We start from the raw sequence: 144,179 nt of genomic DNA, 5'->3' as shown, positions 1-144,179 counted from the left end.
GGCCAGGAGAAATATCGACAACCTCAGATGTGCAGATGATACCATTCTAATGGCAGAAAGTGAAGAGGAACTAAACAGCCTCTGGATGAAGATGAAAGTGGAGTGCGACAAAGCTGGCTTAAAACTCAGCATTAAAAAAAACCAGGATCGTGGCATCCAGTCCCATCACTTCATGGCAAATAGAAGGGGAAAAAGTGGAAGCAGTGACAGGTTTTCTTTTCTTGGGCTTCAAAATCACTGCAGACATTGACTACAGCCATAAAACTAAAAGACACATGCTCCTTGGAAGAAAAGCTATAACAAACCTAGACAGCATATTAAAGAGCAGAGACATCACTTTGTCGACAAAGGTCCGTATCAATTCAGTTCAGTTCAGTCGCTCAGTCATGTCCTACTCTTACTAACCCATGGACTGTAGCATGCCAGGCCTCCCTGTCCATCACCAACTCCCAGAGCTTATTCAAACTCATGCCCATCGAGTCAGTGATGCCATCCAACCATCTCTTCCTCTGTCATTCCCTTCTCCTCCTGCCTTCAATCTTTTCCAGCATCAGGGTCTTTTCCAATGAGCTAGTTCTTCGCATCAGGTGGCCAAAGTATTGGAGTTTCAGCTTCAGCATCAGTCCATTCAATGAATATTCAGAACTTATTTCCTTTAGGATGGACTGGTTGGATCGCCTTGCAGTCCAAGGGACTCTCAAGAGTCTTCTCCAACACTACAGTTTAAAAGCATCAATTCTTCGGTGCTCAGCTTTCTTTATGGTCCAACTCTCACACCCATACATGACTACTGGGAAAAATCATAGCTTTGACTAGACAGATCTTTGTTGGCAAAGTAATGTCTCTGCTTTTCAATATGCTGTCTAAGTTGGTCATAGCTTTTCTTCCAAGAAGCAGGCTTCTTTTAATTTCATGGCTGCCATTACCATTTTCAGTGATTTTGGAGCCCCCCAAAATAAAGTCTGTCACTGTTTCCATTGTTTCCCCATCTATTTGCTATGAAGTGATGGGACTGGATGCCATGATCTTGGTTTTCTGAATGTTGAGTTTTAAGTCAACTTTTTCACTCTCCTCTTTCATTTTTATCAAGAGACTCTTTAGTTCCTCTTCACTTTCTGCCATAAGTGTCATCTGCATATCTGAGATTATTGATATTTCTCCCAGCAATCTTGATTCCAGCTTGTGTTTTGGCCAGCCAGGCATTTCGCATGATGTACTCTGCCTATAAGTTAAATAAGCAGGGTGACAATATACAGCCTTGACGTACTCCTTTTCCAGTTTGGAACTAGTCTGTTGTTCCATGTCTAGTTCTAACAGTTGCTTCTTGACCTGCATACAGATTTCTCAGGAGGTAGGTCAGGTGGTCTGGTATTCCCATCTATTTAAGAATGTTCCACTGTTTGTTGTGATCCACACAGTCAAAGACTTTGGTGTAGTCAATAAAGCAGAAGTAGATGTTTTTTCTGGACCTCTCTTGCTTTTTCGATGATACAAGGGATGTTGGCAATTTAATCTCTGGTTCCTCTGCCTTTCCTAAATCCAGTATGAACATCTGGAAGTTCACGGTTCATGTACTGTTGAAGCCTGGCTTGGAGAAATTTTAAGCTTTACTTTGCTAGCGTGTGAGATGAGGTCCATATAGTCAAAGCTATGGTTTTTCGGGTAGTCATATACGGATGAGAGAGTTGGACCATAAAGAAGGCTGAGCACCGAAGAACTGATGGTTTTGAATTGTGGTGCTGGAGAAGACTCTTGAGAGTCCCTTGGACAGCAAGGAGATGAAACCAGTCAATCCTAAAGGAAATCAACCCTGAATATTCATTGAAGGACTGTTGCTGAAGCTCCAATACTTAGGTCACCTGATGCAAAGAGCCAACTTATTGGTAAAGACGCTGATGCTGGAAAGGTTGAAGTCAAAAGGAGAAAGGGATGGCAGAGGATGAGATGATGAGATAGTATCACCAACTCAATGGACTTGAATTTAAGCAAACTCTGGCAGATAAAGGAAGGCAGGGAAACCTGGTGTGCTGCAGTCCACAGAGCTGCAAAGAGCCAGACACAACTTAGCAATCAAACAACAACCACCCCTAAAAATAGCAAGACACCCTGGACATTGTTTATAAAGCAAAGCTAAGAAGGCTGAAAGCAAAGAAGGCAGTTCAGGCAGGCTCCCCAGAACCCGAGGTTGTCATGGCAGTGAGTTCCCTGGGTTTTCTGCCACATGTATTACAGATCAAGTTCAAGAGAAGCCAGTCACCTGGAAATGTCAATGGGTATAAACACAAAAAGAACCTTGAGAAAAGCCTACTCTTTACAATTAAAGGACCAGGAAAAGGACAGCCTAGCAACACAGAAAACTCTGAGACTACTCACTCTACTCCAGCCCAGTATGACACAATAACTGTGGCCCTACATCCATCCCTCCAACAAAGAGCAAGTGGAGAGCTAAAACTTCTGTGCTTGCCAGACTGTATGAGGCCTCCCTCCCCTCCTCACTGGTGTAGTGGGGGTTAGAACCTTCACCGCTGCTTAGCAGTGTGGCCATCTTCCTGTGGTCAGTGTCAGTGGACACCATGCCAGGAACCTAAACTCTCAGCCCCTTGTTATTCATTAGTAACAAGGAGTTGAGACTCTTCCTACGCGAGCAAGGAGGCAGAGTTGAGAACCTGAAACCTCAAGCTGGAGCAGTATCAGAGGATGCCTCTGAAAATGCAAGATAAATACAATTATAAATGCAATTTAAATACAATTATAAATTTGGTGGTCCTGGGATTCAGGGAGAGTCAGGGAGAGGAATTGGCTGTGAGTATAAATGGTAGCTCAGAGGAGATCTTTGTGGTGACGGAATAGTTTTGTATTTTGATTCTCTGTGGTGGTTACAGGAATCTACACATGGGATAAAATGTCATATAATTATATACATACATTGTCCCAACATTGATTTCCTGTTTTGTTACTGAATTGAATTGTTGTTGAGTGTAACATGTGACACTGGGGGAAATTGGGTGAAAGGTAGGTGACTTCTTTATACTATCTTTGCAATCCCTGTGAATCTATAATTATTTCAAAATCATATATTAAAGAACACTTTAAAGTGTACCTTTTGACATTTTCTAGATGCTTTTAACTGAAGTTATTTCCTTATAGGACTGCTCAAGATTTATGCTCTTTCAAAATACAAATTGCCCACCTTCATTAAAAACTGTACAGTGACAAGTGGAGAACTTAAAAAAAAATAGTTGTTTTTAGAGTTACTTTCACTAATTTCTAGGTAGCATATTGAAAAGCAGAGACATTACTTTGCCAACAAAGTTCTGTCTAGTCAAGGCTATGGTTTTTCCTGTGGTCATGTATGGATGTGAGAGTTGGACTGTGAAGAAAGCTGAGAGTCGAAGAATTGATGCTTTTGAACTGTGGTGTTGGAGAAGACTCCTGAGAGTCCCTTGGACTGCAGGGAGATCCAACCAGTCCATCCTAAAGGAGATCAGCCCTGGGATTTCTTTGGAGGGGATGATGCTAAAGCTGAAACTCCAGTACTTTGGCCACCTCACGCAAATAGTTGACTCATTGGAAAAGACTCTGATGCTGGGAGGGATTGGGGGCAGGAGGAGAAGGGGACGACAGAGGATGAGATGGCTGGATGGCATTATTGATTCGATGGACGTGAGTCTGAGCGAACTCCGGGAGATGGTGATGGACAGGGAGGCCTGGCGTGCTGCGATTCATGGGGTCGCAAAGAGTCGGACACAACTGAGTGACTGAACTGAACTGACTAATTTCTTGGGTCCTGCACAACAGTCAATGGTAGAAAACATGACTGACTTAAGAGGGCTGTCCATCTAAAGAAAAAATATCATCCTGGACAAAGATACATGCTTAAACCATAGAAAATGTCAAAAACTTACTGGTTTAAGCAAATGAGTGTCTCAAGTGAGCGAAATTGGAAGATATCCATGCAAACTCGTGTGCATGCACATATCTGTGTGCATAAAATATTTCTGAACTGATGCCCCCACATTTGTCAGTGTTGCCTCCAGAGAGGTCAGTCTAGTTTTCTGGTCTTCCTGACGGCCATTACATTAGAACCCACTTGACTCCGGTCAGTTTGCCCTCCATGCAGTTTGTAAAGTGCTTATAGAAAAAAGATTCTTACCAGCAGAAATTCGTCTTCTCTAGGTTGTTCTTTATTCTTTGGATACAAAATAAAAAGGCATTTTAGTGTTAAATTTGAAAAATTGCCGTTGCAATTGAATAACAAAAATATATATATATAATTCAGATCCTTTCATTCATTCACTTGTTAGCCAGATAATTACTAAGTATCTACTATATGCCAGGCACAATGCTCCTATTCTGGAATACATGGCATCTCATTCTGACATGATATTACAGTTCTGAAATCCAGGCCTGCAATGAGCTTATGGTCTATTATTTCCTTTTTGAGCAAGCACATTATCTTCAAAAGGATGATATTAATACTATTACAAGGTACCACAAGTCCTTTCTGTTAAGGCACAATACCTCTAAAGGGCAAATAACACATAGAACATGAAACAAAAACAGTAGGGTTAATTTTAGAAGGTATTAGCTCTCACAGATTAGCTGATAGTCAAATAGCACCAGGAGCATTGCATTACTCCTTTTAAAAAGATCATGAAAAGAAGCCCGTGGAGGAGGGAAGGATTTGAATTTTTCTGTGAGAGAGAATTTTAGCAGATTAACTAATTTATTTCTCAGTATAGCTGTGTTTCTGTAAGGAGGTTACTTTGAGTCTTTTTCTATTAGAAGGATTATTGATATAACTTAAAATGTATCTAAAATAGCCCCCCAACACTCTCAATCCTCTTATCTTGCATAATTTCTTTCTCATAGTGTTATGACATAAAATACAATGCTCCTGACATTATGTTAAATATTTATTTGCTTATTGTCCATCTCCTCCACCTAGAATGTAAAGCTTCATAAGAGCGCTTACTTTGTGTTGTTCCTAAGTACTAAGTTCCTAGAACTTAGAATAGGGCCTGGCACCAAGGAGGCACTCAATAAATATTTGTTGAAGGTTGAAAAATGAAATAATTGATATATTTATGATTTTATTTGTTCCCCAAAGGGAAAGTAACTCCTGATTAATTTAGGGAATATTTATTAATAGTTTTTGAACAACACTCAGCATTTCAGATCAACTCTGCCAGTCATTAAATATAATAATTCATCAGTCTATTATATTTACGGAGAACGATGCGTAATCAACATCAAGGATAAAGCAAATGCAATCAATAAGAGCAGCTTCCATTTGGCATCCATTGTCTCCTAGAAAAAAAGGGGAGAAAAAGGTTTTGGGGAAGTAGAAAACAACTTTCTTGCCATCTTCTAATAGCATATTAATTTGCGGAAACTTGGCCATCAGTCTAAGTGTCTGATTCCAGAATGCTTAGCATTAGGAAGAAAGCAGGCTTGAGTCAGGAAAACCACCTACTGTATTTGAAGTACTGGAGAAGTCACCCGTAAGATGAGCCCTTTAGGAGGGATTCATTTTAGATTAGGTGCAAAGGTCCTGTGATATTCTTTTCATAAGGGAAAGTCTCTCAGTCGTGTCCGACTCTTTGTGACCCCATGGACTATAGTCCATGAAATTCTCCAGGACAGAATACTGGAATGGGTAGCCTTTCCCTTCTCCAGGAGATCTTCCCAATGCAGGGGTCAAACCCAGGTCTCCTGCATTGCAGGCAGATTCTTTACCAGCTGAGCCACAAGGGAGGCCAGCCACAAGGGAGGCCAGCCACAAGGGAAGACCATTCTTTTCAAAGTCCTATATCAAAGTCCATCCTATTTGCATAAATGAAATTCAGTGAAACTCATTCTATTTCACTAAGGCTTCTGTGACAATAAAATGGGGGCACTAAGGATGATATCATTGTACATTAGCTATATTCTACTCCAAAGCTGATACGTATATATACATGTATTTTCCTCACAAAGATTTTGCCTGGTAATTTATTCAAAGTCTAGAGTACCAGAAACCTAAAACCATACACACTCTTTCAAAGGTGAAAGTGAGAAAGTAAAAGTGTTAGTCGCTCAGTCATGTCTGACTCTTTGTGACCCCATAGATTCTAGCCCACCAGGATCCTCTGTCCATGGGTCTTTAGACAAGAATACTGGAGTAGGTAATCATTCTTTTCTCCAGGGAATCTTCCTAACCCAGGATCTAACCCAGTTCTCCTGCATTGTGGGCAGATTATTCACTGTCTGAGCTACCAGTGTTGTAAACAGTGATTAAAAATTTAAATTAAAGGCAGTAAGCTCTTAAATGGAATATTTGGCTTCAACCAAAGACTAAGCTTGTGTTGAAGGTATTTGGTCAGGTAAAGGGTTATGGTTTACAAGCATTAACTGATTTCATCATCCAAAAATAGGTCCTGCCTGTAGGTTATGTGTTGGAGTAAAGTGGAGGTCTCTGTTATTTACTTTTTGAACGTGAGTTCAGTGAGCAGGATGCTTTAGATCTGTGCCTTCCTACATGCTGGCCACTAGCAACAAGTGACTAGTAAATACTTGAAATGTTGCTGATGCAACAGCGGACTTGGAAGACTTGGTATGAAAACACAATGTGGAATCTCTCATTCAGTCCAGTTCAGTCGCTCAGTCATGTCCAACTCTCTGCAACCCCATGAACTGCAGCACACCAGGCCTCCCTGTCCATCATCAACTCCCGGAGTTCACTCAGACTCATGTCCATCGAGTCCATGACGCGATCCAGCCATCTCATCCTCGGTCGTCCCCTTCTCCTCCTGCCCCCAATCCCTCCCAGCATCAGAGTCTTTTCCAATGAGTCAACTATTTGCATGAGGTGGCCAAAGTACTGGAGCTTCAGCTTTAGCATCATTCCTTCCAAAGAAATCCCAGGGCTGATCTCCTTCAGAATGGACTGGTTGGATCTCCCTGCAGTCCAAGGGACTCTCAGGAGTCTTCTCCAACACCACAGTTCAAAAGCATCAATTCTTCAGCACTTAGCCTTCTTCACAGTCCAACTCTCACATGACCACAGGAAAAACCATGGCCTTGACTAGACGGACTTAGTCGGCAAAGTAATGTCTCTGCTTTTGAATATGCTATCTAGGTTGACCATAACTTTTCTTCCAAGGAGAAAGCGGCTTTTAATTTCATGGCTGAAGTCACCATCTGCAGTGATTTTGGAGCCCCAAAAAATAAAGTCTGACACTGTTTCCACTGTTTCCCCATCTATTTCCCATGAAGTGATGGGGCCAGATGCCATGATCTTCGTTTTCTGAATGTTGAGCTTTAAGCCAACTTTTTCACTCTCCTCTTTCACTTTCATCAAGAGGCTTTTTAGTTCCTCTTCACTTTCTGCCATAAGGGTGGTGTCATCTGCATATCTGAGGTTATTGATATTTCTCCCAGCAATCTTGATTCCAGCTTGTGTTTCTTCCAGTCCAGCATTTCTCATGATGTATTCTGCATATAAGTTAAATAAGCAGGGTGACAATATACTCTTTTTCCTATTTGAAACCAGTCTGCTGTTCCATGTCTAGTTCTAACTGTTGCTTCCTGATCTGAATACAGATTTCTCAAGAGGCAGGTCAGGTGGTCAGGTATTCCCATCTCTTTCAGAATTTTCCACAGTTTATTGTGAGCCACACAGTCAAAGGCTTTGGCATAGTCAATAAAGCAGAAATAGATGTTTTTTCTGGAACTCCCTTGCTTTTTCCATGATCCAGCGGATGTTAGCAATTTGATCTCTGGTTCCTCTGCCTTTTCTAAAACCAGCTTGAACATCTGGAAGTTCATGGTTCACGTATTGCTGAAGCCTGGCTTGGAGAATTTTGAGCATTACTTTACTAGCATGTGAGATGAGTGCAATTGTGTGGTAGTTTAAGCATTCTTTGGCATTGCCTTTCTTTGGGATTGGAATCAAAATTGACCTTTTCCAGACCTGTGGTCACTGCTGAGTTTTCCAAATTTTCTGGTATATTGACCACAACACTTTCACAGCATCATATTTCAGGATTTGAAATAGCTCAACTGGAATTCCATCACCTCCACTAGCTTTGTTCGTAGTGATGCTTTCTAAGGCCTACTTGATTTCACATTCCAGGATGTCTGGCTCTAGATGAGTGATCACATCATTGTAATTAGCCAGGTCTTGAAGATCTTTTTTGTACAGTTCTTCTGTGTATTCTTGCCACCTCTTCTTAATATCTTCTGCTTCTATTAGGTCCATGCCATTTCTGTCCTTTATCAAGCCCATCTTTGCATGAAATGTTCCCTTGGTATCTCTCATTTTCTTGAAGAGATCTCTAGTCTTTCCCATTCTGTTGTTTTCCTCAATTTCTTTGCATTGATCATTGAAGAAGGCTTTCTTATCTCTTCTTGCTGTTCTTTGGAACTCTGCATTCAGATGCTTATATCTTCATGTTGAAAAGAAATTTTAAATATTGTGGATTAAGCGAAATATATCATTAAAGTGAATTTTATGATTCTCTTACATTTTTGCAGTGTAGCTTCACATTTGTAACCTTTCAAGTTACAAATGTGGTTTGCATTACATTTCTATCTTATAATTTTTTTATAAATAATACCACATTGGGAATGCTTTAGCTGGGCACAATTTTGGTGTCCCTGCAGTGTGATAAGGCCACCGTTTAAATCCAAGATGGTTTGAGATTCCCTGGCAGTCCAGTGGTTAAGACTCTGTGCTCTCAGTGCAAGGGACAGAGGTTTGATCCCTGGTCAGGGAACTAAGATCCTGAAGGCTGCACAGCACAGTCAAAAAAAAAAAAAAATTCAAGACCGTTAGAAATGCTTGTGATAAGATTCCATTTAGCCAGATTATTTTCTGACAATCTGCCCTCAATGACACTTTTTTTACTCACTAGCGTCACCTGGGAAGCCCCACTGACATTATTTTTAAAGGCCAGTAGTATGTTGATGTGTGTCCTATCTTATACAATGTATTTTCAAGGCCAAAGTTTGGGGATGATCCCTATCTGGGAATTTGCCAGATGACCCAAACCTTCATATCTTTCCCTCCTAAGAGCCTTACCTTTAGTTTTGGTGATATAAAGAGAAAAAGTCCTAGGATGTTTTCCGAGCATTATATTTCAGAAATTCTAAAAGAAAAACCAGATATTGTACAATACTTCTCAGGTGTTTGAGTCTTTTATGCTAATGGTGATGTCACCACCCTTTTATGATGAGAACTTTAAAAAGTCATAATGATGCTGTCATAATGATACATTTGGTAGGAAGTTTTACTCAAGGCTACCAGATGGTAGACCTTTTTCTTATTTGAAAAACTAAAGGACTTACAAATGCTTTGCTTTTAGTTTCCTTTGTCGTACTTCCTTCCGTATTGATGACTTTTGCCTACAGAAATGTATTGTGAATAGTGCGCTATGGGTGTTTATGGATGACAGAAGAAAATGTAACATCTTTTTCTTCATCTTGTTTTAGGCATTGTCCATTATTCCAGGTAAAGCTAATCTCCTCTTATGCTTTCTTAGAATATTTTAAAAGTCGTTATCTTTCTGATTATGGAAGAAACACATTTCCATGTTTTAAAATTTGTCAAGTGCAAAAGAGCACAATGGAAAAAATGATAATCCTACGGACTTACACTTCCTGAGATATTCACTCTGTGTTGAGATAGCATGCATCCTTATTTTCTTTAAAAATCGTTTTTCTTATTGAAACACTATTTTAAGAAGTTTTTCTTATCGAAAAATTTTTTAAAGAACAGTTTTTCTTATTGAAAAACTTCTTTAAAATAGGTTTCCTTTGGGGGGGGGGGTGGGGAAACACATTCTAACAGAAAAAGCGTTATATAATGTACACTAAATTTTCTTCTACCTCAGCACCGATTTTTCCCATCATCCCTAGTGACAGCCACTGTTCACAGTTTCTTGGGTTTTATTCCATAACTATTCTGTGTCCTGAAAGCATATATACATTTTTAAGTATATAGTTCCCCTTTTCACACAGCAGCATATTGAAAACACTGTTCAGTACTTTGAATGTCTCCTTTATTAGTACATTTTGAAGATCTTTCCAGTACATCTTATATATTTGACTCATCCTTTTTCTACTGATCTGTATATTGTTATATGACTATATCATGATTTATTCCACCGGTTTTCTATTGCTAGAGATTTTGATTGTTTATTGTCTTAGCTATTCTGAGAAATGTCACAGTGGAGAAACTTGAACATGCTCTATGAACAGATGCTGAACTGTATGTGTTAGTTGCTCAGTCGTGTCCAACCCTTTGCAACCCCATGGACTGTAGCTTGCCAGGCTCTCTGTCCATGGAATTCTCCAGGCAAGAATACTCGAGGAGGTAGCCATTCGCTTCTCCAGGGGATCATCCCAACCCAGAGATCAAACCCCAATCCCTTGCATTGCAGGCAGATTCTTTACCGTCTGAGACACCAGGGAAGTCCTAACATTGAATTACACTGCAGGATAAATTCCAAGCAATGGAATTTTGGGGTCAAAGGTTAAATCTATTTAAAATGTAAGTGAATGTTACTGAATTGTTTTCCATAGAAATTGTTCCAGCTTAACATGTACCATCAGTGTATGAAAGCACCCATTTCCTTATACCCTCATCAATATAGTGCACTGTTAAAATGTTTAGTACTTGACAGTCTGAAAGGTGGGCATTGTATCTCATTGGAGTTTTAATTTGTATTTATTTTATCATGGCTGACGTTGAGCATTTTTTTGGATATTTAAGAGCCGTCATAATTCCTTCTCTGTAAACTGTTTATAGCTTTGCTCATTTCCTATTACGCCTTTGCACTTTTATATTTTTAAATAACCTTTTTATTTTGGTATAATTTTATATTTAAAGGTACAGTAATTAAGACTGTCTGATTTTAAGATAGACAAAAGGATTATTGGGACAGGACCCAGAGTCCAGAAATTGATCTACACCTTTATGGACAATTGATCTTGGCAAATAGGAAAAAGTAATTTTGGGGAAAAAAAAGATGGTCTTTTTTTAAGCAAATGACTCAAACAATTGGATGTACATATGGCAAAAAAAAAAAAAGAGAGAGAGAGAGAGAACTTTGATCAGTACTTTGCACCATACCCCCCCAAAAAAGAAAAAAGTTAACTCAAAATGGATTACTGACCTACATGTAAAATTTAAACAATAAAATGTAAAGGAGAAAAAACAATTAAGACAGTGAAAAGGAAACTAGAGATTGGGACAAATATAGTTTAAAGTGGGCAAAATATTTGAATAGATATTTCACCAAAAAGTTAAAACATACAGAGAAGTTAATTAAGTATATGAGAAAATCCTATTAGTCCTTATTATCATTAATCTTTCCTTGAAGGAAGGCATGGCAATCCACTCCAGTATTCTTGCCTGGAGAACCATAGACAGAGGAGGAGCTTGGCAGGCTACGTCCATGAGGTCAAAAGAGTCAGGCATGACTGAAGTGACTAGCACACACGCATCATTAGTCTTTAGCAAATGCAAATTAAAATCACCATATTTACCACCATGTACCTATTAGAATGGCTAAAATTAAGAAAACTGACCACACTAGCATTGGTGAGTATGCAAAGAACCGGAGCTCTCACATGCTGTTGGTGGAAATGTAAAATGGTACTACTTTGGAAGAGTTTGGCAATTTCTTAATCATTCAAGCAAGCACTTAACATTTAATTTAGCAAGTCCTCTCCTGGATATTTACCCAAGAGAAATGGAAGCTTATGTCCATAGACAGACCGGTTCATGACTGTTCATAGTAGCTTTCTTGGTAGGAGCCAAAAGGTGGAAACAACCCAGACGTTCAGCAAGTGAATAGGTAAACAAATTGTGCCATGGCGTGTCCATACAACGGAATAGTGCTCAGAAATGGAAAAGACCAGAGTACTGATACACGCAACAACATAAACGGACCTCAAATGTGGAAGAAGCCGGAAAAAAAAGGATTTATGTCATGTGATTCTGTTTATATGAAATTCTTAAATATGCAAATCAGACTATACAATGCACATTTTAATGTCTCGGCTGCCCCAAATCCAGACATCCTTCTTTTAGAGGGAATCCTAAATTCAAGAAGCAAAAGCATCCTTCTGTCCAGAATGGAATCTGAAATAGGCAGAACTTTCCTCCCCTTGCCAGCTGCAGCTTAAATGTGGACATGCGATCTAAACCACCTGCTGTGCTCATCAAATTCTCCTAGCTGGGACTTTGAGGCTTAAGGGAGTTCAGTTTGAGATTATCTGTAATACAGCCAAGGGCTAACATTATGGCACGAGTTTCCAAGGGTATGGAGGTCAGCAAGCAGATAATAAGTGATGCGCTCAGGGTTGGTACTCAGATTTATACCTACAGCAGAATTTCGTGTGTGCATTTCCTCCCATAGTCCCTTTATATATCTTCAACTGCTATTTGCTAAGTACTCTGAACTGCCTCCTACCGTTCTGTAGTAAACACTGCTCTTACTCAGTACTATCTAGTTCCCTCTTCCTTCCCAGGCAGATGGCAAATAGCATTTCCTAGCCCTTTTGTGTTTGGCAGGGTCTTGTGGTAAGTCCAGGCTGGGGCACTGAAACATCTCTCTTTCCCTGATACTGTGACTAACAATGTCATCAGTAGTGGATCCACCATTATTCTGGGTCCCCAGGTGACAATATGAAGCAGATTATCTGGCTCCATCCCCCACTATTAATGTATGATGAGTAAGAAAGTGTGTGTGTGTGTGTAAAGGTCACTAAGATTTAAGGGTTCAATTTTCCTACCCAACACACCATTTCATAATTTTTTTATGTTTTGATGAATCATTTTCAATGCACTAATAAATTCAGGTATTGATACCAGAAAGAAGGGTTGTAGGCCACAAAAACTTCGGAAAATTGGGGGAATCTAGAATTGGTTATTAGGCCATGTATGGATGTGAGAGTTGGACCATGAAGAAAGCTGAGTGCCGAAGAATTGATGCTTTTGGACTTTGGTATTGGAGAAGACTCTTGAGAGTCCCTTGGACTGCAAGGAGATCCAACCAGTCCATACTGAAGGAGATCAGCCCTGGAATTTCTTCGGAAGGAATGATGCTAAAGCTGAAACTCCAGTACTTTGGCCACCTCATGTGAAGGGATGACTCATTGGAAAAGACTCTGATGCTGAGAAGGATTGGGGGCAGGAGGAGAAGGGGATGACAGAGGATGAGATGGCTGGATGGCATCACTTACTCGATGGATGCGAGTCTGAGTGAACTCCGGGAGTTGGTCATGGACAGGGAGGCCTGGTGTGCTGCGATTCATGGGGTCACAAAGAGTCGGACACGACTGAGCGACTGAACTGAACGGGGATTTAAAGGCAATTGAGAAGTCACATTTGTATTCAGAGAGAGGTATGTGGCAGGCTATGGAATACAGCAGTAGAGAGCTAATTAAGTTATCACTGGGCTCCCATGAATGAGGTGCTCATTGAAGACAAAGGCTTTGGGGAACAATAGTTCCTGCCATAAAAATATATGATGATGATAACCGGTATTGTTGCTGTTGTTCAGTCACTAAGTCCTGTCTGACTCTTTGCAACCCCATGGACTGGAGCACACCAGGCCTCCCTGTCCATCACCAACTCCCGGAGTTTACTCAAACTCCTACCCATTGACTTGATGATGCCATCCAGCCATCTCATCCTCTGTCGTCCCCTCCTCACCCCCATCCTGCCCTCAATCTTTCCCAGCATCAAAGTCTTTTCCAATGAGTCAGCTCTTCGCATCGGTGGCCAAAGTATTGGAGTTTCAGCTTCAGCATCAGTCCTTCCAATGAACTGATCTCCTTTAGAATGGACTGGTTGGATCTCCTTGAAGTCCAAGGGACCGTCAAGAGTCTCCTCCAACACCACAGTTCAAAAGCATCAATTCTTCAGGGCTCAGCTTTCTTTATAGTCCAACTCTCACATCTATACATGGCCACTGGAAAAACCATAGCCTTGACTAGACGGACCTTTGTTGACAAAGTAATGTCTCTGCTTTTTAATATGCTATCTACATTAGTATCCAAAATGTTCCTATCTAGAGACCTTGGGGGTCAGTGGAGGAGCACTGGCTAGGAGTCAAGAGGGTGGGGTTTGAGTCAGGAGTTTGGATTGGATCACAGTTCTCTCTGTGAGCTGTGGGTGCATTAATAAGTGTCTAGGTTGGTCATAACTTTCCTTCCAAGCAGCAAGCGACATTTAATTTCATGGCTGCAATCACCATCTGCAGTGATTTTGGAGCCACTGTTTCCACTGTTTCCCCATCTATTTGCCATGAAGTGATGGGACTGGATGCCATGATCTTAGTTTTCTGAATGTTGAGTTCTAAGCCAACTTTTTCACTCTCCTCTTTCACTTTCATCAAGAGGCTCTTCAGTTCTTCTTCACTTTCTGCCATAAGAGTGGTGTCATCTGCATATCTGAGGCTATTGATATTTCTCCCAGCAATCTTGATTGCAGCTTGTGCTTCTTCCAGCCCAGCGTTTCTCATGATGTACTCTGCATATAAGTTAAATAAACAGAGTGACAATATAAAGCCCTGATGTACTCTTTTTCCTATTTGGAACCAGTCTGTTGTTCCATGTCCAGTTCTAGCTGTTGCTTCTTGACCTGTATACAGATTTCACAAGAGGCAAGTCAGGTGGTCTGGTATTCCCATCTCTCTCAGAATTTTCCACAGTTTATTGTGATACACACAGTCAATAAAGCAGACAGATGTTTTTCTGGAACTCTCTTCCTTTTTCGATGGTCCAGCGGATGTTGGCAATTTGATCTCTGGTTCCTCTGCCTTTTCTAAAACCAGCTTGAACATCTGGAAGTTCATGGTTCACGTATTGCTGAAGCCTGGCTTGGACTTTTGAACATTACTCTGCTAGTGTGTATGATGAGTGCAATTGTGCGGTAGTTTAAGCATTCTTTGGCATTGCCTTTCTTAGGGATTGGAATGAAAACTGACCTTTTCCAGTCCTGTGGCCACTGCCGAGTTTTCCAAATTTGCTGGTATATTGACCGCAACACTTTCACAGCATCATCTTTCAGGATTAGAAATAACTCAACTGGAATTCCATCACCTCCACTAGCTTTGTTCGTAGTGATGCTTTCTAAGCCCCACTTGACTTCACATTCCAGGATGTCTGGCTTTAGGTGAGTGATCACACCATCATGATTATCTGGGTCATAAAGATCTTTTTTGTACAGTTCTTCTGTGTATTCTTGCCACCTCTTCTTAATATCTTCTGCTTCTGTTAGGTCCACATCATTCTGTCCTTAATTGAGCCCATCTTTGCATGAAATATTCCCTTGGTTTCTCTAATTTTCTTGAAGAGATCTCCAGTCTTTCCCATTCTGTTGTTTTCCTCTATTTCTTTGCACTGATAACTGAGGAAGGCTTTCTTACCTCTCCTTGTTATTCTTGGAAACTATGAATTCAGATGCTTGTATCTTTCCTTTTCTCCTTTGCTTTTCACTTCTCTTCTTTTACAGCTATTTGTAAGGCCTCCTCAGATAGCCATTGTGCTTTTTTGCATTTCTTTTCCATGGGGATGGTCTTGATCCATGTTTCCTGTACAGTGTCACGAACCTTCATCCATAGTTCATCAGGCACTCTGTCTATAAGATCTAGTCCCTTAAATCTATTTCTCACTTCCACTGTATAATCATAAGGGATTTGATTTAGGTCATACTTGAATGGTCTAGTGGTTTTCCCTACTTTCTTCAGTTTAAGTCTGAATTGCCAATAAGGAGTTCACTATCTGAGCCACAGTCAGCTCCTGGTCTTGTTTTTGCTGAGTGTATAGAGCTTCTCCATCTTTGGCTGCAAAGAATATAATCAATCTGATTTTGGTGTTGGCCATTTGGTGATGTCCATGTGTAGAGTCTTCTCTTGTGTTGTTGGAAGAGGGTGTTTTCTATGACCAGTGCATTCCCTTGGCAAAACTCTATTAGCCTTTTCCCTGCTTCATTCTGTACTCCAAGGCAAAATATGCCAGTTACTCCAGGTGTTTCTTGACTTCCTACTTTTGCTTTCCAGTCCCCTATATGAAAAAGACACTTTTTTCTTTTTTGGTGTTAGTTCTAAAAAGTTTTGTAGGTCTTCATAGAATCATTCAACTTCAGCTTCTTCAGCTATACTGGTCTTGGCATAGACTTGGATTACCGTGATATTGAATGGTTTGCCTTGGAAACGAATAGAGATCTTTCTGTCATTTTTGAGATTGCATCCAAGTACTGCAGTTTGGACTCTTTTATTGACTATGACGGCCACTCCATTTCTTCTAAGGATTCTTGCCCACAGTAGTAGATATAATGGTCATATGAGGTAAATTCACCCATTCCAGTCCATTTTAGTTCGCTGATTCCTAGAATGTCTACATTCACTCTTACCATCTCGTTTTACCACTTCCAATTTGCCTTGATTCATGGACCTAACATTCCAGGTTCCTATGCCATATTGCTCTTTACAACATCAGACCTTGCTTCCATCACCAGTCACATCCACAGCTGGGTGTTGTTTTGCTTTGGCTCTGTCTCTTCATTATTTCTGGAGTTATTTCTCCACTCATCTCTAGTAGCACATTGGGCACCTGCCAATCTGGAGAGTTCATCGTTCACTGTCCTATCTTTTTGCCTTTTCATACTGTTCATGGGGACTCAAGGCAAGAATACTGAAGTGGTTTGCCATTCCCTTCTCCAGTGAGCCACATTTTGTCAGAACTCTCCACCATGACCAGTCTGTCTTGGGTGGCCCTACATGGCTTGGCTCATAGTTACATTGAGTTAGACAAAGTTGTGGTCCATGTGATTTGATCTGTTAGTTTTCTGTGATTGTGGTTTTCAGTCTCTCTGCCCTCGATAAGAGGCTTATAGAAGCTTCCTGATGGGAAGTACTGACTGAGGTGGAAACTGGGTCTTGTTCTGATGGACGGGGCCATGCTCAGTAAATCTTTATTCCAATTTTCTGTTGATGGGTGGAGGTGTGTTCCATCCCTGCTACTTAGTTAAGTTAGTTAAGTCGCTCAGTCGTGTCCAACTCTTTGCAATCCCATGGACTGTAGCCCGCCAGGCTCCTCCGTCCATGGGATTCTCCAGGCAAGAATACTGGAGTGGGTTGCCATTTCCTTCTCCATACCTGGGGCCAAACTATGGTGGAGGCAATGAAGATAATGGTGACCTCCTTCAAAAGATCCCATGTATATACTGCTACACTCAGTACCCCCAGCCCTGAGGCAGGCCACCACTGACCCACGCCTCTGCTGGAGACTCTTGGACACTCACAGGCAAGCCTAGGTCAGTCTTTTGTGGGGTCACTGCTCCTTTCTTCTGGGTCCTGGTGCACAAGGTTCTGTTTGTGCCCTCTAAGAGTCTAATTCCCAGTCCTGTGCAAGTTCTGGCAGCTCTGTGGTGGGGTTAATGGCAATTTCCTCCAAGAGGGCTTATGCCATATGCAAGCGTGCTGCAGCCAGATCCCCTGTCCCTGTGGGACCTCCACAGGAGACACTCAAACACAGTTCTGTCTCAGTCTCTGTGGTCTCAACTATCTCTCTTAGTCTCAACTATCTCCCAGAGTTTGCTCAAATTCATGTCCATTGAGTAGGTGATACTATCTAACCATAGGTTAGATGCTATCTAACAAAGACCTTCAATCTTTCCTACTATCAGGGTCTTTTCCAATGAGTTGGCTCTTCACATTAAATGACCCAAGTATTGGAACTTCAGCTTCAGATCAGTCCTTCTGATGAATATTCAGGGTTGATTTGGTTTGTGATTGATTAGTTTGATTTCCTTGCAGTCCGAGAGACTCTCAAGAATCTTCTCCAGCACCACAATTTGAAAGCATCTATTTTTTGGTGCTCAGGCTTTTTCACGGTCCAACTTTCACATCCATACATGACTACTGGAAAAACCATAACTTTGACTATATGGTATAACACTGACCTATGGGCCAGGCCATATACTACATACATATATTAACCTATATAAGGAAATGAAGGACACACAGAAATCAAGGACCAACTGGTGGGTTGGTGGCTATGGTATATCTAAAAACACGAGACAGTATAAAGAAAAAGCACAAGGGTGAAGTTAAAGTTTTTGTGATTCCAGCTTCCATCAGATAGCTGTGCCCTTCGTGACTGTAGGGGGTTCCAGCCCTCCCTGATGACCCTGGTGTTTTTTTTTAAAGTAACATCACCTCTTTCTGCTCTTTCTGGCTCTTGGGTTTGTCACAGCTTCTCAGTCACCACATTGTCCCCCTGAGGGTGCCTTAGCAATTTCATCATCTGCATAATCAATTCTTGAATTAGAATCCCTCATTTTAAATATCCAGATTTTCCCGACTAGACCCTGATTGATATGGTTGCTACTATGTACTTGGAGTACTCTGGTATCGATCAGTTAGCTTTTGCTGTATAATAACTCACTCCAAACCTTAATGGCTCAAAGCAGCAATGCTTGACTCTTTTTTGCTCATGAGTCTGTGCACCGTTTGCTGCTCAGCTGGGCCAGCTCATCTCAGCGGGGGAAGCATTTGTGTGTCTGCAGTACTCTGGTCAGTTGGCTGGGGATTACTAGTCTATATTCACACATCTGGCTGTTCGAGAACATTATTTAGGGCACTGCGAAAACCTCATGGATACAGAGAGGGGATAATAATGTCCATTTTGCAAACTATCTACCAAAGAAATTGCCTCTCAAAGTGGAATTCTAGTATCAGGTTGCTCACCTATTTAAGTTTGACTACCATGAAACCTTACAAGTAGAACCCTATTCTACTTGTCAGTTACTAAAAGTCTGCGGCATATAGTGGCATCGCAATTATTTAAATTATGTTATAACCTATTATTGCTTGGTAGGAAATGTCAGCCAAATGGAAGACATTAGGTAGCTGCTATGCTTGCCCTTATGACTGTAAATAGTGCAAAGTCTGTGAGGTGGGATTGCTGCTCCTGACTGCTCTGGAGAGTTTAGAGAAATAAAATTAAAAGTCTAGAAATTCAACCTCTCAGAACAAGACGGCTCTTATGGTGCCATTTTCTATGTGCACATGTGTGCACATGAGTGGTCATTGTGGCTGAAGATAAGGCTAAAAGTCTATTTGTGTGACATACATAATTTGAATAGCTGAGTATACAGCTTCTAAAAGTACCTTGACTCTCTGAGACCCCGTGGACTGTAGCCCACCTGCCTCCTCAGTCCATGGGATTCTCCAGGCAAGAATACTGGAGTGGGTTGCCATTTCCTTCTCCAGGGGATCTTCCCCACCCAGGGACTGAACCCAGGTCTCTCGCATTGCAGGCAGATGCTTTAACCTCTGTACTGCCAGGGAAGCCCATGTCTTAAATTACAGAATGGGAAAGACTGGGACCCTTAGGAATAAGAACATTTGGGTGGATTTGAAACCACTTTGTGGCATTTCAGGGGAACTCCATGGATCTCCAGTCCTTTATACCTCAACACAGTAAGAATTCGTGAGAGGCAAAGTGATAGACAAGAAGTAATTCACTAGCATCGAATGCTTATGAGGCTTACAAGTGGGTGGGCAAGAAGGTGCTGCACCCAAGAATTTAGTGGGCTGCAGTTTCATAATCAAAAGAAAAGGGGTGGGGAGAGGGACTTCTTTGTCATTCTTGAGTAGACACCAGGCTTCCATCATCAATTCTTCCTCCAGGTTGGACAGGGGAATTTTCTGGTTCCTAGGTCCACAAATTACTGTTTTTTCTGTGTGGAGAGAGCATGTCCTGATTCCCCGAACCACTGAGAGGGAGGAGGGTCTCATGCCGCCACTTGTTGATTGTTTTGAGGCACGTCTTCAGCTTCTCTTATGTGGTTTTGTTGCTAAGCAAGCCTGCTTGGTTTTGTGGTTAAACAAATCTGGGTTTTTTTTGAGTAATCATTAACCATATTTTTCTACTTACAACTCCCTAATGGGATTAACTATTTAATCGCCTACTTTGTCCCTTTACTGTATCCCTATCAGATTCAAATGAATCTGAAAACTTGTAACTGTAATCCTTCTTTGCTTCCTTTGTCAATAGAATCAATTCCTCCTCCTCCTCAACTTTGGGGAGACAAGCATTTCCTGCTTAAGATGTTGTAATGATCCCCCCAAGACAGTTGATTTACAAGGTGATGCATGTTCTCATTGCCTGAAGACTTAACACCTAGAGTCAGATATTGCATGCCCCTGGAGAGGGCTTCCCTGGTGGCTCAGAGGTTAAAGCTTCTGCCTGCAATGTGGGAGACCTGGGTTCGATCCCTGGGTTGGGCAGATCTCCTGGAAAAGGAAATGGCAACCCACTCCAGTATTCTTGCCTGGAGAATCCCATGGACGGAGAAGCTTGGTGGGCTACAGTCCATGGGATCGCAAAGAGTCGGACACAACTAAGCGACTTCACTCACTCAGGAGAGAATTTAAACTATGCTTCAGTAGGAGACAGTTGCATTAAAAGAATTTCAAGCTCTTGCTAATTTATAGTAGCAGGGAAACACATGTGAGAATGGATTCAAAGTGATGTTAGATCAAGATGAATGGAATATAATACTGGATTGAACTATGGTTACTGAAACAGGTACACTTACCCAAGATTCTGGATTTAATATGTTTTCTTAGTCAACTATAAGTGGTTCTAAGAGTTTTCTTAGTTGCTAAACTAAAATTTAAATTCAGTGTTATTCTATAATCAGTGAGGTTAAGATGTCATAGCTTCCATACTATGATGTAGAAGAAATCCAAAGGTTTAGGAAGATAATAACTTCAGAGTGAATTTATCATGTTCAAAGCATTCCCCTTCCAGGGAGGAGGGGAAGGCCTTAGAAGACACGTTCCTTTACTAAGTCATTGAGAAATGAATCAGTGTAGGGAGATACTCTTGCTGAAATGGACTCTGATTCAATGAAAGTTATAGGATTTCCATCACTGGAAAATCTCTAGGCCTGCTGGGCAGAGGTATGGTGCCTTACCATGTTCCCACATCTAAGCCAGGTAACAACTCTGGAGTCCCTTGACTGAAGGGTGTGTGTATGTCACCTTGAGGGGGGACCTGTGGTCTTTGGGAGAAAACGCAGAATGAATACCAGCTCTGAGTTGACAGTAATTTCTAGGGGCCAGAAATGGCACTGTGGCCTGCTGAACCAGTGAGGGCTTATGGAGAAGAGGGGATAAATTAAATTAAATTCTGTCCTGAGTTTATCTCACAGTAGTTCAGTCGCTAAGTTGTATCCAACTCTTTGCGACCCCATGGACTGCAGCACATCAGGCTTCCCTGTCCTTCACTATCTCCCAAGAGTTTACTCAAATTCATGTCTCACAGTGGTCCCATCACAGAAAAGAGTCCCTCTGCAGTTTTTGAATTCCTGGATTCATGGTTGAAATATTGATATTTAGCAACTGGTTGAATACTTACATCAGCCTTTTACCCATGATGTAAGGGTTAACGTGGTAAGCAGGGTCAAATGGAAGTCAAGTAAAAGGCTCTCCTACTAAATGATAAAGCAAGAGTAATAATATCTTCATGTGGAGACTGTAAAGATTAGTGCTACCATGAAGGACCTGAATATTACAGGCTGTTGATCCCTATCACATCCTTGTTTAACTTGCATGTTTGGCTAGTATAAAAGCCGGATAAATCTGGAGAATGCCTGTGGATCATTATAAAGTTAATTAAGCAGTGACGCCAATTACAGCTACTTTTTCTAGGTGTTGTTACATCTTGTTCCCAGAGCGAATGAACACGGTCCCGGGTATTTGGTCTGCACTGACCAATGTTTTTCCTTATATCAGTTAACACAGATGATCAGAAGCAGCTTGCTTTTACCTGAGAGAGACATCGGTAAACCTTAGAGGTACGTGAACTAGAGAACAGGAGCCACAGGGTCTGCGGTCACCTGGGCGTCTCACAGGATATCATTGTTAGCATCATGCTGGGTATTTTGAGCAGGAAAAAAGCAAGAATCCCAGACGTTGTGCTAGTACAAATGTATACCAGAAGGTGGAAGAAGAACCCCATCAAGTTTGGTGGCTTGCCACACCACTAACATTTCTGATGAGCTTGCTGTGGGTATCTACTCATGACAGTTTCCTGCTCATTGCACCACTTACCTCCAAACTAGAGGCATCAAACTCAGTGGGACTGTTTGGATATTGGAGGCAACATATATTGTATTTGAGTGTGCCCCCTATGACCTATTTACTGAGAAACTGGTGATCCCCAAGTCAGGGCAGGCTCTAAATAAGGCGGAATCTGCAGAGGAAGCTTCTGTGCCCCTTAGCAGATTCAAGTGGGAAATGTACTGTACGGAGCATTTTGCACAGCTCAAGGAGGAAATGCATGCTGGACCCATGAGGATTCTAAATTTGTTGTAACCTGTCCTACCCACCACGAACTTAATGCTCTCTGATCCAACAAACTAAATCTTAGCTATATGCAGCTACAATCCGCTATCAAATGGAAACCATTCCTATGAGAATGGACACTGGCAGTTTGGAACGTTAGTGACAAGAAGGTCTGAGGTCGTGTAGGGGCTGAAATTGGCACAGAGTGTAAGGACAATGTGTATCCCATGAAAATGCTCCCCAGAGAGTAATCTCAGTAGAGGAGATTTTCAGTAATCAAGTGGAGAAGATCATTTGTTCTGTGATGTTGGACAGCCTCTTCCTGTAGCCACCATAGTGCTTGCTTAATAGGCACGGGTATGAAGTGGCTTTAGTGGCAAGAATGGAAGGTCTCCAATGGGCTTCGTAAAACAGATTTCCTTTCATCAATAGTGATCTGGTTTGCTCCACTGCTAAAAGCCCAACTATCCAATAGTAGAGGCCACGTAGAGTCTTGGTATGGCACTTTTCTTGGGAGGGACAGACCATCTGGCCACCAGTGGCTTATTGGTTACCTGAATTTTTTGATTTCATCAGAGAAGGCAAAGAAATTTGTCCTCAAACAAATATAAATACAGATTACCCTTCTTCCCTGTAGTGCTTTTGCCAGAACCATGACTTGTGGACTTCTGGAATGCTTTATCCATTGCCTCCGACATGGAAATATACTTTTGTTATCAAGTAGGTGATACAATAGGCTCGTGTCTGTGGGGTTTACCAGTTTTACCATGTACCTCATGACCCAGAAGCAGCTAGCTTTATGAAATGGCTTGCTGAACATTCATTTGTAGTATCAGCTGTAACACTTTGTGAGGTTAGGGTGCTCTCCTAAAGGTGTAGGGTATTCCTCATAATAGTGGCCACTATGTTATACTGTTTTCCTCAAAGCCAGAGGGCATTGGTCCTGGAACTAAGAGATGGAGATGTGAGGCCCTCTTTCATAACTGTACCAAGTAATTCACTGGAGAAACATTTCCTTTCATCTCTAAAATCTTGGGCTCAGTGAATTTGGAAGGTCTTAGGGCACAAAGACCTTTCAATCACAATCACAAAAAACTAATCAGACTGATTACATGGACCACAGCCTTGTCTAACTCAATCAAACTATGGCCTTGGGTAGGGCCACCCAAGACAGATGGGTCATAGTGGAGAGTTCTGACAAAACGAGGTCCACTGGAGAAGGGAATGGCAAACCACTTCAGTATTCTTGCCTTGAGTCCCCATGAACAGTATGAAAAGACAAAAAGGACAGTGAAGGATGAATTCCCCAGGTCGGCAGGTGCCCAATATGCTACTGGAGATCGGTGGAAAAATAACTCCAGAAAGAATAAAGAGACAGAGCCAAAGCAAAAACAACTCCCAGTTGTGGATGTGATGGATGATGGAAGTAAAGTCCAATGCTGTAAAGAACAATATTGCTTCAGTCAATTCAGCCTCTCAGTCATGTCCAACTCTTTGCTACTCCATGAACTGCAGCACGCCAGGCTTCCCTGTTCAACACCAACTCCCAGAGCATAGGCAAGGCAAATTGGAAGTGGTCAAACAGGAGATGACAAGAGTGAACATCAACATTTTAGGGATCAGTTAACTAAAATGGACTGGAATGGGTGAATTTAACTGAGATGACCATTATATCTACTACTGTGGGCAAGAATCCCTTAGAAGAAATGGAGAGGCCATCATAGTCAATAAAAGAGTCCAAAATGCAGTACCTGGATGCAAACTCAAAAATGACAGAACAATTTCTGTTTATTTCCAAGGTAAACCATTCAATATCACAATAATTCAAGTCTACGCCCTGACCAGTAACACTGAAGAAGCTGAAGTTGAATGGTTCTATGAAGACCTACAAGACCTTCTAGAATTAATACCAAAAAACGATGTCCTTTTCATTATAGGGGAATGGAATGCCAAAGTAGGAAGTCAAGAGATAACCTGGAGTAACAGGCAAATTTGGCCTTGGAATACAGAATGAAGCAGGCAAAAGGCTAATAGAGTTTTGCCAAAAGAACGCACTGGTCATAGCAAACACCCTCTTCCAACAACACAAGAGAAGACTCTATACATGGACATCACCAGATGGTCAACACCAGAATCAGATTGATTATATTCTTTGCAGCCAAAGATGGAGAAGCTCTATACACTCAGCAAAAACAAGATTGGGAGCTGACTGTGGCTCAGATCATGAAATCCATGTTGCCAAATTCAGACTTAAATTGAAGAAAGTAGGGAAAACCACTGGACCATTCAGGTATGACATAAATCAAATCCCTTATGATTATACAGTGGAAGTGACAAATAGATTGAAGGGATTAGATCTGATAAACCATGCCTGAAGAACTATGGATGGAGGTTTGTGGCATTGTACAAGAGGCAGTGATCAAGGCCATTTCTGACAGGGAAACAGGCAGGAAGGCTAGGGGGGCCCCAAGTGGAGGAAATGGGCTGCGATTGTCAGACTTTTTAAATTTCTCTCATAAGCAACAGAAGGAAACAAACTGCAAGTGTCAGACTTTTTTCCCTTCTCTATACAAAATTAAAAGGTTTGTTTTAAAATTCTGTTTTGCTATAACAACACCTGGTTCCACCTGAAATTAACTGTTCTCAAACCTTGAGCTAACCAATGAGTTTTTCTCCAGTTTAGTTCAGTTCAGTTGCTCAGTTGTGTCCAACTCTTTGTGACCCCATGGACTGCAGCACACCAGGACTCCCTGTCCATCACCAACTCCCAGAGTTTACCCACTCATGTCCATCATGTTGGTGATGCCATCCAACCATCTCATCCTCTGTTGTCCCCTTCTTCTCTTGCCCTCAATCTTTCCCAGCATCAGGGTCTTTTCCAATGAGTCAGTTCTTCGCATCACGTGGCCAAAGTATTGGAGTTTCAGCTTCAACATCAGTCGTTTCAATGAACACTCAGGACTGATCTCCCTTAGGATGAACTGGTTGGATCTCCTTGCAGTCCAAGGGACTCTCAAGAGTCTCCTCCAACACCACAGTTCAAAACCATCAATTCTTCATTGCTCAGCTTTCTTAATAGTCCAACTCTCACATCCATACATGACCACTGGAAAAACCATACCCTTGACTAGATGGACCTTTCTTGGCAAAGTAATGTCTCTGCTCTTTAATATGCTGTCCAGGTTGGTCATAACTTTCCTTCCTAGGAATAAGCATCTTTTAATTTCATGGCTGCAGTGACCATCTTCAGTGATTTTGGAGCCCCCCAAAATAAAGTCTGCCACTGTTTCCACTGTTTCCCAATCTATTTCCCATGAAGTGATGGAACTGGATGTCATGATCTTAGTTATCTGAATTGTTGAGCTTTAAGCCAACTTTTTCACTCTCCACCTTCACTTTTATCAAGAGGCTCTTTAGTTCCTCTTCACTTTCTGCCATAAGGATGGTGTCATCTACATATCTGAGTTTATTGATATTTCTCCCAGCAATCTTAATTCTAGTTTGTTCTTCATCCAGCTCAGCAGTTCTCATGATGTACTCTGTGTATAAGTTAAATAAACAGGGTCACAATATACAGCCTTGACATACTCCTTTTCCTATGTGGAACCAGTCTGTTATTCCATGTCCAGTTCTAACTGTTGCTTCTTGAGCTGCATACAGATTTCTCAGGAGGCAGGTGAGGTGGTCTGGTATTCCCATCTCTTTCAGAATTTTCCACAGTTTATTGTGATCCACACAGTCAAAGGCTTTGGCATAATCAATAATGCAGAAATAGATGTTTTCTGGAATTCTCTAGCTTTTTCGATGATCCAGCGGATGTTGGCAATTTGATCTCTGGTTCCTCTGCTTTTCTAAAACCAGCTTGAACATCTGGAAGTTCACCGTTCACGTATTGCTGAAGCCTGGCTTGGAGACTTTTGAACATTACTCTGCTAGTGTGTAAGATGAGTGCAATTGTGAGGTAGTTTGAGCATTCTTTGACATTGCCTTTCTTAGGGATTGGAATGAAAACTGACCATTTCCAGTCCTGTGGCCACTGCTGAGTTTTCCAAAGTTGCTGGCATATTGAGTGCCACTTTCATCTTTCACAGCATCATCTTTCAGAATTTGAAATAACTCAACTGGAATTCCATCACCTCCACTAGCTTAGGTCATAGTGATGCTTCCTAAGGCCCGCTTGACTTCACATTCCAGGATGTCTGGCTCTAGGTGAGTGTGAATGATCCAATGATCGTGATTATCTGGGTCATGAAGACATTTTTTTGTACAGTTCTTCTGTGTATTCTTGCCACCTCTTCTTAATATCTTCTGCTTCTGTAAGGTCCATACCATTCTGTCCTTTACTGAGCCCATCTTTGCATGAAATGTTCCCTTGGTTTCTCTCATTTTCTTGAAGAGATCTCTAGTCTTTCCCATTCTATTGTTTTCCTCTATTTCTTTGCACTGATAACTGAGGAAGGCTTTCTTATCTCTCCTTGCTATTCTTTGGAGCTCTGCATTCAGATGCTTATATCTTTCCTTTTCTCCTTTGCTTTTCACTTCTCTTCTTTTCACAGCTCTTTGTAAGGCCTCCTCAGACAGCCATTGTGCTTTTTTGCATTTCCTTTTCTGTCTCTGGTACAGTGTCACAAACCTACATCCATAATTCATCAGGCACTCTGTCTATAAGATCTAGCCCCTTAAATCTATTTCTCACTTCCACTGTATAATCAAAAGGGATTTGATTTAGGTCATACTTGAATGGTCTAGTGGTTTTTCCTACTTTCTTCAATTTAAGTCTGAATTGCCAATAAGGAGTTCACTATCTGAGCCACAGTCAGCTCCTGGTCTTGTTTTTGCTGGCTGTATAGAGCTTCTCCATCTTTGGCTGCAAAGAATATAATCAATCTGATTTTGGTGTTGGCCATTTGGTGATGTCCATGTGCAGAGTCTTCTCTTGTGTTGTTGGAAGAGGGTGTTTGCTGTGACCAGTGCGTTCTCTTGGAAAACTCTATTAGCCTTTTGCCTGCTTCATTCTGTACTCCAAGGCCAAATTTGCCAGCTACTCCGGGTGTTTCTTGACTTCCTACTTTTGTGTTCCATTCCCCTATGATGAAAAGACATCTGTTTTTGGTGTTAGTTCTAAAAGGTCTTGTAGGTCTTCATAGACCCGTTCAACTTCAGCTTCTTCAGCTATACTGATCAGGGCATAGATTTGGATTATCATGATATTGAATGGTTTGCCTTGGAAATGAACAGAGATCATTCTGTCATTTTTGAGATTCCATCCAAGTGCTGCATTTTGAACTCTTTTGTTGACTATGACGTTGGATCATCAAAAGAGCAAGAGAGTTTGAGATAAACATCTACTTCACTTTTATTGACTGTGCCAAAGCCTTTGACTGTGTGGATTACAACAAGCTGTGGAACATTCTGAAAGAGATGGGAATATTAGACCACCCTACCTGCCTCCTGAGAAATCTGTATGCAGCTCAAGAAGCAACAGTTAGAACTAGACATGGAACAACAGGCTGGTTCCATATTGGGAAAGGAGTACATCAAGGCTGAGTATTGTCACCCTGCTTTTTTAACTTATATGCAGAGTACACAGTGAGAAATGCTGGACTGGATGAAGCAAAAGCTGGAATTGAGATTTCTGGGAGAAATATCAACAAACTCAGATATGCAGATAACAGCACCCTTATGGCAGAAAGTGAAGAAGAACTAAAGAGCCTCTTGATGAAAGTGAAAGAAGAGAGTGAAAAAGTTGGCTTAAAACTCAACATTCAAAAAACTAAGATCATGGCATCTGGTCCCATCACGTCATGGCAAATCGATGGAGAAACAATGGAAACAGTGACAGACTTAATTTTGGGGGGCTCCAAAATCACTTCAGATGATGACTGCAGCAATGAAATTAAAAGAAGCTTGCTTCTTGGAAAAAAGCTATGACCAACCTAAATACCATATTAAAAAACAGATACATTACTTTGCCAACATAGGTCCATCTAGTCAAATCTATGGTTTTTTCAGTAGTCATGTATGGATGTGAGTTGGATTGTAAAGAAAGCTGAGCACCAAAGAATTGATGCTTTTGAGCTGTGGTGTTGGAGAAAACTCTTGAGAGTCCCTTGGACTGTGAGGAGATCCAACCAGTCCATCCTACAGGAAATCAGTCCTGAATATTCATTGGAAGGATTCATGCTGAATTGGAAATTCCAGTATTTTGGCCACCTGATTCAAAGAACTGACTCACTGGAAAAGACCCTGATTCTGGGAAAGATTGAGGGCTGGAGGAGAAGGGGATGACAGAGGATGAGATGATTGGATAGCATCACCGACTCAATCAATGGACATGAGTTTGAGCAAGCTCTGGGAGTTGGTGATGGACAGGAATGCCTGGCATGGTGCACTCCATGGGGTAACAAAGAGTCGGACATGACTGAGCAACTGAAATGAACTGAACTGAGCTGAGGGCACAAAGAGGGGCTTCCCTGGTGGCTCAGTGGTAAAGAATCTGTGGCCAATGCATGAGACCCATGTTTGATCTCTGGGTTGTGAAGATCCCCCTGAAAACGAAATGGCAACCCACTCCAGTATTCTTGCCTAGGAAATCCCATTGACAGAGGGACCTGGCAGGCTACAGTCCATGGAGTTGCAGAGTTGAACATAACTTAGTGACTGAAGAAAGTTAAGGAAGGAATGAGGGCATAAAGAAGACGTGTTTCCACCAGGAAACATAGTGATGGTCCTGTTGAATTGGAATCGGACGCTTTTTTCTGAACTTTTTATCTTTCCATCATGCTGAGTCAACAGCCAGAGAAGGGGTCTGGGTGGGGCTATTGATAACAATTATCAAAATAAAAAAGATTGTAACTACATGATAGTAGAAGGAGGACTGTGTTCAGAATTTAAGGTGTTCCCTTGGAGCTTCTTATTAGACAGTCTTTATGAGAAAACAAAGGTCCGTCTAGCCAAGGCTATGGCTTTTCCAGTGGTCATGTATGCATGTGAGAGTTGGACTGTGAAGAAGGCTGAGCCCCGAAGAATCGATGCTTTTGAACTGTGGTGTTGGAGAAGACTCCTGAGAGTCCCTTGGACTGCAAGGAGATCCAACCAGTCCATTCTAAAGGAGATCAGTCCTGGGATTTCTTTGGAAGGAATGATGCTAAAGCTGAAACTCCAGTACTTTGGCCACCTCATGCAAAGAGTTGACTCATTGGAAAAGACTCTGATGCTGGGGGGGTTTGGGGGCAGGAGGAGAAGGGGACGACCGAGGATGAGATGGCTGGATGGCATCACTGACTCGATGGACGTGATTCTGAGTGAACTCCGGGAGTTGGTGATGGACAGGGAGGCCTGGCGTGCTGCGATTCATGGGGTCACAAAAAGTCGGACACGACTGAGCGACTGAACTGATGAGAAAACCAGCAATCCAGTAAAGACCCACTAAAGAGTCAGATACCAGACAACAAAGGTATAAAGCCACCGCACTAGATAAAGAACTGCATATAGATGAGCTTCTAACAGAGGGCAAGGTACATGAAATCAGTGATAGAAGGAAGAAATGATAAATGCGAATTTGACTCTGTAACCAGCTACAAAAATGAAGACGGCCGCAGGCCTGCACATTTTTCTTATATTTATATTACAAATAGAAACAATATATATAGTTATATACAGGTGCATGTCTTTATATGTTAACCAAAGGAAATGTCAATCCACTCCAATAGTCTTGCCTGGGAAATTTCATGGACAGAGAAGACTGGTGGGCTATAGTCCACGGGGTTGCAAAGAGTCAGACATGACTGAGTGACTAGCACACGCACAATTATTTTCCCTATTTCTTTCCTCTACAATTTCTTTCTTAATGAGGAGTGGTTATTTCTTTTCTTTCCAATTTATATCAGAGTTCACCAAACTATGAGGATTCATGTACCATTCTGAGGGAGGAGACCTCATATTATCTTGGGTTCTTGAACATGGGGAGGGAAATAATGTCAGATGGTAATTTGTGTTTCACCTTTTTGAGAAGAAAGTGATTCTTTACTTGTGCAAAAGTTAGTTGAATTCTGCAAAGTGGAAACATAAAGTTGTTTTATGAGAGTTAGGTATCGGGGGAAGGATGAGAATGGCCATTTCAAGGCAGAATGGGTGGGTGGTGGTAGCCATTTGTCTGCCAGCTGTTGGGTCTCTCATTTTTCTCATCTGCCCAGTGCAGCATATTTCCAGACTCTCTTACGTCTGATTATTGTATAGCACCAGAAAATGGAAAACAGTGGCAGAAGAGAGCAAGGTAGAAGGGAAAAGCCCATCTGCGTGTGTGTGTGTGTGTGTGTGTGTGTGTGTGTGTGTGTGTGTGGTCTCTGTCTTTCTCTGTCTCCTTTGGGTGGCATCTCTAGCAGTGACTAAAAATCCTCTTTGTTGTTTCATGTCATGCCAGGCAGCTCATGTTAGGTTCTAACGGTTTCTGGACATCCTACAATTTTTTTTCTTCAGTCCCAAGAGGGCTGCTGTCTTCATTAAATGCATATATACATATAATTAAAAAGTCTACAAATAATAAATGCTGGAGAGGGGTAGAGGAAAAGGAACCCTCCTATACTTTTGGTGGAGATGTAAGTTGTTGCAGCAGCTGTGGAGAACAGTATGGAAGGTCTTTAAGAAACTGAAAATAGAGTTATATGATCCAGTAATCCCACTCATGGGCATATATCTGGAGAAAACTCTAATTCATAAAGATACATGCACCCAGTATTCATAGTAGCACTATTTCCAATAGCTGAAACATGGAAAAAACCTAAGTAAGTGTCGGTCGACAGAATGGATAAAGAAGATGTATATATACATATATATCTCATTTTCTCCTCAACTCTTTTATCACTTATATATGTCCAATCTCCTGCATTAAATTCCCACTGTTTGAAATACCTGGAACAGTAGTTCTATTTTCCTAAATTCATTTAAGGCACTTCAGTCATGTCTGACTCTGTACGACCCCACAGACGGAAGCCCACCAGGCTCCCCTGTCCTGGGGATTCTCCAGGCAAGAACACTGGAGTGGGTTGCCATTTCCTTCTCCAATGCATGAAAGTGAAAGGTGAAAGTGAAGTCGCTCAGTCGTGTCCGACTCTTAGCAACCCCATGGACTGCAGCCTACCAGGCTCCTCCATCCACGGGATTTTCCAGGCAAGAGTACTGGAGTGGGGTGCCATTGCCTCCTCCGATTTTCCTAACTAGACCCTGACAATTGAGAAAACGTGTATGCATGCAGGCATATGTGCATTTTGTGATATGTTAATTTATATAAAATAGTGTATAAGCATATATGCACAGGCACACATACGTGTGTGTATATATTCATGTGGTGGGTATATAAATGCAAATAAAGGGAATATTGAGTGATAGCTTTTTTAATATAAATTTATTTATTTTAATTGGAGGCTAATTACTATGCAATATTGTATTGGTTTCACCATACATTGACATGAATCTGCCACGGATGTACACGTGTTCCCCATCCTGAACCCCACTCCCACCTCCCTCCCCATACCATCCCTCTGGGTTATCCCAGTGCACCAGCCCCGAGCATCCTGTATCATGCATTGAACCTGGTCTGGCGATTCATTTCACATATGATGATATACATGTTTCAGTGCCATTCTCCCAAATCATCCCACCTTCGCCCTCTCCCACAGAGTCCAGAAGACTGTTCTATACATCTGTGTCTCTTGCTGTCTCACATACAGCGTTATCGTTACCACCTTTCTAAATTCCATATATATGTGTTAGTATAGTGTACTGGTGTTTTTCTTTCTGGCTTACTTTGCTCTGTATAATAGGCTCCAGTTTCATCCACCTCATTAGAACTGATTCAAAGGTATTCTTTTTAATCGCTGAGTAATACTCCATTGTGTATACATACCACAGCTTTCTTATCCATTTGTCTGCTGATGGACATCTATGTTGCTTCCATGTCCTGGCTATTATAAACAGTGCTGCAATGAACATTGGGGTACACGTGTCTCTTTCTATTCTGGTTTCTTTGGTGTGTATGCCCAGAAGTGGGATTGCTGGGTCATATGGCAGTTCTATTTCCAGTTTTTTAAGGAATCTCCACACTGTTCTCCATAGTGGCTGTACTAGTTTGCATTCCCACCAACAGTGTAAGAGGCTTCCCTTTTCTCCACACCCTCTCCAGCATTTATTGCTTGTAGACTTGGATCGCAGCCTTTCTGACTGGCATGAAATGGCACCTCATTGTGGTTTTGATTTGCATTTCTCTGATAATGAGTGATGTTGAGCATCTTTTCATGTGTTTGTTAGCCATCTGTATGTCTTCTTTGGAGAAATGTCTATTTAGTTCTTTGGCCCATTTTTTGACTGGGTCGTTTATTTTCCTAGAGTTGAGGTGCAGGAGTTGCTTGTATATTTTTGAGATTAATTCTTTGTCAGTTGCTTCATTTGCTATTATTTTCTCCCATTCTAAAGGCTGTCTTTTCACCTTGCTTATAGTTTCCTTTGTTGTACAGAAGCCTTTTAATTTTATTTAGGTCCCATTTGTCTGTTTTTGCTTTTATTTCCAATATTCTGGGAGGTGGGTCATAGAAGATCCTGCTGTGATTTATGTCAGAGAGTGTTTTGCCTATGTTCTCCTCTGGGAGTTTTATAGTTTCTGGTCTTACGTTTAGATCTTTAATCCATTTGAGTTTATTTTTGTGTATGATGTTAGAAAGTGTTCTAGTTTCATTCTTTTGCAAGTGGTTGACCAGTTTTCCCAGCACCACTGTTAAAGAGATTGTCTTTTCTCCATTATCTCTCTCTGGCAGGGGATGGGCCAGTCAGCAGCCGGCTAGCTCTGGTCAGTCCTTTGTTAGCTGTGAGCGGGGCTGGCGGTGTTTCAGTTTAGGGCTTTTCGCGGGGTAACTAACCCACAGTCTGGTTTGTTAGTTAGTTCCCTCAGATTGCCCTCAGGGCATTCAGGCCCAGTCCTCACTCTAAGCTATGCAGCCCGCGCCTCCCTGCCCGGCCCCTGCTTGCTAGTGGCAGATGCAGGCGTCTGCGCTGTTTCTCTGCTGGGAGTTACCACTGGGCATGTAATCTGTGGCTTTTAATTATTTATTTATTTTTCCCTCCCAGTTGTGTTGCCCTTTGAGGTTTCAAGGCTCGCCACAGACTCGCCAGTGAGAGTGTTTCCTGGTGTTTGGAAACTTCTCTCCTTTTTAAGTCTCCCTTCCCTGAATGGATCTCCATCCCTACCTCTTTTGTCTCCCTTTTTATCTTTTGTATTTTTCCCTACTTCCTTTTGAAGACAATGGGCTGCTTTTCTGGGTGCCTGATGTCCTCTGCCAGCATTCAGAGATTGTTTTGTGGAATTTACTCAGCGTTCAAATGTTCTTTTGATGAATTTGTGGGGGAGAAAGTGGTCTCCCGTCCTATTCCTCCGCCATCTTAGGACCACCCCCCCAAGTGATAGGTTTTCAAAGGGAGAGTATAGGAAGACTTTTAGTTTTCTCTCTATATTTAAATTTTCCTTATTAGTTTTTACAACAGATAACTGTGTAGTTTTAAAACACATTTTTAACTTATGGCCGTAGGTGGGAAGGAAGGGCAGAAGGGATAGTTAGGGAATTTGGGATGGACATGTACACTCTGTTATATTAAACATAGATAAGCAACAATGACCTACTGTATGGCACATGGAACTCTGCTCAATGTTATGTGGGAGCCTGGATGGGAGGGGAGTTTGGGAGAGAATGGATACATCTGTTTGTATGACTGAGTCCCTTCACTGTTCACCTGAAACTGTCACAACATTGTTAATAGGCTACACCCCCAATACAAATTAAAAAGAAAAAAAAAACAGTTCTTTTTGAATAACCCAGTTTTCTAGCAACTGTCTGCCCATCTGGTGGCAGCTTTAATGTCCTCAAAATTTTACATAGAGAGTAGGTCAGTATAGTTGCACCGATTTCCCTTATCCATACCCCTAGATTATCCCTTTCCTTAAGCAATATAAGAAATATGTATCTAGCTGGATCAGTGAAAATATTTCAGACTTCATTTTCTCCTGACAGATTCTATTTTGTCCAATGTGATCCAAAAGAATACTTCCTCAAAATTCACACAAGATATGAGAACACAATATTTCATCTGACGTCAATTTATCCATTCTGTTTCTGCTGTACCCTATGCTATATGATTCAGAAAGAAAGGTGATGGAAAGTATGAATATAATTGTGTTGGTGAGTTTGTCATTCTATTAGTGATTATTTTTATGGTGCTACAATTTGTCAAGCACTAGTTTTTTAAAGACAAGACCAAATGATGCTTTTAAATTCAGCAACACAAAGAAAGGACTATAAAATTACACCAACTGCCTAAGAAACTCATAATCTTTAAAAGCCCAATAGAGTTTGAAAGTGCCATTCTCAATACTATTAGGTCCCAACTGATTCCAGCAGTATTCTGGTGACAAGATTTTAGTGGGTTTATGGAGGAAAAAATACTTGTTCAAGTGACTTTCATCATGCCACACTGCCTCAATGTTATTTTTCTTGTCATTCATGATTCCTCTGAAGCACTCCCTAGTAATATTGAGAACCTGAACTGGAGTACCGCCAAATACAGCAGCATGGTAATAAAAGTCCCCCTTACCAATAGGTATATATGCTTCTGATAATTGACTCCTCTCATAAGGTAACTCTGTAGGACTCATCTTATACCAATGAGCATGTAACTGACCTACTGATTCCCCCAGAGTCTCCACTCCATATTTTTTTACAAAGATTTGATCCACATCCATGCAGAAGAGGAAGTCAACTTCATATTGGATGTGATCTGCAATGTGTTCACTGATGGTCTTCATGCGCATCATACTGATGTCTTGCCATCTCTTCTCTTGCTTTATTTCAAAAATTTTCAGCATTCGGAGGGGAGCCAGATCTACCCAGGGCACCTTAGAGAAGTCATCTGTCATGATGTAAATGATGACTTTGTGGCCAACCATAAAATATTTATCAGCTGAGTTTATAAATGCGTGCAAATAACGGTCAGCATATCTGTGAAGTAAATAAGAAGCAATTAATTTCATTTTCTTGTATGTTAGTGAAACACATACTATTTAAATTACACTTACTGTAGTTTTATCAAAAAATGCTACTAAGGAAGCAAACGTTAGATATGCTTCTTGAGTTGTATTTAAGTAGTGTAAAAGTGAAATTGTCTGCCTTTCCTCTCCCTGGTGAGGTTTTATGGATCAGAGGAGAAAAAAGGAATTTCTCACGAGAGGGAATGAAACTTGGTGAGATCAGAAAACTGAACCGTGCCCAGCACAAAACAAAAGCCTGAATTTTCAGGGTTATCAGAGCAGTTGGGACTTGCTTTAGAGGTTGTAGGCAGGAAAGGTCATAGGTCATTGCAAGAGCAGCTACTGATGCCTGTGGCTTACTTAGAGTAGTTAGTTATGCATAAAAAGTCAGAGGCGACACGCTTTGTGTCCGCTGTCAGCACTGGTTTCTTATTTTGCCCTATGCCCTTTAATATGGTACTAAGATTGCTGGGCTGAAGGTAAACTTTCTCATTTCCAATCTCTCCAGCCAGTTAAGGATTCTTGTAGTAATAAATGGCCTCAGGTAAATTCAGGAAAGAAAAGGTAATATATGTGACTAGTTCAAATGATGCTTATATATATGATCACTAGAAATAAGTTCTGGATATTGATCAGAGTCTTAAGAAATACAACAGATGGAGTCAGGAGAAAACTCTAGTTTGGAGTATCTAAAATTATTAGGTACATTATGAAAAAAATATCACTTAAAATATTATATTGAGCTGGAAGCTAGCAACTAAAATCCAAAGTCCATATTTATCCATATTTATTTTACGGTTAGTGCTTTTGTGTCATACTTCAGGAATCTTTGCCCCCTCAAAGTAGTGAAAATACTCTCCTATATGTTTTTCTAGTCGCTTTCTTGTTTTATCTTTCATATTTAAGTCTGTTACCCATTTGAGTTAATTTTTGTCTATGATGTGATGTGGGGCTGTTTTGTGTTAGTCTCTGCCTATTGATAGTGATGTTATCGGCTAGGAGTGCCTGGGGGCACTCACTGGAGTCCCTACTACTTGTGGTAAGAGATCCCTACTTCCCACCAGACATCACCAGAGCCTACATTAAGGCTGGACCAGTCTTTGTCATTCTTATTATAATCTCAAGGAGCACCTCAACAACAACCGTAGGGAACTTTGAGAAAATAAGCTTTATTAATCACAAATCCTAGAGGATACGTGGCATGCCTGGGGCCACACGGTGAGGTCAAAAGTTGGAGGTGGTGGGAGAGAGAGAAAGAGAGAAACACAAAGGCCCTAGGGTTCTGCCTTTACTGGGTTGAGGGTGGGGTGACTAGGGTTTTGCAAGTTCACTCTGTTGACAAATTTTAAACGTAAAAGCGGAAGTTAAAGCGAGGGGGGAAATGGGGTCACGCAAGTGGTCATTTATGTAGATCAGATCACTCAGGGCTTTCTAAAAGGAAGATTTCATGGGTATGGGGACTTGGCTCTTTATCTAGTTGTTTAGCTAGTAAGCAATATTTCTATTTGAGATGGATGTCTTTAAAGTGGATATCTCAGGGGATTCCCTGGTGGTCCAGTGGTTACGACTCTGCCCTTTTATGGCACAGAGCCCAAGTTTTCTCCCTGGTCAGAGAACTAAGATCCCACAAGCTGTACATTGTGGCCAATGAAAAAATAAATAAAATGGATGTCTCAGCAATCAATCGAAAGCTTAATATGAGGCATTTACAATTAAAAAAAAACTTACTGTCGCTACAATGGCAAACATTTTTTCCTCCAATTTTTAAAATATTTTTTTATGTTGGAATGCTATTAGACTTACTACAATGGATCTTAGCAAGGCCTGCTTCCCAGTTGGTGCTAGTGGTAAAGAACCTGCCTGCCAATACAGGAGACTTAAGAGATGTTGGTTCAGTCCCTGGATTGGGAAGATCCCCTGGAGAAAGAAATGGCAACCCACTCCAGTATTCTTGCCTGGAAAATCCCATGGACAGAGGACCCTGGCAGGCTACAGTCCATAGGTTCGCAAAGAGTCAGACACGACTGAAGCTTAGCATAGCATTAGATTTACAGAAAAGTTGCAGATATATTACAGAGTTCCCACATATGCTCTACCCACCTTCCCCTAATAGTAATATATTATATAACCATAGTACATTTGTCAAAACTAGGAAATTATCAGTGGTAAACGACTATTAGCTAAACCACAGATTTTATGTGATTTTCACCAGCTTCTTCCCTAATGACCTTTTCGATTTCCAGGATCCAATCCAGAACACACTGCATTCAGTCACTAGTCTCTTCTAGTCTCCCTAGTCTCTTCCACGCTGTCAATTTCTCTTCTTGTTGGTCATGACCCTGACCGTGTATTTTGTAAAATGGCCTTCAGTTTGTGTTTCTCTGATTTTTCTTCAGTTCAGTTCAGTTGCTCAGTCGTGTCCGACTCTTTGCGACCCCATGAATCGCAGCATGCCAGGCCTCCCTGTCCATCACCAACTCCCAGAGCTCACTCATAAGCAGTCAGACTTATCAATCTTTTCCTTTATGATTAGTAGTTTCTATGTCTTGATTAATAAATCCTTTTCTATCCTGAGTTCGTGAAGATACAGTTTTTCTTTTAACTATTGGTCTTCAAACTACCTAGTAATTGATGTTTGTATGTTTGTACATGATATGCTATAAAGGTACAATTTAAGTTTTCCTGTGTTGACATTTTCTCCAACATCATTTATGGAAGTCTTTCCCTACAGGTCTCTACAGTGCTATTGCCAATAAACAGAAAGTCTTTAATATTTGCATGGCATTTTTCTGCTTTATTTTATTGGCTTAATTGTTCATTCCTGTAGCAGATATTCATGTTGAAAATTTCCATATAAATACTTTAAATGTATCCTCCTAGTTTCAGTCCCACCTATACTCCTAATTTCAGAGGAAATTGATGCCATTTATTCCTGAGCTGTCAGAGGTTCTTTAAAACAGAGTTGGGGTTTCATGGTGAGGTTACTGAAGCTGTGGTTTCGGTGCCCCTTCCCTTATACAGTACCCTTTTAAGACTCTGCGTTCTATTCAGGAGGGTGTAGGAAGGAACCAGAAACTCCATCTGTGTCCTGAAGGTAGAAGTACTGCCCCGGAATAGGGTCACTACCCAGGATCTTGTTACAGATCCTGGGGCAGCAACTTGAAGAGACCACAGTGAGTCTCGGGAGGAGGTCATGGGAAACTTCTTCAGTAAGGAGTCTTCCCTTCCTCCTCCCTTTCTTCCTCTTTCTGTTTTCTTTTAATTAAACAATAAATTACTACCAATATTTAACAGCAAGTTGGTATAAAGCTGATAACTTTACCATTTTAATGAGTGATAAGTATTGTTCAGCTTTATACTTTTTCGTACTCTTTTTGGTATGATTTTGATATCAAGGCAGAATTTGCTTCATAAAATGATTTGGGGTGTGTTCCTTTCTAGTCTCTTTTCTGAAAAAGATTGTGTAGAATTGATGTTAATTTCTCTGATGAAACTATCTGTGCCTGAGGACTTTGAAAGTGAAAGTCCTTTTCTCCAGGCCAGAATACTGGAGTGGGTAGTTGTTCCCTTCTCGAAGGGACTATCCCAACCCAGGGATCGAACCCAGGTATCCTGCATTGCAAGCAGATTCTTTACTAGCTGAGCCACCAGGGAAGCCCCTTTGGGAGTTTTTAAAATTATAAATTCTATTTCCTCAATAGATATAGGGTTATTCAAATGATCTGTTTCATGTTGGGTGAATTGTGGTTGTTTGTGCTTTATACAGTCCATGTCCTCTAAGTTGTCAGATATGTAGAGAATGTTATACTGTTTCCTGACTATCCTTTTAAAGTCTACAAGGTCTGAGGTGATACACCCTGTTTCTTTCCCAGTATTTGTAATTTGCATTATTTTTTTTTCTTGGCTAGTCTTCCTGGGTGATTACGGATTTTATTGAGGTTTTTTTTTTCCCCAAAGAACCACATTTTTGTTTCATTGATTTTTCTCTAAGACTTTTCTGTTTTCAATTTCATGGATTCCTGCTCTCACTCATTCTTATTACTTCCTTATTTCTGCTTTCTTTGGCTTTATTTTGTTCTACTTTTCCTAAATTCTTGAGGTAGATTATTGATAATCTCCCATTTTCTAAAATAAAACACCTGAATATAAAGGTCATTCAGCAATACCTACCTTCCCACAGCAAACACAGTCAACCCCACAGTAATTCTATGACTTGCATAATAATTTTCCAGCACCACTTCATCATAAGTGCCATGCCACACAACTGGAGCTGCCCAGCTGGTAGTTACGTTTGAGCGATTCACGGCACTGTAAGGAAGATATAAGAATTATAAGCAAAATACTTTTAATAAAATTGTAATAGATATTGCTAATGTATAAAGCCTATGTCTGATTGCAGTATTTCCTTATTTCTAACCCAGAGCCTTGATGGCATGATAAACAGAAGAAACAGTTTATCAGAAATGACTCAGTTCAGTTCAATTCAGTCGCTCAGTCGTGTCCGACTCTTTGCGACCCCATGAACTGCAGCACGCCAGGCCTCCCTGTCCATCACCAACTCCCAGAGTCCACCCAAACTCATGTCCATCGAGTCGGTGATGCCATCCAGTCATACTACCCTCTGTCGTTCCCTTCTCCTTCTGCCCTCAGTCTTTTCCAGCATCAGGGTCTTTGCAAATGAGTCAGCTCTTCGTATCAGGCGGCCAAAGTATTGGAGTTTCAACTTCAACATCAGTTCTTCCAATGAACACCCAGGACTGATCTCCTTTAGAATGGACTGGTTGGATCTCCTTGCAGTCCAAGGGACTCTCAGGAGTCTTCTCCAACACCACAGTTCAAAAGCATCAATTCTTCGGTGCTCAGCTTTCTTCACAGTCCAACTCTCACGTCCATACATGACCACTGGAAAAACCACAGCCTTGACTAGATGGACCTATGTTAACAAAGTAATGTCTCTGCTTTTTAATATGCTGTCTAAGTTGATCATAACTTTCCTTCCAAGGGGTAATATTCTTTTAATTTCATGGGTGCATCATTAGGGTGAGATCATTACAAAAGTACATGTACTGATTATATTATTGTTCCAAGATCTTTGAGGATGCATAGTTGAAATGTCACCCAAAGTCTAAGGTAACAATTTTTCGTACAGTTGGACAAGCTCTACCGTCTTAAGCTATGGACACTGATTCTTCTCAGAAGCAATATTTCAAAAAACAAACTTCCCAGTTTTCATTATCTGAAACGCTGCCAGTGTTAACATTGTTGCATACTATCAGAATCAACTCTGTCAGAACTCTGGAAGATAGCCAAGTATTTAGAGCAACCAAGCAAAAGTTATCTCAAAAAGAAAAAAAAAAAAAGACTCACTATGGTAGGACTAGAAAACCTTTGAGGTATTCTAACCTAGCCTTGCACCAATGCTCTTCCTAGTATAACAGTGGCATTGAAAAGACAAAACCATATTATGTTCTCAGTGTGGGTATCTGACTCAGTGGGGAGAAGAGTGGATCTAATTCCCAGTGATTGTGTTTATCTTTTTAAGCTACCTGAGAGTTCCTTGAAGGATTGACTCATAGTGCTTTTTTTCTTGTACTTAACATTCTCTAAGAATTGAAGGGGAGGGTATTCCTTGAAAAAAAAGTTGTAAAAGAACAAGCCCCTTTCACCTGAAACAAAAGATTTCAGTTAAACTCTATATATGCTGAAAGCCTGGGGAGGAAACATTTGAAAGACAGTTCCTTGGGAAGTAAGGGCTTTGACAAGATCCCATGCATCAATCAGACACACACAGAACAAGGAACTGAGGAATCCATGCACATGTTCAGGGCAGAACGAACATTCAGAAAAGACCTGTGAAGATCCTAGGCTTTCACCTCCGACAGATATTTAGGCTCAGGGCACACAAGAAGTGAAAGCTAAGGGAGAGTTATAAGCAACTGGGCTGTGTTGGAGGCGGGCCCAAACGCAGAGCCAGTCTTTAAAGAATGTAAGTGCTTTCTTCTCTTTGTTTTGTTTTCCTCTCTTTTCTGTTTTTTTCTTCTTCTCCTTCTCCTCCTCCTCCTTCATTTTCTCTTCCTCCTCCTTCTGCCCTCTAACACCTCCCTCTCTCAGGTTTTAGGCACTTTAAGGAAATCTCTGTCAAACAACTTGCTGGCTACAACCTAAGGGTAGCGCAGAGACTTCTGGGACCAAACAAGAAAAAGAATACAGTCCTTTGAAAAATAGTTTAGAAAAGCCACTAAACAAACAACCATAAGAAAAGAAAGATCTCATATTAATAGCCTCACCTTCCACCTGAAAGGGAAAAGGTGGGGAAACTAGAAAAAAAGGAAAAAACAAAACCAAACAGCCAACCAAGAGCAAATAAGAACAACAAACTCTGAGGAGGCAAAAGTATCTGATTTTCAGAGAAACTATATTATAATACTCAAAATGTCTAGTTTTTAACCAAAATTTAAGAGTTATCCAAATGAAGAATGTATAGCCCATCCACAGGGAAACAAATAAATGAGAACTGTCCAGACATTGACTGAGTTTTTCTAAAAAGACTTTAAATCAACCTTTTAATATATGCTTAACATGCTAAATGGCAACCCACTCCAGTATTCTCGCCTGGAGAATCCCACGGACGGAGGAACTTGGTGGGCTATAGTCCACAGGGTTGCAGAGAGTCGGACGAGACTGAGCGACTTCACTTTCAATGTGCTAAAGGAAGCCATGGACAGAGAACTAAAGAAAACCAGAAGAACATGGTCTTAACAAATAGAGAATATTAAAGATACAAAGTATAAAAACAAATGAAATAGAAATACTGAAGTTGAGACGTGTATAGCTGAAAGGAAAAAAATTCACTTTAGGATGTCAACAGAAGATTTGAGCAGGCAAAAGAACAAATCAGACACACACAGAACACTTTATCCAACAACAGAGTACATGTCCTTCTCAGACACACATGGAATACTCCCCAGGATAAATCTCATCTTAGACCATAAGACAAGGCTCAATCACCTTAAAGTGACTGGAAACATACAAACTGTCTTTTCCAATGATACTGGAATGAAATGAGAAATCAGTAACAGAAATAAGTCTAGAACATTCATAAACACCTGGAAATTAAACAACCCACCTAGACAACCAATGTGCCAAAGGAAAAAAATCATAAGGGAAGAAAAAAACAAAAACAAAAAACTCCAAAATCATGAGGAAATTAGAAGAGAAATTGAGATAAATCAAAATGAAGGGACAACATGCTAAACCTTATGGGAGACAGTGAAAATCAGCACTCAGAGGGAAATGTATAGCTGTAAACATCCATGTTTTAAAAAAGAAAGATCTCATATTAGTCACCACACATTCCACCTTAAGGGGAAAAAGGGGGAAACTGGGGGGGGGGGGGAGGGAAAAACAAAACTAAAGGCAACAGAAAGAAGAAATAATAAAGACTGGCACAGAGAGAACTGAATAGAGAAAAAAAATGACAGAATCAATGAAACCAAAAGTCAATTCTTTGCAAAGATTAATGAAACTGGCATACCTTTAATTAAACTGACCAGGAAAAAATCAGAGATGACTCAAATTATTAAAATCAAGAACGGAAATGGGGACATTTTTATAGACCTTATAGATGAAATGGATAAATTTCTAGAAAGACACAAACTACTAAAACTGGTTCAAGAAGAACTAGAAAATCTTAGAGACCTATAACAAGTAAAGGTAATTGAAGATATGTTAACAAAGAAAGCCCAGGATCAGATGGTTTCACTGCTGAATTCTACCAAACACTTAAAGAATTAACCCCAATTACATTCTCAAGTCTTCCAAAGAAATAGAACTTTCTAACTCATTCTGTGAGGCCAATATTACTTTGATGCCAAAGCCAGACAAAGATATCTCAAGATCAACATCATTAGTCATTAGAGAAATGTAAATCAGAATTATAATAAGGTATTTCACATACACTAGAACGGCCGTAACATAAGCAAAAACAAACACACACCCCCAGCAAAACAAAAAATAGCAAGTGTTGGAAAGGATGTAGAGAAACTGAAACACTCAGACATTGTTGATGGGAACATAAAATGATGTAACTGTATGGAAAAGAGTTTGGTGGTTTCTCAAAAAGTTTAATTTAGGATTACCATGTACCCAGTAAACCCACTTCTAGATATATACCCAAGGAGACTGAAAGTATGATTTAAAATTAAAACTTGTACATGAATGTTTATAGCACCATTACTTATAATAGCCCCAAAGTGGAAACAACCTAATATCCATTTACTGGTGAATGGATGTGTGGTATATCCATACCATGGAATATTATTCAGCTATGAAAAGGAATGAAATACTGATATATGCTACAATATAGATGAATCTTTAAAACATGCAAAACAAAAGAGACACAGATGTATCTCTGTGGGAGAGGGAGAGGGTGGGATGATTTGGGAGAATGGCATTGAAACATGTATAATACCATATAAGAAACGAATCACCAGTCTAGGTTTGATGCAGGATACAGGATGCTTGGGGCTGGTGCAGTGGGTTGACCCAGAGAGACAGCACAGGGAGGGAGGTGGGAGGTGGGGTTCAGGATTGGGAATACGTGTACACCCGTGGCGGATTCATGTTGATGTATAGCAAAACCAATACAATATTGTAAAGCAAAAAAATAAAATTAAATAAAATCTGGAAAATAAATAAATAAAACATGCAAAGTGAAAGAAGTCAGACATTAAAAAAATAACAAAACGTACTATGCTCCCTTCATAGGAAATGTCCAGAAGAGTCAAGTCCAGAGAGATGGAAAGCAGATTAGTGTTTGTCAAGGAGCAGGGAATGAGAAGTTACTTCTTAATGGGCAGAGCTTCTTTTTTGCTATGATGAAGATATTCTGGAATTAGATAGCTAGAGCTGTACATTTCTAAAGGACTTATTTACTTAAGTTTTTGGTTGCGCTAGGTCCTGGTTGCTGCACAGGCTTTTCTCTAGTTGAGCAGGGGCTGTTCTTCATTGTGGTGCATGGGTTTCTCATTGAGTGGCTTCCCTTGCTGTGGAGCACAGGCTCCAGGCTCTGCGGGCTTCAGTAGTTGCAGCATGAGGGCTCAGTAGTTATGGCCCATGGGCTTAGCTGCTCTGCAGCATGTGGAGTCTTGTGCATCAGGGATTAAACAAGTTCCCTTGCATTGCAAGACATATTCTTAACTACTGGACCACCGGGAAAGCCCCAAATTGTACATTTTTAAACAATTAAAATAGTGAATTTTATATTATGTGTATTCAAATCTATAAGAAAAAGACATTCCATTGTGTGGGATAAAGAGAAGAGATATAAACAGGCAGTTTACAAAAGTGAATGTCTAAGTGGCCAATATTCATATGAAAATGTGTTCAGCTTTAATGATCATCAATGAAAAAAATGAAAAATGCAATAGGAGTTGACATGCAGCAAAAGAAAGATTCCATTAGCTGTTTCAGAGCTTTTTATGGACTGAATGTCTCCTCCAGATTCACTTGTTGAAGGTGTAACCCCAGTCTGAATATTTGGAGATAGGGCCTTCAGAGAAGTAATTAAGGTTAAACGGGACTTCCCCGGTGGCTCAGATGGTAAAGAGCCTGCCTACAATGCAGAAGGCCTGGGTTTGATGCCTGGGTCGGAAAGACCCCCTGGAGAAGAGAAAGGAAACCCACTCCAGTATTCTTGCCTGGAGAATTCCGTGGGCAGAGGAGCCTGGTGGGCTACAGTCCATGGAATCGCAAAGAGTCAGACACGACTGAGCAACTAACAGGTTAAGGTTAAATGAGGTCATAAGAACAGGACCAAAGCCAACAGGGCTGGTGTCCTTATAAGAGTAAGAGATACCCAGGAGGTGTACACAGAGAAAAAGCCTTGTGAGGACACAGCAAGGAGACAGGCAGCTGCAAGTCAAGAAGAGAGACCTCAGAAGCAACCAAACTTGCCAACACCTTGATCTTCTATTTCCAGCCTTCAGAAACGGGAGAAAATAAATCTCTGCTGTTTGAACACACACACACCCCGCCAAAGAAAAAGGAATGGAGATTGAAACTTAAAAGTAGCCCACCGAGGCCAGTTCATTCTAAAGGAGATCAGTCCTGGGTGTTCTTTGGAAGGACTGATGCTAAAGCTGAAACTCCAGTACTTTGGCCACCTCATGTGAAGAGCTGACTCATTGGAAAAGACTCTGATGCTGGGAGGGACTGGGGGCAGGAGGAGAAGAGGACGACCGAGGATGAGATGGCTGGATGGCATCACTGACTCAATGGACATGAGTCTGAGTGAACTCCGGGAGTTGGTGATGGACAGGGAGGCCTGGCGTGCTGCAATTCATGGGGTCGAAAAGAGTCGGACACGACTGAGCGACTGGACTGAACTGAACTGATTTGGAATCTACTTAAATGATTATATGGTTTTGTCCTTTTTTCACCTGTTGTGATTGATCAGTACCTTGAATTATGAGGCTATAACTTACCTGTCTTATTAGGGGGATGCTGTATCAGTTATTAAGCTATTGTCTTTCAAAGTTAAACCCACCACAGTATACCCTGCTTAATTATGTTGAGCTGGGACACTGCAAATCACATTTCTCCTTTGCCAATGGGCACCCTGTTAGGCTCTACTAATAGCGGGCATTGGAAGAAAATTACAAGGCTGGAGGAAGAAGAAACTTGCTCTTTTCTGTTTCCTGTGGGCTTCTTGTCTGCATCCTGTTCCTGCAAGTCCCATTCCAGGAATGCATCTTTACCACAGCAATAGCAGTTCTTTTCCTGAGCAATTGAATCCAACTTTCAGTTTTTGCAACACGTGCAGAACCAGTCTCGCCGTGCTCCTCCTTAGAAGAGCTGGTTCTCTGCCCCTAGAGGCTTCCCTGGAGCTCAGAGGCACCCACACCAGGTGAGCAACAGCGGAGTTTAAGCCCTGTGAGATTTGTCTCTAAGTTTTTAAGGTGTAATAATTCCAGTCCCTTCCTTTTCTTTCTTCAGAACCAGGGAAAATAATTACTTCCTATAGCTGTTCCCTCTGTGACACCTTAGAGCTGTATTTTCCATTTTTCAGGTTACCTAGTTAACGACTTTATGGCTGTCCATGGGTGCTAAGTTGTTTTAGAAGTGTCTGACTCTTTGTGACTCCATAGCCTGCCAGGCTCCTCTGTTCATGGGATTCTCCAGGCAAGAAACTGGGGTGTCATGCCCTCCTTCAGGGGATCTTCCCAACCCAGGGATCGAACTGACATCTCTGAGGTCTCCTGTATTGGCAGGTTCTTCCGCTAGCATCACCTGGGAATCTCCTTAACGACAATATGGTAATCAGCAATTCTTTATACTAAAACCTCTGTTTAAATAGCTGGTATGCTTTGTATGGTCTGATTAGATCTGACCAACGTAGTGATATTGTGGGGGGATGAGTCATGGATCATTATCCAGTAACTGGATGTCTCCTTTCAAAGTTTTAATTGAGAGAGGTCCTCAGATCTACAGCATCAAGGTAAAAGCCTGGTGCATAGAGCAAGAAGATGGAGGCAGAGAGGCCAGAAGAAAGCTGTTGCATTAAAGCACGAAGTGCACAGACAGCCCACCCACCGGATCTGGGCTTTGGTTCTCTCATTGGTGAAATGAGGAGAAACAATCAAATGATCTCAAATGTACCCTTACATCTGGTGACTCTCCGTCATTCTAGGGTGCTTTGTGTTTCTATCATCTAAATTCTCATTCACGGAGGACATAGGTCCTAATGTCCATTTCCAGTTGATCTCGGCTACTGCTTATTTTTTCAAATAACCATCAAAGATCTATCTGCTCTCCAACATTTGGAATGCCAGTCACAGTATTTTTGCCATCTGTTAATTCCTATTGAGCAGTCTACGGATTAATCTCACACGTATTAGATCTGGAATTCTTACTTGGGAAAAAACCAGTCTGATAGCTTTAATTCTTCTGTTTGAGTATTCACAGGCCTATTAGGAAAAATAATGCAAAGAGTCACATAATATAGAGAGAGTTTGAGATGTATTATCAAATGTAAAATGCAAAATAAGCATGAAGCAGAAAATTAATAATGAACTTTGATGGTTGTGGCATGGAAAAATCATGATTTCCACCCTGAGCGTAATTCTCTATGCTTCCCAGGAGTCTTCTGTTCCCACACTTCTCATTCTCATCTTTTAATTCACAGAGAAAATGGCAATTATCAGACGGAAGCTCCCTCAACTTTCTGCAACCTCATCCCCAAATTTACCTGTAGTGACTTCTACCACAATGAGAATATATTCCTATTTTCTACCTAAGGTTACCCTTAAATATCCTATCTGCTCAGCGGCCTTGATGCAATCATTATTCTCAGAAGGATTTTCCTTCAGTTCTCTGTTTGCTCAACTGACAATCTTCTGGGCATTTTGCTGTGGCTTCAAGTTCTTACATATAATGATACTTCTCCCATAAATTTAGTATACCCAACTGTGTTCTGAAGTCTTCTACTTGAATTTTGCACAGATGCTACCAAAGGAAGACATTTAAAGTCATCATCTTTGCCCCAAAGTAGGTCCTCTTCCTATGTTGCCTTAACTCACTGAATCTGCTTGGATTTGCACGGCAGAACCATGAGAGTCATTCTCCACTCAGAGCCCCTCTGAATCCCAACATCAAACCCACCATTAAACCCGGATGGTTTTACCTCCAAAACATCTCAAATCCATCCCCTATCTCCATTCCCAGCTAGCATATGACTTCAGGTCCCTATCTCCATTCCCTGCTAGCATATGACTTCAGGTCAGCATCGTTCCTTGTCTGGGCTACTACCAAAGCCTCCTTAGTGGCCTCACTGTTCAATTTTTAAAAGTTTGTGTACCTTTGAAAAGGTACACAAATGTAAAGAGCACGATATAATGAACCTTCCTTCATATTTCTATCCATGTAATTAGTGATGTGCTGCCCTCTGCTTATCCCTGCATTTTCCCTTTTCAACTGATTCACACTCTATTTCTTGGAGAATGAAATGGTAAACCACTCCAGTACTCTTGCCTGGAGAATCCCACGGACCGAGAAGCCTGGTAGGCTGCAGTCCACGGGGTCACAGAGAGTCGGACACGACTGACCAACTTCACCTTCACCCATGCTCTATTTCCACTCTGCTTCCAATAACATGTTTCTGAAGCTCCAGTGTTATCAATCATTATTCTATTTAACAATGTCCAGTGGCCTCCCACTGTCCTAAGGATCATGCCCATATTCCTTATAGAGCCATGATATTCTGCATGATCTGACGCTTCACACTGTTCCACCCACCTCTCCTACCTAAACCCACATTGACAGTTTTTCAGACTCACTGGCCTTTTGTTAGTCCCTTAAACACGCCACAGGTTCCACCAGCTAATTCCCACATAGCATTTAGGTCTCATTTAAATATCCCTTCTTAAGGGGAGTATTCCCTAATTTGCCAGATACATTTAGATTTCTTTCATCAATACTTATTGAATACTTTCCTAAGTATTATCTAATTCAATCCACTCCTATGAAATAAACTGAAGCACAACTTTTATTATCTTGTCCATAGTCACATAGTAGGTGAAAAGACCAGCAATTGTGCCTGAGCCCTTGCTTTTCCTCTTTCATAAAAGCTCAATGGCACTCTTGCTAAGACACCCTGAGAGAGCTGATTCTGGACTGAGATAAGGGGATTAGACAGCTGTGGAGCTGAGTCATATGTCATGAGATTGTCTTTGTGCCTATGTACACAGACAGGCGTAACTGCAATGTTGGAATGTGGCTGAGATGTGACATTCTACCAGGCACCGCTTCCATCAATAACAATGCCTTGGATGATAAGTATTACTATGCTACAGCTACAGGCTCCTGATGCTAAGGAGAGCTGATATGAATAAGAGGATGATTGTTAGGTTGCATTGCACTGAATACATTTTGGCAGAAAGCATTTTAATCCATTCTTTCTCCCAGCATCTGCTGTAGCAGGCTTTCCTTGAATGTTCCCACCTTTGCCTGGGATTTTCCTGCTTTTTTCAGGTGATGGAGAGTTCCGAGGCCCTGCTAGCCGTGAGAAAATGTACTCTGCCTGGTACATGAAAACCTTCTTTATTATTTTCACACGTAACACAGCCCACCCAAGTATATGGAGTCTTGGTCTTAGTGGGGATGTTGCAATCATGGAACCATGAGAGAGACAAGGACCCTGAAGACAACAAGCAACACAAAGGAAAGTTGCTTTCACTTCACTACGTGTGTTTCCGTGAGCACAGGGAGGGAAGTAGAGGAACACCTGAGGATACTGAATCTTGGGCAAACTTTGAGGCAGCTTCCTCTCTGCACACACTCTGATGGCATGATTTTTCGGGTGGGGTGTGATTCATACCTGGGGGTCTTTTAGCCAATACTCAACTCCCATGCGTTTCCCCAGAGCTTTAAAAGATCCAGGGTTCCTGTAGGCTGGCTTCTGGCTTCTGTAACACGCTTCCTCTAACCAGGTCTCACTCCTCTTTCAGAGATAGCACCCTGCCAGTCTGCTCTTTCTTTGACTCCTGATACTCCGACCTTAAACAAATATCCCCACTTGTAAATACCTTAATTTTTAAAATTGCTTTGGTTTTCCCTGCCTTTTGGTTTACCCTGCGAAGAACTTGCAGATAGTCCATTGCCCTCCAACTGATTTAGTCTTCAAAGAAGAAGTCATCGCCTGTTTGTGGATAAAGACTTACCAGCACTGATAGATCCTCTGTACTTTCTTTGTGCTTAGAATAAATGAAAAGCATTGTGTTAATTTCAAACTTATATAAAGGGTTTCCACATTTAATGTAACTAGAGTTATTTCTCTGGGACTTCCCTGGTGGCTCAGCGGTAAAGAATCTGCCTGCAAGGCAGGAGACATAGGTTCAGTCCCTGGGTTGGGAAGATCCCCTGGAGGAGGGAATGGCTACCCACTCCAGTATTCTTGTCTGGAGAATTCCATGAACAGAGAAGCCTGGCAGGCCATAGTCCATGGGGTCGCAAAGTGTAGAACATGACTGAAGCAACTTAGCAAGCAGACAGAGTTCAGTTCAGTCCAGTCGCTCAATCATGTCCAACTCTTTGCGACTCCATGAACCACAGCACGCCAGGCCTCCCTGTCCATCACCAATTCCAGGAGTTCACCCAAACTCATGTCCATTGAGTTGGTGATGCCATCCAACCATCTCGTCCTCTGTTGTCCCCTTCTCCTTCTGCCCTTAATCTTTCCCAGCATCAGGGTCTTTTCAAATGAGTCAGCTCTTCGCATCAGGTGGCCAAAGTATTGGAGTTTCAGCTTCAACATCAGTCCTACCAATGAACACCCAGGACTTATATCCCTATAAACCTATTCATTTTATTACCTGATTTTGTTATCTAATATTACCAAATATTTATGAACATGTAATGTTATATATGAAATATTTGCATACCCCTCAAATTCGTATGATGAAGCCCTAACTCCTAAGGTGATGGCATTAGGAGGTAGGGCCTTTGGGGGTGATTAGATCATGAAGATGGAGCCCTCATGAATGTGATTGGTGCCCTTGGAAAAGAGACCCCATGGCAGAGACTTTTCTGCTCCTGAAGGACACATTGGGAAGATAGCTGTGTATGAACTAGAAAGTGTGTCCTCAACAGACACCAAATCTGTTGGTGCCTTGATCCTGGACTTCTCAACCTCCAGAACTGTGAGAAATTTCTGTAGTTCATAAGCCAACCAGTCTATGGAATTTTGTTAAAGTAGCTTAAAATAGACTAAGACACACACTAGGTGCCAAATACATTGTTGGTTATAGAGATACAGTAATAAACATGATAAAAATCATGACAATCATGACTGCATGCTACATCAGAAAAAAACAAGTAATTATTTGAGATACAAATGACAGAGAAGTTTGCTTAATAACATTTAAACAATGGCATTTGTGGGAATTCCCTGATGGTCCAACGGTTAGGACTCTTCTTTCACTGCCAAAAGCCATGCAGCACAGCCAAAGAAACCAAGCAAAAGAAAAAACAAGGAAATTTCCTAATTTCCAGGGAAATCTCTCCACTTGCTCAAATACGTAGAGGACAAATACCACACCTAATGTGAGAAGTCACCAATATTAGGGACTTTTTTTTTTAATGCCACCCATGTAAAAATGGCAGTTTACAACATGTACTAACGTTACACTGTCATTAATTACATGGTAACTGTCTGGGTAGCTTCACATTGCTTCTCCGGGCACATATGGACTTACAGAAATTACACTACCTTTGATCACATTAGAAACAAAGAACTTTTATGCTGAAGCCTATGTTTATGCTAATATATTTGGATATAATGGGGCATATTTGGATCAATATATTTGGATGATGATTCAATCAGGGGGAAATTTATCACCTTTCTGAATACCCTAGATCCTTTACCAACATGAGAATAAAATATCATTAATTTTTTAAAGTTACCTGAAATGGTACATTCTCTGAAAGGTCCACAGAAACAGTAAAAATAATAACAATTGAATTGTTTTCCTTTGGTATCCCATTATTTCCTGGGAATAAAGAGAAACAGATAAAACTAGATTAAATGAAGCAGAATGTACACAGAGTCTGCTGTGCTGACTCCTGCTTCTCCAGGACTGAAACTGTAATAAACGAAGTAATAAACATTGGTTGGGGTGGTGTAAGGCACCTCTGATCCTTGGATATCTCCCCGTATGAAAATGTAAAGTCAGTAGAAACACAATTTGAGCTAGCTTCCCCAAGACTTAGGACATCGGCTGGCCTAAGCTGGCCTTAATACAAGAGATCTTAAAACTTAACATCTTTTCTGACGTACAAAGGGCTCTTTTCCTACAGAAACGAAAAATATAAAAGCCACTTCCAAGCCTAACTCACAGGGTGGGTGTCAGAGAAAGGGACTGTTATGAAAATACTTAATTGGACTCTAAAAAGTTGTATAGTTATGAAGGAATTATTTTAATTAAACAGTATTATGAAGATCATTCTAAGAAAGGTGATAGGATCAGTAACAGCATAAAATATATGCTCTTCCTCGAAAGTATTTGAATATAAAATTGATTCAGATCACTGGCTGGTGGTTAAACTATCATTTTTAGATTACTTGTACACTGACCTTGGAATTTGAACCAAGTTTACAAAACTCCTTTGTGATACTTAATCTAAGGAATATGAAATCCTCTGGGTACAGAAAAGGAACTTGATATGACTCAATGGTTGACATTAAGGACAAACTCTTACCTTTTGTTTCACAGATTACATAGGAATTTTATACAGCTCTTCTCAGAGACAATGTTTATGGTATAGTGGTTTGGGGCTTCAGGTAGCGAAACCTAAGAGAGTAGACAGTTCTCAGGCAGAACATTTTGAGATCTTTGAAAAGCCGTGAATCGGATCACCTAGTATTGGTTCTGTGATGCCCGCCAGTTTGTGTGTGTATTTTTTCAGTCTCCTGTGATTGATGATGTCATCAAATTCTCTCTTGATGATGAAAGAATTAGACATTATTACTCTAACAATTCATATGCCAGTAGCTTCTCTTTGTCATTACCAGGGGACTAGCTTTTGTCCAACTGAAAAAACATGACTTAAGTTTCTTTCTTTCCTTGGGGATTTTTTAAAGGTTCATAATACAGTTTTAACTGGTGTATAATTTAAACAAAGTAAAACGCATGCAATGTAAGTGTACAGTTCATTGGATTTGTAACAAATGTACATGTGTATGTAAAAACTTCTTTAAGAACATCTCCATAACCCCAAAACGTTTCCTGTGCCCCATGGAGTTGCCACCTTCCCACACCCAGGAAACCAGTTTTCTGATTCTATTACCATAGCTGAGCTAGACCTGCTGTAAAACTTCACGTAAATAGAATGGTGCTGATTCACTTGTTGTATTTGGCTTTTCTCACTCCAAATTTTGCAACTCATCACTGTTATTGTGTGTATTTCACACCATACAAAAAGTTAATTCAACGTGAATTACAGATCTAAGCATAAAAGCTAAAGTAACAAGTTTTCTAAAAAGATATTTTGTTTATTTTTATTGGAGGCTAAGTACTTTACAATACTAGTGGTTTCTGCTATATATTGACATGAATCAGCCATGATGTACATGTGTTCCCCCATCGTGAACCCCTGTCTGCCCTCCCTCCCCATCCCATCCCTCAGGGTTGTCCCAGGGCACTGGCTTTGAGTGCCCTGTTTCATGCATTGAACTTGGACTGGTCATCTGTTTCACGTATGGTAATAGACATGTTTCAATGCTATTCTCTCAAAGCATCCCATCTTCACCTTCTCCCACAGAGTCCAAAAGTCTGTTCTCTACATCTGTGTCTCTTTTGCTGTCTCGCATATAGGGTTATTGTTACCATCTTTCTAAATTCCATATATGCATTAATATACTGTATTGGTGTTTTTCTTTCTGACTTACTTCACTCTGTATAATAGGCTCCCATTTCATCTACCTCATTAGAACTGGTTCAAATGCATTCTTTTTAATGGCTGAGCAATATTCCATTGTGTACATGTACCACGGACTTCTTATCCATTCATCTGCCGATAGACACCTAGGTTGCTTCCACGTCCTGGCTGTTATAAACAGTGCCGCAATGAACATTGGGGTACACGTGTCTCTTTCTAGTCTGGTTTCCTCGGTGTGTATGCCCAGCAGTGGGATTGCTGGGTCATAAGGCAGTTCTATTTCCAGTTTTTTAAGGAATCTCCACACTGTTCTCCATAGTGGCTGTACTAGTTTGCATTCCCACCAACAATGTAAGAGGATTCCCTTTTCCCCACACCCTCTCCAGCATTTATTGTTTGTAGACTTTTTGATAGCAGCCATTCTGACTGGCATGAGAGGTACTTCATTGTGGTTCTGATTTGCATTTCTCTGATATGAGTGATGTTGAACATCTTTTCCTGTGTTTGTTAGCCATCTGTATGTCTTCTTTGGAGAAATGTCTGTTTAGTTCTTTGGTCCATTTTTTGATTGGGTCATTTAATTTTCTGATATTGAGCTGCATGAGCTGCTTGTACATTTTTGAGATTAATTCTTTGTCAGTTGCTTCATTTGCTATTTTCTCCCATTCTGAAGGCTGTCTTTTCACTTTGCTTATAGTTTCCTTCATTGTGCAAAAGCTTTTAAGTTTAATTGGATTCCATTTGTTTATTTTTGCTTTTATTTCCATTACTTTCAGAGGTGGGTCATAGAGGATCCTGCTGTGATTTATGTCAGAGAGTATTTTGCTTTTAGAGAAAAGCATAGGAGAATATCTTTGTAATTTGGGGGTAGATAAATGTCCCTTAGGTGACAGAAAACAACGGCTGAAAAAATGATAAAGTATACTTCATCAAAATTAGAAAATCTTTGGCTCATCATAATATACCATTCAAAAAAAGAATAAGGAAGCCATTATTGTTCACCAATGGTTTACAATTACCTGAAATAATACAAACAGGATTCAGGGCTTCCCTGGTGGCTCAAATTTCCCTGGGAAAGAATTTGCCTGCAATGTGGGAAACCCAGATTCACTCCCTGCATTGGGAAGATCCCCTGGCGAAGGGAATGGCTGCCCACTCCCCTATTCTTGCCTGGGAAATCCCATGGACAGAGAATCCTGGAGGGCTACAGTCCATGGGATCTCAAAGAGTTGGACACAACTGAGTGACTAACACTTGGTAAATTGATGCTTTTGAATTGTGGTGCTGGAGAAGACTCCTGAGAGTCCCTTGGACAGCAAGGAGATCAAACCAGTCAATCCTAAAGGAAGTCAATCCTGAGTTTTCATTGGAGGGACTGATGCTGAAGCTAAAGTTTCAATATTTTGGCCACCTGATACAAAGAGTCAACTCATTGGAAAAGACCCTGATGCTGGGAAAGATTGAAGGCAAAAGGAGAAGAGGGGGGCAGAGGATGAGATGCTTTGATGGCATCACCTACTCAATGAACATAAATTTGAGCAAATTCCAGGAGATAGTGAAGGACAGGGAAGCCTGGCATGATGCAGTTCATGGGGTCACAAAGAGTTGGACATGACTGAGCAACTAACACTTTCACTTAATACATGATTCATATACAAAATAAAAGCTGTATCAATGTTAGAGATTTTCTGTTGATTTCAGTTCTTCCTCGAAGAAAAAAAGAAGGTGGTAAAGGAGGATAACTAAGTTAAATTAGTGCAGAATTAGAATCTCTTTTGGATCACAACTGAATACGTTATACCAGGCTAATGCTCCCATATATTATATAATAGTCATATGCTCTGGGTTAAATTTAAAGAAAAAGTTAAATAAAATTATCAGTGTCTGAAGGTAGATGAGAGAGACTGAAAATATGCCAGTCCTTGAAGGGAGGGAAGTGTATTGGGTAAAATTCACATTTATACAGCTTTTCATCTGAGGTTATCCCTCAATTCACATAGAGCTAAGTGGCTAGAACTCAATAGAAAAACTTGAAGAGTCAGAGGATAGAGTTGTTAAGGAGGCTGAAAAGCATAGGAAAATCCCAGAAAAAGGGATACACAGAATGAGGTACCCCAAAGTTGGCATAGAAACTCTTACCAAAACCTTGGATGACAATTTAACTGTCCGTGCATAAGAAAGATTTTAGTTTCCCCAGGAGACAGCAACATTTACAAGGCTATAAATATTGAGTAATTTCAACTGATGCCTCCTGCAATAGGAATAGGTTTTGGACTTTAGGTCCAGATCCGTTAACTAACCGTCCAAACAAAAATCAGCACTCTACAGAGGGAAATAACAGATCCAGAATTTCTACATGCCATCCATAATGCCAGATAGGAATATGGGACACATACTGCCAAGAAATGAACCCCAATATAACTCAAACATTGGAAATCGTAAATAAGGACTTTAAAGCAGCTTTTATTTAAAAAAAAAAAAAGTTTGAGCATTTAATGGACAACTTGTTCAAAATGAGTGAACAGATAGGAATCAGCAAATGAATGAAAGCAATTAAAAACTAGAACTTTAAAAGTACTATATTTGAAATAAAAATGTTAGCGGGTGGACACTGTAGAAGGAAAGGTCAATGCAATGAAAGGTAGATCAATGTTAATCACCCATTGTGACAAAGAGAGGAAATTAAAATTTACTTACAGTTAAACTGTATTCAGAAGTTATCTTCACTACTCACATAGGGAAGTTTCTCTTTTTGTGAGAGCCTCTCCAAGATGGGGGCCATCGGGAGGCAGGTTAAAAGGTGGTGGTGGTGGAACCAGGGGATGCGATGCTCTTTAGTTGGACAAATAGGGTGGTGAGGCATGAATCGGTATAAAAATGTTATGAAACCTATTTTAAAGCCCATCTCCATTCAGGAATTGTTTTAGATGGCTTACAATTAAGAAGGCGTGGTTGCAATAAACAGGGAAACCTTATACGAAGAACGCACAAGAACAGAAAGAGACATTTATTTAGTCACTCAGGCAGGGATTTTCCCGTGACATTGTTCATCCCAGTCACTAGATGGGAATAAATGTTTTACCTTTATTTTTATTTACATTTAAAGTACTGATAGGGAGGGACCTAACTTCTGTCGTTTTGCTGTCTGCTTGCTGTATGCCTTACAGCTTTCTTTGTGTCCCTTACTTCCTGCATTACTGTCCTCCTTCGTGTTTAGCTGATTTTTCCATAGTGAAGTATTTGAGATTATTTCTCATTTCCTCTTGTTTGCATTCTATAGCTATAGTCTTTGTGGTAATCTTGGGGTTTGCATGTAACATCCTGAAGTAATAGCACTCAAATTAGAATTTATACCAGCTTGACTTCATAAACACACCAAAGTCGAGTCTGACTCTTTGCAACTGGACTGAAGGGGTTGCTCTATCCATGGGATTCTCCAGGCAAGAATACTGGAGTGGGTAGCCATTCCCTTCTCCAGGGGATCCTCCTGACCCAGGGACTGAACCCTAGTCTCCTGCATTGCAGGCAGATTGTTTCCCATCTGAGCCACCAGGGAAGCCCAGACACACCAAAACTCTGTTCCTTTTCAGCTCTGTCCCCACCCCTTGTGGCAGCTGATGTCATGAAATTACACACCTTTCTACACTGCGTGCCCCAAAACATAAACTAATAATTCTTTTAAATTTATTAGTCTCTTAAAGTATGTAGAAAACAAAATTTGGAGTTACAAACCAAAGTTATAATAATAATACTAGTTTTTAGACAGGTAATTTAAAAATATATGTATATATAATTACCTGTCTCTTTAATAATGTAGAAAACAAACAAAAGTTATAATAATACTAGTTTTAGACAGGTAATTTTAAAATATATATATGCGTGTGTGTGTCTCTTTAACAATGTAGAAAACAGAAAGTGGAGTTACAAGCAGCTGTTATAATACTAGCTTTTATAATTGCCCATATGTATACTTTTATGCAATCTTTTATTTCTCCATGTAGGTTTGGGTAACTGGCTAACGTCCTTTCATTTCAACCTGCAAGACTCCCTTTTGGCTTCCGAAGCTTCTAATGAAAAGTCTGCCAATAATCTTATTGAGGTTCTGTCATCTGTGATGAATCACTTCTCTCTTGCTTCTTTCAAGATTTTCCCCTTGTCGTCCAAAAGTTTGATAATCATGTGTCTTGGTGTGGGTCACTTTGAGCCCCTCTTACTTGGAGTGTATTGAGCTTCTTGGATGTTTATAGTTATGTCTTTCATCAAACTTGGGAGAGTTTCAGGTGTTATTTTTTCGAATACGTTCTCCTCTCCTGCTGGGGCTCTTCCAATGCATATATTGCTCAGCTTGCTAGTATCCCACACGTCTCCTAAGCTCTGTACACTTTTATGCAATCTTTTTCTTTCAGTTTCTCAAACACAATAATTCCCACAGTCCTATTTTCAAGTTCATGGATTCTTTTTTCTACGTCCTCAAACCTGTCTTTGAATCCCTCTAGCAGATTTCTTATTTCTGTTGTTGTAATTTTCAGCTCCTGGATTACTTTTTGGTTTATTTTTAGATCTTCTCTCTATTGACATTTCCATTCTGTTCATACTTCATTTTTAAATTTTTCCACCTCTTCCTTTAGTTCTTTGGGCATCTTTGACAGTTATTTTAGAGTCTTTATCTAGGATATTTTCCATCAAGTCTTTTTTTATATTTTTAGGAACAGTTGGTATTTGTTTTTTCCTTTGAATGGTCCACACTTTCCTGTTTGCTTGCATGACTTACGATTTTTTTTCTGTTGTTACTGAAAACTGGACATTTGAATCAAATACTGTGGTAATTCTGGAAAGCAGATTATCCTCTTTCGGCTGCAGTTTGCTGTTTTTTGTTATAGCTTTCAATTATTATTTTTGCTCTTTTTGATTGTTGTAGGCTGTCTCTGTGTTAAGAATCAGTCTAACTTATAAACGTAAGGTCTTTGAAGTCTTTTCTGAGCCTTTCCCTGGGTATTCATGGTCACTTACTAATTTCCCTTTATATGTATTGTTTTTGAATGTCCTTGTCTTTAATATCTAGAACCAATGGGAGAAAAAGAAAACACAATGAAGGGAGAGGTGATGGTTGTGGACCCTTTAAGGTCCCCTGGAAGTCACTTCAGCTGGAAGGGGAGGGACTTGCAGCGATGATGGGAAGCGCATCATTGTTTGCCTCTCTGCACCTCTGTGATCAGAAGCAATCAGAGCACAGACACCCAATATTTGGAAGACAGGGTCCTTTTTGCCCACCCTGGCTTCCGCAAGCTGTGAGTAAGTCACTCCAGGAACACATGCACAACGGTCTGTCCAATGGCTGGGAGAAGGGCATGAGTGGCTGCTATGTGCCAAGAGCTGAAATCGATTGCAATTAACCTTAATCTTGGCTTCCCTGGTGGCTCAGTGGTAAAGAATCTGCTTGTCAATCCTGGAGACTCGGGTTCAATCCCTGGGTTGAGAAGATCCCCTAGAGAAGGAAATGGCAACCCACTCCAGTATTCTTGCCTGGGAAATCCCATGGACAGAGGAGCTTGGCGGGCTACAGTCCATGGGTCACAAAAGAGTTAGACACAACTTAGTGACTAAGCCACTATCACCAACAACCTTAATTTACCATTTAAGCCCTCCCCTGGAAGACGCAAGCATTCAATACAATCCAGGGTTCCAAAACAGTTACCCTAGAAAATTCTGCCAGTCTAGGTGGAGGGACAGCTTCCCAGTGCCTCACGAAGCTCTTGAAAGTCCCAGTGCCCACCCATACCAACTGAATCAGGATTCCTGGGGTTGGAACCAAGCATCAGTATTAGCTCTCCAGGTAATTCCAGAAAGCAACCAAGTTTGAGAACCAGAATGCAGCTGTAAGTCTCCTACTACCAAAGAGAGACATAACTCCTATGTCATACTTCGAATTTTGGAGGCAGTGTTCCCACGCATAAGGGTATCCAGCAATCTCCCGCTTGTCTGATAAGTGTAAAAGCAGTGAGCTTCCACTAGGACCTTGGACAGGAGAAAGCACGCCAGCTGGTCCATGATTCAGACAGTTGCCCTGCCCCTGGACTCTTATGACCTTTAAATTTTACACATTTAAAAGGGTCTGAAGCAAACTGGGATGATGGATGAAGACTGTTGTTAGCCTTGATAGAAGACTTACCAGCAGAGGCCATCTGAATTCTGGAGTAAAGAAATGTCCTCTTGAGCAGATAACCATCATCCCCTCCTTTTATTTTTATTTTTTCCTTCCTTTGGAAAGATAGGAGTTACTGTAATGTTTCCCCCTCTTCCTTCCTTGTCTTTTACTACTAATTCTCATACTAATTCTCATGTGACCTAAATTTACTATTTATTTTAAAGATTGCAGAACAGTCAGATGGGCTTTCTAAGGAACCAAAGGTAAAATGGTTATTACCTGGAGACAGTAGACTCTGAGAAGCTTGGCCCTCTGATGTTAGCTGTGGGTTCTGCGGTCTACTCGTCTCATCCCTGGTGGCTCAGATGGTAAAGAATCTGCCTGGAATGCAAGACACCCAGGTTCAATCCCTGGGTCTGGAAGATTGCCTGGAGAAGGGAATGGCTACCCATGCCAGTATTCTTGCCTGGAGAATTCCATGGACAGAGGAGCCTAGCAGACTACAGTCCACGGGGGTTGCAAAGAGTCGGACACGACTGAGTGACTGACATTTCCACTTTCTGAGGTCGATTAGATGAGGGAGGCTGTGCTAGAATTGTGCATAATGGTTTTGAATCCTGGTAGCAGGGAATAGTTTAGATATCTGGAAAGAACTGATTGACAGCCAGACGGCTATAAATAAATGTCGTAGATACTTTTAGTGACATCATCGCAGCTCACAACAGCATGTCCTTCTCTGAGAACCACCCCAGAGAGCAATCTGTCCTCCAGTAAACCTGCTCCAAGGTGCAGCTGCTGAAACCATGAATGGATGCTATGCCATTTGGCCTTTCTTTTCCAGGAATTTAGAGTTTTGAAGGAAGAAACCTTGAGTCTGGAGATAGTTGGAGCTTGGTTGTATCTGCAGACCTTTAGGGGAAGCTCACTAGCACTAGTGACGTGCTAGTAAATTTTTACACAATCCTTAAAACACACACACACACATGGAAATGGAAAGGAAGAGGATGAAACCCTGATTTCTAGTGTTTGCTGATTTCCATGGTGCAAATATTCCCACTGTGGCCGATATCAAGCAACCACATGAAGTTTCTGAACAGGGAGTAGGGAAGTATTGCATTCAACAGGTTCTGACAAGCAGGTATGAACTGGCCTCAGTATACCACTATCTGGCTGTCAACTATCCCTTGTATTCAGTAGAACTCTCCAGTAGCCTCCCAGGAACCTTCCTTTGGGATTTACACAACTCAAGGGGAATGTCAGTCCTTTGCAATGAAAATATCTTTAAAACACCTAGCTAGCATAACCACCTTTTATTCTGAACAGTTTTGTTGTTATTGTTGTTCTTCAGTTGCTAAGTCGTGTCCCGCTCTCTGTGACCCTGTGGACTGCAGCATGCCAGGCTTCCCTGTCCTTCACTATCTCCTGGAATTTGCTCAAATTCATGTCCATTGAGTTGGTGATACCATCCAACCATCTCATCCTCTGCTGCCCTCTTCTCCTCCTGCCTTCAATCTTTCCCAGCATCAAGGTCTTTTCCAGTGAGTTGGCTCTTCACATCAAGTGGCCAAAGTATTGGAACTTCAGCTTCAGCATCAGTCCATCCAGTGAATACTCAGGGTTGACTTCCGTTAGGACTGACTGGTTTGATCTCCTTTCTGTCCAAGGGACTCTCGAGTCTTCTCCAACACCACAATTCGAAAGCATCAATTTACTAAAAGTGTGTTCTAACGTTGGCTGATTTTTCACAGCCACATACTTTAAATATTTATAGCGATCTTCATTTCTATGCAAAATTCATATATATTTCTACAAATATGCAGTTCTCTCCAGGTTCAGAAAATAATGTTTTTAATCATCTTTAGTGTTTTCATCAGCAGCAGTTGCCTAGGATTGTGTTGTCTTTGGAAATTCCTGCCCTCTGGTGTCCAGTATGGGGAACTACTTTCGTCTTAGCTGTGAATGTTCAGTTCAGTTCAGTTCAGTCGCTCAGTCATGTCCGACTCTTTGCGACCCCATGAATCGCAGCACGCCAGGCCTCCCTGTCCATCACCATCTCCCAGAGTTCACTCAAACTCGTGTCCATCGAGTCAGTGATGCCATCCAGCCATCTCATCCTCTGTCGTCCCCTTCTCCTCCTGCCCCCAATCCCTCCCAGCATCAGACTCTTTTCCAATGAGTCAACTCTTCGCATGAGGTGGCCAAAGTACTGGAGCTTCAGCTTTAGCATCATTCCTTCCAAAGAAATCCCAGGGCTTATCTCCTTCAGAATGGACTGGTTGGATCTCCCTGCAGTCCAAGGACTCTCAAGAGTCTTCTCCAACACCACAGTTCAAAAGCATCAGTTCTTCAGAGCTCAGCCTTCTTCACAGTCCAACTCTCACATCCATATATGACTACTGGACAAACCACAGCCTTGACTAGATGAACCTTAGTCAGCAAAGTAATGTCTCTGCTTTTGAATATGCTATCTAGGTTGGTCATAACTTTTCTTCCAAGGAGTAAACGTCTTTTAATTTCATGGCTGCAGTCACCATCTGCAGTGATTTTGGAGCCCAAAAAAATAAAGTCTGACCCTGTTTCCCCATCTATCTCCCATGGAGTGATGGGACCAGATGCCATGATCTTCGTTTTCTGAATGTTGAGCTTTAAGCCAACTTTTTCACTCTCCACTTTCACTTTCATCAAGAGGCTCTTTAGTTCTTCTTCACCTTCTGCCATAAGGGTGGTGTCATCTGCATATCTGAGGTTAATGATATTTCTCCCGGCAATCTTGATTCCAGCTTGTGTTTCTTCCAGTCCAGCGTTTCTCATGATGTACTGTGCATATAAGTTAAATGATGTCGACGTTCACTCTTGCCATCTCTTGTTTGACCACTTCCAATTTGCCTTGATTCATGGACCTGACATTCCAGGTTCCTATGCAATACTGCTCTTTACAGCATCGGACCTTGCTTCTATCACCAGTCACATCCACAGCTGGGTATTGTTTTTGCTTTGGCTCCATCCCTTCATTCTTTCTGGAGTTATTTCTCCACTCATCTCCAGTAGCGTGTTGGGCACCTACTGACCTGGGGAGTTCCTCTTTCAGTATCCTATCATTTTGCCTTTTCATACTGTTCATGGGGTTCTCAAGGCAAGAATACTGAAGTGGTTTGCCATTCCCTTTGGTGGACCACATTCTGTCAGACCTCTCCACCATGACCCGCCAGTCTTGGGTTGCCCTGTGGGCATGGCTTAGTTTCATTGAGTTAGACAAGGTTGTGGTCCCAGTATGATTAGATTGACTAGTTTTCTGTGAGTATGGTTTCAGTGTGTCTGCCCTCTGATGCCCTCTTGCAGCACCTACCATCTTACTTGGATTTCTCTTACCTTGGGCGTGGGGTATCCCTTCATGGCTGTTCCAGCAAAGTGCAGGTGCTGCTCCTTACCTCGGACGAGGGGTACCTCCTCACCGCCGCCCTTCCTGACCTTCAACGTGGGATAGCTCCTCTAGGCCCTCCTGCGCCCATGCAGCCACCGCTCCTTGGACGTGGGATTGCTCTTCCCTGCCACCGCCCCTGGCCTCAGGCGTGGGGTTGCTCCTCCGGCCGCCGCCCCTGGCCTCGGACGCAGGGTAGCTCCTCTGGGCCATTCCTGAGCCGTCGCAGCCTGGCACTCTTGGCCACTGCCCCTGACCTCGGACGTGGGGTAACTCCTCTTGGCCGCCGCCCTTCGGGCATGGGGTCCTCCCAGCTTCTGCCCCTGACCTTGGACCTGGGGTAGCTCCTCTCGGCCGTGCTTAGTGCGCCGGTCGCAGCCAGCTGTGAATGTTACTGAGAACTAAGAACAGATGAATTGGAAGCTTTTGGTACCGATCAGGGAATATTCCCTGGGTATAGACAGGTGGGTATTGTGCATATTGGCTCCCCATGTTTCTTTCTTAATGAAGTTCAAGGGAATTTAACACCAGATTTTTCCAGCTCATCAGGATTGACATTTTGAGTCAGATAATGCTTTGTCGTGAGGGCTGCTCTGTGCACTGTAAGGATGTTGAGGAGCATCCCTGGCCTCTGACCACTATATGTGCATAGCAACCCTCCTCCTACAGATTGTACAACCAATAAGATCTTAAGACATTGCCAAATATCCCAGGAGTTGGTGCAGGAATGGGTGTGTGTGTGCAGCAGTGGTGGTGATTGTGCAAAATCATCCTGCTTGAGAACCGCTGTTCTACTCTGATGAAGGAAGTTTGTCCCCTGCATCACTGACCTTGAGCAACACTGAACCCAGAGCTGCAGGTTACAGCCTGAAACTCTAGAAGAAATAATTCCAGGTACCAGATAGAAAGGGCTTCTCCAGTGGCTCAGATGGTAAATAATCTGCCTGCAATGCAGACCAGGGTTTGATCCCTGAGTCAGGAAGATCCCCTGGAGAAAGGAATGGCTACCCACTCTAGTATTCTTGCCTGGAGAATCCCATAGACAGAGGAGCCTGCTGGGCTATAGTCCACGGGGTCACAAAGAGTTGGAGAATTGGACACGACAGAGAGACTATCACCTCTCACTCTGACCAGGTAGAAAGGCATCTACTTTGTAGTAGGACACAGAGTCCACAATCAAAAACATTTTTCTTGATTGCAAAAGAGCACTTCTCATGAGGCATGACGCGAGTGGAGGTGATGATTCATTTATTCATCCATGTAATAGACACTCTTTTAGCAGTGTCTATAAGCCAGGTGATGTAATGGGTGCTGGAGCTCACGGAAAGGCAGACTTTAAGGAACTAATAATTCTAGAAGGGTTCGTTCAATGGGGATATTTTTAGTTCTAAGAGAAACCCGATTCCAAGTGTCTTAATGATGGGACTTTGCTGGCTCACACATTCAAGAGCCCACAGGCCATGCAGGCTTTAGATAAGGCTGGAGCCCCTGGCCCAGGGCTGTCATGGAGGACTGCGGTTCCTTCAGTGTCTCTGCTCCTAGGATCCTATTGTCAATTTCATCCTAAGGCTGACCTACCTTGTGGTCCCCAAAAGTGTTCCATGCATGCTAAGTCGCTTCAGTCGTGTACAACTCTATATGACTTTGTGGACTGTAGCCCACTGGGTTCCTCTGTCCTTGGGATTCTCCAGGAAAGAATACTGGAGTGGGTTGCCACTTCCTCCTCCAGGGGATCTTCCCAACCCAGGGGAAGTTATGTTTACCTGCATTGGCAGGCGGGTTCTTTACCACTAGCGCCACCTGGGAAGCCAGATGTGTTAGCAGCTTCTAACGTCATCAGTATCATCCTAATGCATCCACATTTCCAGTTAAAGGCCTGAGATTCAACTTGATTGGACTAGTTTAGATCATCTGCCCCCCTGGGGGCGGGGGGAGGGAAAATGTTGATTACCTTAGTCTGGGTCACTTGGCCCAACCATGGCATTAGTTGCCATGGAAACCACATAGACTCTATGAAGGAGATAAAGCGAGAAAGAAAGACACAGATGCTGGGCGAATGTGCAGCTCCCAACCAGCCAAAGCCCTTTCAAGCTCTTTGCTGCTTTTCACACAGGCTCTCCTATGAGATTTCATCCAGGGTCTCCCTAAAAGCCTCAGAATAGTCCTCCATGCTTCGTACCTGCTGTTCCTCCCTCCGAAACCTCATTCCATTTCCACTTCTTAGTGATCCCTTTCTCTTCTCTCAGTGCTTAATTCAGAAGCAGCCCCTCTGAGACTGTTTCCACCTCCCAGACCTTCTCTCCTCTGTACCCTCTCAGCCCTTGAACTTCCCTGAGCCTCGTATCGCTCAGGTTCTGTTTGACTGCTTTCCAGCCAGGCTCCAGGATGAGTTTAGACCTACCATCCATCTGTGAAGTTTGAGTCTACTAAGTTCTCTTTCTTTAATGCTAGTACAAGAATTGAGAGTTCTTGGTGCCCTCGGTTTCAAAAACAAAATGGTTAAAGTGTGTGTGTGTGTGTGTGTGTGTTTGAAAGAGAAAGACTTGAGCTGTGGAAAGAACAAAGGATTTAGAGTCAGACAGTGCTTGGTTTGAATCCCTGAGACTTGAACAGTAGATCCCCACTTACCCTAGCTTTCTCTCTTTAAAAGGTATGCATCATTTATTATGTATTCATGCCTTCTATGGTGTTTCACACTTGTGAGTATGCTACATGCCTGTGTTATTCATGTACATAAGGTACATTTAATAAATGGTGATTTAATAGATTCCTAAAACTGTCAATATTGCCACTGCTATCAGTAAATTACATGGTGACTTTGGCTGAGAGGAAAAAATGAGTCGTTACAAGACAGACAAGCGATGACAGCCCCTTCCAGCCTTAGAGACGCTTTTCTCTCCAGCTTCCTGGGACCCCCAGAGTGAAAGGAGAAGGCACGGCTGTCCCTTTCACCTGCCCCTTCACCCAGCTTTGCCCTCCAAGGCAAAATGCCTTGGCATAACAGCTTCTGTGTGCCCATGGGGCTTATAGTGGTTCTGCAGGCACAAGCTAAAGTTAAGAATGATCACAGAGTCTTTTATTTATTTTTACATGATACATTTAAACTAATTTAATGCCCTTGGGGCAGGTTTCGGTGTCCCAGGTGGCACTGGTGGTAAGGAACCTGCCTGTCAGTGAAGGAGATGGAAGAGACGTGGGTTCATTCTCTGGGTTGGGAAAATCCCCTGGAGGAGGGCATGGCAACTCACTCCAGTATTCTTGCCAGGAGCATCTCATGGACAGAGGAGTCTGGCAGGCTAGTCCCCAGGGTCACAAAGAGCTGGACACAACTGAAGCAACCTAACACACATGCACGCGTGGGGCAGGTTTAGTGCAGAAAAAGAGGGAAGTGGTGTGAGCCCAGGAGCACACCTGGTTTCTAAAATATTAATTCTTACGGCAAAAATTCCCCTTTATTAGATTCTTCCATAAAGCATGTTCCCTGATAGGAAATGTGGCCCTCTGCGTGTGGGGGGCCACTTGAGGAGCCTGAAGTGGCTCAACACATTTATCCTTGTCAGCTTCTCTGATGTGAGCTACAGCTCAGATGCCTTCTGTGTGATTTAACCTTTCTGAACCTCACTTGGCTCATCTGCAAAATGGCAGTAAGTCTCTACTATGAGGGAATCATGCCCTCTTGTATATCCCACGCACCACACTACATCAGCCTGCTCTACTTTGACTTTGTATTCATAACAAACACACCCACCCAGTCATGCTAGAAATTCAGCAAGTCGGTCTTGGGGCTCCCTTGGCCAGATATATTCCCCAGAGGTCAGGACTAGTAACCACCAGAAATGGTTATGGCATGGTTTTCTCCCTTTGCCCTCTTGCCCGCCCTGACCTTCACGGGCAAGCCTAATCCTACTGGCACTTAATTACTTCAGTGCATCACTTTGGGAAGCTCTACATTGAGCAGTCGTTGTTATAAATGTTAGCAAATCTCAACCATGTCCTTTCTATCTTTGTACATACATTTTTTAGAAGGACCCAATGACTTGTTGAAGTCTAAGTATTTAAAATTCTGTTACTGACAGTCCTGAACATCTTTGAGAGAAAATGCACAATCCATGACAAAGACCAGAATATACTGAGAAAATAATTTATTTAATTGTAAATCAGGAATTTTATTATAGCTTTTCAACATTGAACTATTGATTTTTGAGTTTGTCCATTTGGATTTTAAATTTAAGTGAGTTAAAAAAAAATCAAGATCCTTTCAAAAGGAAACTTCATTCCTTGTCTCTGATCTTTGAAGAAACGTCATTTCTTTGCTTTCAGACTTAAACCGTGAACTCTCCCTAGTCCAGAATGGATCCCCAAAAACTTGAATTATAGAGAAGCAAGAGTCCTAACTGACCTTTGATCTCCCTTTTCTTCTACAAGCCCAATTCTTCAGGATTTTTGTTGGTTTCCTTTTGTTTCACTGGGTTGTAAAAAATTTTGGCAAGAACGGAAGAGTAGGAGGCACAGTAAAACAGTCGAGAAAATGAAGGTTTCATTTAATCAAAGACGCCCACACTGCTGAGCATCAAGCCGGGGAGGCGGCTCTTTAAGTCAATCAGTTGAAAATGTAAAGCAATGACATAAACTGGAACACGAGCAAAATATAAACATGCCTGCATATATAAATGTTGCCTCCTTTCTCCCTTTACACTGACTTGCTTAACTTTAAATAATATATAAAATTTCATAGCTTCTCTCACAGAAAGGAACTGAATGGTAAGGTGTTCAGTCACAAGGACTGGATCTCCCATCGCCACCCCCTCTACTTTTGACATAAAATCAACTAACCATTTTATTAAACACGTCCGGTTGTTATACTTCAGTAGTGCAGATGGGGCAAGGGGAAACAAGAGGTTCCTTGATGTCAGCCCTGCAACGTGGGGCTTGCTGGGCTGAGGGTTAGGGCAGATGGTGGCAGGAGTTTCTGACAACTGACTGTCATGAAGCCCAGGTCTGGGAAATGGAACCCCTGGCAATTCTCTCCAGTCCCCTGCAGGATTTTGTTTCCTCGGACACCGTCCACTTCCTCTGGCCAAGGATCTGAAGACTCAAGTTCCAGAGTCCAGCATACTGAATATGACTTGGCCAAAACAAGAAGCATCTTACAAGACAACAGTGCTCTGGCCGTCATAATGGTTGAGTTCACTGGCGACCACCCACACGGCCTGGATCCGTGCTGTATTTATATGCCAACCGCATGCCCTGTGCCCCTCAGAGAAGGCAATGCCCCACAGGGATCGGCTTCCTGTCTTTCTACTCTCTCTTTGCTTATTTCATGGCCAACTTACTTGGAGGCTTTGTTTTCATTTTGTGCTGAGCACCCACTGACTCAGATTGCCTGTGATTCCCAACATCTTCACCATATGTACTGGGAATCTTGACTAGTCTTGGCACAGAAGCCAATATCCTGATAAGGAAAGGACACTGACTAAACCATTTGAGGATCGCCAAGGTAGACTATGTCCTACTAAGAGTTCTCCTGCTGCAAAAGCAACTCTGTGTTGCTTCAGACCCAGCAGAGACAGGAAGACACTGAAATCAAGAGGACAGCCCCTCACAATCATTATCTTGTTGCCAAACACGTCCCTTTGCGTACTTCTCTCCAGTAAGTTAATTGGCACGTGTACAATGTTTCTGGCTTTTGTCTATGACAATTTTTTCTCTTTTTTGGTTCAACTGATAGTGTATCCATTCCCCTCCCCCGCAACTGAGAATAGGTAAGAAATCACTGGGAATTTACATCCGATTACCACAGGTTCATTCTCCCGTATTACAAGGCTCAAAGTTACAAGGAGAAATAATATGTACTTGCTGTGTTGGTCTTTTGTTAGTTTTTTTTTTTTTTTAAGTTAAAATTAAGTGTTACTTTTCTGAGGAAGTAGCCAGAATAATACTCTCTCAAATTCAAAAATGTACTGGCACAAAGTCAGACGTTATTTCTAACCACATTATACTCTTTTGTCTGCCAAGACATCTTGACAAGCTTAATATCCGCAGGTAGGCCTATATGATAATCCCAGCAGTATTCCGGGGATAAGATTTTAGTGGGTTTGTTGAGAAGGAAATACTTGTTTAGATGGCTCTCATCATGCCATTGGGCTTCTATGTCATTTTTCTTGTCCTTGAGGATTCCTTTGAAGCATTCCTGGGTGATGTTAAGGACCTGAGTGGGTGTTCCCCCAAAAATGGCTGCGTGGTAATAAAAATCCCCTTCGCCGAAGGGAATGTATGCTGCAGACTCCTTGCGCCTCTCGTAGGTAAACTCATCGGGATCTGCCTTGTACCACCAGGCCTGTAGCTGGGCCACCGACTCACCCAGGGTCTCCACCCCGAACTCGTCTTGGAAGACCTGGTCCACGTCCATGCAGAAGAGGAAGTCAACCTCACGCTGGATGTGGGCCACGATGTGCTCCCCGATGGTCTTCATGCGCACCATGCTGACGTCCTGCCACCTCCTCTCAGGCTTGACCTCAAACACTTTGAAGGAGCGCAGAGGGCCCAGCTCTATCAAAGGCATCCTGGAGACGTCGTCCACCATGACATAAAAGATGACTCGGTGGCCAACCATGAAGTGCTTATTAGCAGACGTTAAGAACTCCTCCAAGTAATGCTCAATGTATCTGAAACAAAGAAGAATGGGATAAACGTAACCTCTGGGACTTCTGCAGGTTTCTCCGGTGGGTCAGTGGTAAAGACTCAGCCTGCAATGCAGGAGACGAGGGAGGTGTGATTCGAACACTGGGAAGATCCCCTGGAGGAGGAAATGGAAACCCACTCCAGTATTCTTGCCTGGAAAATTCCATGGACGGAGGAGCCTGGCAGGCTACAGTCCACAGGGGTCTCAAAGAGTCGGACATGACTGAGCGGGTGAACACACACACTGGGATTTGCTGTACTATTATTTCTGGCCGCTCTCCACCACACAGTCACTCAACTTTGAGGAGATAAAGTGACTTACCTGATGATTCTGAAAGGTGACCGGGCAGGCCAGCCCCTCCTCTCTCACTCTTGGAAGCCAGTCAGGTGGAGAGAACATGTATTCTCAACTGCTCTGGGCCCTGCAATGTAGCTAAATGATACAGGCCCTTCTCCAACATCCAGACACCTGCAGTTTCTCATGCTATGGATGAAGGGTGCCTACGTCTTTCTAATTCTGTGGTTCAACATCAGGAGGCCCAGGGCCTTCAGTTTTATAACCCATATTCTTCAATATCAGCTTTTAACACAGTGAAGATGATCATCACTACCATCTACCTTATTTATCCCTTTGTCTTATTTATCAGTTGGTTCAGACTCCGGGTAGGTGAAAGCGTGCTAGTCCTTTTTTGGTCCTGTTTTATTGAGATATAATTGACATATAGCATAGTTTAAGTTTAAGATGTGCCAAGTGTTGATTTGGTATATTCATATATTATAAAAGGGCTTCCCAGATGGCTCAGTGGGTAGAGAATCTGCCTGTGATGCAAGAGACGCAGGAGATGCGGGTTTGACGCCTGGGGTCAGGAAGAGCCCCTGGAGGAGGGCATGGCAATCTGCCCCAGTATTCCTGCCTGGAAAATACCATGGACAGAGCAGCCTGGTGGGCTACAGTCCATACAGTCACAAAGAGTCAGACATGACTGAAATGGCTGAGCATGAAGCACACATACATCACAAAATTACCACCACTGTAGCATTAGTTCGGAGAAGGCAATGGCACCCCACTCCAGTACTCTTGCCTGGAAAATCCCATGGACGGAGAAGGCTGGTAGGCTGCAGTCCATGGGGTCGCTAAGAGTCAGACACGACTGAGCGACTTCACTTTCTCTTTTCACCTTCATGCATTGGAGAAGGAAATGGCAACCCACTCCAGTGTTCTTGCCTGGAGAATCCCAGGGACAGGGGAGCCTGGTGGGCTGCCGTCTATGGGGTCGCACAGAGTCGGACACGACTGAAGCGACTTAGCAGCAGCAGTAGCATTAGTTAACACCTTCATTGCATCACATAATCATCATTTCTGTTTTGGGGAGAAGATTTGAGATTTATTATCTGAATAACTTTATGAGTATAGAAAACAATATTATTAACAATAACCACAATGCTTTACATCAGATCCCCAGAACTTGCTCATTTTATAACTGGAAGGTTGTACCCCGTGATCAACATCAGGGGGCGCTAGTTCTCAGGCATCTCTCAGAAACCCCAACATCCACTCCAATGTTATCCTGCCCTATCAGATGAAAGGGTGACAAGCCTCTTAGGTCCTTTGGGGATGCCTTAAGACTAAGCATCACCACTCTCTTCTTCTCTGGGACCCAGAGAATGGGTTATGGGGGACATGAATATCCTTCCACATTATACATTCACTTTAAGAATTTTCTAGTGGTTACCCCAAACACCAATACATTATCCAGCTACCACCATTATAAGACCCATCCAAATACCAGAGCAAACACCCTCTGATTTAAACTTATTTTAACTATCTCATTTCCTTTTCTAAAAAAAGTTCACTCTTGGTTGTGTGTATTCTATGGGTTTCGACAAATATATAATGACAAGTATTTTTCACTATGTATGATATCATACAGAGTATTTTCACTGCCCTAAAAATTCTGTGTTCTGCCCATTCATCCATTCCCCTTTGCCGACCCTTGGCAACTACTGATCTTTTTACTGTCTCCATAGTTTTGCCTTTTCCAGAATGTTACGAGGTTGGAATCTGACAGCAGGCAATCTTTTCAGATTGGTTTCTTTTACTTAATAATATGCATTTAAGGTTCCTCTATCTCTTCCATGGCTTGATAGAGTTTGTGTTTTTTGCACTGATAATATTTTCTACCACCTGACGTGCCACAACAGTTTATTAATCCATTCACCTACTAAAGGACATCTTAGTTATGTCCAAGTTTTAGAAACTGTGACTAAAGCTGCGTTTAAACATCTGTATGTAAGTTTCTGTGTGGCTATAAAGTTTCAGCTTTTTTTGGTGAATACCAAGGATGCAATTGCTAGACTGTATGATAAGAATATGTTCAGCTTTCTTCCAAAGCAGCTGAACCATCTTGCCTTCTCGCCAGCAGTGAATCAGAGTTCTGCTTGCTCCATATTTTTGCCAGCAGTTTGTGTTGTCAGTGTTTTGGACTTAGGTCCTTCTAATAGATGTGGTATTTTAGCTATTTACTTATTCATTCCGAAAACATGTTTATGTCTTTTGTGAGCCAAACTACACACTTATCACGTGACAGCGTGGGGATGATAGAGAAGGAAAGCGGGAGTTGGCTTAACACAACTTGCATCACCCCCAGACTCATGCTCAGCGGATGTGGACTAAGTTTAATTTACTGATCACACTCACGGCCAGTTATGACATTTGTGAGTAATAATAACTGGCATTTGTTTTTGCTCCTTAGTTGCAGTTTGGATTCCCGTTCATTTCTACAAAAATAAACTGTGGTTTTAATATTGGTCTCTGGAAAAACCCCGGGGTTTACAGTAGAATATATCTGAGCAATATGAAGAGGGACTTTGCCATGGCTCTGAAAAAAAATCTATTGTGCCCTGAAGCTTGGGAAACAATCCTAGGGGGAGGGGAGGGGGCCCTTGTGAGGTTTAACATTATTTAGAGATGAAAGCATTGCAATTGGCTCCGGGCACTGTTATTTGAAAACAAACCAAACTTCACACCTCCTAAAAGTCCAGATCCACTCTTGGGAGGATTTATTGCTGCAGAGTACAAGCAGTCCCCTCCGGCCTCCAAGAGGAGAGCTCAGGGTGTACAATTTACTGTTTGGTTCTGTGAAGCTGCGAATACGAGGGTGAAGCCATCGTGGAACCGCAGGCCACATTCTGTTCTTTGTGGAAACATCAGGAGTAAATCAGTCTACAGGGTGGCTGGCTCATCCCCTCTCATACCAAAGGATGAGGTGAGCTAGGCATCTGCTCCAGACGCATAACAGTACAGATTCTTCCAGTAAAAATGTCAAAATTCCAGAGTCACCCTTCTCCATCACAGATGCCCCTGGGATCAGCACAGGTGGTGACATCAGGACTTGACCAGTAGGGTGAGGGCGATGGCTTCTGGGCTCTGGGCTGGGGACGGTCTTGGGAGTGAAGACGCACAGATCCTCACTCAGATCCACCAGGGCCTTCACCACTCTCTGTACAAGCGAGCAGTCAACTTCCCATGTGGCGCTCAGAAAAGATACAGATGGGAAGGCCCGTGGAGGGGGGTTGCAGGGAGGAGGCTAATAGGAAAAGTAAACCTTTGCTTTCGCTTTGATAAAAAAAAAAAAATCAAAATCACCAAAGGAACAAAATGGGTTATATTTTAAACTATTATCACAGCTCCAACTTTTAAGTATGATTGCAGTTTGGGGAGAAATGTCATTCTAAACAAGGAAATGGAAGCAGAAACAGGAACCCATCCAACCTCTGGAAGAAGAAGTTCTGGTTGGCCAGATCTCCGGGGGCCAAAGCCTCTAGGAGGAGAAGGGCAGAGGCAGCTGCGGAAGCCCGGGGAGAGTGGTCAGCCAGGCTGACGTGGGGAAGCTCCGCGCTTAGTCACTTCGGTCCTTAGTTCTCAGTTGGGGTCTTGAGTGTGTGGGAGAAACAATGACACACGTTCGGGCTGTCTAATAGCTGGCATTTTTGGAATTCCCAGAGAGGGCCGTGGAGGTCAGAGTGGAGGCGGCACTGGGTGTGCTGGAAACTCCAGGCCCAGTGAGTGTGGCAGACACTCTAACCTGCAACCGAGGCCTCGCTCAGGTGGGAAGCTGTCCACTCCCATCCACTGTCTTGTTCTCAGGCTCTTGGGGCCTCAGCTAAAAGGAGCCTGAAACAGTCCTATTGCTCCATTCTCCTGTCTAATGATTCAGACACATCCAGGAACAGCCTCCATGAGCCCAGGGAGCCCCTCACCAACCTTCTGACAGTGGGACAAAGGAAAAGTCAAGGTTATTTTTATTAGCGACACCTACCTTCCGACGGCGAAAACCGTCAGGCCGACGGTAATTTTCTGCTTGGCGTAGTAATCGTCTAAGACGGCTCTGTTGTAAGTGCCTTCCCACACCACGGGTGCCTTCCAATCTGTCATAGTCACAACCTCAGGGCGTTTACTGGTGACAAAACAGAGTCCATGAGTCAGGATGGCCTTGCTAAGGTGGGACAGAGACATCTGATGGAAAACGGCTCAGCCGTGGCTGGTGGTAACCATCCTTGAATCCTAATGGGAGTTTAACCCCAACAGTCAGCTGGCAGTGAGACATCTGCGGCATCTTCTGGGTGAGGAACAGGAGACGGTGGCCCAGGTGCCTGGGGGCTGCTTTAGCGGGGGCCCTAGGGGGGTCTTACCTGTATAGCTCATGCCCTCTGTCCCCCTTTCCTGCCTCCCCTATCCTCATCTTCCTTCAATATCCCACTCCCATCTCCCCAGCCCCTTCCTAAGCTGCCAGCGGCATCTTTAGACCTTATTTATCCCAATGGGTGCCATCTGACCCAGAGAAAGCCCTGATGCTTGACGCAGGGGGACAAGACAGTGACATTAGAGCTGAAAGAGGAAGAAGCTGTTTCAATCTGCCTTTTGCCAGAAAGGAATTTTTGGTTGTAACCTGGGTATAGGACTAAGGGGTTTCTGGTGTTATTGTTCATTTGACATACAAGGAGCAGACAGTCACTGAGAAAGGATCCTGCAGGCTCACAGTAGCCAGGGATGAAACACGGGGACCCTGGCTGTCACCTCTCTCAGATCACGTTTCCTCCTTACAAAGCCGGGGGTGGGGGAGGGGGGTGTTCTGTGCACTCAGCACACTTGAAAGGGACTTGGCAGAGCCAATACAAACACAGGAAGCAATGTAAGAGCGAAGACAAACCAACCAACCATAAAGAGTAAATGCAGAAAGGCTGAGCAGCGGCTGGGGCCCAGGCTAAGGCGGGAATGGGGTGGGGACTCAGCTCCAACCCCATTTGGGTTTGCAAGAGACTGCCCTTCCCTGGCGGGAAGTGGAGACTGAAGCACAGTCATTTAGAGCAACCCCTGTCACACAAGGGCCCCGCCATGTGCCTGCACTTCAGCCACTGCGGGGAGAGGCCCAGTGACTGGGGCAAAGTCTTGGTGGCCCCATCGGGCCCCTGCTGTGTGCAAGTGGCCTTGGTGAGGCTATCAAAGAGATATTGGCAAATAGATCAGCCCACTGAGAACTTCCTCTCTCCCTCACACATGGGTGGAGAGTGGGTTTTCACAACACTGCCCCTCTGCCAGGGGTGAAGCTAAGTTTTTCCAGGGGGGCTGGGCAAGGCCAGGTCACCTCCTCCTCACCCCAGCCCCCAAGAGACACTCGTCCACACCTCCTGTCCTTCCGCCACCAAGCTCTGCGGTCCTCCTGTTCTAGAACCAACCAGGCCCTCCCACCCACTCCCGGTGCCCCGGGTCTCGTCTCAAACCCCACAGCCCAGCTCTACCTGCACCCCCCGGGTGTGCCAGCGGCGTGGCGGCCCTGGACAGCTGCTCCCGGTTTCCCCTCAATTGTGAAAGCAGCTATTTTGGGATCTGCACCGGCCTGCATGAGACACTTTCACACACACACACACTTTCTCAGGTAGTCCTTGCAAAAGCCCTGTCATGTATTATGTTCTTTGTACAGATAAGAAAACCAAGGCTCAGAAAAGCTTGTTGACTTGTCCAAGGCCAAACAGCTAATGGGGGTGTAACTAATGTACCCTGGATACTTCCTATGGAACAAGCCATAGTACCCAGGGCTTCACCCTTCAGAGGAAGCTGCTATTTTGATTCCCATTTTATCAAAGCGGAAACTGCAGCTCAGAACAGTTAAATAACTTGTTGGAGGTCACAAAGCAGCTAAGGAGCCAAGCTGGAATCCGAACCCAGGTAGTCTGACTCGGTAAGTCCATGCTCCGAACCACTGCATCTACTGCCCATTTATTTACTTGCTAAGCTAACAAACTGGGGTTAAAAACCAGGGTTCTCATCATTTCCACTCAACTTAGATACTTCAGCATTTTTATCAGTACAGATGAGAAATGAGCTTTTGTATTTTGTTTTTAAAAGCTCATGGGATGCTTTTAGTCACATAAAACCCCCAGCTTTGTTAAATGACCAGGTTTCAAACCAGAAAAACCACACACACACACAAACACGGGCTTATCATTCTATAACCACTATTTCTGAATGCAAACCCCATTGCCGTCCTTAGTGAAGCCTGTCAGGGATCTCTTAGCCGTTCTGACCCAACCCATTAGCTAAGCCATGGAGCTGCATGTGAGCTGAACATTTGGTGAGAAGGTAATATTTTTAAGACAGAGAAGAGACAGGGGAGGAGGAAAAGGAGGAAAGGGTGGTATTCTTATTTAATGCTTCCAGGCATCGGGGCTCAATCCTTGGCTTTCATTCTTTCACTGAATACTCAAAACTACCTTCTAGAGAGGGTGCTGTTACCACCCTCATTTCACAAAGAAAGAAAGTAGGCGGTTGGAGAGCAGGAGAAGGGAACTGCCACTTAATCAACAGGAGGGGTCAGACCAAGGCTCTAAACTCCTCCAGGCACTTCTGCTAAGTCCCTGCTCCCTGTCAGGCCCCGTGCTGAGCTCCAAGATCAGGGGAATGAGACCTGCCTACCCCTTGAGGGTCTCAAAGTCCCGACAGGGGGCCAGCCTGCCACCTGCCACTCTTCCACTGCACGACCACTCAGTTCTACACCTTCTAGAAAGGACTGAGTCAGGACACCAATGTCCAGTTTGGTTACTTGATGGGGAAGATTCCTCTGAGCAAGGGAAAAAAAAAAAAAAATATATATATATATAGTAATATTAAAAATTAATGTTTCATTAAAAATTAAAATTTTCTATTTCCCAGCTATTAATTATTAAATCCCACTGGCCATTCCCACACATCAGCGACCCTGACTAGGAAGCCAGATGACGGGCTGAAAAGGCAGGCCAAGGGGAGGACGAGGGGGTGGGAGGATGCTTGAGATCAGCTTCCTGGATGAACCCCTCCCACCCTACCCCGGAAAAACAAAAAAAGAAGTGACAGCAGGCAAGCAACACATGTGTAAGACCAAAAGATGTCCAAGGTCACCAAGATGGGGCCCTAGAAGGAGGAAAAAGTACCAGGAAAGACGGAAAACTGCCCAAATGCCTTCTTTCCAAGCAGCACATCTGCTGTGTTACCTCCACTTGTCAGGTTCCCCAAGCACAGGCCAAAGGTTTCCCACAACACAGAAGGGCCTCCATAACCCAAACACACACCTACCTAGGTATTTGGTAGCATTTACACCTTACATACTTATTTATGGGCTTCCCAGGTGGCATCATTTGTAAAGAATCTGCCTCCCATGCAGGAAATGCTGATTAGATCCCTGGGATGGGAAAACCCCCTGGAGCAGAAAATGGCAACCCATTCCAGTATTCTGGCCTGGAAAACTCCATGGACAGAAGAGCCTGGCAGGCTATAGTCCATGGGGTCACAGAGGCAGACTTGACTGAGCATGTGTATATATTTCTTAGTGGGAACACTGTGGTCCCCAGGGGCTGGGCAGAGGAAGGATTAAAATTCTATGAATCGGGCAGCAGCTCACGAAAGATGTAGCGTGCATACAGCATGTTCTTCACTGGACTCCTTCCAGGCAGCAGGACAAAGACAAGAGCTGTGGGGTGGCGAGAAGCAGATGATGTAGGAAGAATTCTGGAGGAAGAATTAACAGAACATGCTAATGGATTAGACTGTAGGATGGATGAAGGAAAGAGCCAAGGATGAATTGGAGAGGTCTCCTGGACTCTGACTTAAATAGGAATGAGAAGAACGGGGGTGGGGTGAATCAAAAACTCTGTGAGACACACAGTTAGACATAAGCAGGGGCTCAGAGAAAGCCTTTGGACTTAAGATGTAAATGCGGGAGTCATTCTCCCATGGATGGTATCTAACGCCACGGAAATGGATGAGAGCATGTTGGAAGATGGTATAAAGAAAAGAGATGAGGATACTGGACTCAACCTCCAGAAGCTAGTATTTGAGGCTTGGGAAGAGGGAAGGGCCCCATTAAAGAGACTGAGAAAGAAGGAGGGAAATTAAGAGAATGTGATGATATGAGGCTGAGAGATGTTGATATAAAAAATGTATCTACAATATACTTAACATGCTTCTGGTAGTTTACAGAAAAGGATACATTTCTATAAATATGTCGTCTGTGAATTCAGTTGTTCATCTTCCATTCATTTATGCAAGAAATATATTTTAGTGCCCTTAGAAGGCTTAGATTTGGTGCCACTACAAATTAATATTCTTTAAATATCTGTTCATCATTCATTTGGAGGGCAATGGAGAGAGTGACAGCTGTGGGCTGTGATGTTTCTCTTCTCTGACCGGAGTATTCCAGCCCCAGCCCCCGCCTCCAGGTCCCACTCAGCAAAGCAGAAGTACCACAGTGAAAGTGTACCACCCTCCTTTGAAGCAAGCTTGGCAACTGTATCGCTAGCTCATCTAGCTGGCCATTGTGAGGGCTCTCACCCCCCTCACATACACACACATATACCTAAGGGGCTTATCAAACCACAGTGCTCCAGGACTGGTTTAGCATCCCATAGATGGCTACCCTGTTGTCCAGCTCTTTAAATGATACTTTGCGGGGAGGGAGCAAAATTCCCATCCTTTGACACTGGCATGGATCCTTTGTCCCAAAATAAGAGAATTTGCCAGAACACATTCAGTCTTTGCAGAACCAAGATCCCTCATGCTGCAATAGCTGCTGTTCTCCCCTGATCCTCCTCCTACCTCTACGGCCACTCCTGCTCCTTTTAGGACTTCTCTCCCTCCACTGGCCCTCTAAATGCTGATGTCAGACATTGGCCTGGTGCCTCATCCGGGCCTGCAGATCCCATTGCCCCCTGTACGCTGAAGGCTCCTCTTCCTACATCTCCACCACCTATCTTCTGCCTCACTTAGGGCCACTGCTACAGACTGACTATTCTGACTATTCTGACTATTCCCCCCAAAATTCATGTGTTGAAACCTAAGGGGTGGAGCCTTAGGGAGAGGATTAGGTCATGAGGCTGGAGCCCTCATCAATGGAGGAAAGAGATCCCTGAGAGCTCCCTTTCCCCTTCTACCACATGAGAACAAGGTGAGAACACCATCATGAACATACTAGGAAGTGGGTCCTCATCTGGGGCCTTGATCTTGGACCACCACCACCCCCCCAGCCTCCAGAACTGTAGGAAATACATATTTGTTGTTTATAAGCCATCCAGTCTATGGTATTTTGTTATAGCCTGAACGACTAAGATAGGCACCCTGTGAATCTCTGTCCAGTTGCCCCACAAGTTCTGAATCCATATGCATCCCTAGTTGCACTCATCGCCCCTCCCCTTCACCAGTGCTAGACCCTTTCCTGGTCAATGGCACCACCACCCACTGGTCCCTCAGGACTCATGGTCATCCTGGACAGCTCCCACCTCCCTACTCCCCAAACCACAGCCTTCTAAGTCAGGTTGCTCACAGCTCCTTAATCAATCTTGGCAAACACTAGTTACACGTCTAGAGCCTCAACAGGACCGTGAACTTCTTGAATATAACCATGCTGATTGATTTTTGCTGTCTCCTATACCTAACACAATGCCTAGTACAGAATTTCTTACCATGATTCACAGTAATAAATACATTTCATATCAAAAACACACGTACATACACACATATATAGAAGCCAAAACCCACTTAACAATACCTATCCTTCCTCAGGTGATGCCCTCTGATTTTCTATTGATTTCAATTTTTAAAAGGCTGCTTTTAACCCGTTCAGCTAGTTTCTGAACACATTAATGGATAGTGACCAGTAGTGTGTAAAACACCAGCTAGCGTATCATGAGTGTTTGATAAACATTTGTTGTATGCTTGTTTAAAGAATGTACGCATGGCGCTATGAGCTTCTGTAACATCACTGCCATTTTACAGACAAGCTATCTGAATCTCGGGATTTTCTTGCTCTGACTCTAGCTTTGTAACTTTCCATAGCACCCTGCGGCCTATGAGACCCCCTTCCAGCCCCAGTATTTTGTGATTCCTCTGCTGCCGTTGGCTGACTGCTGTCAGAATCATTGTAGTTATTGCTCAAACAAGTAAATCACGACAACCAGCCTCTCAAGGTTCTCATCTAATCTGGTGTAAAGGTCTAATAGATGCTAAGCCTCTGTCCCTCTAGTCAGGGCTGTTCTCCACGGCACTGTTGCCTCCATAGCCCCTGCCCCTTTATGCTGAGCTAAGGATTTACTGGAAATAGGGCGACACTTCTTTTCTTACAATGGGTTGAACCAGTCCGATAGCTTAAGCTTGCTTTTGTCTTCCTTTCTTTGTTCCTTTTCTTCGTCTACGTCTTCATCTTCTTCTTGGTAACTGCGGGTCGTACATACAAAGGGAAAAATAAGCTGAGGAAGGCAAGGAGGTTGACTATGGTATCAGGATGGTGGCTGAGGACCTTATGAAAATGGGTTCCAAGGCAGAGAACACGTGCACCAAGTGAATGTCTGGAGAAAGGTTCATAATACTACACGTTTATTCATAAAGACCTACTTTTGTTGAAATGGTGCAGTACTCAGCTTGCTTATTATCCTTGCAGGTCAGCACAGTTAGCAATTTAATGACCCAACAACCATCAGGTTATTTCAAGAGGAGGGAAAACTAATAAAACAGTCCTCATAAAAACATTTTAGTTTATGATAGGCTTTCCTACAATCCCAACTTTAGCCTGAACTTCATTCACCCTCAACTTAAATGGGGAAAAAATAAAAACAAGACCGCCAAACTTAATGGCCCAGTCCCAACCATGAAATAGAGGCCTTGTGTGTTTCCAATAAGCCAGAAATACAAATGACTGAGGTCATGGCTGTGAAACCATTCTATCTGCTCTCTATAGTATTGGGTGGATAAACGAATCACTATGTGACCGCCTTACCCATTGTTAAACCATCTCGGAAACCACCAGCCCTTCTGAATGCTGCTGCCGCCACTGACTTCTGGGTTTCTAAGAAATGAGAAAAAATGACAAACATTTTTAGAAAACAAGGCAGTCCCAAACGGGGGGATTTCCAAACTCTTTTTATGGTATGTCATTTAAAATTTTGTTTAAAAAAATCGCTCATTTGTAAAATGAACACAAGTGACGCTGCTGGAGCTGAACGGGAGAGGACTCACCTGACGCCACCTGGATCTCCCTTCCCGTGGGCAGCCCCTGGCACACAGCCCATCCAGGGGACCCGCACAGGGACAGAAGGAGAAAAATGGAACGACAAAGTTGGGGGGGCACTAATCCATAAATCTGCATCTTGGGTCTGCCGCTTACTAGCTGGGTGACTGTAAGAGGACATTTTCCCTCTCTGAATCTTGAATTTTCTCCTCTGAAAAGTCAGAGATAATAATAACAACAACGATAAGAAACCTACCATGAGGGTGGCTTTGAAGCCTAAATATAAGCGGCACACACAAAAGAGCTTTCTAAGACGAAAATGACTGTAGCCAGTTGTAGTCTTTAAACAAAACGGTTCACATTTCCAAGAATGATCTCTTTGGCTAAATGAGGAGAATCTGAGTTGCTACAAAGGTCAGCAGTGACAGACGCAGGAAATCGGAGGGTCTGTAAACCAGAAAGAAGCTCAACCAACTGTAATTAGAAGCCACTTTCACCACGCACATACTGACGTGTCCACACTCCCTGTGAGAGCCTCTCCAGGGTGGGGAACCTTCCAAAAGAGGGAAAAGAAGGGGAAGCCAGGAAACAATACCCTTCAGTTGGACAAATAAGGTGGTGAGGTATGAACAGCATAATAAAAAAGAAACATGCTTTAAAACCCATCTCTTCAAGAAGTGCTTGAAGTAGTTTATGATTAAGAAGGTATGGTTACAATAAACAGGGGAAAAATACAAGAATAAAAATGCAGCAAGAGGAAACAAACATTTTAGTCACTCAGTAGGTATGTTCACTTGACCTTGATCATCTTAGCCCCTCTGGGAGAATAAAAATTGTACCTTTATTTTTGTAACTGAGATGCTGATTGACTGGGTTTGAGCAAATTGCCAAAGTCATATGACATGTAAGCATAAAAGCCAAGATTTAATACCAGGGGAGAAATTATTTCAAAAATGAAGGTCAAGGAAAGTTCAAGCAGTTGAACATAACACTTTGCTCTGAGCTTCCTGGCAACCAAGCCAAAGATTGAAAAATCAAGGCTTGCAGAGTCCTCGAGACCAATAATAACAATACTACTACACCACACACTAGTTCATCAGGAGACCCAAACTTTTTTCCTGATCCTTTATCACAATGAAATTTCTTGCGAGGGTCTTTATACAACATGTGGTGGGTAGCATAATGGACAATATTTACCCTGATTTTTTTTTTATAAGCAAGGCAGGAATGTTCTCCAAACAAGACTACTTGAAGAGATAGATATTTGATGAAAAGCAAGGACAAAACATGAGTTATGGCTCTAGAGAGACAAGACTAAGGGGCTGGAGGAATACAGTCCAGACTCCTGAGACCCTTCCCCTCCACCTGTGACCAGAGCTATGTCCCACCTACCACGTTAAGAATGGACTGTAGGGGAGCCAAAGCGGGCAAGGGGAGAATCCCATAGAATTAAAAGCACTTACCTTGATGGGTTTATCCAGAACAAAGAGCCTTCTGGGCTAAAAGCAAATGAGAAATAAAAATGTATCATATTACTTTTAATTCGGAAAAGCTATTTTGCAGCCATTATCACTGAAGCCCCGGGTCAAATTGAGAGCCTGGGTTTTGGCTACTTCCAGGTTTCCATTCATTCCACATGCTAGCAAAGTAATGCAGAAAATTCTCCAAACTAGGCTTCAACAGTAAGTGAACTAAGAACTTCCAGATGTTCAAGCTGGATTTAGAAAAGGCAGAGGAATCAGAGATCAAATTGCCAACATCTGTTGGATCATAGAAAAAGCAAGAGAGTTCCAGAAAAACAGCTACTTCTGCCTCACTGACTATGCTAAAGCCTTTGACTGTGTGGATCACAACATACTGTGGAAAATTCTGAAAGAGATACAAATACCAGACCACCTGACCTGCCTCCTGAGAAATCTGTATGCAGGTCAAGCAACAGTTAGAACCAGACATGGAACAATGGACTGGCTCAAAATTGGTAAAGGATTATGGCAAGACTGTATATTGTCACCCTGCTTATTTAACTTACAGGCAGAGCACATCATGAGAAATGCTGGGCTGGATGAAGCACAAGCTGGAATCAAGATTGCTGGGAGAAATATCAATAACCTCAGATATGCAGATGACACCACCCTTATGGCAGAAAGTGAAGAGAAACTAAAGAACCTTTTGATGAAGGTGAAGGAGGACAGTGAAAAAGCTGGCTTAAAACTCAACATTCAAAAAAATAAGGTCATGGCATCCAATCCCATCACTTAATGGCAAATAGATGGGGAAACAATGGAAACAGTGACAGATTTTATTTTCTTGGGCTCCAAAATCACTGCAGATGGTGACCACAGCCTACTCCTTAGAAGAAAAGGTATAACAAACCTAGACAATGTATTAAAAAGCAGAGACATTACTTTCCCAACAAAGGCCCATCTAGTCAAAGCTATGGTTTTTCCAGTAGTCATGTATGGATGAGAGACTTGGACCATAAAGAATGCTGAGCGCCAAAGAATTGATGCTTTTGAACTGTGGTGTTGGAGAAGACTCTTGAGAGTCCCTTGGACTGCAAGGAGACCCAACCAGTCCATCCTAAAGGAAATCAATCCTTATTCATTGGAAGGACTGATGCTGAAACTGAAGCTCCAATACTTTGGCCACCTGATGCAAACAACTGACTCACTGGAAAAGACCCCGATACTGGGAAAGATTGAAGGCAGGAGGAGAAGGGGACAACAGAGGGTACGATGGTTGGATGGCATTACAGACTCAACAGATATGAGTTTGAGCAAACTCTGGGAGATAGTGATAGGGAAGCCTGGAGTGCTGCAGTCCATGGAATTGCAAAGAGCCAGACACGACTGAGCAACTGAACAAGAACGAGGCTCCTACCTTCCTTTGAGATAAAACCAATGACACCAAGAGACTTGGATCACTTCTGGATTACCCAGAACAAGCAGTGGCAGAAGATCTCTGGAGAACCTCAACTCTTAGCTTAAAAATAAAAGATGGCAGCTCTCCATCGGCCACAGTGGCTTCACTGAGAGAGAGGCGCTCGCTCCCCAGCTGGCTCCCCTCTCGACTCCTAGTGGGGAGCACCATGGCCCATCCCTTGCCCAGGATCTATCTTCCCCCAGAAAACCAATGACTGCCGAGCTGGCACCCTACCATCTCAGAGCCTCCTCAAAGGGGGAGTAGCCTCAAAGGGCATTTCTAAAGCTAACGAAGGCGATAAAACCATCTGCAAGCATTTACAAGACTGGACCAGTGCCTATCAGACTCCTCCAGCAGACCACCTCCCTCCAGTCCACAAGTACTTGCTGAGCCTGTGCCACATGCCTAGCACTGGGGACACAGTGCTGTCTGAGACAGAGTCCCTGTACATCCTTGTGGCAGAGACAAGCTAGTGGGGAGGGCAGACCCTATATCACACAGCCACGGGACTGCGAACTCCAAGGAGAGATGTTAAAAAAAAGAAGAAGAAGAAGAAGAAAAGTAACTAGGAGCACTTAACAGGAAGACCTGGAAGGCTTCCCAGAAGAGGGGATCATGTTTCAGCTGAGTTCTGAAGGATGACTAGAAGTCCAGGGGAAGAGAAATTTTAAAGAGTGTCTCTTGGAGACCAAAAATATATATGCAAAGGCCCTAAAAAAGGAAGGAGGCATTTAAATGTGCAAGGAAATAAATGGAGAAGTAACCGGAGGTCCCCTCGCTGTAGCCTGCTGTGGATTTTGCCCTTGAAGAGTTTTAGGCAGGAGTGGGACAGGGTCATCTCTGTAGGCAGTAAGAGAGTAAATGGGGTGACTATTCAGGAGGTGTTGGCAGTGGTCCAGGCCCAGGTCAAGGCAGCCAAAGAGATGGAGAGAGCAGAGTGCACTGACTTGAGAGATATTTTGGGGGCAAAGGGATAAGACTTGTCGTACTGAATTCTTCCACCGTTCTGTGCATGGAAGCTGTGCCCAATGGTCAAATCTTTCTTGCTTCCTTCTCCCCGTGAATAAAAGGGATAGAGCCTGGTAGAAAGAGTTCTGGACCTGGGCTCAGGCACCTGCCCTGGCTCTGCACCTGTCTGGCCCTAGCTGCCCTCATCACTGAAAAAAAATATAAATGACTAATACTTGTTTCAGACTCTGCCTTCTGCCCCTGCTGGGAGTCCATATCTCTTAACCAGAGTGAAATGCTTGCCCTCTTTCCACCTACAGTTACCCCTCTGAGCTCAACACTTGTGGATCAAGTTCTAATATCTCTTGTTTCTAAATCTGTTTATTAATCTGACAATATTCATAACAGCTAATACTTGGCCAGGGACTGTTCTAAGCAATTGACATGTATTAGCTCATTAAATCCTCACAACAATCAACGAAGGAGGTTCTATGCTTCCTTGGAGGCACCTAGGCATTAAGTGGTTTTGTCTAAGATTGGATTGCTAGAAGAAACAGTACTTGAACCTGGGAAATCTGACTCCAGACCCGACAAGGGGGGGTTAGGAAGAAGGGAAAGAGGAGGGGGAGGGCCCTCTGCAAACTAGGACTCAGACCCCCACCAGGCACTCAGGACATCATTTTGTAGAGTCAGACTTGCCATCTTGTTCCATCTTTTAAATTTGCCATCTTGCCCTTTTCACCCTCCCCTCCCAGAGGCCTATGATATTTCAGGTCCCAGCAACACCCACCTTGCAGAGCATGACATTTAACACATATTCATCCTTCAAGGCACAGTTCAAATGCCCCTTCTCCTGTGGTATAATCTGAGTATAGTGACTGCCACATAGTAGCTGCTCAATAAATATTTGTGAATGAATGCCTCTCCCCCCGCAAAAAACAGATCGCTGTCTAACATAATCTTTGTCTCCTTGAACTCTCACGGTTCCTTTTCTCTCCCTCTGATATCCTTCCTGCGCTTTGCACTGTTGGTATTGATGTACACATCTGCTTGCTCCATCTAGAGTTTAACCTCCTGAGGGTAGGAATTCCCTGGGCTTCACACTGTACCCCTCACAGCACTTGGCGTGAACAACCAGCTCAAGAAGGGGCCCTGGACAACGAATCAGATCTGAGCTCCAATTAGAACTTGGACATAAGTTCACCGCTAAGTCATTTCACCTATTTGGTCTCCATTTTCTCACTTGAAAAATGAGAACCCTCAACCGAAGGAAGGGTTGTATCGTGGGTCAAGCTACATATTCTGACAGCCTCAGACCTAAATCTTCCTGAAAATGTGACCTTGAACATTCACGTTTAACACTGTGGAGACTCAGTATGCCCCATCTAGATACACAGACTATGCAGACTGATGCTTAGCTTGCAGGGCTATTTTAAGAACTGGACATAATGCCTAGTGCAGTTCCTGGCACATTCGAACGCTCAATAACTAGAGGTACTATCATCAAAATCACCCTCACCATCATTATTTTATCATAAACATTTAAAGTTTCTTCCATCTCTAAAATTCTAAGATTTTTTTTTTTTTTTATCCAACCTCAAATCAAACCCTGTCCTGGATGACATTCTTTCAGGATGCTCTATCAGTAGTAGTCTCTCTTTACTTAGCAGTTGACGTGTTTGATTGAGCTACTTTAAAATCGTTTTTAGCTAAAGTGCTGCCCACCTGTCTAAAGTTAGTGCCCTCAGCTCACCTCACACCATCACAAGGCCAGTTCTCAGGGTGGCAAAGAATCTTCTGCCTTTTAAACCTTTTGCAGACGTTCAAATAGATTCCCCACATTGAAGAATGATGTGGCTGCAGTCTGGGTGCCAGGCTGTGGCCCTGAAGAGCAGCCAGAAGCTGCTCTAGTTACTGTGTACAGACAGTGTACCCAGCATGGCAAAATAAACCCTCTTTATGGGAGCCCAGTGCCAATATGCACATTTGGGCCTTTGGCTCCCATATTTTAATTTTGTGAAGTACCCAAAATTTGGAAGTGTGACTCTGGCTGCAATTCAAAACGCCAAGGTTATCCAATCAAGCATTCAGAGCTCGAATGCTCTCAAGGTTACCTACACAAGTAGCTCAGCTCAGGACAAGACCCCAAAGGACGCTCACTCTTCTGTAGGATTCTTCCAACTGCTGGAGCTCTTCCTTCTATTTGCCAAATCTTACCTCTGAGCAGATGATGAGAATGGTGGTGATGATGGTGATGGCAGCGAACGTTTTCTGAGGGCACTGCCCTAAGTGCTCTATACACAATAACTTATTTAATCCAACAACCCTACAAAGCAGGTACTACCATTATGCCCATTTTAAACAACAGGGAAACTTATTGAAAACCAAGGAACAGAGTGGTGAAGTAACTTGCCCAAAGTCACAGAGGAGGCAAGTCATGGCACAGGACCAGCCCCAGGCAGCCTAGTTCCAGACTCCAGCCAGGATACTTCCTCCGCCCTCAGCAAAAGGGAGCCCCAGGGTCCCTGCATCCAACACTGAGTCACCTTTTCTTCGGACTAAGTACCCATGGTTTCCTTCAATTTGAAAGACCTGGTTTGTAGACCCCTTTAACATGGTCACTCTCTAGCTTGTCCTGTTTCTTTTAAAACAAGTTTTTCAGAATGAAACAATAATACTCCAGAACTGGTTAGGTCACCCTGGGGAAAAACAGCTCCAGAGTCCAGAGATTCCTCCTTCCACTGATGTACCTGAAGGTACAGATCCTTTATAAGCAGCCAGGACAGTCCTACCAGCCCATCAAATCTTAGAATTTAAGAACTGAAAGCAACATTCTAATGTTTATAGCATATTCAAAAGCAGAGACATTACTTTGCCAACAAAGGTCCATCTAGTCAAGGCTATGGTTTTTCCAGTGGTCATATATGGATGTGAGAGTTGGACTATGAAGAAGGCTGAGCGCCGAACAATTGATGCTTTTGAACTGTGGTGTTGGAGAAGACTCTTGAGAGTCCCTTGGACTGCAAGGAGATCCAACCAGTCCATTCTAAAGGAGATCAGCCCTGGGTGTTCTTTGGAAGGAATGATGCTAAAGCTGAAGCTCCAGTACTTTGGCCACCTCATGCAAAGAGTTGACTCATTGGAAAAGACTCTGAAGCTGGGAGGGATTGGGGGCAAGAGGAGAAGGGGACGACAGAGGATGAGATGGCTGGATGGCAACAACGACTCAATGGACACGAGTTTGAGTGAACTCTAGGAGTTGGTGATAGACAGGGAGGCCTGGCGTGCTGCGATTCAAGGGGTCGCAAAGAGTCGGACACGACTGAACGACCGAACTGAACTGAACTGAATGTTTATCCAGGCCATCATTTTGAACTTGGGAACCTACTAAGACCATGAAGATATCAATGGTGACAAGACAGTGCTCTTGGCCCAGAGTTGTTGTACGGTGGCCTTTTTTATTTATTTGAATTTATTTCTAATTGGAGGATAATAACAATATTGTGTTGGTTTCTGCCATACATAAACATGAATCAGTCATATGTATACATATGTCCCCTCCCTCTTGAACCTCCCTCCCACCACCCATCCCATCACACCCCTCTAAATTGTCACAGAGCATTGGATTTGATCTCCCTGTGGCATCCAGCAAATTCCCACTGGCTCTTTATTTTACATACGGCAATATATATTTTTCAGCGCTGTTCTCTCAGTTCATTGCACCCTCTCCTTCCCTCACTGTGTCCACAAGCCTGTTCTTTGAGTCTGCATCTCCTTTGCTGCTCTGCAGATAGTTTCATCTGCACCATCTTTCCAGATTCCATATAAAAGCGTTAATATATAACACTTGTTTCTCTCTTTCTGACTTATTTCACTATGTATAACAGGCTCTAGGTTCATCCACCTCTAGGTGTAAGGTGGCCTTTTCGAAAGAAAGGCTGAACTGTACGGATGCCTCTTTAAGTCAAAACCATTGTGCATTTTTGTAGCTGCCTGGGGAGACTTCTTTCTGTCAGAAGCCTCTCCAGCTGGAACCTCCAAGGCATTATATTTTCTCAAAACACATGAAGCAGCTCAAATATTTGAGGTGAATCCACTGATGAATTTGAAAACTCAGAAATATTTCATTCATTTTGTTTTCCAGAGTTAAAAAAAAAAAAAAAAACAGACAAAGCACTCAAAAGTTTAGCCAGGCACAAATGAATCACCAGCGACTCAAAGTGTATTTTGCAGCAAAAGTCAACAACTTTGAGTTGTTCCTTTGAACTTTGCAAATATTTTAGGACTGCAAAAATCAGGGTGAATTTCTCGTGGAATTCCTGTCTGAAATTTCTTAATGCAATTTCCATATCTGGTCATATTTTAATATGACATTTTGGTCTTAATAAGACCTTACTGTTTCTGGCTCTAGCCTGCCCAGAACTGCAAAGCTATATAAAAATTGAGATATTAGGAACATGGCAGGAAGAAAGATAATTAATTCCTTAGAAAGTGCTTGAAGCTCTAATGATTTTAAAGAGAGTCATTAAAGTCTAGGGCTCAGGGAAACAGGAAGGAAGAAGTCCTAATTTCAATTCAACCTGGTGACTTGGCTGATGGAGACGTTCATTAACATCACTTTATCATGTTCCATAATTACCTGTGGATATATTCCCAAAACACAACGATGACAGTTGAGACAACCAGCATTGACAGAATCACTTTTCCTTTGACATTCATTATTTTCTCCTGGGAAAAGAAAAGAAGAGGGGGGAAAATAGATTAAATATATCAAGAGTGGGATATGATTTTTTTCAATAATTATTTCTACCTATGTCCTTTCTAAAAGGAAAAGGTGATGAATATTTAACAAGTGCTAAGGCACATGTTCTGGGCTTCCCCAGGGGCTCAGCAGTGGAGAATCCGCCTGCAATGCAGGAGATGCAAGTTCGATCCCTGGATGGAGAAGACCCCCTGAAGGAGGGCACGGCAACCCACTCCAGTACTCTTGCCTGGAGAATTCCATGGACAGAAGTGTCCGGTGGGCAACAGTCCATAGCGTTGCAAAGAGCTGGACACGACTGAAGCAACTGAGCAGGCACACGTGCAAGGAGAAGGTTCTACCTTAAATTGCATGGGTCTGCAACGGCAAATAGCCAATTCAATGAACTGATGGGGCTGCCTGAGTTGCGAAAGATGCTAAGGCCACTTTGAGGCTCAGAGGGAAAGTATCCTGACTGATCACAAGATCCACCATAGACATGGGAGAGGGTTTATTCATTTTTATTACAGTACAGTTACTCTAAAATGTTGTATTAGTTTTCACTATACAGTAAAGTAAATCAGCTATACATATACACATATCCCCTCATTTTTAGATTTCCTTCCTAGCTGCTGCTACTGCTAAGTCACTTCAGTCGTGTCCGACTCTGTGCGACCCCAGAGATGGCAGCCCACCAGGCTCCCCCGTCCCTGGGATTCTCCAGGCAAGAACACTGGAGTGGGTTGCCATTTCCTTCTCCAATGCATGAAAGGGAAAAGTGAAAGTGAAGTTGATCAGTCGTGTCTGACTCTTAGCGACCCCATGGACTGCAGCCTACCAGGCTCCTCCATCCATGGGATTTTCCAGGCAAGGTTACTGGAGTGGGATGCCATTGCCTTCTCCGCCTTCCCAGTTAGGTCACCACAGAGCACTGAGTACAGTTCCTTGTGTTCCAGAAGGTTCTCATTAGTCATCAGGTTCTCATTAGTTATCTATTTAATACACAGCAGGATCAGTATGTGAATACCAATCCCTCAATTCATCCCATCTCGCCCCTCCCCCACTTGATAACCTTAAATTTGTTCTCTACATCTGTGACTATTTCTACTTTGCAAACAAGTTCATCTGTACCATTTTTCTAGAGTGAGGGTTGAGCTAATGGTTCCCATGGTTGCTGGCCTCCTCTGACTCGATAGCACTAACTCTCTGCATGTGACCTTGGGGAATGATCAGTTCAATGGCTCTGCTGCCTCTGATATCCTAACTACGTGCTCCGCCGTTCAGAGCAGAAAGCATGCTGGTCTTTTACAATTGAGACCCAACCATTTCCCAGGTGGCCTTTCCCTCCCATACCCACACAGCTGGTGCGTAGTAGGTACATAAATATTTCTTCATTGCTGCATGAAATTGTGATCAAAGGGGGAAGGGGTGCTGGTTAGAGAACTACAGCTTGGGAAGTACTTTGATTTGGGTGGTTGGGGAAGGGCTTACTGGGCAGATGATTTTAAAGCTTCCCATGGGGTGAAGATAGGATGGAAAAGAAAGTCCCATGAGAAGGGATGAGACTATTTCAGAAATAGCATCTATACCAGGTTGATTAGAGAAAAAGCTTCCTGTGTTTGGGAAAACAAAAGCAAAAAACGTGGACAAGAAAAAAATAGTGCAGCTGTCCCACCTGAGTGAAAGAGGCGGGGTGGTGGTGGTGATGGCCAGGAGTCAGAGGGCGGGCAGGGGCAGTCAGAGGCTGGAAGGGCATGGAAAGAGGGTGGGGACCCACAAAAGCATCTGAAGCTGGAGAGTCACCCGACCCATCTTCATTCAGAGAGACCCATCTGGGCACTGGGTGTGGGGAACGGATAAAACGACAAGCTAGACCATTCTAATTGCAACGGGGGAGATGGGCTGGAGACGTCCCTGGTGGTCCAGTGGTTAAGAATCTGCCTGCCGATGCAGGGGACAAGGGTTCAATCCCTAGTCTGGGATGATCCCACATACCAGGCGCTCTGAAGCCCTCAAGCCACAACTACTGTTGAGCCTATGTGCTACAGCCACTGAAGCGCCACACGCTCAGAGCCTGTGATCCGCAACAAAAGAAGCCATCGCAATGAGAAGTCTGCCCACCACAACTAGAGAAAGCCCTTGCCTAGCAACAAAGAGCCAGGGCAACCAAAATTAAATACATGAAATTCTTTAAAAAGGGGGAGATGGGCTGGCTCAATGGTTGATTTCATTCAAAACATACTTTAGAGAGAGAATTGATAGGATTTGGCTGGTAATTTAGCCATTAGGGAGGAAGGAAGAAATAAGGTTTCTGCTTAAGCAGGTAGGTTGTAGAATTCAGTCAGATTGGTTGGAGGAGGAATAGGCTTGGAGGAAAATAATGATGAGTTCCCTCTTGGATGCATGAATTTCAAGGAGCCTGTGAACACCTGAATGGAGACTCACAGGCAAGCAGAACTCAACTCTGCAGTTCATCAGAGAAATGTGGGCAGGCTGTGCAACTGGGGGAGTGTCCATAGACCAAGGATGATATTTAACGTGAAGGGAATGAATTCAATTACCAAGGAGATAATGGAGAGAGACAAAAGGGAAGGAAGGCCCTGGGCTGAAGCTTAAAGATGCCGACACTCGAAGGTAGGATAGAGAAGGGGGCGAGAAGGAGAGGACCAGCAGGTGGAGGAACCGTGAGAGTAGACAGCAGGGAGCCAGTGCCATGGCCTTGGTGAAACCACCTGTGGAGAAAATGACTGCCAACATGGAGTCAGTCAGGCTCTCCTGTCCCACCCTCTCACAGCCTCTCACCTTGTGCTCTGTAAACAACAATACTGCTGACCTTGGTAGCACTGGGCCTTCGCACCTACTTGGCCACGGGCCACTTTTGTCTGTCTTAGTTTATCGGTAGTCTTTGAAGACTTGCTGCTGCCGCTGGGAGAGAATAAACATGTCTGCAGTCCCTCCAGCTCCTCGAGTCTTCTTCCAGCTTCCCTGGTTGTGCCTTATCTACCCTGGGTCCAGTGAACCATGTGAGTGGCAAGACATCACTCCCTACCCCTAACCACCAGTGTAGTCCCCTTTCCTTCCTCCCGCTCCCCCATCACTCTGCTCATGTTGCCGCACATATCACCTTGGGAGGTGGCTCACGTGGCAACAACCACATTTGGCTCCATCACCTCTGATCATTCCTGTGAGCTTCCTGAGGGCAAAAGGGATGTCTTCTTATTTAACCCTGAATCCTCTGTGCCCTCAAAGAGCCAGAGGAGGCCATCACCTAGTGAGTGTGTGAAATAAAGTGAGAAGGCACCAAGATGGTCCTTCATGGAACAGGTTATTCTCTAACTCTTTTCAAAGAGGGTTCTGAAATGATTCCTGGCTTGGATCTCCTGTGCTCCATCACCTTTATTATTATTTCCTTTTTCCTCCCTACTTTTTAAACAACTTTTTGGCCTCACTGAGTGGTATGTGGGATCTTAGTTCCCTGACCAGTGATAGAACCTGCACCCACCCCTTGCATTGGAAGAGCGGAGTCTTAATCACTGGACCGCCAGGGATAGTCCCTTCATCACTTTTATTATTAAATCCAGTTAAAGAAGAGGAAGTGTGGGGTTACCAGCCATGACATTTCTTGCTTAGAAAGTAAGCTCTGTTTGGAAATGGAAAAGCCACGGCTGAACTCAAGGTCATAACTCACCCTCCTGCTTTCAGATACAACTGTGACCAGTGGTGTTCCACAGACCATGAGAAGATTGACCTGCTGGGCCACAGGGACACCTCAGTTTGAGCTTCTTCCTTGTGAATACCTCGTGAGCTGGTACACAGAGCCCGGGACCCAAGGCAAAGTTACAAAATGCAGAGGAATGCTTGCAACTCATCCTGGCTGCTGGGAAAAGCCACTCGATTGCTATGTCAATACCATGAGCATTGCGTCCAAGGAAAGGCCAGGGTTTGGAAACAAACAGGTCTGGACTGAGACTGTGGCCACCCCGCTCTACTGCTGTGGTCCCTCCCAGAGAAGTACGGATGGTGATTAGAACACAGGAGTTTGGGAGTGAAGTAGGGATTTGAGACATACAAAACTGGCTAACTCCAAACACACAGCAGCTTCTCAGACCCTCATCTGACTCCAGCAAGCTCTGAAAACTGAAAGCCTGTTTATAATTCAATTGACATCCAGGTCCTAACTGATGTGAGGCTATTTATAATCTTTATCCCTCTCAGTGAGGCTGTTTAAATGTTTCTTTGTATAAATATTGATGTATTTTGTTATGTGCTGCTGCTGCTGCATTGGGACATTACATAAAATATGATAAATACTCTGCATACAAAAAAAAAATTCTGAATTCCAACATATTTGGCCCTAAGGGATTCAGAAAAGGGACACTTGGACTTGTAATGGACCACATTAGATGGGTTTCCTCGTCTTTAAAATGGGGATAAAAATGGTGATGGCTGCAAGAGATGGCCTCTGTAAAATGTTTAGCATTGTGCCTGGCATCCTGTAAATGCTCAAAATTTGCCAGTTCTTCTTACTAGTGTCCATAAAACGGGCTGTTGGGAGGATCAGTGAAGAAAGCAAAGTGCCTGATACTCAGCAAAAGCTCAAAACATATTTGAGAGAAAAGAATAAGGGTTTTGGAATAAGAACATGCTAAACAATAAATGCAAATTGATGCAAATTAGGGGCTCCAAAGGTCTATCCATCTGTTCTGTGCTGCAGCCTGATTAAGAGCTCTTTGGAAAGGCCAGGCGACTTTGATTTTCTTTGATCAAGCCCCAGCCATCTGAAGCTTTACCAACCCCACCTGCTGAGGATCAAACACAAATTTTCTCACAGTGTAAGAAACGTTAAACAAACAACTCTCGTCGTAGAGAACACTGACACGTACATCAGGGACACGCCCTCATCCCCTCTCCAAATGCAGGTGTTTGATTTTTTTAAACTCAGAACTTAGCCCCAGAGACAACTCTTGAAGCCCATTTTTAATATTTTTCTTATTTTTTAAATTTTGGCTGCTCTGGGTCTTCCTCGTAGAGTGCAGGCTTAGTTGTCCAGCAGTTTGTGGGGCCGGCCTTAGGTCCTGGACCAGGGATCAACCATCAACCCCTGCATTGGAAGGGATTCTTAACCTGCAGATTCTTAACCACCTGACCACCAGGGAAGTCCCTTGGAGCCCATTTCTTTCTGGATCCTATAAATGACTTGAATCTGCTGACTTTTTGCTATGGTCAGGTGTCACTCTTGTTAAAAGACTCACAGTTGGAAGCTGCCCAAATGAGTCAATCTCGAGTCCTTCAGCAAAGCACCAGCGACAGAAGGGTTGGCAGGGAGACCAGTGGGTCTTTGAAAACATTTTCATTTTTCTCTCTGGATATGATGAGGCATTTGGCAGGCAATATGGTCTAAAAGCCCTTCACTGATGTGTTTGTCTCAGAATTTTCAAAACTGCGTCATTCTGAAGACTGGTAGTTGACTATCTTACCCACCAAGTAGGAAATGTGGGCTTGCTTCTAAATAGCCCATTTGAGGGGTAGAGCATAGAATTAGGCCCTGTGTGTGCTCAGTAGCGTCTGATTCTTTGTGACCCTATAGGCGGTAGCACAGCCAGGCTCCTCTGTCCATGGGATTCTCCAGGTAAGAATACTGGAGTGGGTTGCCATGCCCTCCTCCAGGGGATCTTCTCAAACCAGGGACTGAACCCGTGACCCCTGCATTGCACCCTTTCCTTGTTGCTCAGATGGTAAAGAGCCCACCTACAATGCTGGAGACCAGGGTTCAATCCGTGGGTAGGGAAGATCCCCTGGAAGAGAGCATGGCAACCCACTCCAGTATTCTTGCCTGGAGAATCCCATGGACAGAAAAGCCTGGTGGGCTACAGTCAATGGGGTAGCATACAGTTGGACACAACTGAGCAACTAACACAAACCTCCCCTGCATTGTAGGCAGACTCTTTACCACTGAGCCACCCGGGAAGCCCCTGAATTAGGCCCTACAGGTACTAACACCCTGTCTTACATGGGAGAGTGTGAGTATCTGAGTCACCTGGCCCCACCCCTCAGAGGATCTGGTTAGCCCAGCCAGGCCCAGTTCCACCTGAGCCCTCCAAGCATCTCTCAGCCCTCTTGTCAATGGTGTTTGCGATTTCTCTCTGAATCCAACCTACCACCCACACGGGCCGCTCCTGGGCCACTCCCAGAACTCAGCCCTTACCATGGCTTCCAAATAAAACCACCCGCACTCCTGGAGTATGTGCAGATGGTGCTAAAAACCCCAGTGCATTTCTCAAGGCAGGGTCACACTGTCATTTCTCCACCTTCCTTACCCCTTCCCCTGCCTCCTTTTCCGCTTCTGTTTCCCTGGAGCGTCAGACTTTTCCATGAGGCCCATAAATTAATTCTTCCACACAGATGATACACACACCCAAGGCTTGAAAGAATCTCATCATTCCACCCCATCTGGTATAAGTTCAGGTATTCCTTTCCAGCAAAACTCCTCTCTGAAGGGAAGTCTAGTGGCCCTTGTTTTCCCCATCTCACATCAGGGGGAGAGGTGAGCATCTCAGCTTAAATCACTGGGCACTCAGAAGCCCTGGAAAAGCCATTATCTGGGGCAGAGCAGGGGGAAAGTAGTGCCTTCCCGCAGGCTAAATCCTCCTCTCTGCCTGTGATTCGTCCCCCCGTCCCTGGAACCCATCCCGTCCTGCAACCTTGAGCCGCAGTCACTTCTGGACCACTGCATGGGGTCAAGAGACTCAAAACGATACGTGTCAGACAGTGACAAGTGTTGCAAACGAAACAAAGCAGGTGAGGGGGCGGGCAGTGGGGTGGGAGGGAGGGCCAGGAACTGACTATTAGTCACCCTTCGGGAAACTTCCTATCATTCATCTTCCACATCCTCCACCGTAACATTTAGATCCAGTGTTCCGGGCAGAAATGAGTCTGGCAGCTAAGGCTGTGCAGCCCTTGACGCACACCCCAGGCAAGTTCTCTGGCTCTGAGCCTCTGTTTACACAGACAAAATGGAGCTTCGATTACGCCCCCCTCTAGGGTTCTTGAAAGGACAAAAGGAGGCCATGTTTACACAGCACGTTGTGCTGGTGGGCAGTAAATGCTCCACAAATGGCAGTCGAAATGAGGACGCTGCTTTTTTTAGGGGAAAGAGTCAGAAACACGTGGCTCCATCAGAGACTGCAGGACCCAGAAGGGTCACAGGCAAGCCCTCCCTGCCCGCTGACTGATGTGCTAGTCAGCTCCACTCCCCACTGCCCCCAGCTCAGGGTCCCGCGGACATCACGTTTGCCCCATGGCTCACGATGGGGAAGGGAAGAGGAGGCTCAAATGGCACCCCCAGCGGCCACATGAAGTGGCTTTGTGAACCGAGTCATGGTTTCTCTGGCCTCAGTCTCCCCGTCCTTGAAACAAGTCCTGTGGACTTAACTTTCCACCAGTCTTTCTTGATTGACCTGGGACCTGGTGAGAAATCAGCCAGAGGGCTGGAAGTCTCATTGCCGAGGACAGGTTCACTCAGCCACACCAAACTCATCTTTCTGCAACAGCCCCAGTTTCCTGGAAATGATGATCATGAGAGAAGACTGCCAACCAAGTCATGTTGAGTCCACAGGTCAACTGACCTGGAAGCTTAAGAAACCTCCATGTCAGGCCCCCTTGGCAAACTGGGCCTGCTCTCCCGTTGGGGTGGGGAGTGGTTAAGGCTCAAATGCTTCCCGGAGACGAGGTGCAGCCCTGTCTGGAGGAATCACACCAGTCCTGGGGCTGCAGGTGGGGCCTGGGGCCTGACCCCACTCCCTGCAGACCCAACCTGCCCCAGGTGGGCCTTGCTGAGCTCCCAGGAGCCTCCCACTGTGATCCAGAGAAGGAGCTGAACTAACTGCTGTTCTGCTCCCCACTTGGGGGTCTCAGGGGTCACGGTAATCCAGAGTTCACAGCTACCTGGTGCCCATATTCCCCCAACACAGCCTTACCACCCCATCCAGGATGGAAGAGCTGAGTTCTCTGGAGCTCTGGCTGGAGTCACCTGAGCAGGAAACTGCCAAGCGATTCACAGCCATGGCATCACCAATAACAAGCTGTGAAGCCAAAAGAAACTATTCTAAACTCGAGGTAATAAAACGCAACCTTTGACTTAACCATTGTAGAGGCAAAACTCTAGTACTCTCGCCTGGAAAATCTCATGGACGGAGGAGCCTCGTGGGCTGCAGTCCATGGGGTCGCTGAGAGTCGGCATGACTGAGCAGCTTCACTTTCACCTTTCACTTTCATGCATTGGAGAAGGAAATGGCAACCCAGTCCAGTGTTCTTGCCTGGAGAATCCCAGGGACAGGGGAGCCTGGTGGGCTGCCGTCTATGGGGTCGCACAGAGTCAGATACAACCGAAGCGACTTAGCAGCAGCAGAGGCAAAAACTGATTAGTCTTCTTTTTGTCTCAATTTAAAATGATATTACAAAGTCAGCAAAGAGGCAGTCCAAGAGTTTGCAGCCAAAATATAACAGGTGCATCCGACAGCTGAGTAATACTAATCATTTTTATATTATCTTCACACTTTATTACAATGTTATTTTCTGGATTTTTTCCTATGGAGAGCATTTGTCAGTTTTTGTTACATGTTCGGATGTCTCCTCCTTTCCTAAATACGGCCAGCCTTCCATACCCATGGGTTTCATCCGCAGATTCAACCAACCACGGATCAAAAACATTAAAAAACAAAAAATTCCAGGAAAGCTTCAAAAAGCAAAACTCAAATTTGCTGCGTGCAGACAACTATTTACATAGCATTTACACTGTACTAGGTATTCTAAGTAATCTTGAGGTGATTAAAAGTAAATGGGAAGATGTATGTGGGTTGTATGTAAATACCATACCATGTTATGTAAGGGACTTCAGTGTCCCTGGATTTTGGTATCTGCGAGGGTCTCAGAACCAATCCCCAGTGGATACCAAGGGATGGCAGCATTTCCTTCCACTTTGCATTCTTTTTCCTAAAGGGAGCCTGGAAATGAAATAAGCTTCTGGCCCTGCAACACTTGGATGCCCCTCAACTGAACCAGGCCAAGGCCTGGGCTAAACGCTTTACCAGCAGTCTCTCAGGTAAGCCTCATAATGACCCCGTTAAGTCACTCTAGTATTATCCTCATTTTACAGACATGAAAATGGAGGCTCAGAAAGGTTAAGTGACTTGCCCAGTGTCACACAGCATAAAGCAGTGGGGCCAGGATTCAGGTCCAGAAAGCTGGCCTCCAGTGCTCATCCTTTTATCTCTTTTGTCCTCAGCGGACATGCAGGCTTACCCACAGATTCAGCAGCCAGGTCTCTTAGCCACATCCTTTCGTTTTCCCTTTCATGGTTGCATGAGTGGGTACATGCATGCCAAGTTGCTTCAGTGTCCAACTCTTGTGACCTTATAGACTGTAGCCCACCAGGTTCTTCTGTCCATGGGATTCTCCAGACAAGAATACTGGAGTGGGAAGCTGTGCCCTCCTCCATGGGATCTTCCTGACCCAGGAAGATGGCTCCTGCCTCTCTTACATTTCCTGCATTGGCAGGTGGGTTCCTCACCACTAATACCACCTGGGAAGCCTGCCTTTCACGGTTATCACTAAGCAATTAGCCCAAAGCTAGCCCATCACAGGCTTCCTTGGACCAGCTGGTGTGCCTAGTCGGTTCAATGCCTCTGCCATCTCCAGGTGCCTCCTGTGTACCTGGCATTTGAGCCTTCCTTACTCACTCCATCCTGTTCATCCCTCATCCTGGTCAGCGCAGCAGCTTTATAGCTGAGGAAACTGAGATTATAGCCTTTCGCAAAGGCTGAGATCGCTGGGCTTACCCTCAAGGTGGCGATGGGGGGATGCTGTGTTTGAAAAGCAGAGCCTCTGCCCTCCTGGCCCAGCTCCTGGCAGGGAGGTGGTGCTGGGGGTGAGGACAGAGTTCTGCTTTTACCCTAAAATCACTCTGAACTGGTGGGCATTAGGGAGAGATGCTCCGTGTTAGAAGAAACATGGTATAATTTGTGGGGGGGAAAAAAGGCACATGGAAGTCTGTTTCCAGTTATGTTTTTCATTATAAGGGTCAAAGTAAACGCAGACAGAGGAAACTAAGAGACAAGCCTCAGACTAAATATACGACTAGCTGTTGCTCCAGTCACCACAGGCGGAACAACCTGTTTTTGCAGGGATTCTCACAATGCCCTTTCTAGAATCCCCTTCAGGAAATCTGAAGCCTGGGTCCAGCCAGCTTTTCCTTGCTGCCTGACCCAGGAATCATTGTGCAAGAGTTTTCCCAGGAGAAATAAGGCAAAGTAAATGAAGGGTCAGTGCTGCCCCGAGAGGGCTCTGCATGCACCCACAGGGAAAGCCCTCCTACCCCTGCATTGGCACTTTGAGTCCCAGAAAAACCCCAGGCTGCAGCCCCACCCTGTGAGGTCCTGCCAGGGGCAGCAAACTTCAGCAGAGCTTCCAGGGACGGAGCCAGCATCCCGCCAGCACCCACTTCTAGATCCAACGCCGGGAGAGGAGGACTTTGCTGTCTTCCAGAACGACTGGAGGATTCCAGCAAGAAGTCAGGGGGAGAGCGGGGCTCCTCCCCCGGGAGTGTCCACGCTGCAGCCGGCTCACCATATCCCCAGGGACCCCAACCCGGCAGAGGTAGATCATTCCACCGTGTCACATACCTCATCGTCTGCTTCTCTCCTCCCAGAGTAAAAGGCAAAAGTACCAAGTTCTATTGAGCTCCGTTTTGCAGAAGGAGGCAGGGCTGGGAGGAAGCGAAGGTGCAGCGTTCTGACTCCTGTCAAAAGAATAAGCAGCTGTTTCAGGAAGAGGGGTGGGCGGATCCTGTAGCCGTCAGGGGCTTTGTTCCTTGCTGATCCTGGGAAGTGGGCTGTTTATCAGGCCTGTTGACTCAGAGCTGCATGCCAAAAGCAGAGACGTTCCTCGTTCCTCTCTCGGTGCCCAGGAAGGGCCCAGCCTCCCTCACCAAGCGAAACTACAGGTCCAAACTCGGCCTGGCGTTGGAGGAAGGAAAGCCACCACCCTCAGGACAGACAGCAGCGTCACCCACTCCTGGGCGAAAAAAAGAACCATTCTGAACCCAAACAACCCAAGTGACAACCACCAGGAACAGCTGGTGGAGAATTTAAAAAGAAACAAAAACAAAAATGCAGAGGGGTGGCTGAAGGAGCGGGTCCTCAAGACTCCTAGCTGAAAGGCTGCCCAAACGTCCCTCCACGTGGAGCCTCTCCCCCACATCCTGTAAGCTTTCCGTTTGTCTGAACACTATTTTAATAGAAGGTACTGAGATCTCCCGCACCATGAGCTGAGCTTTAAGAACTTTAAAAAGGTCACTGAGGCCCAGCCCAGCTCTTTGACTGAATAATGCTTAACCCTTCCCACACCCCACTCCTGATCCCGAAATAGAATTATCCAAATGGAAGGGACCTCACAGCGGTCCTTTCAACAATTTTCAAATGTTGCATAGCTAAAGCTTTTTTATTTTTAAGAAAAACAAAACAATAATCACATGCTGTCATTCTCAAAATCCTACTATGTAAAACAGGACACAGGGGGCTTTGGCTGATGCAGAGAAATGAAGCTTAAAACCCTCCTACCCATCCCTTCCAAGTGGACTCAGATACCTCCTTGGGAGTACAGACTGGGCACCCAGACAGACTATGGAAAGGGGAACAAAACCAGACAGAGGCCAAGGACTACCCACCCCAGCCTCCAACGCACGCCTGCCTAATTCAGCCTCTTCCTCCTGTTTTCCGGAGGAAATTTCAAGAGGTGTGACAAGAGCGAGCCCACCACAGTCTGCAGGTCTAGAAGTCCTGCTTAACTACTTGTTCAAATCCTTCCTGCTGGCATCTACTACAACCAAGCCAACCACCTCTTACGAGCCTATCATTCCACCCCAAGTTCGTACCCTCAAAGAAAGTGCACATCAGCTCACCCCGAGACGCGGACTAGAACATTCAGAGCGCGTGGAAAACTGGAAACGACCCCACTGCCCACCATCGGACAGATCAGGTGTGACCAAGTGTGGGCGTCCATGTACATCAGGGAGAAGGAACCTGCTGCAGCCACTGACATCACCAGGATGCAGCTCCCACACACAGAGCACTGAGTGAAAGAAACTCTGGACGGATTCCATTTGTTTACCATTCAGAGGTGAAATCAAGCCTTGGTGCTAAAAGTCAGAGTTGGGGTGGGCGAGACTAGGAAGGGACCCCGAGGGAGTTCCCAGGGGGCTGGTCAAGTCATTTCTTGAGCCGAGTAGTGGTGACACAGGTGTGTGTCCACTTTGTGAAATTCATCACAAACGTGCCTTTTCTGTGTATATATGAAGAGCAAATATGAACAGAAACCTTCCTGCTGGAAACTGCCTTCGCTTGGGCGTTCTGGCTTCCCCTGACTCGGGCTCGCAGGACGTAGGGTCCTGGGTAGACCTGCAGTTTCCTTCTCTCGGGTTCAACACCCCAATTCTGAGCACCATGGAGCACCTCTCTACAGGCTCAGAGAAAGTTTGCGGTTGTAAATGATCCAGGCATCTGGACCGTGGTCAGTGGACAAAGGAAAGGGGGACAGCATTTAGAGGCTAAGGAGCTGGGCCAAGACAGATCAGTCCTTCCGGCAAGCAGCCCCCAATCACATGGTCTCCCCCTTTACTGTTTACAAAACAGCCTCTCCCTTTCTCTTGGTGGGTCCTCAGGCTCACCCACCCCGTGGTCAGGAAAGGGAGAGAGGCTCTGAGACCTCCATGACTTACTCAAGGTAACCAGCCGGTGGGTCTTTGCTGCCCTTCCTCCTGAGCTGCCTCCGGGAGGACTCTCTCCAGGTTATGGAATCAGAGTCTCCAGGTGGGTTATCTACAGAGCATATAAAACTGGAAGGCAGAAGATTCATCTTCCAGGAGATCCAACAGGATCTTTCTTTTTCCCTAAAGCAACCTGAGGCTAAGGACTCTCGAAACAATGGAACGCATACCTGTGGTCATTCTTTAATTGGGAGGCAGGGAACTAGAGCAAGTAAGCCTCAGGCCATGTCGCTCCACTGATCAAAGGAGGCCAGAGGCTGTCCAGGTAAGAGCCTGGAACCATTCCCAGCCAGGCTGACTAATCTCATCACTCAGTAAATCACTAAGGCCCCTTCCAACCCTGATAGTCCAGGGCCTGTCAGATGACAGCCAGCATTGAGTGACTGTCTCTTGGCCACACCCCGAGTCAAAGGATCACAGGGCCTCAAAGCTGCGGCCAATGTAAATAGGTGCAGCCCAGGCGTGAGGTGCCCTAGCTTCACATCCCAGACCCCTTTCAGCTGGGAAACACGAAAGTCCAGATCCCCACCGTGCTTACCTCTGGGAGCACGAGGATTAAGTGTTCCCGGGAAAGCTTGCTGTAGACACAAAGGGCACAAGCTATTGCTATTTGTTTAACCCTAAATGTGTTCCGGGCAGTTATAAAAGACATTCTTGGTGATGCTTGTGACTGATGGAACAATCTGGTTGGTTTCCTCTTCTGTGTGTTGGAGATAATCACAGTCCCCTCTTCTCAAGGTGGGCGAGGAGCTTCCAGCGTGGTGGTTCTGAATGCGGACTCTGGGTCCAAGCTGCCTGGGTTTGAGTCCCCCTGTATGCTGTGCAATCCTGGGCAACTTACTTAACTTCTGTGTTTCTACAGCTGTAAGATAGGGATAATAGCAGTTGGGTGGTAGCCGGCACATATAAAGGTATAGACGTGCATATTACCCATTATTGCAAGAATTAGGGAACTACTCCTTGGAAAGCGCTTGAGGTTCTCAACCGCCCACAGACTCTAGTGTTCAATTAATCCAAGGTTGCTGCTCCCACAGCTTTACATCAGATAAAGTAGCCCGGCGGGTGGGAGAAAGGTAGGGAAGGAGAGGTTCTGGCCCAATGTCCCATTATCATTAAGCATTGCCATACACCTGTGAGCATCAGCGCTGAAATGGTCCTGGCGGAAGCCCACACAATAAATAACTGCAATTAGGAGGGTTTGTACCTGCAAGTCTACTTCCTTGAGAAGAGCTGGGGAAAATGAAATCACGATGACTCTTTCCAAGCAACACCGAGCCAACCTGCTTGAGATCTGCCTCCATCCCACCTAACTCCAGGACAGATGCCACCGCAGCCATGCTAGAGCCCGCCCTCTTCCTCTACAAGCTTCCATCATGAGCCTCAGCCTTCTCCCCTGGCACCAGGAAGTCCTTCTGTGAAGCTAACCTCAGTTCTTCATGCTGTAGGTCAGACACTTTCTAGAGAAGGGAGATGCTGGCTTTGTTGACAGCTTGGAAGATGGGAGGAGCTCCCACCGAGGGGCAAGGTCCAGGTACTGATGGCAGCCTGGGTTTGAGCTTCCGACAAAGAGGAAATCCCCTCCCCCTCCACCCTCCCTCAGTTCTCACCACTTCCTCAGGCTGATGACCCCAGACGGAAGTGAAAAAGCAACACCTGATCATTCTTATCACAATCTGGCAATGGGTGCGAGGGGGTGCCCTCCCCCCGACCCCCTAGAAATTCTCACCCCTCCCTGACCAGAGAGTCTTGAAGCCAAGTAGGACAGCACCATTCCTCAGAGCCGAACCGCTTCCTGAACAGGTGAAGACTTCAGCAGCCCTCAAGGTCAAAAAGTCACGCCCTGTTTAGAGCTCACTGCAGAGCTCTACAAATACCCAGATAGCTTTCACACAACCCTAGAGGAAAGTAGGGTAAAGATCACAGTCCCAAGTTGTAAGGAAGGAAACTAAAGCAAAATAAGAACCTCACAGAATTGTGTGGTCTGAGTCATCAACCCTGAAATGGAAGACAAGCTTGAGGTTTTTCCATAATTTCATCGCACCTCAAATTCTTATATCCCCAGGGGTGGTGAAGCCAGACCAAGTTGGGGATGTTAATGGATCCCCATTAGAATGAGGCAGAGGCTGTGAACCTAATATCACTGGAACCCAAGAGCTACTGGGGTGCAGGGGTGGCTTGTCTTCATCTTGGTCACTTCTGGGTTTTCCCAGTACCTGGATCAGCACCTGGTACCTATCACCCTGTACCTGGCACCTATTAGAGGCTCAATAGATATTTGCTGAATGAATGCTGAGTGGAAGCCAGGGTGACGGAAGTGTGTGACTTTGACTGGGTATAATGCAATAGGAAACAATGGGGTCTGCAGAAAACTGGGGAACTTCTGCCCGAATCAGATCAAAATCAAATTTTCAAAATAGAGAAAAAATAATGGGACTTCCCTGGTGCTCCAGGGGTTACAACTCCATACTTCCACTGCAGGGGGCCTGGGTCCAACGCCTGGCTGGGGAACTAAGCTCCTGCAAGCTGCCGAGTGTGGCCAAAAATAAAAAATAAATAAAAAGAGAAAAAACAAACCCTGCATCTAAACAGAACTTCTGATTCCGGAATGTGACATATTGGCCGTGAGGACTCCTGTTTTAAAGAAAATCATTTTGTACCAGAAGCTAAAAGTACTGTTTGAACCCTTTCTCTGCCATCACCAGACTGTGTGACATAGACGTGTCTGGCTTCCTTCTCTGTGCCTCTGTTTTCTCATCTGTGGAGTACAGGTCCTCCCAGTCCAACTCTGCCTTGCCTGGGCCTGAGTCTGGGGTACAGCTGTGAATTGGGCTCCTATAGAAATCTGACTGGGGCAATCTCAGAAGGCTTCATCGAGGAGGTGATGTGACTGGCCCTTTTCAGATGGACATCTCCTGCCTCCTAGGGACGTGGTGAGTCAACATGAACAGGCTCTTTCTTGTGCATTCCTCTCTTTCTTGTCACTCAAGAGAGGCTGGAAAACTAAGCTGCGGGGGGAGGCAGGCAGCCCAACCCTTCAGGATGTGTAAATCCTCTTCTGCTCAAGCCCTGTTCTCCCAGGGTCCTGGGGTCATCTTATGAAAGACTAGCTCCGGCTTTTGGAGGAGGCGAGGGGTGGGGGGAAGGTGGCTAGGATGCCAGAGGATTGCTAGCCCACTCAGGAGCCCCACTGAACCCTCCCAAGGTGAGGGCCCAAACAAACCAGTGAAAGAAAAAACAGAGCACAATCCTGGCCCTGAAACAGAGAAGAGAGAAAAGCAGAAGTGGGGGAAATAGCTTTTGAGAGAGGAGACTCGGAATCTGGTAGGGCCCCAGAGAAGTCTCTCCCACCCTGGCTCACTGCAAGGCCAGGTGAGAACTAAAGCAGGCATGAAGATAAGGAGGATGCTCAGGCCCGCCCCTCCCCAGCCCCACCCTGGAAACAGTTCTTTCCCAAGAGCCTGTGCAAGGGGGTGGTTTGCAGTGAAGAGAGTTTTTTAAAAACTGAGGTCAATACCAATAATACCAGCAGAGAAAAGAAAGCCCAGGAAAGTGCTTTATAAATCCAGTGACATGGTTCCACAGGCCATGTGGCCCCAGGCACATTCTTTGTCCCTATCTGGGCCTCACACCCTGTGTGGGCGCTGACGAAGCTGAGGCTGAGCTTTCCCAGGATCCTGTGGCTCCTTGGCGGGGACCCACGTGGGCTTGGTGGCTGTGGAAGGCCTGTTCTCACTTGCTCTGCAAAGCTGGCTGATGAACGCGCAGCCTTCAGAGCTGAGAGCTCAATGCCACCTCCTCTGAGATCCACTTCCTGGCCAAGGCTGACTCTCTCTCCCAAATTCCCTCTGCCCTTGTATGGCCTGCTTGGAGCAGGTTGCTGTGTGTGTGTGTGTGTGTGTGTGTAACAGGTTGCTCTGTGTGTGTGTGTGTGTAACAGGTTGCTCTGTGTGTGTGTGTCCATATGGAGCAGGTTGCTGTGTTTGTGTGTGTGTGTCCATATGGAGCAGGTTGCTGTGTGTGTGTGTGTGTGTCCATATGGAGCAGGTTGCTGTGTGTGTGTGTGTGTGTGTGTGTGTGTCCATATGTCATCTTACCTTCCATGTGCAAGTTCTCAAGGGCAGCAGGGAGCTCTGCTTTGACCCAAGGTCCCTGCTAGTCCTCGCACAGGGTCTGGTACAGAGGAGGGCCTGACGATGGGTGGGCTCATGGACAGATAGACAGATGGTCAGCATACGAGCTTCCTAGGGCTTCCGTAAGACCATACCACAGACCGCGTGGCTTAACACAACAGAAGTTTATTCTCTCACAGTCATAGAGGCCAGAAGTCCAAAGTCAAGGTGTCGGCAGAGTTGGTTCTTTCTGAAGGTTATGAGGGGGAATCCATCACGCCTAACTCGCAGCTTCTGGTAGCAGTCACTGGCATTTCTTGTGTCTTGTTGTTCAGCTGCTAAGTCATGTCCAACTCTGTGACTGTAGCACACCAGGCTCTTCTGTGCTCCACCGTCTCCCAGAGTTTGCTCAAATTCATGTCCACTGAGTCGGTGATGCTATCTAATCTCATCTCATCCTCTGTCACCCCTTCTCCTACTGCACTTCAGTCTTTCCCAGCATCAGGGTCTTTTCCAGTGAATCAGCTTTTCACATCAGGTGGCAAAGATACGGAGCTTCAGTTTCAGCAACAATCCGTCCAATGAATATTCGGGGCTGATTTCCTTTAGGACTGACTGGTTGGATCTCCTTGCAGTCCATGGGATTCTCGAGAGTCTTCTACAGCGCCGCCGTTTGAAAGCATCCTGGTGTCTACGTTGTGTCCATTCCTGCATGGTTATGGAGCCACAGAGTGTTCTTCGCGTGCGTCTGCATCGTGTCCAAGATTCCTTCTTCTTATAAGGGCACTGGTCATTGGTTTGGAGCCCACCCAATTCCAGGATGACCTCATCTGAATTTGAGTCATCTACAAAGAATCTGTTTCCAAAAACTCATAGCCATAGGCACTTGGGGTTAGGACTTGAACACATCTTTTTGGAAGACTCGACTCTATCCACTAGAGACAGTTACCTAAATAGTTATTGGTTGGGAGCCTGTAAACACTAGCAGAACCACCCATGGAGGTGGAAACCCCGTACATAATTACAGAGTTGAAAGCAACAGTTGGAGGTGGGCGGGGAGGTGGAGGTGGTCTTTAGAAAGAGGAAAGTAGATAGAATCCTTAGAGCATCTCTGTTTGATCAGGATTGTAGGAAGAAGAGAAATGCCGCCCTGGGACAGGCTCTGTGGGATGCCCCAGAAAGATGCTACAGGCCTGTCAGTATTCAGCTCTAGGCATCACTGAGATGTGAGTGGATAAGATCACCTTGCGAGGGGAAGGATGTGAAAGAAGAGCTTCCCGGGGCAGCTGGCATCAAGAACACATGGATGCTTGCAGCTGGGCACCGAATTGCAGTGGCTCAAGGAATGAACCTCAGGTGAGGAAGTGATGTCAGTGAGTGCAAGGACCTCTCGCCAGCAGCTTGCCTTGGGAAGGGCTGGAGAGAGGGTCCAATTAGAAAGGCCATGGAGAAAAAGGGAAATACTCATGAGTACACTGCTGACCCTGAAAAACTCGTGATGAGACAGAGACAAGGGGAGAAGCGTTTGAAGATTCATAGGAGGGAAAGGACGGGTACCAAAGATCAGCTCTGCAAGGAGGATGCAGGAGTGTAGGGGACACGGGGAGCACCAAGACAGGCAGAAGGTGCTTCCCCTTGTGCAAAAAGTGAAGAGACAGAATGGGTGGGCTGGTGATCCGGTGCAGGGGGTTGGGGGGGAGTGGGAGGCAAAATGGGAAGTTGAGAAGCCCCAATCCAGAATAGCTGAAGTGTGGAGGATGAAGGAGGCAGAATGGGGTTGGGGTGGGGGCAGAGAAGCTGGAGGGCCGAGCTGAATCTCATCACCACCAGCCTCGAACCTGAGGAATCTGCATTTCCTCCTGAAGGTACTAGGGAATCCTTGAATGCTGTTAGGCAAAGAGCTACAACGATTCGCTTTTTAGAAGACTTTTTTGGCTGAAGGATGAGGGTCGGTGGGAGAAGTTAAATCTCCAGGCAGGGAGCTCAGCCAGGAGGTGGCCGGCCAATGTCCAGGGGGAATGTGGAGACCTAATGCCATGGGGAGAGCTGAGAGATGAGAAAGAAGCGGCATCTTGAGACCTTGGGTTATAAGAACTGAATTCTCTTTCAAAATTTGTTTCAACGTCACGTTCTTGGAGCGACGAGATGGTCCTGCATTTTAGATTACTTTCCTTTTGTAGGTAACTTATTTTTCCTTTAACTTTCTTTCTTCCTTGACCAGAACGTCAACTCTACTGGCAGATACATCTGTATGTTTTATACCAATAAGGAACTGTCTATTACAGCACCTGGCACTCAGTACAACTTTGTAGGCTGAAACAAAGGCATGCCTTTGAAACCAGGCATGCCTGGTATAGGGCTTGGCCCCTAAGTGTTCAATACATATTAACTATGGTAATAATAATAAGAATATGTGTATATGTTAGTCGCTCAGTCTTGTCAGATGCTTTGCGACCCTAGGGACTGTAGCCCACAAACCTCCTCTGTCCATGGAATTCTGTAGACAAGAATACTAGAGTGAGTCGCCATGCCTTTCTCCAGGGGATCTTCCCAAACCAAGGGATAGAACCTGGGTCTCCTGCACTGCAGGCAGATTCTTTACTGTCTGAGCCACCAGGGAAGCCCCAGTAACAAGAATAACAGTGAGCCATGGGATGAAGGGAGTGAGACGAGTCTAGTTCAGTGTGACTCAGTGTGGCTAGAATAAGCAGCAGCCTCGGCATCACCTGGCAGCTTGTTAGAAACGTGGAGCATCACGTCCACTCAGCTCTAACCAAGCAGGATGCCCAGGGTGGGGCCCAGGAATTTGTCTGCAGGTGATCCGGAAACCCAGCTAGTCCCCAGGTTTCTGGCTGGTACAGGAGATGAGATGGAGAGGAGGGGTTGGAAGGAGGGAGCATTGGTGCTCGGTTCTAGAAGCACTGAGTTTGAAGAACCTGCCAAAGCCAGCTCAGTAACATTGTTATGGAGAGAGAGCCTGGGCAGAGCCCGATTTGGGAGCTGCCAGCGTGCAGGCAAGAGCCAGCAGGTCTGCTGTGCACCAAGGGAAGGGAGCGCTGAGTGACAGCGGGGAGTCCTGAAGGGGCGTGTGAATGGGCACAGCCCTGAAACCTGAGGGGCAGAGCCGAGAGGCAGGACAGTCAGGCACCAAAGCTGTGGGGAATGCTCGAGAAGCCACATCTGAATTTTCAGCTCAGCACCACCCACTGACACCCCTGCGACTGCCTCTGGCCCCACATGCCCCTGGAAGAGGGAAGGTCGTGCTCCCCTGGCAAGGGTGCTGCTGTCTCAGAATCCCATGGAGTGGGGCAAATGGAATGGTGGCAATAGACAGACAGGGGTCCGATTCTAAGCAACTCCTTGGGTTTGCCTCAGCGTCCCCCCCACCACCACCACTAACCCTCCCCATTAGATGAAAAGGTAGGAGCTGTGTCTCCCTGACTCTGCATTGCCTGCCAGCTCCGGGGGCTCATGTCACCCTTGTGTCCAGCCACAGACTCTGGGTGAAGAACCCCCGGATGGGCGCAGCTGGTGTATCCAGAGTATGTAATGAGGCTCCAGAGACCAGAGCCAGAGGGGAGAGCACAGCCTTGGATGGAGGGAGGGGTGCCCTGGGGCCAACTGGTGTGCCAAGTCCCAAGCTCTACCAGGCTCCCATCGGAACAACTGAGTGCTCAAGTCCCAAGGAAGCCGCCTCCTCTCTCTCAGCCAAGATGGGAGGCCCTGGAACCAGCAAGGGGCCGATGCATGGGAAAAAGAGAAAACTGTCAGGGGCCTCTGCCTATTTCCTGTTCTCCCTCCTAGAGGCAGATCCCCCCTTCTTAAAGGGCCAGTCCCCACCAGTCCCAGGCTGCTGGTCCCATATGCTCCCCTCGCTGGCTGACAGCACGGTCTTCCAAGTGACATGGACAGGGACGTAAACAAGTCACTCTTCTCAGCTTTCCTCTCCCCCACGTCCTGCTAACCCAGCCTCTCCCCCAAAGGTGGTCACACCATTTATAGCATCCATGCCCGACTGCCTCTGCTTGAAGACTTCCAGTGATGAGAAGGCTTCACCACCAACCCGAGTAGTCTGGTCCGTCTCTGGACTGTTCTGATTGATTCTAAGACACATCTTTTCAGTAGAGCTGAGTCCTCCTTCCCAGAATCTTATTATTAGTAAATAAAACTGCCTTTCATTTACACATACTGTCTCATTGAATCCTATTTTCATAAGTGTTAGTTGCTCAATCGTGTCCGACTCTTTGCAGCCCCGTGGACTGTAGCCTGCCAGGCTCCTCTGTCATGGGATTCTCCAGGCAAGAATACTAGAGTGGGTTGCCATGCCCTTCTCCAGGGGATCTTCCTGACCTGGGATCAAACCAGGGTCTTCCACATGGCAGGCAACTGTCTGAGCCACCAGGGAAGCCCCGCAATCAGTAAAGAGCCCTCTGTTTCCCAGACAGGGAATCCAAAGCTCAGAGTCAAGTAATATGGCAAGATCGTAGAATCAGTAAGTTCCACCTGCCTCGCCACTGAACCTAACAGCTCCTCACAGACAGGGCCCCTGACTCTTCCCTCTGCAAGCCGAACATCATCTCCCCTGGCACACTTCAGGAAAGCCATGCCCACTAGCATTTACAGCATCGTCAGCAAATGCTTGAAAGGCAAGTACTTAGTCCTGAGACTGTTGGGGCTGGGCTGGGCACAGACTAAACGGCATCCACTCCCTGCACTTGTTAAGTGCAAGTCTGGCGGGAGGGACACGTGTGCCCACAAACGCCCAATGCTCTCTGCAGACCTCAGCTCCTGCCGCTGTGTTAACCAGGTGGGGGCTAGCACAGGGCCAAAGCAGCAGAGGTGTCCCGGGGGTTAAGTCACTGCTCCATCTGCCCCATCTCCTGGTCTTCTGTTCTATTTTACCACCCTCCTATTTTTACCACCTGGTCTCTACCTTTTCATAGCCACCCACCCTCCCAACCTGGTGTGGGTAGTTTCCCAGAGCCTGTAAGATCAAGATGCTTTCCCTACCACAGTTCTGATCTGCACGTGTTGTGAACAAGTAACAGGTCATCATTTTCATGCCCCATTCACTCTCAAAGATGTGCAGGTTTGGAGGATAAATCACAGGGTCGTTTCATGTAAAAACAGCTCAATAAAAGAAAAAGGGTTCAATGAAGTCCCCTTGGACACTTGAGGATTCAAGGCTTGTGTTGACTATCAACCCGTGCCTTAGGTTAGCCTCTCCAGCAGCCAGACTCTTTCCTGTGGCTATTTTTGCAATCCAGGAGGTGGTACAAGCCCAGTCTCTCCCCAACCCCACGCTACCCCCCTCTAGCCTGGGGCTAGAATCATCTCAGCTTGCCCTGCCTCCCCTCTGTAGGCCAGGAAGTATTAAGAGTCTAAGAATTTACCAGAAAATCCTGAGGTTGCTTTGTCTTGGGCTTCCCCCACACACACTAGATTTTTTTTCTTACAGTAAGTTGGCTTGAGCATAAAAGCCTGTCCAAGAATTAATCTGTAGTGACGAGGTTCCAGGAACCCTAGTGAGAAGTTAAACAACTACAAAATCAAGAAAATCTCTTAACGGAGCCCATAGCAGAGATGACTTTTCTTCTGCCTGTTCTTGGAATGAGCCAGGCCTGCTTAAATTCCAGCTGCCCCTCACCCCCCGACTTTCTTGCTGTGTGGCCCTGAATAAGTCACATCACTTTCTGAGCCTCAATTTGCTCGTCTATAAAAATAGGGATAATAATTTACTACTCCTTAAGTCGTTAAAAGGTGAAGAATAACATCTGTAAAGTTCCTGGTACCTCGTAGTACTTAGAAAAAGGCAACTTGTATTATTATTAATATCATGAACAGACAAGCACTGTTCCTATCTCATCATAGTAGCGGGAGGCAGTATAGTATAATGGTTAGAGCCTGCATTTGAATGAGTCTGGTCTGAGCATTGACTAAATATGTCACCCTGGGCAAGTCATCTGACCTCCTGGGACTTGGTTTCTCTCCTCTGTAAATGAGAATGTCTCTCTTTTTGTTGTTGCTGCTTAGTTGCTAACTTGTGTCCAACTCATAGTGACTCCATGGACTGCAGCACACCAGGCTTCCCTGTCCTTCACTATCTCCCAGAGTTTGCTCAAATTCATGTTCATTGACTTGATGATGCTATCTAACCATCTTATTCTCTGCTGGCCTCTTCTTTTGCCTTCAATCTTTCCCAGCATCAGGGTCTTTTCCAATGAGTCGGCTCTTTGCATCAGGTGGCCAAAGTACTGGAGCTACAGCTTCAGCATCAGTCCTTCCAGTGAATATTCAGGGTTGATTTCCTTTAGGATTGATTGATTTATCTCCTTGCAATCCAAGTGTCAACTACAAATTGGCAGTTATCAAGAGCACTGCCAACCACTGAGCAACAAAGGCATTTGCCATCTGCCTCTAGGGAAATGGAACCCCATGAGGCTATAGCTATTGACCTGCAACAGCCCCTGAGGGGCTTCAGGGTGGAGTGAGATGCCCTCTGCTCCAGGGAATCTGGTGGGATAGGTCTCTAGGTAGTTGTATGTTTTTATGAACAGATTTTATGATCTCAATCCTTGCATCTCCTCATATCTAGAGAAGCACTAAATCCCTTCATGGTGACATCAGATCCTCATGACTAGCAAAAACCCTTTTGTAAAATAAGTGCTTAATGGTATGGAACTCCGCCTTCACCAAAACCTTACCTATTGACCTTCCCCGACTGCCGCTTTGGAGCAGTCTCTCAGGACTATCTGAGGTGCTGCTCCCCGAGCTGCAGTCCTCATTTTGCCCCAAATAAAGCTTAACTTGCAGCTTTCAAGTTGTGCATCTTTTTTAGTCGACACAAGGGACTCTCAAGAGTTTTCAGCACCACAGTTCGAAAGCATCAGTTCTTCAGAGCTCAGCCAGCCTTCTTTATGTGAAAGCCTTCCAACTTTCGCATCCATACATGACTACTGGAAAAACATAGTTTTGACTATATGGACCTTTGCTGGCAAAGTGATATCTCTACTTTGTAATACGCCATCTAGGTTTGTCATAACTTTCCTTTCAAGGACCAAGCATCTTTAATTTCGTGGCTGCGGTCACTGTCCGCAGTGATTTTGGAGCCCAAGAAAATAAAATCTGTCACTGTTTCCACTTTTTCCTCTTCTATTTGCCATGAAGTGACAGGACTGGATGCCATGATCTTAGTTTTTTGAATGTCGAGTTTTAAGCCAGCTTTGTCACTCTTCCACCCTCATATAGAGGCTTTTTCTTTGGCATTGCCTTTCTTTGGGATTGGAATGAAAACTGACCTTTTCCAGTCCTGTGGCCACTGCTGAGTGTTCCATATTTGCTGGCATATTGAGGGCAGCACTTTCACAGCATCATCTTTTAGGATTTGAAATAGCTCAACTGGAATTCCATCATCTCCATTAGCTTTGTTTGTCATGATGCTTCCTAAGCCCCACATGACTTTGAATTCCAGGATGTCTGGCTCTAGGCTGGTGATCATACCATTGTGATTATCTGGGTCATGAAGATCTTTTTTGTATAGTTCTTGGAAGTTAAAGTTCATAGAAGTTAAAAAAGCAGGGTGACAATATACAGCCTTGACATACTCCTTTCCCAAATTTGAACCAGTCCATTGTTCCATGTTCAGTGCTAACTGTTGCTTCTTGATTTTTATACAAGCTTCTCAGGAGACAGGTAAGGTGGTCTGGTATTCCCATCTCTTTAAGAATTTTTCAGTTTGTTGTGATCCACACAGTCAAAGGCTTTAGCGTAGTTAATGGAGAAGGCAATGGCACCCCACTCCAGTACTCTTGCCTGGAAAATCCCATGGACAGAGGAGCCTGGTAGGCTGCAGTCCATGGGGTCGCCAAGAGTCGGACACAACTGAGTGACTTCACTTTCACTTTTCACTTTCATACATTGGAGAAGGAAATGGCAACTCACTCCAGTGTTCTTGCTTGGAGAATCCCAGGGACGGGGGAGCCTGGTGGGCTGCCATCTATGGGGTCGCACAGAGTCGGACACGACTGAAGCGACTTAGCAGCAGCAGCAGCAGCAATGAAGCAGAAGTGGATGTTTGTTTTTTCTATGATCCAGTGAATGTTGGCAATTTGATCTCCAGTTCCTCTGCCTTTTCTAAATCCTGCTTGTTCTTGGTTCATGTATTGTTGAGGCCTGGCTTGAAGGACTTTGAGCTTTTACCTTGCTAGCATGTGAAATAAGCGCAACTGTATGGTGGTCTGAACATTCTTTGGCATTGCCCTTCTTTTGGACTGGAATGAAAACTGACGTTTTCGGTCCTGTGGCCAATGCCGAGTTTTTCAAATTTGCAGGCATATGGAGTGCAGCAATTTAACAGCATCATCTTTTAGGATTTTAAATAGCTCAGCTGGAATTCCATTACCTCCACTAGCTTTGTTCATAGTAATGCTTCCTTACTTGACTTCACAATCCTGGATGTCTGGCTCTAGGTGAGTGACCACACCATGGTGGTTATCCTGGTCATTAAGACCTTTCTTGTACAGTTCTTCTGTGTATTCTTGCCACCACTTCTTAATCTCTTCTGCTTCTGTTAGGTCCTTACCATTTCTGTCCTTTATCATGCCCATCTTTTCATGAAATTGTCTCTCTCTTAGACCATAATAAATGAGATAGTGTACATCACATCACCGACTCAATGGACATGAGTCTGAGCAAACTCTGGGAGACAGTGAAGGACAGGGAAGCCTGGTGGGCTACAGTCCATAGGGTCGCAAAGAGTTGGACACAACTGAGCGACTAACACACAACACTGGCACCTACCAAGTGCCAGGCACTGTCCAGGCTACAAGATTGACAAGGATTAGGCAATAAGGCCTCTCTCTCATAGAGCTCAGTGTAGTGGGAAGTCCAAGTCTCCTGCAGCCCATACATCCTGCAACCAAGGTGAGTGTCCCATGGCAGCAATGAGTCACTCCCTTCCTCTGGGCTCCATGGACATTGGGAGGATTCAGAGAGGAGTCTTACCTGCCTCCTCATCCATGCGGCTACAGGAACACCCTCACCACCCAGCACCACTCTCCTCTCAAGTCTGGTCTGAGGCTTTTGAGCCACTTCAATTTACAGATGAGAAAACTGAGGCACCAAGATGGGGAAATAACTTATCAGGGCCCACTCGGCAACGAAGTGGGAAAGCTGCAGCTGGTACTCAGGTATCTGGCATCTCTCCAGGAGGAGACGCCTCTTAAAGGCAGCACAGGAAATCAAGCACTCAGGGAAGGGGCTGAGGGCTTCAGTCGACGGTCTTCTTCTAGAGTTTCCTTATTTATGTCCAAGAAAAACCCCAAGTCCTCTTCCAGGGATGGCCACATCTCTGTCCTTCCCTCCCCTTTCTACCCGCACTGCTCTTGAACAATTTTGGATGCCATGAAGGGACATAGAAATGTCACTGGCAGGACTTCCCTGGTGGTCCAGTGGTTAAGAACGTGCCTTGCAATGCAGGGGACACAGGTTCGATCCCTGGTTGGGGAACTAAGATCCCACGTGCCACGACTACTGTCCCACACAACACATCGGTCCAACTAAGACCTGACGCAGCCAAAAAACAAATAAACAAACAAATAAAAGAAATGCCACTGGAAAAAGGTAAGCATCGGGGGTGCACTGGAGATAAGTGAGGCAGTCAATTCAGAAAGAACATCCCTCTCATACACATCAAATAGCTCAGAAATGGAGCAAAAACACCTGAATGTACACTCCACTTATAGAACACATGTAGTTCTGAGATGAAGAACGTGGTTTGCAAACCCTGGTTCAACACTTGCTGCCTCTGCCTTCCCTGCGCATTGAGCACCTGGAACTCCCAGCAGGCATCACCTGCCTCTTCATGCTGCTCTTTTTCATGAGGAGCTGCTTTTTTTTTCCCACCCTAGAGAGGCTGGCAGTTGCCTGTGCCTCTTTGTTCCTCAGCTTCGCACTTGAGCCTGAGAAGCACCTTGGGGTTTTTCCTCTCTGGTTGTGGTTTCCTAACACTCACAAAGGAGAGCTGATAGCCTGCTCTATCTGTACCACCAGCCTGGTTATCTCAGCTTGGAGAGTTGATTTAGCACCCTAGGTAAAGAAAGGCGTAACGTGCCTAGGGTACTCATTAATTCTGTTCTACAAAATATTTCCTACTACTCTCCATCTTCATGGTAGGCTTCCATTTCCTGGTCCCCTTGTGGCTGAGTAGGGCCACGTGACTAGTCTGACCAGCAAGATGTGAGCTGGCCCAAGCATTTATTGCCAGTGGAAGACCCTCAAGGGCTCTCTTTCTGTGTGCCATGAAGTACATTCAAGGAGGGAACTGCTCCATCAGCCTGGTTCCTTGAATGAAGAGCACAGCCCCTGGCTGACTCAAGATGCTCACAATAACTAGAGTAAGAAAGAAAGCTTTAGGGAATTCCCTAGCAGTCCAGAAGTTAGGACTCCATGCTCTCACTGCTGAGGGCCTAGGTTCAATCTCTAGTTTGGGGAACTAAGATCCCACAAACTGAGAGGTATAGCCAAAAAAAAAAAAAAAAAAAACCCTACCTTTACGGATTTAGTCCCTAAGATTCAGGGGTTGTTTGTTACTGCAGCATATCATACTCCATCCTGACTGATACACTCCCCATCTCACACAGAGTAGGATATCTCCTACTCTTCCCTATAAAATCTTTACCCTCCTCATCAATGAGAGCCTTACATGACCAAAGGAAAATGAAGCAGAGATAAGAGTGTTCCTCAGTGTCCTGTAGAAATTTTTTCCTCCTTACATCTCAGAGATGGGTGCAGATTCAGCTAGACTTGAAAGGAATGAGAAGGAAGTTCAGAGCATTATCTTCTATGGCTTCCCTTTGCTATGGAATAGGAAGCTAGGTCACTCCTATGAACGTGTCAGGCTTGCAGCGTGACAGCCACCCAGGTTAGGAGCAGATGCCTTGGGCACCAAGAGAGGACACTGGCCAGGAATGGCGACACAGGGTGCCAAGCAGCTCTGCAACCCTGCTGGGGTTGTAACCGAGCCAGCCACACCAGCCCAGGGACAATGGGAGGGATGGCAACTTGCCTGATCCCTCGCCAGTTAGGAACAGACTGTTCCAGACCAGGGGTGGGGAGAGTTGGCTAGAAAGACAAGGAAGGGCATATGGTTCAAGGCAACAAAGATGTGTGATTTAACTGGCTGATTATGGGAGGGAAGGAGGTGACATCCACCGCATCCTTATGGATCCTACTGGTACTCCCATTTTACAGGGAGGGAAACTGAGGCTCAGGAAGGTGCTATCTCTTGCTCAAGCTCAGTCAGCTAAGGATCAGAACCAGAACTCATCTGGGTCTAGCTGACCCAAAAGCTTAGCCACCGCCCAGTGCTCTTTCAGCCAGAAACCATTTCATTCTCTCTGCGTCCACCTTGGCCCCTTCTCGGGCTTCTCTTCTGCACCTTTACTTCTACCTTTAATTACTTATATATAATTATATATATATATCCCAGTCCAGAGTGTGAGGTACTGAAGAGTAGGAGTCTGTACTTTATATGATAATAATAAAACAATAAAAAAAGCAGGAGCAGCAGCAAATGCTACTATTTATTGAATGCTGGGCTGGGTTCTTAGCACTTTATATTCATTATTCAATTTTTGCTAAGCTCTCTGAGAGGCAGGTACTGGAATCACCCCCAATTACCGATGAGGAAGCATCTCAGTTTGGTTGAACTGAAATTCAACCCCTAACATTAATATTTTAACAGATGCCAAAGGAGTCCATGAAAGAGCACAATCATGGCTAACAACCCCTGCAGAGGCAGAAGCCAGGTTTCCAGAGGCTGGGTTCTGTCCCAGCTTATCCCTCAGAACCCAGAGTTCCTGGCTGGGATGGGGTAAAGGACCAGAATACCATCTTCACACAACAGTGGGGAGTGAACAGAAACTGCTGTCCCATCCACACAGCGTAAATACATAAACATCACAACTCCTTTGATTTCAGTGCTGTGAGCCCGTGTGTAACATTTCTCATAATAAGCAACGCACCTGTTTTCCCAATTAAAAAAACTATTTTAGCATCCAGCATGCTAATTAGAAAAGCATCAGTTGTTGATCACAAATTAGGATAACAGGAGGGCTTGGAGTAACCACCTCTGGATAGCAGGCTGGCTGCCCCTCCCCACCCCCCGCCCCACCCCGACAGTCCCTATTAGTCTTGCTTTCTTAGCTTCTGAGCACTGGCTTGGTCCAAGTAGCAGTCACATAATATCTGCTGAAGTTTTATACTTTGTGAAACTTCATGAAACTCAATTTTACTTGCAGTGCCAGGCATCCCGGCATGCACACTGCATCACCAGCAAGGCGGAGCTCTCTGGATTTCAGAGAACCTGGGCTATCATGGGAGGCAGCAGCAAGGTAGAAGAGACAATGCTCTCTGCTCAGGCCAGACAGCTAACAGCCCTCCCAGGCAGCTGGCCAGTGCCAAGCTGAGCCCAGGACACACCTGAGGGGCTGTATGACCTTCCATAAATTGCAGACTTTATCTGGGCTGCAATTTTTTTTTTTTATCCTCTAAATATGGGGCTGTACTAGATCTAAGTCCAGCCAATAAGCAATCACAAAGCATCCCCATCTTTGCCTGGTACCATGGGGCACGCAGAGATTATAGAAACTCCCTAAGGAGCTTACATTGTAGTCAGGGAGCCAGGCCTGGAAGCAAAAACATACGATAGAAAGAAAAAAAATGTGAGTAGCTGAGTGAGAATGAAGCCCCCTTTTGTGTTCTGGGGACCTCAGAGGAAGAAAGCCTTTGCAGCCAGGCTTCATAGAGGAAGGGGCTACATTTGAACTGGGCCTCAGAGGATGAGTAGGAGTGCGGTGGGTGAGGAAGGCTGAATATGCAAACACAGGCGCTACAATGGGAAGCCTCCCCTCGACAGAGCCCAGTGTGGACTGTGGAGCTGGGGTCCCTGTCCCGGTCTCACCACGCACCTATGCTTTGCAGTCCAGAAGCAAGAGTCCTGGGAATCTGTATTTTTAACAAGCTCCCTAAGTGACGCTGTCATGCATGCAATAGGTATTATAGGTTGAGAAAATGTATAAATGAATGAATGAATTTTAAAAAATGAACTTGACCTCATGCAAGTCCCTTCTTCTCGCAAGATGTCCACTCTTTGTTAAAATAAAAATGCTGGTTCAGTCTGGTGGTTTTTAAACTGAGTTCCAGAAAAAAAAAAAACGAATCTCCCCTCCAAAGTCCCTCAGAGACAGAGAAGAGCTGCGGGTACTGAGAGAGCAGGACTCTGAGTCCCATCCACCTTTCTCTAGATCAGCTCTCCTTTTTATCTCTTTGCTATTGTAGTAAAGGTTTCTTGGCGATAAAGAACTTTTAAAAACACTGAACTGGATGATCCCCAAGAATCCTCAAGGAGAAATTTAAAAATTTCTTGAGGGCAGCCACTTATCTTTGGCGAGTATTTCTGGGACAAGCACGAACAAAACATAAGGCTGTTTACCAGAAGCAAGTTATTTACTTTCTCATCATAGTTCAAAATCTTTTCCTGTGGCCCAGAAATCAATGAGTGGAGAGAAAGGAAATGTGGCATAACAACGCAAACTTGAGGAATAGTTAATAAAACGGAAAATTAAGTGAGAAAGTCAGGCACAAAATTGCACATAGGGCTTCCCAGGTGGCTCAGTGGCAAAAAAAAAAAAAAAAAAAAGTCTACCTGCCAATGCAGGAGACACCAGTTCGATCCCTGATCCGGGAAGATCCCACTTGTAGTGGGGCAACCAAGACCATGTGCTAAGACTACTGAGCCTGCGCTCTAGAGCCTGGGAACCACAACTGTGGTTTGCGTGTGGCAAATACTGACGCCCAAGTGCCCTAGAGCCTGTGCTCCACAACAAGAGAAGCCACCTCAATGAGAAGCCCGAGTACCGCGGCTAAAGAGTACCCCCCACTTGCTGCAACTAGGAAAAAATCCATGCAGCAACAAAGATCCAGCACAGCCCAAAAGTAAATAAATAAAATTATTTTTAAAAAATTGCACATAGAGTTTGATTTATATTTTGGATCTTATACATCAGAGTTACCGGACAGGTAGGACTTTTCCTCAAAAAATTAAACACAGAATTACAATATGATTCAGCTATCCTACTTCTGGCGATAGACCCAGAAGAACTGAAAGCAGGGACTCAGAGAGATATTGGTACACTGATGTTCAAGCAGCATTATTCACAAAAGCTAAAAAGGTGAAGACAACTCAGATATCCATCCACAAGTGAATGGATGAAGAAATGCAGTCCAGACACAGAGTGGAATGCTATTTGGCCTGAAAAGGGAATGAAATTCTGACACATGCTTCAACCTGGATAAACCTTGAAAACATTATGCTAAGTGAAATAAGCCAGACACAAAAGGACCCATATTGTGTAATTTTACTTAGCTGAGGTACCTAGAGTAGCTGAATTCATAGACACAGAAAGTAGAATAGTGATTACCATGTGTTGCAAAGGCTTCTCTGGTGGCTCATTCAGTAAAGAATCTGCCTGCAAGGCGGGAGACCTGGGTTCGATCCCTGGGTTGGGAAGATCCCCTGCAGAAGGGAATGGCTACCCACTCCAGTATTCTGGCCCGGAGACTTCCACAGAGAGGAGCCTGGCAGGACACAGTCCATGGGGTCGTAAAGAGTTGGACATGACTGAATGACTTTCACTTTTACGTGCTACAAGGAGTTGGTGGTGGTAGTTTAGTTTACTGGAGTGGCTTGCCATTTCCTTCTCCAGGGGATCTTCCCAACCCAGGAATCGAACCCACTTCTCCTGCACTGCAGGAGGATTCTTTACCCCTGAACCACCAGGGAAACCTGCAAGGAGTTAGAAATGGGAAATTATTTGCTCAGTTGGTACAGGGCTTCTGTTTGGGATGATGGGAAAGTTCTAGAGACTGGGGAAGCAAATGTACTTAGTGCTACTGAACTGCACACTCAAATCATGTTAAAACAGTTTATGTTATATTTTACAGCAAGAACAAAACAACGCCTAGTGTCACGTGGTCATAGCGGTAAATTCTGTGTGATGAGATTGTGGTAGTGTGATCCCTTTATTCTTTCCACTTCTCTACATTTTTCAAATGCTCTACAATGAGAATACATTACTCTTAAAACCAAACCAAAAGCTATTTAAATAAATCTAGTGGTTCTCTGATACTTTCCGAAAATGCATTGCTGTCTTTTATGTAAATGCAAGCAATACTTCCTGTGCTTAATTAATAAAAGGAGCCAAGTTCAAATATGTCATCCAAAGAATACCCCAAGCTGCTCAGTCAAAATAAATGACGGGCAGAGTGATCCACCTTTCTGAGACTAGTCGTTCTCATCTATATTTAAATAAATTTCAAATAAAAACAGAACCAAAACAAATCTTCTAACGAGCCTCCCAAGAAGCTGTCTGGCTTGGAAAAGCTCAAACGCACACTGGAGAGAGAAAGAAAAATGGGGAACAGCCAGTGTTTTTTTAGGACATTAACTCACTGCAGCTGGGAAAGTGACTTTGTCAGTGAATTTCTATCCCTTCTGTTCTGCAAAACGTTCTTGTGTAGAATGAATTCAGAACGGAGAAGAGGTTCACCATTTGGATTCACTACAAATCCACTTCCTCCAGCACCTCCCCCCTCCACCCCAGATAAATGTTGAACAAAGATTTAAAGACTATAGGTTTAGAAGGACAGCCAGTGTGTCTGCCTGCCAGGGTTGCCCTCTGCCCTGGGCCGCACGGATCCACTTTCCTGGCGCCTGGACCCTCTGCTTAGGGCTGTCTCAAGGGCAGACAGACCAGAAGGTAGCTGCCAAGGTGAGCAGGCTGGGGCTGCACTCGGCCCTCACCACCCCCACCATCCCCCGCCCCGGAGTGGCCCCTCTGCAGCCATGTGAGCTCAGGCAGGATCCTTCTGAGAGATTCGGTGTCCTTCCCAAGCCCAGGAGCAGAAGAGCTCCCCCCTTGCAAGACTGCTGGGAGGAGTAACGGCGCTGCCTGTTTAAGTGTCTATTGAGATGATGGATGTATAGTATTAATAGGCTCCCAAGTTTCTTCTTTATCTCCTAGAAGTTCACTGTCCAAGATTCATTTTGTCTTGATGGGACGCTGGTACCATATATGGTTAATGCTGACTGGTGGGTTATAGGATTACAGTCAAACAACGGGGTGGAGAGAGGCCCCTTCAGACCCCGGGCCCAGGGCTGACCTAGGAAGAGACGCAGGTCAGGAGCTGGCAGTTCCTGGCTGTTTCCCACACTGACCAGCCAGCAAGGAGTCCTTTCACAGGAAGGGCTTCATCATTTTACAGATGAAGAAACAGGGGCTCTGAGGGGCTAACTGTCTTAGTCAAGGTCCCATGGTTCAAAAACGGGTTCAAAACCCGTTTTAGGGTTTTCTAAAATTCCCTCATCATGAAGGGGTGGGTCCTTGTCATTTCAGCTCTGCCACTAACTCATTTGGTTAGTTAGTTGTTTATCTTCTGCCTCTTTCCCTCAAAAAAGTTAGAGAGAATTTGGGGGCGTGGAGGGGAGAGAAAGATTCTTGGAGTTGCTTAGCTGGATCGGTTTCCAGTCTCTGGGCTTCAGCTTTTTCATGTACAAAATGAGGGGCTTCCTGCCTCAGGGCCTTTGCACGTGCTCCTTCCTCTGCCTGGGACACCTTTCCCCACCTCCCTCACACCCATTCACCCCCGCCCTACATGTCCTTTAGGTCTCAGCTACAAATGTACTTTCTAAGGAAGAGTCTTATTCTCCATGTAGCTTCCTGTTTTTTTCTCTTGAGGGCACTGACCCCTCTTTGGACACAAATGCATAATTATTGGATTAATATCTGCCTCCCCACCAGATGGAAAGTTCCTAGTTAATCAGCACTGGGTAAGAGGTGACATTCAATGGTATTTGTTGTATGTTGATTCAAAAAATGAGTTCTCCTCAGTGTTCTGCCAGCAGCCAGTTCTAGAATCTTAAGAAAGCACTCTAAAAAGAGTGGGGGGGTGGGGAAGAGTGGATATAGGGACCTCCCTGGTGGCCCAGTGGTTAAGAATCTGCCTTCCAATGCAAGGGATGCAGGTTTGATCCCTGGTTAGGGAACTAAGATCCCATATGTTGCTTAGTCTCTAAGTTGTGTCCAACTCTTTGCAACCCCATGGACTATAGCCCACCAGGCTCCCCGTCCATGGAATTTTCCAGGCAAAAATACTGGAGCGGCTTGCTATGTGCTTCTCCAGGGGATCTTTCTAACCCAAGGATCAAACTTGTGTCTCTTGCACTGGCAGGCATATTCTTTATCACTGAGCCACGTGAGAAGCCCCCAAGATCTTACATACCTTGGGGCAACTAAGTCCATGTGCTGCATACTACAGAGTCGGTGGGCTCTGGAACCTGTGCCCCATAACTAGAGAGTGGAAACCAAGACCTGATACAGCCATAAGAAACTCTTTTTTAAAAAAGAGTGACTATATGCATAACTGATTCACTTTGCTATACAGGAGAAACTAACACAACATTGTAAATCAACTATAATCCAATGAAAATTAATTTAAAAAATATTTTAAGTGGCGCAAATTTTCAACAATAAAATAACTGTTAAATATACTATGAAACATTTAGATCAAATTGCCAACATCCGTTGGATCCCAGAAAAAACATCTACTTCTGCTCCACTGACTATACTAATGCCTTTGACTATGTGGATCACAACAAAGTGGAAAATTCTTAAAGAGATGAGAATTCCAGACCACCTTGCTTGCCTCCTGAGAAACCCGTATGCAGGTCAAGAAGCAACAGTTAGAACCGGACATGGAACAACAGACTGGTTCAAAATTGGGAAAGGAAGTACAGCAAGGCTGTCACCCTGCTTATTTAACTTCTGTGCAGAGAACATCATGTGAAACGCCAGACTGGATAAATCACAAGTTGGAATCAAGATCGCTGGCTGAAATATCATCAACCTCAGATATGCAGATGATACCACCCTAACGGCAAAAAGCGAAGAGGAACTAGAGTCTCATGGTGAAGGTGAAAGAGGAGTGAGAAAGCTGCATTCAAAAAACTAAGATCATGGCATCTGGTCCCATCACTTCATGGCAAATACAAGGGGAAAAAATGAAAACAGAAGCAGATTTTATTTTCTTGGTCTCCAAAACCACTTTGGACAGTAACTGCAGCCATAAAGTTAAAAGATGATTGCTCCCTGGAAGGAACGCTATGACCAACCTAGACAGCGTATTATAAAGCAGAGATGTCACTTTGCCGACAAAGGTCCGTTTAGCCAAAGCTCTTTTTCCAATAGTCATGTATAGATGTGAGAGTTGGACCAAAAAGAAGGCTGAGTGCTCAAGAACTGATGCTTTTGAACTGTGGTGTTGGACAAGACTCTTGAGAGTCCTTTGGAAGGCAAAGAGCTCAAATCAGTCAATCCTAAAGGAAATCAACCCTGAATATTCATTAGAAGGACTGATGCTGAAGCACCTGATGTGAAGAGTTGACTCATTGGAAAAGACCCTGATGCTGAGAAAGATTGAGTAGGAGAAGGGAGCGACAGAGGATGAGATGGCTGGATGGCATCACCGACTGAATGGAAATGAATTTGAGTAAACTCCAGGAGTTAGTGAAGGACAGGGAAGCCTGGTGTGCTGCAGTCCATTGGGTCGCAAACAGTCGGACACACTTACAGAGTGAACAACAACAAATACAGTAAAGCATTACACAATTAAAAAAAAAAAAAGAGTACTCTCCCATTCCTGCCCACATCCACCCCAGCCTCAGCTTCTCAACTGAGCAACCGAGGGAGGTGAACCAAGGCACTGATTAGATCTCTGCCAGCTCACACATTCTATGATTGTATCATCTCAAAAAGAACAGAAAGAAAAAAAAAAAAAAGCCTAAACCAACCAAACCCTAAGACCAAAACCAAAACCCAGGGTGATCCCAGAGCCCTCTGTGACTTCCGCCAGGTTCTTCCATTTGGGGGCCTTGGTGTCTCTGTCTACAAGAATGAAACATTTAGACACGATGTTGCAACAATTCTCCCATCCAACAATTCAAATTCCCGAAAGGAAGGCCCTGTCCTCCCCTTGCCCTTCCTCAGGGCTCTACCACAACCCAGGCTCACAAACAGGAAATGTGACATCCAGGCACGGGTGGGCCACTTGTTTCTCTACAGCCTGGAGGGGCTGGCAAGGGAGCCAAGAGTTTCTGAGCTTTTCCAGCTAAATCCTGGACTCTGTACCCAAACCCGCCTCAAGCAGTGTAAGTGGAGGGGCACTGCTGGGATCTGGCTGGACCTCCCAGGCCCTGAGTGACCAGAGAGAAGCCTCCACCCCTCTCTGTGCCTGGGTCTCTCCACCTGTTGAGCGAGAGGCCTGGACTGGGGACTCTGCCAGCTCCCGGCTCGCTCTGCGGTCTTCTTTCTGAAGACAGTGTGCAGCTTTGAGGAAGGGCGCCGTCATCTTGCCCGTATCTGAGTCTCAAATCTCTCCCTTACCATGTGGCCCTGGGAAATCGCTGAATCTTTCTGTGCTTCATTTTCTCACTTATAAACCGGGTTTCTGGGTGATGAAAAGGCAGGGCTCCTATAAAGCTCGAAGACCAGCATCTGGAGTGAGTGAGTGTTCAGTAAGCGTGAACTGTTACTGTTTGGTGATGTCTTGGCTTCTGAATTGCTCCTCCTTCCAGTTTGCCTTCTGGAGAAGGAGGAAGCTGAGCCCTGAGAGCCCCACTGGCCCTGCAGTGCATGCCCAAGTCCTGGCCCTCAGGAAAAGCAAATCCGAATCTCAGTGTGAGCCAAGCATGGTACAAACACAGAACCATGCAAAAGACAACAACAACAAAACCCTACAATGCTGCCCCAAAGCAGACGGACTGGGAGATCAGCTGCTCCATGGGGTTGCTGGCACTCAGGGAGGCTGCATCCAGAGTCAGTAGTTGGGGGGTGGGCCCATCCCCAGCTTGCCCTGGGGGATGGGGGACAACCTGAGGGAAGTGGGGGTTGGTGGTGAGATGCAGCAAAAGATACGGCCTTGGTTTATCTCTGTTCCTACTTCTGCCCAGAGCCTTCCAGGGAAGAGGAGGCTGGATTCAGTCAGATCAGCCCCGAGGGAAACAGACCACAGAGAAGAGACAGGCAGACTCCCTAGACAGCAATGGGTGGCCTCTTCCCTGGGGACAGGGAGGTGTGCTCCTCACAGGGAGAGTCCCAAACCCTGTCCAGCCTCACCTGTGAAAGGAAAAGAGAAGTGAAAGTCACTCAGTCGTGTCCAACTCTTTGCAACCCCATGGACTATACAGTCTGTGGAATTCTCTAGGCCGGAATACTGGAGTGGGTAGCCTTTCCCTTCTGGGGATCTTCCCAACCCAGGAACTGAAGCCAGGTCTCCCGCACTGCAGGCGGATTCTTTACTCGCTGAGCCACAAGAGAAGCCCAAGAATACTGGAGTGGGTAGCCTATTCCTTCTCCAGGGCATATTCCCAACCCAGGAATCGAACCGGGGTCTCCTGCAGGCAGATTTTCCTGATAGCTCAGTTGGTAAAAAATCCACCTGCAAAAGGAGGAGACTCAAATATCTGTTTTCACCAGCCGCTGAGAGTCTCAAAGTGTGGCTGCAGATGGATGCAACCGGCCTCCAACTCTCTGCTGCCCCTGAACTGGCAGGGCCTGGCTCGCGCTCTCTGGCTGCACAGCCCAGGACGTTGGGCTGGGGCCAGTCATGGCCGCTCAAGAGAAGCCACGCTGCACTCAGTGTGAAAAGCTGTCCTCAAAAGAAAAGAATAAAACCGACGGTCCTAAGAACCAGTGCACTGGCTTTCACCCTTGCGGATGCTCAGCTAAGAATCCCTGTTGGGCTGCACTGTGGGTAAGGGATGCCTTTATCAGGTTTAGGCCATTTAGAGCTGAAGGGAACCCTGGGGGTCTCTGCTCCAACTCTTTTCTTTTATAGATAGAGAGGCTCAAGGAAAGATGCACCCTTTGGGGATCAACATATACACACTATTATATATAAGATGGGCCTTCCCTGGTGGCTCAGATAGTGAAGAATCTGCCTGCAATGCAGGAGACCTGGATTCAATCCCTGGGTTGGGAAGACCCCCTGGAGAAGGGAATGGCAACCCACTACAGTATTCCTGCCTGGAGAACTTCATGGATAAGAGGAACCTGGCGGGCTCCCAGTCCATGGAGTTGCAGAGTCAGACACAACTGAGCAACTAACACGCACACACATTTGAAACATCCAATAAGGACCTACTGAATAGCACAGGGAACTCTATGCAATATCTTTTAATAACCTACAAGGGAAAAGAATTTGAATATATATGTATAATATACTGAATCTGCTTGCTGTACAGCTGAAACTAACACAACACTGTAAAACTACACTCCAGTTTTTTTTTAAGATGCACTTTGTAGCAGAGGCAAGATTTGAACCCTTGAAGGCTTCTGGCCCTGTCTCTGCTCATGCATTCGATCCATGGCTATTGAGGGGCAGCTGCACGCATGCGGTGTTCTCAGCACTGGGGATTCAGAGATGAACCACCCAAGAAGGCCTTTGTCCTCACAGAGCTCACATTCTAGTTGGTAAACAAATAAACAAATCAATAATAATTAACAAGTCATTAAAGACATAGTTTCAGGTGGGGACAAGGGTAATAAAGCAAATAGAAGGCTGGCATGTCAGAGACTGCCTCAGGGTAGGGGAAACATGTTTCGGGGGACGATCAATTTTCACTGGGTCCTCTAGGGTCCCCAAGGACCTCTGCAGCCAGCAGCACGCTGGAGCTGGCTCATGCAAGAGCCAGTCGTTAAATTTTCAGGAACTTGGCGAGCAAGTTGTTAAACACAGTCACTATGAAAAATTAAATTCTATAAACTCAAGACTAAATGAAATGTAGTCAGATCAAAGGCAGTCATCAAAACTCATCACTTCCTAATTGTTTCCCTACAGGCTATACTCAAGGTTATTCATACCTATTGTATCTAGATGTAGTGGAGAACAGGCTCTAGCACCATGCTCCCCACTCATGGTGGAAATATTTCTACTATGGAAACTGGCAAACGTGACATATCAGGGTCTCTGTTGCTGTTTCGGCCCGTCATATGGCTTGCAGGATCTTGCCTCCCCAACCAGGGATCAAACGCGTGCCCCTACAGCGGGAGTGCAGAATCCTAACCACTGGCCTGCCAGGGAAGTCCCTGAGCTTTCATTTCTCAGCTGGTCATGAAACATTTACGGGCACACCGTGACCTCCAGCTCTAATCCTGGCCTTCCGTGTTTGTGGAAGTCTGTTTTTCCAGGGAGAGAGTGTGGCAGTGTAGTCCAATTCTCCCGGGGCTGTATGTGGGGGCGGTGCCTCCAGTCCTGAGGCAATCAACTTCCCTCTTCCTTTTTTAAGGCTTCCACAGTGAGGAAGCTAATCCAGGATCTTCAAACAGATCTGTCAGTCCCAGGAAAAAAATTGTTCTCTTCAACAGTAGTATTTAAGGAGGGCCCGTGGGATGGTGATTCATTCCTTCCTTCGTTTGTTTATTTATTTGACACATTAAATCTTATCATAAGTCTATTGTGAAGGTAAAAATTTAAAGGAACACCCTGCAGAGAACCTGTTTGTATAAATGTGCGTGGTCACTTCTTAATTCCTCTAGGTTTTCATACGTTGAGTTTCTTCCTTCAGGAATATAACTGCGCTGGTTAACAGCAGAATGAAGTTACTATCACTTCTACTAATAATAATGGTAACAGTAGTTGCCACTCACTAGCACCACGTCTGGAGAAGGCAATGGCACCCCACTCCAGTACTCTCGCCTGGAAAATCCTGTGGACGAAGGAGCCTGCTAAGAGTCGGACACGACTGAAGTGACTTAGCAGCAGCAGCAGCAGCAGCAGCAGCAGCAGCAGCAGCACCATATCAGGCACTAAACACATAGATTATCTCTCAAATCCACGTCGACCCATTTTACACAGGGGAACGTTGAGGCTCAGGGGCTCCATAACTTGACCAAGGGCAAGCTGCCCCTCTGAAAGCTCCCCAGAACACTTTTCCCTCTGGTAGGTATGGCCCTGTGACTCTGCTTAGACATGTAGGATTTCATGGCACTACTGGACCCCAATCCTTGGCAGCTTGGGAGCATTTTGTGACTTCTCAGCTTATCATCAGGACCCTTCTTCCTCCACCAGAATGGAATGACCTAGACCCTCCCCCGGCCATTCATCTGGACTTGGAATGCAGGAGAGTGACCTCAGCATGGTCACTTAGTAGCTTTGTGTCCTAAAGAAGAAGCACCGAGGCTCAGATGCCACTGAAATGTTACAGAGGCTCCAGTGGCAGCAAAAACTACAATTAGCTCCTGTTGGAAGACCCTAAGTGTGCTGTCTGTTGCCCAACTTCTACTAGTTCTGGGCAGCTTGCTTTTCCAGCTTCCTCAGGGATACCATGAACAACAGCAAAAAATCCTTCCAACACACACGCCTCCTCTGCCTCAGTGAGCTAGAAGCTTCATCCCTTGCTCGCAGCCACGGATTCTCCTGCGTTTCTCAATACATCAGCCTCAAACATTCAGGGAGCTTTTTCATGCCAGGGAATGAATTCCTAAGCACTCAATTAATTTGCACACACCCCCCTTCTGCACAGCTCTGGCTAACATGTGAAAATAGTTTGCCATACAAAACGCCAACATACAGACAAGTGTAGATCAAGCTAGAGCATCCAGACCCCGTCCCTGCTCTCTGGGGGCCATGTTCCCCTTAAAGTAAACCTCACCGTTGATTTTGTGAACTGTCTTGTCTTTCCCTGCAAATGCCAGGCAAGTTCCCCTTGGGGACAGCTGGCTGGCCACTTGAGGACTCGTGGTTTCCCTGACAGAGGAGAAAGGACAGCTGCACTTTTGCACATAGCTGCTGCCAAATACAACGTCACCCCGCTGGGCAGCTTACCCCACTCGGTGCCCCTCCAGACACCAGGGCCATCTGGATTCGGGAACAGCCCTGGAGAAGATGAGGATGACTGTTTCTCAGGGCCTCCTACCTTTGCCCGAAACACTCTTCCCTCTTCAGCCTCCGAATCTTGCAGGCCACAGTTGGAAGGTCACTTCCTCTGGGAAGCCCTTCCTGATCACTTGCCCTGACAGGTACAGACCCCTGCCCCCTGCCCGGCCCTCCTTGCCTCCCGTGCTTCTCCACCATGGCTCCCTCTGTGCAGCTGGCTATTTAATGACTGTCTCCCAAGCTGACTTCCATCTCTGCAGGGAAGCAGTGGGGGGACTGTACCTCTCTGTCCACTGCCAATCTCAGGTGTGTCTAGCAGAGATGCTGAGTGCATTCTGGATGCTCTGACCAGGAGTAAATGAAGATCTGGTGGCCCGATGAATGTTGGATAAGATCTGATTCAAAGCATGAATCTTGGCAAGAGGTGCATCTTTCAGAACCACAGTTCCTGGTACTCAAATTCACAGGTGGGAAGCTCAAAGCTTGGGATCTCTCTGTACACCTCAGCAGCTACTTCTCCCTGGCACATTTTTAGTTTGAAATGTTCATTTCCTGTGGCTTTGGACTTGTCTGCCTTTTGTTTAACAGCAGATAGTGCTCAAAGGGAAGTGTCCTGGATCACAGCCTCAAACCATTTTGTTAACAAGGAAACTGAGGCTCCGGCAGTCTCCACGGCCTGTGGAGCGAGATCAGCTCACTTTCAGCTCAGAGCTCTTTTCAGTGACCCCACCCCACCCACCTTGGCCACCCACCAGTTGGAAGGTCACTTCCTCCAAGAAGCCCATCCTGATCACTTGCCCTGACAAACCCCTGCCCCATGTGGCCAAGACCAGGGCATGTTAAAGTAAGGCTCTGAAAGATAAGACACCCAGACTGGGATGGAGTTGCGAACTTTCTTTAAGAACTAATCACAAGACCTGGCCTCTCTCTCCACCCTCTTCCAGCAGCTACTTTGCACTCGGGCTAATTCCGGGCTGGGCAATGCTAGGCAGGAGCCCTCTCTTGGGCTGGGGATGGATCTGCTCCCCAGCCCGTGCCTTCCCCTTTGTTTAGAATCACCTTCACTTCCCCTGCCCACAGCCCACCAGGATCTCCAAGTTAAACTATATTTGGAGTGAGGACTAGGCTTTCATGCCTCAGTTCTTTCACTTCATTCTTGAGAAACTTTGGCCAAAAGATCAAAACTCTAAGCCTCAGTTTCCCCACACATAAAATGGGAGGATAATTCCTGCTTTGCCAGCTTCACAGGGCTTTCGTGAGCCTCAAGCGAAGTGGATATATGACCTCACTTATCTAACTGGCCAGGAAGAACAACGCTATAGTATTTTTCCATTCCCATCAGGGTCCTGCAGTCAACCCACAACCAGCTGACCCCTTCCAGGGCCCCGTCCTCTACTTAGCCTTTCAGCCATGCAACCCTCTTGACCATATCCTTCTAGACATCCTCTCTCCCTCTGCCTTCCCACATGTGCCCCCTCTGTCTCAGCTCACTCACTCTCCAGTTAGGACCCAGTCCGGGGAGCAACTCCATGCTTTATCCTGCCGTTCACATCTGCTCACCACACATGGCCCGAGACACACCCTGCAGGAAGCATATGCCCTTACACCCAGATCCCTGGAGAACCCCTGCATGCAGTTTCCCCGCGGACACAACATGTAAACACGCACCTCAGGTCCCCACCCCACTGCCCTCGCCACCTCTCCTTTAGGAAACTCTATCTGGCAACAAAGTTGGAGCACAGTGCCAGCAAGAGCCGCAGCCAGGTCTGACCAGAGGTAGCCGAGGGTCTGGCGCCTCCACCCCCCATTGCGACAAGCTGAGCACACCAGCTCTTTGTCTGGAGATTTCTATGACATACTTTTACTTCCTCTTTTTAGAAACTGCAAGGAATTTTATAAATAATTCTGGGTTCAATACACTAAATGACGACCCCCTTGCCTTCAGTCCATGGTCCAAATCTACATCACTCTTTGATTTCCCAGTCTGACCTACCTGGCCTCCCTCTTGCAGGAGCGAGCATGAAGCTTTTTATCAGCAGAGCTTTTCAGCCCAGGCTCAGAGGGGAGGTATTTTGTTCTAGGTCTGACAGGCAGCAGAGGCGCAAACTCAGTCAGTGGAGGCCACTCTCAGCCAGCAGGGTGAGCCAGGCAAAGAGCACTGTGGTCACGTGCACAGTGGGTTCCAGCAGTTCATGGTCAAGGAGGAATATGACATGTGACCAAATGTATCAGAGTGTGCACTGCAGGATGTCCAGAGATCCATGTGGGGAAGTGCCTAATTCATGGTGGGGGGCAAGAAGCAGAATGAAGAGACTGGCATCTTAGAGATGATTAAGCTGGGTCTTGAAGGATGAGTAGGAGTCTGTAAGTAGGTTTTTAGGGGAGGAGGGAATGGTTTTCTAAGCAGAGGAAGCAGCATGGGGAAAAGCCCAGAGGTCCCAAACCAGGAGTGGACCTGGATCATCAAAAAAGCAAGAGAGTTCCAGAAAAGCATCTATTTCTGCTTTATTGACTATGCCAACGCCTTAGACTGTGTGGATCACAATAAACTGGAAAATTCTGAAAGAGATGGCTTTGAGATCCAAAGAGATCCAAACCACTTGACCTGCCTCTTGAGAAACCTGTATGCAGGTCAGGAAGCAATAGTTAGAACTGACCATGAAACCACAGACTGGTTTCAAATAGGAAAAGGAGTGAGTCAAGGCTATATATTGTCACTCTGCTTATTTGACTTATATGCAGAGTACATCATGAGAAACGCTGGACTGGAGGAAACATAAGCTGGAATCTAGATTGCCGGGAGAAATATCAATCACCTCAGATATGCAGATGACACCACCCTTATGGCAGAAAGTGAAGAAGAACTAAAGAGCCTCTTGATGAAAGTGAAAAAGGAGAGTGAAAAATTTAGCTTAAAGCTCAACATTCAGAAAACAAAGATCATGGCATCCAGTCCCATCACTTCATGGGAAATAGATGGGGAAACAGTGGCTGACTTTATTTTTCTGGGCTCCAAAATCACTGCAGATGGTGATTACAGCCATGAAATTAAAAGATGCTTACTCCTTAGAAGGAAAGTTATGACCAAACTAGACAGCATATTAGAAAGCAGAGATATTACTTTGCCAACAAAAGTCTCTCTAGTTAAGGCTATGGTTTTTCCAGTGGTCATGTATGGATGTGAGAGTTTGACTGTGAAGAAGGCAGAGCGCGGAAGAATTGACACTTTTGAACTGTGGTGTTGGAGAATACTCTTGAGAGTCCCTTGGACTGCAAGGAGATCCAACCAGTCCTTTCTAAAGGAGATCAGTCCTGGGTTTTCACTGGAAGGACTGATGTTGAAGCTGAAACTCCAATACTTTGGCCACCTGATGTGAAGAGCTAACTCATTTGAAAAGACCCTGATGTTGAGAAAGATTGAGGGCAGGAGGAGAAGGGGATGACAGAGGATGAGATGGTTGGATGGCATCACCAAATCAATGGACAAGGGTTTGGATGGACTCTGGGAGTTGGTGATGGACAGGGAGGCCTGGCATGCTACGGTTCACCGAGTCACAAAGAGTCAGACAGGACTGAACAACTGAACTGAACTGATCGAGTCCTTATCTTCCGAGATTGTTCCACAACAGTTAGCTTGGAACTAAATTCAGTATCTCATTGCTCAACCTCAGACATTCCTGTTTCTGTATTCTCTTAGCAAGTAGCACAATTATTCATTTAGTGATCCCTGACAGAAAGCCAAAAGGAGATAATGAATTCTGTTCTGGAGTTGTCCAGTCTGCATTGCCTTTGGGACATCCAAGAAGAGATACCCAAAGGGCAGTTAAACATGTGAACTGGGGGCTTATAATAGAGATCTGAACTAGAGATAAAGATGATTGTTACAGAGCTAGCACTTAAAGCCACGAGCATGAGTCAACTTGCCTATTTACAGAGTACAAGGACCAGATCTTTAAATCTCCACTCTGACATGAGAGAGCTCTTTCCTGAGCCCATAAATTCCTATTCCTAAAATCACAATTCCAGCCACCATTTGGTCCCTTCCCCCAGGAGTCATGCCTCCCAATGACCTCCACCGTGTTGCTGTTTTTCAGTCGCTAAGCCGTGTCAGACTCTTTGCAGTTCTAGGGACTGTAGCTCGCCAGGCTCCTCTGTCCTTCCCTACCTCCCCAAGTTTGCTCAGATTCATGGCCATTGAGTCAGTGATGCTAACCAACCATCTCATCCTCTGCTGGCCCCTTTTCCTTTCGCCTTCAGTCTTTCTTAACAACAGGGTCTTTTCCAGTGAGTTGGCTCTTTGCATCTTATTTCATATTCTTCACCCTGATCATGCTGTGTTCTCCAAGAACTCTTAAGATGCTATCATAAGAATAGAAGCTATAAAATACTACTATCCAGGCACTAAAAAAGGCTAAAACAAAAAAGATGGACAATACCATATCTTGACAAGGATGTGGAATAATTACATTTTATGCTTTGCTGTGGGAATGTAAAATGGTACCCTTTATGATCCCACAATTTCTCTCCTAAATGATAACAAATGACCACAAAAGACTTCTTGAAGAAATAATAGCCCAAATTGGAAATAACTCAAATATCCATCAACAGGAGAATGAATATGCAATGATGGTACATCCATAAAGTGGAATACTATTCAGCGTTAAAAAGGAACAAACCAATCATATACACAACTTGGGTGAATCTAACAAACACTGTGCCAAATGAAATAAGCCAGACATGAAAAAGACACACAGTACAATTCCATTTATGTGATGTTCCAGAGCAGGCAAAATTAATCAGTGATGAAGAAAATCACCAACTGGTTGCTTGGAAGGGTGGAAGGAAAATTCACTACAAATGGGATCCTGCTGCTGCTGCTGCTGCTGCTGCTGCTGCTGCTGCTGCTGCTGCTAAGTCGCTTCAGTCATGTCCGACTCTGTGCGACCCCATAGACAGCAGTCCACCAGGCTCCGCCGTCCCTGGGTAATTCATATCTCATATCTCATTTTGGGTGATGGTTACATGAGTACAAACAACTGTCAAAACGTGGTAAACCTAGCACTTACAAACTGTGAATTTAATTGTATGAAAATTATACTTTAGTTAAAACTTAGCAAAAGAAAATAATTGCAAAGTATCTAGAAAATGAAAACTAAAATAATGAGAATATACAGGGCAGAAAAGGTGGCTCAGCAGGAAAGAAGTTGGATCACTGGGTCAGGAAGATCCCCTGGAGGAGGGAATGGCAACCCATTCCAGTATTTTTGCCTGGAGAATCCCATGGACAGGGGAGCATGGCAGGATGCAGTCCATGGGGTCGCAAAAGAGTCCAATTCGACTTAGCGATTGAGTGTCCACAAATGCACAGGGCAGAAAACATTCAGTTAAAATACAAGTATATTTATGCTATGAATGCACCTATATAAATGTCAGCCCCCTCCCTTAACCTAGTCCCCCTTCAGTCTTTCTCCCCGCACCCTTGCCTCAATCTCCATGACAATTGCCCATTAATAAGTTTCTAGCCATCCTGAGAGATGATGCAATGCAAAGAGCAGAAGCCTTAGAGACAGAGCTGCTCTCAAATCCCAGCTGCAATTTAGGAACTGAGTGCCCACCAGCAAGTTACTTGGTCTCTCAGCCTACATTGCCTCAACGGTAAAGTCAGTTGACACCTGTTAGGCTGGGCAAAGCAAGCTGCAGTGTGCTGATTAGTTTCTGGAGAACCTAATTCTTTTGACCTCAGCCTGTGAAACCAAACTGTATGTGAAAGGCTTGCTGAAGGCCTGGAAAGCTTAGCGAAGGAGACTCCTGGGCTGTTTCTCCCCTGAGGGTAGAGAGGCGGCCCTGGGGGTCCTGGTGTTAGGGTCTGGGTGGGCCGATGCTAAAAGCTCAGAGCCACCAGTACCGGGAAAAGGTGTTCCTGACCAATGACTAAGGACACAGGTTTCCTGGCAAGGCTTGGCCACTGGTGGGTCTTGCCCAAATCACTTTGCACACCTCTAGACTCAGTTGCTACACCAAAATGGGCCAGATCAGACTGGATCTGAAGAATCTGATACTGAAAACAGCCTCCAGGGTTTCCCAGTATCTAGAGGAGGAAAAGACAGACCTGAACTGGTTCTGTTTGAAAGATGGAAGGGAAAGATCAGCGCCCTGCCGCCCAGGCTCCCCTCCCCCACCATGGTGCCCCTTGAGCCAGGCCTCTAGGCCTCTCAGGGGCAAAGTTTGAAATCCCCATAACCAGATGAACCCGAGGGACGTCTCCAGCGCTAGCTCGTTCAGTCATTGTGCACCTGTTCCATGTAACAATAACTAAGAATCTGCACCTGCCCCCCTCCCCCCTCAACGTGGTAAGGAAGGCAAGGAAGACCCAGAAATGACTCCCAGGAAGGAAGAAAGAACTTCGTGTGGCCCAAGAGGTGCTGAAGGACGACAGAACACCCACAGCCTTCCCCCAGGAGCACGCGACCCCCCACCCACCCCAGCCCCTCTGCCCTTGGCATTTCCTCACTCACAGCTGTCTCTATTTCGTGGTCTCGGAAACGGAGGCTCTCCCTGGGAAAGGGTTTCCCAGCTAGGAAGCAGCTGGGCCAGATGCTCCCCGCCCCACCTCCGGCCCCTTGAGACCCACCCATTTCTAAGTAAACGGAGGAGGCCACGAGGCCTGCTGAGGAGGAGCGCAAACGACAAGCAAAGCCACCAACGCCGCCGCAGGGGCTCGGGTCTCGCCTCCGCAGAGAGGAGCGCGCTGGCGGACAACCTCCGCGTCTAAGCCCCTCCCCTCCCCGGCCCGCGCGAAGAATGGGAATCTCAAGTCGCTCTGCTTTCTCTCCTTGCGTGCTGACATTTTTTTCCACTTTACTGTTTCTTGGACGCCTTTCAAGAGTTTGTGCAATCATTCTGTTTAGCTGCTTTTCTGCCATTTTCAAACGCAGGGTGGTGTCCCTTTGGAGTGGGAACGTGGTGGTCTGAAGACTTGAAGGGCCCCGATCGCCTCCCATCACCCCGACGCCTCCGGCCTCGTAGCTGCCAAAGTTACTACGTTTGAAACTTTCCCCGTGCTGGGTGTTGGGCTTGGTCCTCGGCTTTCTGAGCTCCCCGACCTTTCCCTCTCGGCGCCCCGGCTCTGGGGGGTTCCTGGCCCCCTCCTTCGCCCTCCCAGGAGCCCCGTTCCCGGAGGGATCCTCTTCCCACCCTGTCCAGGGCGAGGGCGCCCCTTTCCTCCTCCTGCCCCGTAGATGGGGCAGAGCCCTCCCTCCTTCCGAGACTTCCTCGGTGGTCCCGCCCTGCGCCCCCTGAGCCTGCCTTCTCCCGCCTCCACCACCCCCGGACCCTGTGGGAAGCCCTGCCCGCAGCCCTTCAAGAGGCCAGAGTCCGGAAGGCTGGGCAGAGGCTGCGACGGGGACGGGATGGGACAGAGACCGGGTCAGAGCTGGGCACCGCGGGAGCGATCAGAACAAAAGCGGGGACACGGGCAGGGCAGCAACAGGGCAGGGCCGGGGCGGCGGCCCGTCCCCTCGTCGCGCCGCCCCCACCCGGCTCCAGCCCCCCCGGGGGCTCGCGGGCTCAGGGGGCTGGGGCGGCGCCTCGTGGGACCCACCTGATCTGCAGAAGCTGGGCGCGCTGGGGGCTGGCCGGAGCCTCGGCTCCCCGGCGGCGTCCTCGGCTGCCGGAACAGTCGGCTCGCTGCCTCCCCCCGAGCCCCGCGGGGCGTGCCGGGGCGGGGTGTGCCGCCTGCGCTCCCGTCTGCCGGCCGCCGGGCGCTCCTCCGGGGCGGCGGGAAGGGGCGCGAGGGAGCCGGTGGGCGCTGGGCAGAGGGCGGCACGCTCCCAGCTCGGCCCGGCCCGCGGTGTTTGTGCAGAGCGGGTCCCGCCCCGGACACGGCCGCTGGGAGGCCCCGCGCGCTAGTGCGCGAGTGCCGGTGCGCGTGTGTGTCTGGTGGCAGGGCGGCGCAGGGGGGTGTTTGTTTCATTTTCACTCAGGCGGAAAAAAGCCTGAAACCAGCAAAAAAGGAAAAGACAATCCCTGGTGAGGGTGGCTGGGCCTCTTTGCCTTCTTGGGCCTGCGCGTGGTGGGGGTGGCCGCGGGGCGGGGGCGGAGGGGGTACCCGGAGCATCGGAGGGTGGGGTGGGGTCTGTCACCCAGGACCGCGGGGAGGGGCCCCGAAGCCCTGGCGCCCCGCCAGACACGAGGGAAGAGGAGAGCCTGGGAGGTCTGATCCACTGTTTGTTTCCTGGGGAAGGAAGGGTGCAGATGACAGCGACAGGCCGGCAGCCGGGAGCCCCTCTCGCTGGAGCCCCCAAACATCCTGAGCTCCGCATGGGAGGGGCTGGTCACTGGGCACCTAGCGACGGCCCTGCCAGGGTTTGTTCCCAGACTTAGTAGTCTTCGGGCCCAGAGTTCCTCAAACAGAATTCTGCACAGGCCCTGTGGTTCTCCACTAGAATTATTTTAGAACGGAACTAGAAAACAAATCCCCCCCCCAAAAAAAACTATTTCAAAGTTGGTGCTTCTGAGCCCAGCGTGACTACATTTCACTTCTGGTGAGTTGATGTAGGCACATCCGGCTGACTTAGTTCTATGCTGGTAGCCACAACAATTATCTCACTTCTTGGGCTCCAGACCATACATTTTGCTGCTGCAAAACACAAAATTTTATTTGGTGGGGATCATTTGCCTTTGAACTTCAGGGGCTAAGAAATTAGCTTCTTAAATATTTTAACTAGTTGAAACTGTAATTTGACACCATGAAAATGGCACAGAGACTGGGTATGATGCATCATTTTAATTGTTTCATGCTAATGAGAAAAGAACAGAGCCCTGATCAAATATGTGAAGGGTATAAGAGGCTGCAGGAGGCCAAGTGACTTCTGGAAACCTGGGAGGATGGAGGTTCCTGATGATTCTGAAAACTTTTACCTCAGATTGGGACTCAAACCCAGCCAAAACCCTGCTTGGGACTTGAACCCACATGGCTGGAACTCAAACCCAGCCAAAACTCCCAGTACCTGGTTTCAGGACCTAATGAAGCTCAGGTTCTTGATGTCTCATTGCAGAAAGAATTCAGTGAGAGACAAAGTCATAGGTAAGAAGTGGATTTATTCAGATATAGAAAGCAGCACACTCCAGAGAGTGTGGGCCATTGCAGAGGGCAAACTGGGCCACGAAATTTGGTGTGTTTCATTTTTATAGGCTGGGTAATTTCATATGCTAATAAGTGAGGGGATTATTCCAACTATTTGGGGGAAGGGGTGAGAGTTCCAGGATTTGGGCCATCGGGCCCACTCCTTGGTCATTTAACAGTGCTTTGGAACTGCCATGGCACCTCTGGGTGTGTCATTTCACTTGTTGATTGAGGATTAAGTTATCATCTTTGGTCCCATTTGGTTCTAATCGGTTTATGTTGTATCCTTGGACTATGTCATTCTTTCAAAAGTTGTGCCCTGACCCTTTCCCTCTTGTTACAGTTCCTGCAGAGTAAATGGGTGGGCGAATTGAATCATCAACCCCACATGGCTGCTCAGGAAGGAGGTGTTCCATGACAATCAGCACAATACATCCTTTGCAAAAGCACAAACCACTCCATTATTGTCTTGGGTGAACTCACTTGCAATAGTTCATTAGTGGTGAGTATCACAGTAAATATACGAATGATGTTATACTAAGTGCATCATTCCCCATGTTTTCATTGTTGCATCTAAGGATGCATTGTTTCAATTGTTCAGTCCATCAAACTGGACAATAAATGAGTTTGTTTTTTTTTTTTTAAGAAAACTATGACAGTAATTCAAGTGGCTCAAATGATAGTTCATCGTGATCAAAATCAAAAGACCAGGACACAGGAAATAGAACATGTAAAAACATCCCTCTGCTATTATACGCAATGCAAAAGGTTTGATTTCAGCAACACATCACCAGTCACATTAATTTAATGTTTTTATTGTGGATTTTATTGGTTTTGAGGTTGCGTTTGTATCTACTTAGAAATGTTGTTTTGGTTTTACGGTTGGTTTATAGAGTGTGAGCATGACAGCTTCCTGGTTAATTTTAGGTTTATACCTATTTCAGTAACAATAAAATAAAAATAATTTAAGTCAATACTTTGGATCTGGATTTGTTTGTTTTGGGAAGGCCTATCTAGTTCTTCCTTGGTGGCTCAGCAGTAATCTGCCTGCAATCTTGGAGACTCGGGCTTGATTCCAGGGTCAGGAAGATCCCTTGGAGGAGGGCATGGCAACCCACTCCAGTATTCTTCCCTGGAGAATCTCATGAACAGAGGCACCTGGTGGTCTATGGTCCATAGGGTCACAAAGAGTCAGACATGACTAAAGCAACTGAGCAAGTATGCACAAACATATAACTCTCAAAATCTAACTGGCAGTTCTACTGACTGAATGGCTGATCTGTAAAACACCTTCAAGATTACACACATTAGCTTTGGGTTAAGACTTCTAGGTTTAAGGTCTTAGATGAGTCATTCTTCCTGTCTGAGACTACTTTGTGTCATATGCTGAAAGGGAATAAGGTGACTAGTTCATGGTAGGGGCAAAATCAAAATGGGATAATGTTGGGGAAAGGGCTTTGGAATCACATGAGTGTGAGGCTGAATATTGACAGAGGGATGAGGCAGATGAGCACAGGTAGCTCTGATGACTTGCCAGGCATTGCTCCAGGTGCCTCTCACATACTTCAGCTCATGTCATCCTCTGTGCATGCTAATCCCATCCCCCAATTTTCAGAAAAGAAAGCCGAAGCAGAGGCAAGTTAGGTAACTTTTGTTCCCCACCTCTCTAGGTCTAACCAAAGTGCTCTGCATCCAGAAGGCCTTCCTCATTCTTTTAACAAATACTTAACTGGGACCTCGGTATCTGTCAGCCCCTGATCTTCAAGCTGAGGATATCAAGGTAAACATGTAGCATCGTAGCCCTGGGGGATGGCTGCAGCCCAGACATTAAACCAAGAAGACCCACCCAATGAATGATTTGGGGACCTTTGTGATCAGGGCTCTGAGGGATAACTACAGGTTGCAGGGGACCCTGAGACCAGAAGAAGGAGGAATTCACCAGGTGAAGACTTAGGGGAGAGCCAAATCTCTCTTTGACCCAAGCAGAGCCAAAGTCTTTAGGGAGGAGGAGAAAGAGCCATGAGTGTGTGCTGGAAAGCTTCAGCATCACAAAGATAGCCATTTTCTGCAAATCAACCTATATGATCAAAACAAATCCCAGCAGAGTTTTGTGTAACTTGGCAAGCCGCTCTTAAAACCTGAATGGAAGAGCGAAGGGCCATGTATAACCAAGACAGTCTTGACTAAACAGGGAGGTGAGACATGGGCTGTTGTTCAGCCAAATATCAAGACACACCATGAAACTCTAACAGCATAGGCTTGGTGCCAGGATGGATTACTGGACTAAGGAAACTAAATAAGGAGCCTACGAAGAGTTTCCACAAGCATGTGGACACTCAGTGTAGGCCAGAAATGGGGCTACAGATCAGCGGAGGAAGAATAGACTTCAGAGAGTATTGCTGAACCCAAAAGAATTGGAAACAGGTGGGCAAACAAAACCTTGCATGGGCATGCTCATAGCATCGCTATTTATAACAGCAGAAAAGCGGAAACAATCCAAGTGTCCTTCAAGCAGTGACTGGACAAAGAAAACCTGGTACATCCATACAGTGGAATATTATTTGGCATAAAAAGGAATGAAATACTGATTCATGTTACCATGTGGATGAACCTCGAAAACATGCTAAGTGAAAGAAACCAGACACAATAGGTCATGTATTGCATGACTCAACTTTATGGAAATATCCAAAATAGACAAATTCATAGAGACAGGAAGCAGATAAATGGTTACCAGGGGCTGGGGGAGGGAGCTCGGGAGTGACTGCCAAGTGGGTACTTGGTTTCCTCTTGGGCTGATGAACACTGTGGAAATAGACAGTGCCGAGGGCTCCACAGCACAGTGAATGCATTAAATGGCCTGAACTGTGCACTTAAACACGGCTTACCCATTTTGAATGTGAATTTTATGTGATGACCTTTATCACAATTTTAAAAAGTGTTTCTGAGCAATCCATATGAAAAGTAAAATTAGATTCCTAACACACACATGTGCACACACACACACATGCCACAGAGCACATGGGAAACTGACCTAAAGGAAAGAGAAACTAAAACCTTCAGAGGAAAATATCATTATTACTCCAGAATAGGTAAGTGTTTATTTAAACACCTCCAGAATAGGTAAGTGTTTATTTAAACACGCACACACAGAGCACTGACCTTAAAGAAAAATATAAATAAATTTGACTACATCAAAATACAAATACAACACATACTGGAAAGATGCCACATGAATTAATGGGCAAACTGCAAAATGTTTGCAAGGTAGAAAACAAAAAAGGATTGGTATCTTGAGTCTGCAGGACCGCCTGCAAATAAACAGGAAAAAAAAAACACATCTTCTTCTTCTATTTTTATACCTGGCTAAGGACCTGAGTGAAATGTCACTGGGTCAGAGTTCACAGGTGTCCCCTTCGTAGCACTTATCATAACTGTAGAAACAAAACTTTCTGTGTAGCTACAAGCCCCATCAGTCCATTTCAGTTGATGGGAAATTGTCTGTTCAAGGCTTTTGTGGGGAAGAGCTTATCAGCAGGGGCATGCTGGGAGTGAGCGGGAGGGGGCAGGGGGAAGACCAGGGTCTGCAGAGTTTGATGAGCCAGACCCACATAAATCCCGGCTCAAAGAAATGGGAAACTTTCCCGGAACCAGAGACACACAGGGCCCTGGAGCCCCAGGAGATGGCCAGCCGTGCCCTTCAATTTACAGATGAGGAAATGAGTTTCGGACTACGGGGGAGTGACTTCCTCAAAATTACCTACTAGAACTTTTCAGAGCTGGGTTTCATTCTTTTTTCTTTCACGTGCTCCTCAGGCCCCAGAAAGGAGGGGAAACTCTCAGGGCCAAAAGGGGAAAGTGTTCAAAAGCACCTTCAGAAATAGTCAAGTTAGGAG

General features: G+C 44.8%; 2 protein-coding genes and 1 long non-coding RNA gene across 11 annotated transcripts; 1 reads left to right on the top strand and 2 right to left on the bottom strand.

Moving 5' to 3' along the window:
- Window positions 1–34,701: 34,701 nt before the first annotated feature.
- LOC101114761 (N-acetyllactosaminide alpha-1,3-galactosyltransferase-like) lies at window positions 34,702–51,962 on the bottom strand. Its single transcript, XM_027968329.1, has 5 exons — window positions 51,883–51,962; window positions 50,142–50,174; window positions 47,337–47,390; window positions 39,595–39,732; window positions 34,702–35,395 (listed from the first exon to the last, which is right to left on the bottom strand). Exons 1-5 carry the CDS (start codon window positions 51,960–51,962, stop codon window positions 34,702–34,704), a joined length of 999 nt encoding a protein of 332 aa, XP_027824130.1.
- Window positions 51,963–67,546: 15,584 nt separating this feature from the next.
- GGTA1 (glycoprotein alpha-galactosyltransferase 1 (inactive)) lies at window positions 67,547–139,019 on the bottom strand. Of its 7 annotated transcripts, XM_060411605.1 has the most exons (10): window positions 137,678–137,738; window positions 104,800–127,402; window positions 103,601–103,924; window positions 100,922–101,037; window positions 90,141–90,229; window positions 83,095–83,130; window positions 81,401–81,469; window positions 80,749–80,841; window positions 74,420–74,557; window positions 67,547–70,084 (listed from the first exon to the last, which is right to left on the bottom strand). In XM_060411605.1, the coding sequence occupies exons 5-10, from the start codon at window positions 90,218–90,220 to the stop codon at window positions 69,391–69,393; spliced, it is 1,110 nt and encodes a 369-aa protein (XP_060267588.1). In that variant the 5' UTR covers window positions 90,221–90,229; window positions 100,922–101,037; window positions 103,601–103,924; window positions 104,800–127,402; window positions 137,678–137,738; the 3' UTR covers window positions 67,547–69,390.
- Window positions 138,524–141,262, top strand: LOC105612353 (uncharacterized). 3 transcript variants are annotated; one of them, XR_009600111.1, is made up of 4 exons: window positions 138,524–139,190; window positions 140,087–140,247; window positions 140,630–140,788; window positions 140,933–141,262. It is a non-coding gene; the product is annotated as an uncharacterized LOC105612353 (long non-coding RNA). The 3 variants fall into 3 exon arrangements; XR_003588627.3 differs by lacking the exon at window positions 140,087–140,247; XR_009600110.1 differs by lacking the exon at window positions 138,524–139,190 and having other exon boundaries at window positions 139,318–140,247.
- Window positions 141,263–144,179: the final 2,917 nt, after the last annotated feature.

The sequence above is a fragment of the Ovis aries genome, chromosome 3 (genome assembly GCF_016772045.2).
Source record: "Ovis aries strain OAR_USU_Benz2616 breed Rambouillet chromosome 3, ARS-UI_Ramb_v3.0, whole genome shotgun sequence".
NCBI classification, from domain to species: Eukaryota; Metazoa; Chordata; class Mammalia; order Artiodactyla; family Bovidae; genus Ovis; species Ovis aries.
The sequence above is the reverse complement of the archived record's forward strand: the minus strand, read 5'-3'. Positions and strand labels throughout refer to the sequence as shown.

What these genes read in the sequence shown, in the direction of transcription:
- LOC101114761 (XM_027968329.1), bottom strand. Translation starts at nt 51,962, where the DNA reads ATGGGATACCAAAGGAAAACAATTCAATTGTTATTATTTTTACTGTTT. An exon ending in CAGAGGATCTATCAGTGCTG is followed by an intron (nt 47,391 to 50,141) that starts GTAAGTCTTTAT and finishes TTTTCCTAATAG; the next exon opens with GCCTGTGAATACTCAAACAG. An exon ending in ACTGTGTTTGCTGTGGGAAG is followed by an intron (nt 35,396 to 39,594) that starts GTAGGTATTGCT and finishes TTTACTTCACAG; the next exon opens with ATATGCTGACCGTTATTTGC.
- GGTA1 (XM_060411604.1), bottom strand. Translation starts at nt 133,183, where the DNA reads ATGCTCGCTCCTGCAAGAGGGAGGCCAG. An exon ending in GGAGAGAAGCAGACGATGAG is followed by an intron (nt 90,230 to 100,921) that starts GTATGTGACACG and finishes TTCTTTTCCCAG; the next exon opens with GAGAAAATAATGAATGTCAA. An exon ending in TTTTGGGAATATATCCACAG is followed by an intron (nt 83,131 to 90,140) that starts GTAATTATGGAA and finishes ATTTGCTTTTAG; the next exon opens with CCCAGAAGGCTCTTTGTTCT.